At 33.4% G+C, this 142,071-nt stretch overlaps 1 protein-coding gene and 1 pseudogene across 2 annotated transcripts; one reads left to right on the top strand and one right to left on the bottom strand.

Moving 5' to 3' along the window:
* The first annotated feature begins 5,901 nt into the window (after nucleotides 1–5,901).
* Nucleotides 5,902–13,859, top strand: LOC143228135 (thyrostimulin beta-5 subunit-like). The gene is made up of 3 exons (XM_076459451.1): nucleotides 5,902–6,000; nucleotides 10,645–10,867; nucleotides 13,568–13,859. The coding sequence occupies exons 2-3, from the start codon at nucleotides 10,670–10,672 to the stop codon at nucleotides 13,787–13,789; spliced, it is 420 nt and encodes a 139-aa protein (XP_076315566.1). The 5' UTR covers nucleotides 5,902–6,000; nucleotides 10,645–10,669; the 3' UTR covers nucleotides 13,790–13,859.
* Nucleotides 13,860–43,238: 29,379 nt separating this feature from the next.
* Nucleotides 43,239–117,306, bottom strand: LOC143229782 (uncharacterized; annotated as a pseudogene). The gene is made up of 10 exons (XR_013016073.1): nucleotides 116,994–117,306; nucleotides 112,605–112,831; nucleotides 108,461–108,722; nucleotides 93,644–93,709; nucleotides 78,480–79,436; nucleotides 71,418–71,728; nucleotides 62,807–62,942; nucleotides 58,508–58,712; nucleotides 57,680–57,890; nucleotides 43,239–47,289 (listed from the first exon to the last, which is right to left on the bottom strand). The product of XR_013016073.1 is annotated as an uncharacterized LOC143229782 (transcript).
* Between the last annotated feature and the right edge of the window lie 24,765 nt (nucleotides 117,307–142,071).

Raw genomic sequence — 142,071 nt, 5'->3', positions numbered from 1 at the left:
ATGTGTAACCGACAAATATGCAGGAGCTTCATGAGGCTATCGAGTCAGCATGGACCAAAATCCCTAAGGAATGTTTACAGCACCTTGTTGAATTCATGCCACAAAGAATTCAGGGCGTTCTGAAGCCAAAAACGTGTCCTACCCGATATTAGATAGGTGTGCCTAATAAAGTGGACATTAAGTGTATTATTGCCTACTATCGATCTTATATTCGATTTTATTATTGAATATAAGATCGATAGTACGCAATTGCATTTGTTCTATTAAGAACGTATGGGAGTTTCTCAAACTGAGCTTTAATAATACCTTTCAAGGAAGTCCTGGGTAGAACCTTGGGAATGTCATTATGGGGAACGGTGCTCTATCTAATGTTTGCAAATGAGTAAAAATATTAATCAGTGATGTCGAGAAAACCAACTTGTAGAGAAATATATATGCAAAAACAGCTCGTTTGGGTTGAGAAAATATTTTACGTAGAAGAGCGAACAACGTTTCGACCTTCTTCGGTCATCGTCAGGTTCACTTTTGTAAACGTTGTTCGTTCCTCTAACTACACAATAGGCTATCTATACTGTGCCCACCTGGACCCTGGATCAAAGGTAGTAAACGACAAATTATGGAAAATAGATTTTGAACGTTGTCTTTTATAAAATAATGATATGTTGTCCAAACTAAGATATTTCGTTTGAATCAGTTTCGTTCCACAGAGGCTTAGGAGGAAGAACGCCGAAACTCGAGTTCCAATAGATCATTATGCAGCTTTACTATTAACGAAAACCAAAATAAACCCAATCGAATCAGGTTCTTTTTTTACATTTTATAAATTTTGAGGCTAGGAATTTATTTCTTTGAAATTAAGCATAAAATTACTCAATATAACCACTGGTATCGACGCCCTCATAAAACATGATCGGATTACGGCCGAAAACGTCGATAACAAAGAGGTTACCACACTGATGAAACAATGCAACATTTTTCATTATAAATTTGGTGCCTAGCATTGTAAGTCCGGAGACACATCGCTGTTTTACAGAGGGTTTGGTTTGTTTTGACTTTCGCGCAAAGCTACTCGAGAGTTACCTGCGCTAGCCGTCCCTAATTTAGCGGTGTAAGACTAGAGGAAAAGGAGCTAGTCATCACCACCCACCGCCAACTCTTGGTCTACTCTTTTACCAACGAATAGTGGGATTGACCGTATCATTATAACGCCCCCACCGCGCCTGAAAGGGCGAGCATGTTTGGTGTGACGGGGTATTGAAACCCGCGACCCTCGGATTAGGAGTCCAGTGCTTTAACCACCTGGCCATGGCGAGCCACAGAAAGAGACACTCGCTTTAATATATATAGATGCTGTATCAGTATTGGTTTATTTTTACTTTGTACATGTTTATAGTTTCTATGAATTTCAATCCACGTAAATGGAAAATTATAAAGAATGAGAACGCATTGTCATTCAGATCATTATGAAAGCGCACAATTCTCACATGGTTTTGGATTTTTTTTTAAATTTCGTCTATTTCTTTCTCATTATTATTTCCATATAAAATCCTTTTATCTGTGTCAGCAATAAGCTATACACGTAATACTGAGTTTTTATAATGTATATAATTTTAAAATATTTTCTCTTGTATTCACCACGCATACAAATGATAGGAAATATTTTGCGATAAATTGTATTCTGTTTCATTTACTAGCTCTATGAGCATTATATATTCGAAAATACCCTTTTCTCACTTGTTTCCTGTTCAGAAAAAACTGTTTCAAATGCATTTATTGACTCTAAGACATTTTAAGCGTAATACATTTCTGATAATTTTGTTATCTTTTTTTCTTGTACCCCAATGGGGCGGTGTGTCTTCGGAATTACAGTGCCAACCTGGAGCTCTTATTTAATAAAAGAAAAGTGGCGCCATCTAACAAATTCGACTAGAAACATAGTGCTCTAGCGAAAATATAATTCAAATTATATATCCTAACCGGACGATTAAAAAATATTATTCTTATGTTAATAGTGTCGTCGTTGAAATAATAAAACTGTATTTTTTAATACTATTTAAATATTATTTAAAGCGATAATATCATTCAGTTCAAATCATTAACAAGTTTTCTTTTTCATGAAATCAAAACGTTTTAATTTTTATCACGAATATTAGGCTTAATTATTCTATTGATTTGACACCTTTCGGTGCTTAGCTCTACAACAATAATTCTCCTAACTATCCATATTTTTTTTTATTGCGAACATGATCTAGTCCAGTTAATGAGTTATGGTACTGAGCGACAGATCGCCTGGACAGAGAATAGGTTTGGTTTGGGTTTGTTTTGAATTTCGCGGAAAGCTGCACGAGAGCTATCTGCATTAACCGTCCCTAATTTTGCAGTATAGGACTAGAGAGAAGGTAGGTAGTCATTACCACCCACCGCCAACTTTTGAGCTGCTGTCTTACTGAATACTAGGATTAACGGACGACATTATAACGCCCCTACAGCTGAAAGGGCGAGCATGTTTGGTGTGGTGAGGATTCGAACCTGCGACCCTCAGATTACGAGTCGAGTGCCTTAATCACCTGACCATGCAGGGCCAGAGAACAGAGTAATCGTAAAACTAGATATGAAATGTTACTTTCACATATCTCTAACTTAAAATCAATAACGAACTAATTATAAAAAATATTTGAAAAATAAATCCTGCAATTTAATGTAATGTTTTGACTCTATATGCTTTGCCAAATTCTTTTTAATCACTTAAAGCATCTAGTATACATCTGTTGTTTCCATTATTTATAACACAAATAAATTATGTATTTCTTTTTCAGTATTCTTCATAAATGTGCCTAATGTTTCAACATTTAATTCAATGAAACCAGCATTGTTTTCCCTGATGTTTGTTTAATTATCAAAAGAGTGTGTTTTCTTATAGTAAAGCCACATCGGGCTATCTGGTGAGTCCACCAAGGAGAATCGAATGGCTGATCTTAGCGTTGTAAATCCATGGGCATACCGCTGTACTAGCGGAGGGGGGGGCTATTAAGAGAGCCGGTAAAATATTTCTAATGCTGCTAAACTAATGTTTGAAATTTAATTTCAAATAGTAAATTAAAATCATTCGACTTAAAATCGTGTAAGAAATCACGTGCGCGAAAAAACTTACAAATAAATTTTACAACAAAAATTCTCATTCAAATGAGTAAGACATCAACGTAGAATTCTCGAAGAATGACTGGTTTAAAATAGTCATCTTTCAAGTTATCCATAATAATTAAATGGAGTTCTAAAATGAGCTGCGGTATTTTCTTTGGAGTTTAAAATTTTGAACTAACACGTTTGTTGAAGTTAGAGAATTGATTGGAAGATCACGTAGAACAAACGGCTGTGATTGGCTATCGAATACATTTAATTTGCAAATCTAATGAGCCATTTAATTAATGAAAATATAATACAATAAATTAATACATTAATAAACCGTGTGATATTTAAAGCTGAAAATTATGTAACCTGAAGGATGCAGTTTATTGACGCTATCATAGGCATCTGAGTGTAGAAAAAAAAGGTAACACGCATGTATTTGATGTCGTGTGACAATTGTATTGATGAAATCCATATCACAAAGAAAGTACAACATATAACTTCTGCTTCCATGAAATATCTCTATATATTGATTGGTTCACTGTTTATCTTATGACGTTTTGTTTAGAACAGACCTACTTCCTTATTTCCATTTGTTTTTCCGTGAAATTGTTAAAACATTTTTTATCATTATTATTGCAGTCATTGTAATCTCTTGGTCTACTTTTTGCCAACGAATAATGGCACTGACCATGACTTAATAAATTCCCCATAGAGTAAGCAATGCCAAGCGTATTTCGTGACGAGATTCACTCCTTCACCCAGGGCCTGGCATGGCCAGGTGGTTAAGGCACTCTACTCGTAATCTGAGGGTCGCGATTGGAGGTTCGAATCCCCGTCACACAAACATGTTCGCCCTTTCAGTTGTGGAGGCATTATAATGTGAAGGTCAATCCCACTATTTGTTGGTGAAAGAGTAGCCCAAGAGTTGGCGGTGGGTGGTGATGACACTGCTAAATTATTGACGGCTAGCGTAAATAGCCCTAGTGTAGTTTTGCGCGAAATTCAAAACAAACCAAACAAACCTTCAACCAGACCACGCCAAGCCTTCTGAGGTTAAACGCAGTGTATGATAAAGTCAGTACAGTTTTGTTTAAGATATTCATTTATTAGTGAGATGAACGTAAACTATGCTTAATGTGTCTGAACGTAAACCGGGAGATTTGTGGTTGTAAAAATACGTTCAGCAATATGGGGTCATAGAAGCGTTATAAGAGTAAAGATCAGATCTCATTATTCAGTCAGAAAAAAGTAGCTTTAGAGTTCGAGGTGGAAGCTTTTGCTTAGCTATTTTTCTTCTACTTTGTCACTTTAGAATTTTGGATGGCTATGCACAGATAGCCCTTTTGTAACTTCTGACAGATTTACAATTACATATTTATTTAATATCAATGTTTTTTTTAGTTAAATATACATTTAGAAATGCATGTAACTTATATTGTTACATTTGCATTGCAAAATTCCCGCCTATTCACAAAAGTTATAGAAAACTCTCGAGTGTAAGAATTAATAATGTATTATGCGTGTGTGTAAATACAAGTGATTGTCAGTATTGTTGTCCCAGCTGAAATTTATAGAAACTCTTCTCTCAAGCTTATAAAGCTAACCAACGTAACGCAAAGGGGCACTTTATATTGTTGGTTTGCTACAGTCAACATATTATAAACTTTGGAAGTTATAACTGTGATAAATGCTAATTTATCAGGAAACTATAGGTGTTTGACTAGGAACATTTATAGATTTAGAACATTATAAATCGTTTGACTTCAGCGATGTTAGTATTTTTATGAAGACATTATGTAACTTCTGCAGTGAAAAACTCACGTGTAATCAGCGAAGAGCTAGATAGCTCCCCGTTAAGTGACGTGTACCTGTATCAACTTAGAAGTAATTCGCTCATCATGAACCATCGATAAAATATTCAGTTCCAGGCCAGATAAAAACATAATATTGTTTGTAAGTTTGTAAACTTTTGTATATAAATCATTATTTGTAATAACTGTTATTATAAATTATATTATTGTTTGTACATTAAAATATATTTGTATCAAGAAAGTAAACTGTGTTTATCAATCTTGCTGGAAAACATCATATATTTGATACATCTCGACATTTAATTAACTTTTAAACCCAAATTATCACTTATCTCAGTTAATTGTAATACGTAACATAACAAATTTGAAGGTCGTCCATGATACATCAAAATACGCAACAAGTTATGTTTGAAATTCTAAGACAAACAAACAAATTGCCAATGATTTTCTTATTATTTCCCACATATTCAGGTATTGAGCACGACCTGTTAATTGGTATGCTTTACTCTGGATCTGAGATTTTGTAATTCGCGTCCAATTAGCGCCAATAAGAAATCGCTCTCCGAACTTTGGACTGTGAGTGCGTTATAAATGTAACAGTTAAATAACATTATACGGTACAGCAAGAATTAGCAGTGGGTGTTGTAAGATTACTACATCACATCTAGTCTATCACTTCAAAATTAAGGACGGCTAACGCATATGTCCCTGTAGTTTTTGTGTGAAATTCAACTTTGTCTTTAAGTAATTTTATGCTTTCATAATTAGAAGACGTACTTCCAAGTTTGTAGCTTTTACAATATCATTTGACAATGTTTATTGTTAACTTCATCATTGTAATATAAAAACGAAATCATGGACACAATTTGTTGTAAGGACATCTACCAATCAAAGAATCGCTATTAATTTACACTGAAACAGACTTTCTGTAGATATAAGTAACTCTAAGATTGCGCTGTCTGAACAAACCGTTTTTTGTGCGCAGCTTATAGATGTGGGATTTCCTTTAGCTCTGAGCTCACAAGTCTGCAGTTGAAAGAAGCTCCCAGACACTACAGTGGTAAGTTCAATTTTATTTATGGAATAGCAGCATACGTCTCTTTTATGAATCCCATATAACAGAATGTTATATGTTAGAAAAAAAAAATACACATTCGTAATGGCTCTTCTTCTATAGAAACTCACATTTATAGAATAGTTAAGGTAATGGATAAAAATGTCCAGTGTTACTTTACATTTGATTATAAAATATGATTGTTTTACTTCCAGAATAAATGTTGTATTAAAAGTAATAAAATACCCATTTATTTTTACATAAAAGAAAACAAATTCATCCTATTTTTTAATATATCGAAATGTTGTAGCTTAAATTAACTTAACTTCCAGCTTAACAATAAATTAAATATGTATTTGTTAACAGGTTGAAACTGGAATACAATTTTTCCGGAGTTTTCCGGTTATGTAATGGTTTTATTTCTTTATATAAGATAGATATTGTCTGTCTGATAAATTACCTTAAACACACATAGTGTTATTTAGTTAATTTCATAAAATTAGGTTCTATAACTATTCACTTATTTTACATATCTTTATTTCGATGCTAAATTCTCTTATCTGCGCATTGCAACGTGTGGAAGTGAAACATATTATTTGTTTTATACTACAGTTTAATAATGCTATCTTCTACATCATAGTTTATTTCAAAGAAGTTTTAAAGATATTTTTATTGTAATACGTAAGTTATTTTTATTAAATTTATATCTTAATAATACAGTTGGCCCGGCATGGCCAGGTGGTTAAAGCACTCGACTCCTAATCTGAGGGTAGCGGGTTCGAATCCCCGTCACACAAACATGTTCGCCCTTTCAGCCGTGGAGGCGTTATAATGTGACGGTCAATCCCACTATTCGTTGGTAAAAGAGTAGCCTAAGCGTTGGGTGATGATGACTAGCTGCCTTTTCTCTCGTCTTTTATGTGCTTATTGACGTTTTTGTAAGATAAGTAAAATTTAACTTATATTCTTAATACATAGCTTCTTGTTAGTATTTAATTACACATTACTTTTTTACCAACGAATAATGGGATTGACCGTCACATTATAACGCCCCCACGGCTGAAAAGGTGAGCATGTTTGGTGTAACGGGTATTCGAACCCGCGACCCTCTGATTACGAGTCGCACTCCTTAACCCACCTGGCCATGCCGGGCCAGCTATATAATAATTCGGTGTAAAACTTAAGCTGAATCCTCAACATTTGTAGACTGTTCTGTGAAAATAAGTTTTCTTTAGGCACTCCCGCTTCCCCCCACATCCAAATTCAGGCATTGGATCTTTAGATCCCAGCCAAGGCAATATTTTTGCCAAGCCCGGAATCGGGCCGTTTTCAATTGATATCTCATCGGGTTTTCGGACATTGGGCTCTGGCCTGGTTTACTTCTCTTGTGTCGCTTTTGTCTCGCTTCCCCTTTTCTCACCCATCATTTTTTATCATGCCCCACCGCACTTCATCCCCTTAAACAAATCAAAGTAAAATACAGGTAAATTCCCAAGCAAAATTAAATAATCTTTCATGTGAGGGGACGAAGAGGAACCACAACGTTCCTGACCACTCCAGTCGGAGAGGAAATTCTTCTGATTTCTCTCTCTCTAAACTAAACCCCTGCCAAGTTCGTTTGCGTTATTTTTTTCTGTAGACTGTAGAGCGAGAAAGCAAAAATAAAGTTTTCTCCTAGCGCCTAGCGCGTAAGGCGTGCGACTCGTAATCCGAGGGTCGCGGGTTCGCGCCCGCGTCGCGCTAAACATGCTCGCCCTCCCAGCCGTGGGGGTGTATAATGTGACGGTCAATCCCACTATTCGTTGGTAAAAGAATAGCCCAAAAGCTGGCGGTGGGTGGTGATGACCAGCTGCCTTCCCTCTAGTCTTACACTGCAAAATTAGGGACGGCTAGCACAGATAGCCCTCGAGTAGCTTTGTGCGAAATTTCCAAAACAAACAAACAAACTTTCTCAGTTAAAAACGCATCGCTTGTTCAAGTGTTCACTTGAATTTCGATTGTGAATGCATGCAACCTTGTGTATAATATCTTTCTTTTTTGGAAGTAAAAATAGCTGATGTCTGAGGAACACAGTTTCTGTCAAATGTCCCGTTATTGGTCATTTGGTACTCGTAGTATTCTGAAGAAAATTAAAATTAGTCTAGAAATACCACAACAGTTTAATATAGAATTCTTATACTTACTATATAATACGAAGTTTTCTGTACAAGTTTGACTGTGATTTTTTTCTATGTGTAGATCCTTGTTCTTATACTTGAATAAATCACTTGGTTTCTATACAATACACAAGCTGCTTAATTTAATAACTGTACAATATCTGATTACAATATTTCAGTTTACTTGTAAACAACATGATTCCTATATACATATGTGTGTGTATGTATGTATTAGTTTATCTGTATGATATCTGATTCATATATATATATGTATTAGTTTATCTGTATAATATATGATTACAATATTTATATATATATATATGTATTAGTTTATCTGTATAATATCAGATTACAGTATTTATATATATATGTATTAGTTTATCTGTATAATATATGATTCATATATATATATATGTATGTATGTATTAGTTTATCTGTATAATATATGATTCATATATATATATATGTATGTATGTATTAGTTTATCTGTATAATATCAGATTACAATATTTATATATATATATATGTATTAGTTTATCTGTATAATATCTGATTACAGTATTTATATATATATATATATGTATTAGTTTATCTGTATAATATCTGATTCATATATACATGTATACATTAATTTATCTGTGTAATATCTGATTCATATTTCTACAAACACCACAGTTAAACTGTATCTTTTCTAAATTTAACTCTGTGCTTATTATCTTAGAAGTATGTGTACGTTTAGAATGGATCATGATCTTGCTGTTAAAGTAAAACATCATATTAGAAGAAACATGTCTAGCTGTAACATATCTTCACAGATGATAGTGTTGGTGAGATACTGTAACACATCTTCACAGATGATAGTGTTGGTGAGATACTGTAACATATCTTCACAGATGATAGTGTTGGTGAGATACTGTAACATATTTTCACAGATGATAGTGTTGGTGAGATACTGTAACATATTTTCACAGATGATAGTGTTGGTGAGATACTGTAACATATCTTCACAGATGATGTGTTGGTAAGATACTGTAACATATCTTCACAGATGATAGTGTTGGTAAGATACTGTAACATATCTTCACAGATGATAGTGTTGGTGAGATACTGTAACATATCTTCACAGATGATAGTGTTGGTGAGATACTGTAACATATTTTCACAGATGATAGTGTTGGTGAGATACTGTAACATATTTTCACAGATGATAGTGTTGGTGAGATACTGTAACATATCTTCACAGATGATAGTGTTGGTAAGATACTGTAACATATCTTCACAGATGATGTGTTGGTAAGATACTGTAACATATCTTCACAGATGATGTGTTGGTAAGATACTGTAACATATCTTCACAGATGATAGTGTTGGTGAGATACTGTAACATATCTTCACAGATGATAGTGTTGGTAAGATACTGTAACATATCTTCACAGATGATGTGTTGGTAAGATACTGTAACATATCTTCACAGATGATAGTGTTGGTGAGATACTGTAACATATCTTCACAGATGATAGTGTTGGTGAGATACTGTAACATATTTTCACAGATGATAGTGTTGGTGAGATACTGTAACATATTTTCACAGATGATAGTGTTGGTGAGATACTGTAACATATCTTCACAGATGATAGTGTTGGTAAGATACTGTAACATATCTTCACAGATGATGTGTTGGTAAGATACTGTAACATATCTTCACAGATGATGTGTTGGTAAGATACTGTAACATATCTTCACAGATGATAGTGTTGGTGAGATACTGTAACATATTTTCACAGATGATAGTGTTGGTGAGATACTGTAACATATCTTCACAGATGATAGTGTTGGTAAGATACTGTAACATATCTTCACAGATGATGTGTTGGTAAGATACTGTAACATATCTTCACAGATGGCAGTATTGGTAAAGTATCTCCACTCTAACGTACCTTTACAGATAGCAGTGCTAGTATGGTATCTCCACTGTAACACATGCTCACATATGGTGTATTGGTAAGGTATTTCCACTGTAACATATCTTCACAGATGGTGTGTTGATAAGGTATCCCCACTGTAACATGTCTTCATTAATCTTGTGTTGAATTAGGTCCTCACGAGGCGATTTCTTCAGTTTCCTCCTTTCTCCTCATGTATAATCTAAAAGTGTAAAGGGACAGAATCTTTGTTTTCTTTTTCACTTGATGATAAAATAAGTGAACATTATTAAAACAAAAGCCGTAGACTTTCATGGTAGAATAACATGATGGTTCATCGTTAGTGGACATTTTGAAACAGATCCACTTTGAATGAATGTACAAGTAGAGCATTCACCTTGTCTGTTTAACAAATAAACAGTACATTGTCGACAGTTAAACGTTATCGATTCCAAAAGCTCTGTTCTTATAAACATGTTTCTTAATTAGCATTTTACATTTATTACTATTTTTTTATTTTTCTATCAATGAAATTCGAACTTATATTTATTAAACTATTTATTTTATTTCAGCATTTCGAGTTATAAGGGAGAAAAAATGATATTGGTATGTTTACCAACGCTGATTTTGTGGCTGCACTTATCGGTAGCGTCTGCAGTTAAAAGCGCCGAGTCAACTCTAGCTTGTCACAAACGAGAGTACACTTTCAAAGCCACGAGAACTGACAGTAATGGACACCAGTGTTGGGATTATTTGAATACAATGTCTTGTTGGGGGCGATGCGATTCCGGAGAGGCAAGTTTCAATAATTAATGTTGATTTTGTTTTTTTTGGTTTTTTAATTTCGCACAGAGCTACTCGAGGGCTATCTGTGCTAGCCGCCCCTAATTTAGCAGTGTAAGACTAGAGGGAAGGCAGCTAGTCATCACCACCCACCGCCAACTCTTGGGCTACTCTTTTACCAACGAATAGTGGGATTGACCGTCACATTATAGCGCCCCACGGCTGAAAGGGCGAGCATGTTTGGTTCAACTGGGATTCGAACCCGCGACCCTCGGATTACGAGTCGCACGCCTTACGCGCTTGGCCATGCCAGGCCATTAATGTTGATATTACGCGTAATTTAAAAAAGAGACCTGACCACTAGCGTTAAGTCTTATCGCTCAACTAAGAGTGTTTGAAATATAAATAAAGAAGTCTATTATTCTATTTGCTCACTTCTATAAATATATAAATAAGTATTTATTTTTATAAATATAAATAGCGTAAAACAGCATAAAAATGAGTGTTATTTAAATATAGTTTATTGAAACAGGTTAATTCTTTACATTTATGTTTTGCTTATCTAAACTTATATCCGTTAAACAATATTTACGCAAAAGCTATCACATGATTCAATCACAGTTAGTATACGCGTGTGTGTGTACGTTTTATTATAGCAAAACCATAACGAGCTATCTACTGTATCCACCGAGGGAATCGAACCCCTGATTTTAGAGTTGTAAATCCGATGACTTACTGCTGTCCCAGCAGGTGATTCACAATTAGTAGTGGTTCGGCTTGGCCAGGTGGTTAGGGCGCTTGACTCGCAATCTCAGAGTCGCGGGTTTGAATCAACGTCACAGTACCAAACATCCTTGCCCTTTCAGCCGTGGGGGCGTTATATGTTACAGTTAATTTCACTGTTTGTTGGTAAGAGAGTAGAGCCAAAGTTGGCGGTGGGTGGTGATTATTAGCTGCTTTCCCTCTAGTCTTACACTGCTAAATTAAGTACGGCTAGCGTAGATAGTCCTCGTGTAGCTTTGCGCGAAATTCAAAACAAACAAACAAACACAGTCAGTAAATTCAACGTTACTAGTCTCAATCTGTATAAGAACTTTGATAGAGGTTTTCCTTTTAGAGAAACTAGATATTGCTAATATAGAAATAAACAATTAATCAAAGAACTGGATAAGTTGTGCTTAGATGAAAAACAGTGCACTGTGTCAACTAAATTTAAAGAATGTGGTAATAACGACAATGCACTTAATTGTTAAACAACGTAGAATGTTGCAAATATTTTGCACAGTGTAACCTTATAAGCAGTGTAAAACTATCAATTTACGTTGAATGTACCGTAATAACTAATGAATAATTACACTCGCCGAAATTAAAAATCAAACTGTGACAGTTACATTCATAGAGTTAACTGAAAGTAAAGTTTCCAACAAAAATGTAATTTCTCGTAGGAATTGTTTGTTTAACAACTCGCACCAAACTAGAGTATTATCTTTACTACACAAACAATACCGTTTACTTATCTTCTCGTTTGTTAGTAAGCGATTTGGATTGATTGTTTACTTGTTTGTAATTAAGCACAAAATTACACAATGGGTATCGAGAAATAGTTTCTAGAATTGTAAGTTCGCATGCTTACCGCTATGTCACTGGAAGGAAGGGTCATTGAGTCTGAAGATGTGATATTCGTTGCAACAGGAAGCGTGAAAATTGTATTCAGACGATATCATAAAGTGGTTTTCCTTAAGTAAGTTTATTTAACGAGTTAATTTGTCAACAATATGAATACGACACAACGTACAGAGCTATTGTTTGCAAGCAAAGCTACACAATGAACTATATTCCCTCTGTACATTGCAAGCAAAGCTACACAATGAACTATATTACATCATGGGTAATCAAGCCACGGATCTCAGCATCTAATTTCTTAAGCTCTTGACCCAGTGAGGGTTTTGTTGGTTTTTTTTATTTTCGCGCTAAGCAACACCATGGCTATTAGTCCCGTACACTAAGATTTCAAGCAAGTTTATATCCTATGGTATTGTATCAGTTTGCAAAGAAAAATATATGTTTCAAACACTACAGTATATTCTAATCAAACGTCCAACGCTTTCCTTCATCATGTTAACGAAGAAGATTATCAATTATTAAAATCACAACCACATTATTCTATCAGTCAACAGAGAAACTTATCTATTATTAAAATCACAACCACATTATTCTATCAGTCAACAGAGAAACTTATCAATTATTAAAATCACAACCACATTATTCTATCAGTCAACAGAGAAACTTATCAATTATTAAAATCACAACCACATTATTCTATCAGTCAACAGAGAAACTTATCAATTATTAAAATCACAATCACATTATTCTATCAGTCAACAGAGAAACTTATCAATTATTAAAATTACAACCACATTGTTTTATCAACCAATAGAAAAATTACCAGTTATTAAAATCACAACCACGTTGTTTTATCAACCAATAAAGAAACTGTTATTAAAATCACAACCGCATTGTTTGTCCAGTCAGCTGAAAAACTAATAGATTATAAGAATCGCTATAATAACATTCAAAACAAATACCCTTCACATGACCTTATCCGTCAACTTTGAACTCATTTCTACATTAGAATAACTACGCTAACATCAAATACAACTATATCTCGCATTGCTCTATCAACTGATATTTTCTATCGTTTCAATCTCTTAGATTGCAGATTGGCGGTTTCCTTACAAGAAGGCTTATCATCCTGTCTGCATGCATAGCAAGAAACAACAACGAAAGGTGAAACTGAAACACTGCGACAAACTCGCTGAAACTCAGCTAGCAGAATACGTCTACTACGAAGCCTTAACTTGTGGCTGTCAGCTGTGTCGCTCTTCGTCGTCAAGCTGTGAGAGTCTGACGTACCAAGGAAACAAAGGCCCGTAGTTTTTGTACCGGGAATATTTAGGAAAATGTAATAGTGATTGTTAGTCCTGGAAATAAACATGAGAAATAATTCTGGTTAAATAAGAATGGCATGAAAAAATTAACGGATACTGGGTAGTGTTTCTACTCCAACTCTTTATGCTTGACATAAATTGTGCTTTTGGGTTAACACACGTGCAGTAGCTACAATTTCTCTGATAAGGGTACAGTGGCTTTAATGTGTGTGTGTATTTTCATATAGCAAAGCCACATCGGGCTATCTGCTGAGCCCACCGAGGGGAATCGAACCCCTGATTTTAGCATTGTAAATCCGGAGACATACCGCTGTACTAGCGGGGCCCCAGTGGCTCTAAAGCTACAGTCAAAGTGTAATAGACAAGTGTTTATTCTTACTGTCAAATCACACAGTGTTAATTGTACTTGTAATGTAAAATGTCTTTAAAACTAAATAGTAAACGAGATTGCTGAATGGTGTAGAACTAGAGGATATTGTTTTAAATAAATGGGATTTCAATGTTTTCTATGATAGTTGAAGGACTAACTCAGTAGAGAGTTTAGGCTGTCGCTGTAATAAAGGACAGTTTGAAACAAAAATCCATCGAAATGAAGCTAAGGATTTTTCCTTGTACTGTCAACAGCATAATATATATGGATTTTAAAGCTGATATTGGTTCACAAGCTTCCAAGTACACCACAAAATCAACAGCTATTTTTTTCTGAGAAAGATAGTGGAATCCAGCAAGAATGTTTAACCACACTTGTCAAGTTCTGCACTACATTTGTCAAGATACTTTTATGTATAAATATAGCTTCAAAGCAGCAGACCTAAAACTTTACATGGTTTTGGGGAGCTGCATAAAAAACATTCACATGGTTGTTTTCTGGAAAACAGCCATTGATAAGAAGCAGAAGCACTTTCAGTTCTAATGTGTTGAACTCAACAATTATTTCCTAGAAAAGAAAATTATAAACGGTCTTCTGTAATCTCAGGCTCGTAATTCAGCCACGTGCTGGAAGACCTTTCTTACACCATACTTATATACGTTATGCAACTATTCAGACGAGAGGTATCGCGCGTAATAAAGACAAAATTAGCGTGCAAACTGCTTTATGGGAAGGGTTAACTAGGTTCCAAACTTGTACAGATACGCTATCAAATATAACCTAACTTGCGAACTTCACGATGGTCGATAAGGTTTAACAGCAACCACGGTTACATTTATAAGCTGATAAAGTTGTGAGTTCTATTTCGAATTACGGACTGGCGTAATTTTTCTGACAAGTTAAAAACTAAAATAAGAGATACCTTTTGAGATACCTAGAACTTCATAAAGTTGAGATAAGTTTTAAGCCTCACTTTCTTCAAATGTTTTTAATGTTCTTATCTCTTCCTCACAGCAGCTTTGTAAATCATTTGAAAACTTTGAACATATTTAAAAGAAAATCCAATCGATAAGCAATTCTTATAAGCCTTAGTTTTGTTAACTGTTATTTGTCAAAACAAGTCTTAGTTTTGTTAACTTGTCAAAACAAGTTATTTGTTAACTGTTAACAAACAAGTCTTAGTTTTGTTAACTGTTACTTGTCAAAACAAGTCTTAGTTTTGTTAACTGTTACTTGTCAAAACAAGTCTTAGTTTTGTTAACTGTTACTTGTCGAAACAAGTCTTAGTTTTGTTAACTGTTACTTGTCGAAACAAGTCTTAGTTTTGTTAACTGTTACTTGTCAAACAAGTCTTAGTTTTGTTAACTGTTATTTGTCAAAACAAGTCTTAGTTTTGTTAACTGTTATTTGTCAAAACTGACTTTTTTTTACTGTAACAAAAGAACTAAAACACTGTTGCTGTTTTTGTACTTCCTATTTTTTGACAACGTATTTTCGGTCAAGAAATAAGTTCTCTTTGTGCTAAGAATGTTAGTCTACTTCATGGATTTCTCTTTATTTGATAATTTTCGTTCCTTTCTCGCTAAAATTTACATTTTATCTGGAATGAAAATTTTCGGTTTCGTTCTCATTCAATTCCAAAATAACTTGTACGTTGATTTATATGATCGTGATGGGTAACTTTGTAACCGAAATCACTAAAAACTTCAAAAAAATTTTATTCAAATCTAACTTAACAAACTAGTTCGTAAAGTATTCATTTTGAGTGATCAAGTTTGTATCCATTTCTTTTTGTAATAAGTAACATGTGGCGTAAGGTTCTTTTTCATAGACTTTGAATCATAAATGAAAGAATGATTACCTTGAAAGTATTCACTAAGTATGAAGCAACTAGTTTTTTTCCCCTCTCTCTCTCTTATTCTCTATCTCTCCAAACCAACGAGCAGACAAACTGCTATAACTTGCTTGCTGTGTTGGACGTAAGAGGTCGTTGTAAATGGTTACTATGGTAACGTTAGGGTTTTATTACTTACATAGGCTAATTCTTTCTCGAACACTAATCAAATTTCAGAACATATCGTCATAACTTCCAATTCTCACAAACTTCAGCAGATCGATTCTAACGATAACGTTCTATGTCGCACTGTAAGTGTACATTAATCGTCTGACAACTGCAATTCTTTAAGACATATACCTCTGGTGATAAATATAGTAACGTCGACGTTCTCCACATTTGAATAGACGCTAACTGCACTTCAAGTAAAGAAGTAAAACGGTCAATAAATTCCTTCGTCTTCCAGTTTTTTATTCACAATCTTTTCTGTTGATTTCGTGACGAAAATAGGTAACCTTTCAAAGAGTCTATAATAAAATTGCTCAGATATAAAGGTTCAACTAAATATAAATAAGTTAAATACGCAGTTTTTTTTAATATTTTATGAAATAAATTAAAATATGCTCAAGAATAAATTAGTTTAAGTATACGAAATATAATTCTTTTGTCACTAACAACAGATCCAGGACAATGACTCGTGTCAAAAATTATATACGTTTGTACGTCAACTGAAATCCTGAAAACCTGCTAGCTAAAAAAATGTGTTTTGATTCTGTACGTTTCCACCATTCACAACATCTGGGGCTAACTAGTTGTCACAAGCTAAGATTGGAAAGGTGTATGAGAACCTTACTCATAAGTAATTAGTTATTGGTTCTGTATGTTTCCACCATTCACAACATCTGGGGCTACCTAGTTGTCATAAGCTAAAATTGGAAAGGTGTATATGAACTTTACTCAGAAGTACCTAGGTGGTATACAGAAATTAGGAATATCTGTGTGATCTTTATTTAAAAGTATCCAGTTGATTTGACTAGAAAAGAATGTGTGAACGTATAACCATAAAAAAGAAACAAAATTATGTAAAAAAATTATTTCCGCCAGGAGGTATGCCAATAAGATGAACTATTCCGAAGAAGATACAAATTTCAATTTACATTGACTAGAAAATACACTTTTGAAGTCAATATTGACTAATAATAAAATTATTAGATCAAACGAACGAACCTAATCGTAATAATTTAATTTGACAGCCAAAAACAGGTGCTATGACCTAATCGTCTTAAGCAAATTCGCGTTGACCTTAAACCTGAGATTAACTTAGCGTACGTTATCAAAACTGTATTGTGTTAATAAAACTTCAAACACAAAACAACATAAGTAAAACAACAATAAAGAAGAAGGACATTAAGTCGTGTTAGAGGTTTTCTGTATCTATTTTAGTGACCTGTACCACCATCATTAGAAGGAAAATGTTACAATAAGAGACAACTTATATGTTTTTCCAGAATGACTTTTTGAGCTCGTGTACAGACGTGGATTGCTATTGATTTAGCTTTACACTCTTTATATCAGCTTAAAACTTGTTTAGTTATACATTAAACTAAGTTTAATTGAAATTAAAGAAGTTATCTAAATTTAATTAATACTTAGTTTTAAGTGTAACGAAACAGGCACGTTCGTATCCAATGTACGAGTATAAATTACATTTCTAATGTTTATATTATATACAACTTGTAATTCAGTTAAAATAAAAACGTGGGTTCAGACTTTGCATGCCCAGTGGTTATGGCACTCGACTCGTAATCCGAGGGTCGTGGGTTCGAATGCCCGTCGCACCAAACATTCTCGCCTTTTCAGTCGTAAGGGCGTTATACGTAACGGTCAATCCCACTATTCGTTGGTAACAGAATATTTGGCGATAAGTAGTGATGACTAGCTGGCTTCCCTCTAGTCTTACACTGCTAAATATAGGGACGGCTAGCACAGATAGCCCTCGTGTAACTTTGCGCAAAATTCAAACCAAACCAAATGAGACTTTGTGAACCAACGAAATAAGGCACAATAAAAATCGATAGTAAATAATGTTGTATCCATGGATTTTCCTGTATATCTTTAAACTGTACTGTTATTGTAGTAGCTGAATCTATCTAACCCTTATTTCCTTTAATATTATAAAAGTAGATCAAACCAGAAGCAGAGAAAACAGTTGACGTAAAATATGGTACAACGTTCTCAGTTTTCAGACTCTACCGTTCACAACAGAGTGAGTGAAGTGTGTCGAGATCGTCTTACGTTTCGTTTTAACGTTTCAGTTATGCATAAAGCAAATCCAAGGAACGGCTGACTGCTTTACACTACGCTTCTCTTCAATAGAAAATCTAATTTTCTTTAATCACCTTATTTAATGAAAAAGTATATTTTAATAAACTAAACCGGATTCAACTCCCTGTAAATGTAGGCTTACAGTACAAACGGCATGATATCTATCTTTATCAGAAGTTTGTCAGCGAAAGAAAAGAAAAACAAATGTTTCAAGATATTAAATTTTGAATACTGTAGTCCTTTCAATAAAAGGTTTTCTATTCAAATAATAAACATTTCAAAATACACTGCTCAAAAAAAATTAAAGGAACAAGTACATGTTTCAGTTTATTTTTGTCATAACTAAATTTATGTATGAAAACATATCTGTTCGTCTACAAATGTATTTTTTAAGCTTGCGAGTGAAGCTTGAAGCAACGTAAACGAAACTCACCTCACTCAAGAATAATACAAGTCAAGGTATCCTATATAAGGTTGTTACGTGAAACTATACATTCCTCATTAATTCTCGAAACAAATACCGACATGGATCTTTTACTGCTCCTTTTGTGTGCCTGCATCTTGTGTACTCAAATAGTCAGGGGCCAATTGACAAAGAACGAGATAGCCAGGGCGGTCAAGATGTTGGAGGATGGCCAGACCCAAAGGAGAATGGTGTGTCACCAAGCGTCATCATCGCTTTAGTGCAAAGGCTCCTGAATTTTTTAGATCCGCGGAGCTTCGATTTCAGAAAGAAAAAACATTCCGGAGCCTTGATAAAGTAAATACACTAAAAATTGAAACAATTGCTTACTAGCACCAGAAAAAGTTTACTTCAAGCTTTTGGAATATAAATTTATTAAAAATGTCGATATTTAAAGACAAAATGTTTACTTCTACTCGTTTAAAATTTTCTGCTTGCAAAATTTATATCAATAAAAGTACAGTATACTTATTTATTCATTTATTAATTGCTCGGATGGACTTGCTTTTGTTCATAAAATAGTTCAATATTTGGAGTTATGGCTGTTACTTGTAAGCACAAATCATATTCAATATTTAGCCTGTTTCTAAATTTGGTATTCGTAGCTGTGTACAGTAAAAATGTTGGCTCACATTTTTACCTATATCAAAGTATTCCATGGCCATTTGAATCCAAAACTGTGTAATTTCTTCCTGCTGACAATTTTGTTTTAGTGTGTTGTCAGTTGAAATTTCTAAAAGTTGTTTTTTTTTTCTTTCAAAAAGAGATGCGTCGCGCTAAACATGCTCGCCCTCCCAGCCGTGGGGGTGTATAATATGACGGTCAATCCCACTATTCGTTGGTAAAAGAGTAGCCCAAGAGTTGGCGGTGGGTGGTGATGACTAGCTGCCTTCCCTCTAGTCTTACACTGCTAAATTAGGGACGGCTAGCACAGATAGCCCTCGAGTAGCTTTGTGCGAAATTCCAAAACAAACAAACAAACAATTCTCTTTCAAAAACAAATCGTTAGTACTTGCAGAGTCAACAAAGGGATTTTGAACCCACAGTGTTTTTTTTCTAAATACGGAGAGAAGCATGTGCTGCAAGATAGAAAGTTTTGTATCTTCACTTAAGGAACTTTTATTCACAAGTAAAAAATCACCGAGATTTTCGAATCAATTAAGTTCTTCCATAAGTTTTAGCTCATGTTGCGTGTGTTTTTCTTATAGCAAAGCCACATCTGGCTATCTACCGAGCCCACAGGGGAATCAGACCCCTAATTTTAGCGTTGTAAATCCGTAGACTTACCGCCGTACTAGCAGGGGGCAACTCATGTTGAAGCGCATCCATTTTACTCTGAGCTTTGAAGTACGTTACCCTGGTACCCTGCATTGTAGCATTTACTTCATTCAGATAAGCAAATACGTTCGAAAGCTAAGCCACTTTCTATATCTAGCAATCGTCTCTTAATTTGTATGCAAGTTCAAAATGGCATTCAGATGAAAAAAAAACCTATCTCCTCACGCAGTTCGTAAAATCGAGCAAGCACTTTTCCCCGAGAAAGCCATCGGAATTCAGTGTGAAGCAGCAACTTTTTATGCAAACTTCCCATATCCTCACAGTGTAAACTGCAGATCCTCACATTGAGTGGTCTTGATTTTATAAAATTAACTATTTTTATGACATCACCCAATACCTCTTTTATGTTTTCTGGCATTCGTTTCTTTGCAAGTGCATGACGATGAAGACAGCAGTGGATACTCTCGATGTCCGGGTTTTTCCACTTTATGCGTGCCACAGCGCCTGAAAATTTTCCAATCATAGCTGCAGCCCTATTTTAATTGTCCAATTAAACTACAACGAGTCTAACGCAACCTAACAATTACCAATTATAATTTCATAAATATAATTATACTTCATATAAATATACTTTGAAATTGAAACAATTGACACTGCATCTAATTGCATCACAATGTTTCAAATTTAGACAAGTCAGCTATGACGTCATGTTTCATTTTGTTTCATTTCGTTCGAGATTTAGCCGCTAATCCAGATCTGGCTTTTAAAAGATAGTTGGCATCACTACCCAAGGCTGACTGATGTTTCATACGAAAATTACTAGGCTATCTTGCATCTCCAATGACGCATGCGATGTTGAGATGGTGCTATATCTACTAGCAACCAGTAGTGCCACTGTCGGAGTTAATTGAGATTGTACTAACACTTTCACCGCGAGAACTTCCCTTAATCTAAATAAGATTGTCTGACGTTAGGCAAAATAAAATGTTAAATGGTCCAATACGAGGTAAACGTGCTACATTAATGATATATTTTACTTTTTTACTTTTTAATACGTCGTATTTTGATTCAATTTTAGGAAAAAAATATTGAGATTCTAAAGTTTCCTCGCGGGTTCTGCGGAGCATAGTTTGAAAAGAAAAGAAACATGGATTAGTGTCTTTCTGTTTTTGGAATCTTTTTTCACTAGACCATATTTTGAGGCCTATCTTTGTTTGGCTAACTATAGTGTTGACTCGGCATGGCCAGGTGGTTAAGGCACTCGACTCGTAATCTGAACGTCACGGGTTCGAATCTCCGTCACCCTTTCAGCCATGCGGGCGTTATAACGTTACGATCAATCCCACTATTCGTTAGTAAAAAAATTACTCACGAGTGGGCGGTGGGTGGTGACGACTATTTACCTTCCCTCTAGTCTTACACTGCAAAATTAGGGACGGCAAGTGCAGATAACCCTCGAGTAGTTTTGAACGAAATTCAAAACAAAGTATCGTGTTATTTTTGCTTTGAAAATACTATAATGTTAATGATTTTAATTAACTGACAAATATTCCGTTGTCATTCAGCAAACTTTCATACATGCATTGTATACACATCATTGTGTTTGACTCATGGATTTAGTATAACCTAAGACTAAGGCAACAACAAATATAAGCATTCTTTCTTTTGAACTTTTTTAGTATTGGATTTGTTACTTGTGATCAACACTGAGTTTTAAGTGTTTTTAATATGATATTACAGACGAGGCGCTGCTTCATTATAGGCAATAGTGTAAAACATCTTCGTTTATTAATATTGTTTAATAAATTGTTAATCTTGAATTGATATAAGTATCCTTAAAACCAAGTTAAAAGTAAATTATGGAGTTAATTCAAAACTTACCAATCATTACTTCTTTTAATGTAACAAATAAAACATGGTAGCATCCAATATACAAAGATTGCATATTTATTTTTTATTTGTTTTATTTTCTCTTACAATAAGAACAATTTATTCAACCAAATTAATAGGTTTAAAGAAAAACAAGCTTGTAATTCAGTCATAATAAATTATTTAAGATTAGATTTTAATGAATAGGATATTTTTAAACCATTTATTATCTAAGCCTTTGTAAAACTTTTTGAAATGTATGTATTTAATTGTGTTTGAATAAAGATACAAAATAACGAATATTCATCGTAATTTAACTTTCATTTGAACAATGTTTGATGTTCAAACTATAATACATCTCAATTTGTAATATATGATAAGAAAATAAGTTCATTATTTTTTGTGTTCTTGAAACAATAAATCGATCGATAGCAAAAGCCAATGCTGAAACTAATCATTTAAAATTGATAAACTGAGAAGGATAAAACTGACCTGTATCGTTACGATAATAGTTATTAGACTTACACCAATATGTTTACCACTGGGCAAGTTTTGGACTTTGGATGATAAGAAGTAGTTGAATGTATTTTCTATTTTGAAGACAAAAACATCTAAAGATAATGCCGTATTTTTTTCGATATTTCATACTTTAAACAAAAAAAAATATATAAAATAACAACAATAAAATCACTTAAGTCATTCATTATCTGTCAGTATTTCCACATTTAGATTTTGTTATGCTGTTAAACGAAATATAAAATCGTAATTGGAAGATGAAACGATGCAAGTAGTGTTAAGTCCTCGTTTTACCATGTGATCACATTTAAGAAAACATATACAAAAAAAAAATCGTGATCCAGTCAGTTTCAAGTGTAAAAGATAAAACAGAGACAAAAACTGAACTTCAGGAGCTTCCAGGATGACCTCTTAATGTAGCTTTAAACTTAATTTTAGAAGGAGCTTCCACAGTGACATCTTCCACTGAGGCTTAAGAAGATATTTGACTCTCTTTAGATAGCCAAATGCCTCGTCATCTAACTAAAATAAAGGGGGGAAATGTCAAAGCCAGTTCCCTTGGCTGTGGTTTCGCTAGATAGTAGATAGGGACACTGGAAATCTCGTCAATCCATTCATATACGTCACTTAGATGACGAGACATTTGGCTACCTTAAGAGAGTCACAGAGACATCTTCCATTGAGGTTCAAGCAGAGGTTTGAGTGTGACATCTTTCTTAGCTTTAAGAAGAGAAAATATAGTTACATACTCTTATAGGTCACTAAATGATGTCATTATGAAATGCTTTCTTAAAGCTCACTACAAGATGATATTTTACTGTGATGAAGGGAACTGTTAACAGGACTCGTCTAGTAAAGTATACGAGCAGTTTATAGTGTGACATCACGTTGTGAGTTTTACGAGAAACTTCTAGTGTAATAACTTCTAATGAACTTTAAGAGGATATTCAACTGTGACATAGTTCATTTTCTTTTAATAGCGTGAAATCTTCCACTGGCTTTGAAGTAGAAATTCTCGCGTGACGTCATCAGTAAGCTTGAGGTATAAAATCCAGTGTGACATCTGTTTTTAATTTTTAAGTGGAAACCCTAGCATGACATCTTCTAATGATCTCTAAGTAGAAATTTTCGCTTGACATTATCTAGTAAATTTAAGAGAAGATTCCAACATAACGTCATCTAGAGAACTTTAAGAGGGGTTGCTTGCGTGACATTTTCATTTGATCTTTAAGAAAAAAGATATTTCATTGTGATGTGTGTTTTTTTTCTTTTACTATTTCTCTTCATTTAATCCGAAGAAAATAAGACAAAATAAGAAAGGCCTACTTTGGAATTTTTAGCTTTGTTTTATATCGTAAATTTAATCCTACAGTGACAGTACAAAAGAAAATAACTGATGTATCACTAGGAAGTAAGCTTGCGTTTTGTTCCATTAAAACACATCTTCATCGTTTATTATAGTGAAATAATAATAATTTACCTTAATAAAATATCATACCACAATAATATTAGAATTTCAACTGTTGCATATAAGAAAGTTTTCAGCCATCTGTTTAACGGGACTTTTTTATGTTTCTTAAATACGCATTTTCAGTTTATAGAATTTGTTGTTAGTGTAAAGTTTTTACAAAGATCGTTGTAGTTTTAACCAAGTATATAACTGCTATGGTGCGAATGCCTTTAGCTGGCGAAAAATAATTATAATAAATATATTTTATGAGAAATACAGTTTATTATATTAATTATTACTGCTAATTTTCTGTTCATTGTTTTCTGAAGAGCGTTTTCTATTATAAATAAATCGCTATTAATTTAGGTTCCAACTTGATATTTTTATAAAGTATTTATATTATTTTATTTAATCGAAATGATTTTTTATTAAACAAATTTTATCAATTGAAATGCCTGTTCATACTCTTTATCGTTGAGAGAAGGATACCCCGGAACTATGTGCTGCCATCTAAGGAATATAAATGAACTGTAGCCTCTTTTTGTTGGATATCAGAAGTTTCTGTTTTAAGATAAAGCAAATTTCAAATACATTTTAATTGATGATTATAGAAACTTTGTTTTAAATAAAATGAGCAAATAATGAACTTAAAGCTTGGATGAATTTAGCTATTTTTATTTTATTTTAATATTTTTTCAGTAATTTCTTGTTTTTTAAATTGTTTTGTTCCACTTTCAAGTGGCGGGGCCTGGAATGGCCAAGCGTGTTAAGACGTGCAACTCATAATCTGAGGGTCGCGGATTCGCATCCCCGTCGCGCCAAACATGCTCTCCCTTTAGCCATGGAGGCGTTATAATGTTCCGACCAATCCCCCTATTCGTTGGTAAAAGAGTAGCCCAAGAGTTGGCGGTGGGTGGTGATGAGTAGCTACCTTCCCTCTAGCCTTACACTGCTAAATTATGGACGGCTAGCACAGATAGCCATCGAGTAGCTTTGTGTGAAATTTAAAAAATAAACAATCTCAAGTGGTAAAAAAATTAAAGAATAGACTCCTATTTTTTGTTTGTTTGTATAATAGGAATGTAAAACCAAGATAACTGTAGAACAGATATGAAATTAAATGTTAATCAACCATTTCTAAAAGAAGAACAGGTCGATTTGGTAATATTTTCCGCTATTAAAAGCTATTAGCCTATAATTACGGTAAATATATTCTATGTTCAAATTTATATTTGAAAGTAAAAAAAAAAAATCAAGAGCCCTCTATGTTAACATTGCTCTAAAAAGGCATAGTGTTTCATTAATTGTTCTTTTGGAAATGCTATGATACCACGATCTGTCTGCGCTCTGTCTACAGCGAGTAATCGAATCTTGTAAGTCTGTAACTTATCGTTTAAACACAGGGGACAACAAGATGAATTTTGTGTTTCTTTATTGCATCGATTCCATTTTAAAATAAATCAGTATGTTTGTTGTTGTTTTCTAAACAGTGTACATTGGAAAAACAAAATAATATCAAATTTAAAATATTATTCATTCACGCTGGAATAAAATGTTTATTTCGTTGATCATTTCGTATAAACTTAAGATCTACTTTGACGTCATTACCAGTAATGCACTTACAACACTGTAGTGTATTGTTTCACATCGTTCGAAAAGAATCCCGGGATGGACAGGTGGTTAGAGGCGCCTCCGCCAAAATTTTAAGGTCACGATTTCGAACTTCCTCCGGCCAAACATGCTTGCCCTTTCAGCCGTGACGGTCATTCACACTATTCGTTGGTAAAAGAGTAGCCCAAGCGCTGGCGATGGGTGGGGATGATTAGCCTTCCCTCCAGTCTTTCGCTGCTAAATTATGGGCAGCTAACGCAGATTACCCTCGTGTAGCTTTGCCCGAAATTGAAGCCAAAGTGTTGAAATAACGAATATGAATATAAATATCATTGTCAAACAAAGTGATTATTATATATTCAAATGCTACTTTGTTTTTAGCGTACTGTACCAGTAATGTATAGCATACAGGTGTTTAAACAATGGGAAAGAACATCATTAAAACATTTTTAAAAATTAGATAAATATTTTGTAAGTAACATATCATTATACAGCAGGATGTTACTGCTGTATACCTACCTCAACGAAGAAATCGTCGACGATACGTTCAGCTACAAGAACGTCTTGCAACTTGGTTGTTGCTCGACGGGTGAGCCTCAAGACTGTGGTAGATTTTTTTTTTTGTGGTGTTAGCTGGAATATTCGCCCTTATTGTGAATATTCAAAACGCTGAATATACATGTAATGACACAATATTATGTAAGGTGTTTTCAATCTGTACATGATAAGTATTGTCAATAAATGACTGGATTAAATGTTTTTGTTCTATTACCTTACTTCATTATTTATTATTAAAAATACATTCTTAAAATGTGTTATCTTTTTTTGCACACTAGTGTATGTGTGGTGCCATCACACAATTTGTGTTGTCAATGTGTAGAAGTCATGTATTGTCAGTTAATAACTGATTTAAAATATTTTTGTTTCATTAATTTAATTATATATGGTATTTAAATAAAATGTAACTTTTTTCTTGTGACTTTATTTCCTTTCACCATTTTGCATATGTGGTGTTTTTAGCGCAGAAATGAACTTAATCTAGTTGAGCTTTGACCGTGAAGGTGTTTCAACCTGTCTAATAAAGAATAATCTAAAATTCTTGGTGGATACTTTTAGAGGTTTAGAGGTAAGTTTTCTGCATATTTCAAACTATATTAACCTTATTCAGATTTGCTTTTGTTACTTTGCTTATACTAGAGATTATAAATAAAATAGACTGCAAGACAGTGTGGGTGTTACACCATTTTAAGGTTACCGGAAATCTAGGGTTAACATACATTGTGGGTTGCATATGAACGTAAATTTAAAAATATAAGTCAACCGGAAATAATTTGCACAGGATAGACGTAAGCTGAATTTTAAATTTTTAATTCGAAACTTTTGGACAAAAATTAAGCTTTAAAGAAATATATTATTTCTATCTTTTAACTTTAACTACATAAATCGTAATTTAAACTTTTGTTATTAAAATATACACATTCAAAAACAAGTTTTTTGCGTTCCCCCTGTTTTTGAGAAATCCTTGAGAAAATCTCGAAATTCGTTGTCCATAAAATATGCGTTTCTCCTTGAAGTTAGGGTTAAAAGAACTGTTTATGAAGCTAATGTTAGTCTAACATATATTTTCGATTTATCTACATATAACATAATATTAAATAGCTACGAGCTAGTGTAAAGGGCGAAACAGTAGAATAAAACCAATTTATTTAAATGTTTTTAAGCCATCACAATTTTATGTTGGAATTTCGTTCCAACTATGTTGAAATCTGAAAATTGCTTAGTTATTTACCTCAAGACTCATATAAATGCCATTGCTTTCATTCTTTATAAAAGTTACTGGGCCAATGTATTTTGATACTTTTTTTTTATTCGTACATCTATTATTCATTATTATGTTCATTTACCGTAATGTAAACTGTTTAGAGGATTAAAGTACTGGACCAGGTCTTATGAGATACGTTAAGGGAATTCGCCACTGCCATATTTGCTGCCACAATTTTCCCAGGACATCACTGTAATAGCACAAGTAAAGCAATATCCAGCACATAAATACAAGATAAGGCTATTACATACTATACATCAGAATACTGTGAAAATATTAGGTAATGTGCATGCACACTTCAAATGTCCCAGTTTATAGTAGGTTGTTACTGACTCACAGATGTGTTTTGGTTTTATGTTAGTATTAATAAACTTTACACAGATGATTAATTAAGACAAGTAATACGTGATTTTGAAATGCACTTGCACTTATTTATCTATATATATAGTGACCAAATGTCTGCTTCTCTGTAATCCTTTGTATCTTCTGAAAGGGTAATCGTAGAAAAATATGTATCAAAATGCTTCTTTTCTAGAGTACATTACAGGAAAATTGATAAACTTTTGCAATTTCTAAAATTTCACATCAATATCAATATCGATTCGTTAGTCTTCATATTTGAAAGGATTAGATAATGTGTAATTTCACACCAATAAGCCCAGAATGGCCAGGTGGTTAAGGCACTCGATTCGTAATTTGGAGATCGCAAGCTCGAATTTCCATCACACCAAACATGCTTGTCCTTTCAGCCGTGGAGGCGTTATAATGTTCCGACCAATCCCACTATTCGTTGGTAAAATAGTAGCCCAAGAGTAGGTGGTGGTGGTGATGATTATCTGCCTTCCCTCTAGTCTTACATTGCTAAATTAGGGACGGCTAGCGCAGATATCCCTCGAGTAGCTTTACGCGAAACTCAAACCAAATCACACCAATAAAGGAACAAACAAAGGTATTGCTACAAGAACCTGGCAGGCATAGGTATTTTTCAGCCCGGCATGGCACGTGTTAAGGCGTATGACTCGTAATCTGAGGGTCGCGGGTTCGCATCCCCGTCGCGCCAAACATGCTCGCCCTTTCAGTCGTGGGGGCGTTATAATGTGACGGTCAATCCCACTATTCGTTTGTTTAAAATGTAATTAACACGTTTTAACAAAATGATCAATTTGTAATAAATAATAACGTCGCTAGAGTTAAATGCTCTATCAGCAAGGTGCGTTGAATAATCTGTTGTTGTTCTGAAAGACATCACTGATATATGTCATAAGTTATCATAGTAACGCTAAATAATTGAAACTGGAAAAAACTGGAATTCTTTCCAGACAATCCATTTAGTTTATCCTCTTATATTAAGTTAATAAGCATGCAATCACTCTCTCTGAGTAGCGTAAGAAACAGGTCATCGCCTGAAAGACCCACGATAGGAAATCGCTTACATGCCGTTGTTATAGAAAGCTTGATTTCACCCAGACGTTGTGTATAAACTATCGTCTGTAGAAATTTGTTGACGTCAGTAAAATCGTTGATTTCATCCAATCAGATAAAATACAGTTGAGCGAAAAATTGCTAATATTTAATTATATAATAAAGATCCTTGATACAAATACCGTTTGATTATATTACAAGCTGGTGTCACTAATGATTGATTTTGACTGGAATGCTTCGAACTCGGGAAGAAAAATATGTAGCAAGGGATAATACTCAGTTGTTGTTTCTCTGTTAAAAGTAAATGTAAATATAATTAATTTCAGTTTATCCTTAATTGTATTAAATATTATTGTAAGCTCCTTTTCGATATAGGTAACAGCTTTGTAAATGTATTCGTTTATTTTCTAACACAAAGCTATACAATAGACAGTTCCCACAGCTGGTATCGAAACCTAGTTTTATCGTTATAAACTCCCCTGGCTTACCATCGAACCGTCGTTGGATATTGTACACACGAATGTATTGTAGAAACAACTCTTTTAAGAAAATCAGATAGAGCTTTCAATTTCGGAACTGGCGAGTTGGTTTTGAATCTGCATGAGCTACCGTCAAATATTTCCTATATTTTAAGCTGTAAATGGGTTATAAGAGTGACAGTTGTCAACTGTTCAGCAGTTAACAATTAAGGATGGCGGCAGGTAGCCTTCCTTAGTATACCGATAAATACGACTTAAGCTAAATCTTATGGCAAAATAGCTTTTATGGCCCTGAACACTGTCACCATACAACAACAAAGAAGGGGTCCCGCATCAGAGGACAAGGAGGAAAAATCAGCTATTTGCAGCAGTTAACAATTTATATAATAACGATAGTACAGTATCGTTCATTGCATTGAATTTTGGTTTCTGTTCCAACCTATTCCTTCTCTCATAACTAGTCAAATAGTTTCTCGATAACAAATCTTTCCTCTAGGATCAATAACTGCACATATTCCAATAAATGTTTTGCTGAGTTTGTTCTTTTCTCTGTTACAGAAAAGTTTACAAAGAAAAAAAAACTATTTTAAGAATACTACTTTTTTGTGGGTTGTTCTAAATCGCTGTGTGGAATTAAAGGGACAGTTTGAGAATATTCCCAATTTTCTGTAAGAGGATAACTTTCCTTGTCAATATTCTTCGTGAGTTCATCTGCAGTAGGTTTGAGTGACATGTTGAAAGAACATAAAGAAACATATTTCATAGCTCAAAAATTAAAAATGTAACTTAGAATATAAGCATATGTTACATCACAATGTTGGTAAAATGCCCACAAAAGTGTTGTTAGTATTGATACATGAAACCTTTTGTTCTTTAGCGTTGTAATGCTTTAAATTACGGCTGTCCCACTGGTGTACATACAAAAAAAAAGCAAGTAAACCATCTTTAAACAATATCAAATTTACGCACAAAATATGTAAAGTCCAGTTTGTTATCCTTACCAGTTAAAATTCATGAATATTTTGAAAATATAATTTGAAAACTGATTCAAAGTAAAAAACAGAATAATAACCACAATCTCAAAAATTCAAATCCATAAACTGTGAATGAAAGGTCATAAGCTTTGTTGTTCAATTTCAACTTCTTTTGAAGAATCAGAAGTGCAGCGTAGTTTTGTTTTCAGCTTAATCAATTACTTTGGACATTTTTGGGGCTGGGGATACATCATATTCATCAAGGATCAGAGTATCATTTTAAACAATCTCCAAGTTTTGTGATAGCAACTCGGATGTAGACTCTCTCACACGTTGAGGCAGTGGAATTTATAAATGACAGATGACCATTGAGAGAACTGGATTCCAACTTTGAACTTCAGTATTCTTGAGTTCTCAGTAGAGATCTAAACACAGATTAAAGATTAGCTAGTGGTATTTATATTTTTCTTTGAGATTCGTGAGAGTTAACCTATTTATGGTATAGAGATTATTCTCATAGTTTTGGAACGTCATAATTCAGTGAGGTGAACAGAGGTAGGTGTTAAACGGCGCCATTGATATGTATAAAGTTACTCAAAAAAAAAGAAAAAGAAGTTAACTTTTAAAAGTCATTTTAGCTTGGACCAACAGAGTACCTAGCATTTCTCGGATGGATATGGCTTTAAATTTCCTGTTTTGAATAAATCAATTGTATTAATCGTAATTCTTTTTTCCAAAAACAAATCAAAATAAGTTCTTTACCTTACTAAATATTTTAATTAAAATCAATAAAAATAACACTGTGAAAAAAAATAAAAAAGCTAAATCTATTTTAATCAAAGCAAAACCGGGTACACTTCTGCTTTTTAAATGTGTTTTGCACTACATTTCAAGTTTCCCTATTTTTCCATGATTTCTGCTGTGTGGTCAAGTGTTGTTTGTGGTGTATTTGTGCCATGATTTCTGCTGTGTGGTCAAGTGTTGTTTGTGGTGTATTCCAACTTCATTATTTATCCACGTAATGAAGAATTAACATACGATATTCTCGTTACAGCACAATATAAATGAAAATTTGCAATATCAAATGTTTTTTTATGTAAAGTCATTGCAGGCCCGGCATAGCCAGGTGGGTTAAGGCGTTCGACTCGTAATCTGAGGGTCGCAGGTTCGAATCCCTGTCACACCGAAATGTTCGCCCTTTCAGCCGTGGGGGCGTTATAATGTCATGGTCAATTTCACTATTCGTTGGTAAAAGAGTAGCCCAAGAGTTGGCGGTGGGTGGTGATGACTAGCTGCCTTCCCTCTGGTCTTACACTGCTTAATTAGGTACGGCTAGCACAGATATCCCTAGTGTAGCTTTGCGCTAAATTCAAAACAAACAAACAAACAAACAAATCGTATAGCTGATTCTGAAACACTTTTGGCTAAAACCAATTATTCAAAAACAGTGTAAACAAGACAGTAGAGATGGCATTTACATCTTCCCCTGTATAATAGCAAAGGCAGTAATTAGCATGTAGCAATATATATATATATAACTTATTCAATCACAACTGAGTTGAATTTATACTACTTTTGTCTGTTAACAATTTATTACACTATATCCTTGTGCTATTATGTAGGGATGGTGTAAATATCATTCCTATTATCTTGTTTACATTGCTTTTTGTAAAGGACTGATATTAGCCATCCCTAAATTTACTTCCTTTTTCAACAACAACATGGTTACTTAGGTCAGGAACGGTCAGAAACTGTTTCTCTCCATCCGACTGCATAATCAAGCATTAAAGAGGTTTGACATTAAGTGTTTTAATTTGCCGTGATATGTTTACTGATGAAAGTTTTTACTGGACGTCAGGAGAAGCTGTGAGGAATCGGAGGAACTTGGTTGGATGGTTGTTTGACCACTGGAGAAAGACGGGACATCTTCTATCGTTAGTACCCGTGACTTATAGTATGTAGTATCCGTATTATCTGTCATCATGGACTGTCGTAGAGAGGAATGGGCCGAGTATGTCCACTTCTGTTTGGTATGAAAGTAACCTTAACCTTGTTAGAAACACTTAAAGATTTTAGGTTTTAACAATTGTTTTTAAACATACGTTAAGATGGACCTTTTCAGGGCTGATATCAGTGGATCCCAAGTTCAATAAAAATTTTGCTTTTGGGGGGGAATACCTCGAGAGAACCCACTTTCATGGCCATAACGTACCTGGATGAAGCTGTGAAAGAAAAATATGTATTAGTGTTCATGGATAAATGCTCTGGATACACAAATGCTTATATATATATCCAGTTTAGAAGAAATTTGACGTTTCAATAGTTGCCATGAAGTTCGGTGAGTTGGGATCAGTATTGGACTCGTCTGAGATCGATCACGCGCAAGAATGGCTTATTCCGAAAGGTTATAACCTTGCGTGGATCCGTAGGGGTTTCAGGAGGATGCAGTTTCATGGAGGATCTGGTCAGTCTTCGTCGGCCTGGATTAGTCTATTCTTAGCAATTCGTGTCTATGTTTCCTGACAGATTAAGAAAAGACTGTCTGTGGAAGTGGAGTCGTCACACTTGATGATTTATAGTCTGAGTCTCTTGTGAAGTTTCCATGAGTTCTGTTGTCTACGTGTTCTTGTTGTTTGTTTTGGAATTTCGCACAAAGCTACTCGAGGGCTATCTGTGCTAGCCGTCCCTAATTTAGCAGTGTAAGACTAGAGGGAAGGCAGCTAGTCATCACCACCCACCGCCAACTCTTGGGCTACTCTTTTACCAACGAATAGTGGGATTGACCGTCACATTATACACCCCCACGGCTGGGAGGGCGAGCATGTTTAGCGCGACGCGGGCGCGAACCCGCGACCCTCGGATTACGAGTCGCACGCCTTACGCGCTAGGCCATGCCAGGCCGTTCTTGTTGTTAGACGTGACTTTGTAGGCACTTGGTTGTTTCGTGTCGGTTTCTGGTTACCCACTGGTGTTTGGAAGAGAAATATTGCTGGTTATTTTAGAAGAAGTATTGGCTGTGTGACAATACAGGCGTTCGGCTCTGGAATGAAATTGGTAGTAAAAATAATCATTAGGGAGGCCATAATCTGCTGTTGTTTTAGATGTTTTTTTTTGTAATTTCGCGCAAAGCTATACGAGGGCTATCTGTGCTAGCTGTCCCTAATTTAGCAGTTTAAGACTAGAGGGAAGGCAGCTAGTCATCACCACCCACTGCCAATTGGTGGGCTATACTTTTACCAACGAATAGTGGGATTGACCATCACATTATAACGCCCTCACGGCTGAAAGGGGGAAAATGTTTGGTGTGACGGGGATTCGAAACCGCGACCCTCAGATTACGAGCCGAGCGACTCAACCACCTGGTCCGAAATATCTTAGCAGAAGATGTATTACAGACAGGTGAAAGTGCGCTAGCAAAACAGACACGGAGCTGCCGCTCGAGTCCCGAATTGCATCCTTTTTTTGGAAAAGTTGTTTCTTTGTGTGTGGTATACAACAAAGAGGTCACCATAAGTGAAGATTGATTAATGCTCAGTGACGGTAGTTTGTCGATGTTTGGCTTTTTGTTTAACGTTAATGTTTTTACTTTTATAATAGATATACCGTGTACTCTTATATCCCTATTTTTATCGAATGTTATTTTTATTTTTTATACTATTCAAAAGAAATAAACAAATAATTTGGGTAACCAGCAAATTAATTAACCTACTTTCAATCTTGATATGCATTAAAAAACATTAATTTTATCGATGGTAATAAAACATTTTTATTACTTAATTACCAGAAGACGACTGAGAGATCATTGTACTTCATACAAAAAACGAACAAAATGGCAACCACAGTGCATTTTTTTCTGTAGTTAACAGTACGATCATTTGGCAAGTAGAAAATACCAGATATATTTTTTTACGTAATAGTTAGACATAAAGCAGCCCAAAATTTTCACAAACAGTAATATTGGTGATAATAATGATGTGTGTTTTTATATAGCAAACCAATATTTTAGCGTCGTAAATCCTTAGACTTACTGCTGTACTAGTGGGAAATAATAATAAATAGCAATAATAATTTCAAAAAACAATATTATCATAAATTATACATTTATATATATATAATCAGATTGTAAGTTTCATCAATATTCGTGATTTTGAAATTAGATACTGACGGGTATCTATTAGGTGATCCCATAAGTAATGTCCGAAAATTTAATATAGAAAGTGCATCATCATTTCTGTCTTTGTAGAAGGCTTTAATGACTAAAATATGTAGTAGGACGTGCATAAAAATGTTCAAACAAATAAAAGAAACTAATCCAACTCCACTTTTTCAAATACTTAAATAAACCCTTATGAAGATGGATGTGTCTGAGGGGAACATCAGGCATATAATGCTTTACGAGTTTAAAAAAGGCAGTAGTGCAGCAGAAACTACACGAAACATTCAAGGTATTTATAGTCCTGAGTCTCTCAATGAAAGAAAATATTGAAGGTGGTTTCAGAAGTTTAGATCACGTGATTACAGCTTAAGTGATCGAGTTTAATGATAACTTGCTGCAGGCTGCACTTGATGAATATTGTGTTGTAACAGTTGAAGAACTAACACAGAAGCTTAATTCAACCCATTCAACAGTTCACCGCCATCTGCAACAGCTTGGAAAGGTTCAAAACTTGGAAAATGGGTCCCCCATAATTAGACAGAAGCCAACCTTAGAGCAAGAGTGGGCATTTGCACTTTTCTGCACTTTCTTTAAAGTAATACAGGTTAGTGGCTGGAGATGAAAAATGAATATTTTATAAAAAATGTTAATCGCCACAGACAATAGCTCAGTGCAAGTAAACTGGCTAAAGCACAGCCCACAATGGACTTCCACCCTAGGAAAGTTTTGTTAAGCATTTGGTCAGTTATTGTTGGTGTAATCCACTTTAAGTTGCTGTCACTCAATGAAATGATTATGTCAGACTTCTAATGTCAACAGTAAGAGTGCTTGAATGTTGCACTGGAAGAAAAAAAAGAGGCCTGCTTTGATCAGTCGTAAAGGTGTTGTGTCACACCAGGATAATGCACGGCCCTATACAGCAAGGATCACATCTGCAGATAGTGAAAAGCTAGACTGGGAAAAACTTCCACATCCTCCTTATTCTCCAGACCTTGCCCCATCAAATTACCATCCATTCCAAAGTTTGCAGAACTACCTTGATGGAAAAGAGCTTGAAACACGTGATGTCAGAATTACCCTATGTACATTCTTTTCCTCCAAACCCAAAGAATTTTATAGAAGTAGCATTAAGAAGCTTCTGAATTGTTGGCAGAAAGTAATTAATAATAATGGAATATACATTATTGATTAAATAACATTAAAAATATTTGAAATCCTTTCTCTTTTTCTGAACCTAAAATTGAATATTACTTAAAGGATGACCAAATAGTATTTCGAGAAATGTTCCTGGCAGATTGAACAAATAAACACAGACATCAATCAATGGAAAACGAGGATCATGAACAATATTTATTTTTACAGTGAGGAATTTTATCGAGATAATTTCTTGGAGCTTGAAGACAAAGCAGTCTCATAATTTACTATCACTCATTTCATAAGTCAAGTGAGATATGACTGCAGCTTATCAATGTTCAAATATTTGGACTGCCAGGTACTTAGTATCTGAAAGGCCATTCATGGCTGCCAGGCACTATGTTTAATAAACAAATCTCTGTCAAAATATTTCTAGCAAAAAAAATACACAAATTAAGATATCTATCATGTGACACAACAATCAATTTGAAAAACACTTAAAAGGAATAGAAATGTTTAAAATAGGAAGATAGGCACCATTTTAGAATAATTCATGAGGCTAACATTCCCCACCTTTTTTTTTCCTGAAAAGGAAGTAGAATAGATGATTAATGAGCCTGTTGATTAATCGATTAGTAAACACCACTAATCGCCCAGCTATAATTGTACAGGTTGCCTTAAAACATTTCAGAACTGTAACACTATCTTATAGTAAAACCAATGTTCTTCAAAGTAGAATTTAAATAAACTTAGCTTTGATTTAAATGTATGTAGTCAACTATAATTTTATGTCACAAAAAATTTACAAAGAAGCTTTTTTGGTATGTATCTAACAATAAGTATCATAAAAGTCTGCCATTATTTTTGATACAAGGTGGAACAAGATTTTATACACATAAGCAAAAGACAATGATATCAGGTTTCACTTGAGAGTCCTTTTCGGGTTATCAAATTTGTGACAAGTTAGTGTTTCAAAACCAAACTTTTGATGAAGACAAGCTCTTTAGTTAATTCTGGTATGTGAACACTGCTGATCAAATTCATTGATAATTCCCTTCAATCATTATGGTGTATCAACAATAGTAAAATGCATTAAATTTTGAACATGTGTTAACCTACAAATATTTATTCAAAAATTTCAAAAACTTTTGTGTCTTTCAAGAAATTTTGGTCTGTTGCTATGCACTGGCTAAATCAGTTTAATATTCTTGTAGATACCTATACTGTTTGTATTTCTAATTTTGTATATACACCCATAACAAAGTTCTAATCTAAAACCTGAGATACTTTAAGATTTTCTTTATTCTTTGGAATGTTGTGATAGAACATGGAGAACCAAGCATGAAGGATGTGGCCCTTATCATGTAGAAGAATTTTACAGTTCTATTTGAAACCATTAGACATGTCCCTTATAAAATCTTACAGTGTTACAACTGTAGTGTTCTTCATAATTTCCAAGTTCAAAACTAACAAAAGTATTTCTTTCTTACCAGTTGAAAAAGAAAAGCACATTTTGGCAAAACAATGGTGTAGATATACAATCTCGCATCATGCAACAACAAAGGCAAAATTTTGATCAGGATAAAAAATACAATTTCTGGAAATCTTCCTCACCAGTACAGCTAGTTCAATAACAGAAAATATAATTCTACAAACCTAAGTTTATTTAACTAATTTGCTTCATGAGAGATTGTGAGCATATTCTAAGGAAAGTCAAGAGAACTTCGGGACTTTTAAAAAAATTTCAATGCTTGTAACTGTCTCAGTTACATACATACATAGAGTGCAACAGATGGATAAAATCCAGTAACCTCTCTTTTATAGAGTAATGGCATTAAGCAGTTAAAGGTTGAGAAATTTTTAATATTAGAAAATAAGTATCCAAGACATTTTTGGAACAGTTGGTTGGTTGATTTAGTGTTTTACGGCACAAAGCAGCTAGGCTATCTGCCCCAAACATCCCATAAAAACATAAAAGTAAAGTAAATGTAGTAAAATTCATAAAAGGAAATGAAGGTAAAACAAAACAGAGTTTGAAAACATAAATAGCATAAAACCAATGTTGACATCTAGTCTACAACGTTAAGAGAAAAACTACAGTTTTTTGAGAAGTTGTAATGGTAATGATCATAACCCGCCAGGAAGACTAACACGCAAGTAGAAGAACCACCATCAGTCACCTGAAGTTGGCCTTTCTGGTCCTGGTTCTGAGTTATGTGTCATTATGGCCATTCTCAAAAAGTAAAGGAATAAAAGTTTTAAAAGACGTGTAGCAAAATTTTAATAATAACTTGCTAGGATGACAAACGGGTAGTTCAAACAGCAGCATTAGTCACCTGAAGTTGGCCTTTCTGGTCCTGGTGTCGAGTTAATTTAATGTTACGACCATTTCCTAATTTCAAATCGAACTAGAGAGACTGTGAGAATGGAACCATATTAAAAAATGTTTAATGTATAAATTAAAACACTTAATTGACAGTAAAAAGAATAATGGCCTTTAAAAACTAAAAACTTTATCAAGGTGGACAGTGTAACCATTACTGTCTAACGTTATGGACAAACCTTGGGACAGAATATGTTTAAAATGGTGCCGTTATTGAGAGTCGTAACGATGGCAAGAAAGTAAAATGTGGCTTATTGTGATCTGAATGTTACATAGACTACACACTGGTGCATCAGTTCCAGATAAAAGAAAATGATGAGTTAAAAAACTGTGACTAATGTGTAGTCTAGTTAGAACAACTGCCTCCCTCCGATCCTTACGGAAGCAAGAAGGCCAAAGTCCAATATAGGGTTTTATTTGGAAAAGCTTGTTTTTGCATTGTTCACTCCAAGTCGACTGCCAGCTGACACGGAGTTGAGCCTTGAATACAGGACCATAGTCCATGCATGGAATAGGCACAGCAGTGATAGTGCCAGAGCAGACAGACTTAATTGCGGTGTCAGCAAGCTCATTCCCTGTGAATACCAACGTGGCCTGGTATCCAGAAAAACTGGATAGAAGTAGATGTTAAAGAGAAATAGGCCAGTCGGTTTTGAATAGCAGCGAGAACAGGGTGTGAACCAATGTGAAGTGATTCCAGGGCCAGTAGAGAACTAAGCGAGTCAGTATAAATAGTGCAGTTTGAGTACTGCTTAACTCCTATGTGATCCAGGGTAAGAGAAATGGCACACAGTTCAGCAGTGAACACAAAAACTGTAGAGGGGATTCTGTGCACAACCACCAAACCATAACAAACCATGGCAGAGCCCACAGAGTCATCTGATTTTGAATCATCCGTATCAATAGGAATGGATTGTTCAAAAGATGTTCATTAAATAAAAGACGGTACTTCCCATCGGAAGAATCTGCTTTTCTCAGAAGACTTAAAGAAAGGTCACATTTGAGGACTGTAATAAGCCATGGTGGGGTGGGCTGACCAGTAGATACTGCAATATTATCCAACAACAGACCCAATTTATCCAACTACACCTGGATACGAATGCCAAAAGGAGCAATGGCAGATCATCTGTTCTGAAAAAGTATGGCTCACCGAACAAGGAAAACACACTCCCAGATGGGATGCTTTGATAAGGAACAAAGTTTTGAAGCATATAGTAAAGACAGTTGCAAATGGCAAAGGTGCAAAGAAGGTTCATGAGACTATGTATAAGCTCTGAACTGGGGAAGTGTGGAAAGCCCCAGTGCAGAGCCAAAGTCCTTGATGATGAATGTGGTCCAGCATCTTTAAGGCTGAGGGTCTGGCAGAGCCACAGACCAGTGATCCATAGTCGAATTTCGATCAAATAAGAGCACGATATATCTTCAGCATAGAACATCGATCTGCTCTCCAAGTGGTGGTAGAGAGGACACAAAGGATGATCAGTGCTCTTGAACATTTAACCCATAGCTGCTTAATGTGTGGCATAAAGGTCAGCTTACACTCAAAGATAAGCCCCAAGAACTTGGTTTCAGAGACCACAAGCAGCGCAACTTCACCAATATGGAGTTCAGGATCAGGGTGAATTCTCCATTGGCAGCAAAAGTGCATGCAACAGGTTTTAGAGATAGAGAAATCAAAGCCATTTGCAGTAGTCCTCTTCAGTAAATGATTGAGGGCAGTTTGTAGCTGCTTCTCAATATATCTGATGTTTGATGATTGACATGAGATGTGAAAGTTGTCGACACAGAGTCTGTTTGCAACAGTGAGAGTGAGTTGTTTAGTGATGGCATTAATCTTTATACTGAAAAGTGTGACACCCAAAACACAGCCCTGAGGGACTCCATGTTCCTGTAGAAAAGAACGAGAAAGTGTCGAACCCACATGAAATGGAATCTCCTGTCCATTAAAATTTTTTAAATAAAAATGGGCAAGTGGCCATGTAACACATATATATGTGGAGGTCTTGCAAAGTGCCATACTTCCATGTTGCATCATAAGCCTTTTCAATGTCAAAGAATATTGATACAAGATGTTATCCTTTAAGAAAGGCTTCTCTGATTGACATTTCTAGTCAAATCAGATGGTCCAAGATGGAACGCTGTTGTAATCCACACTGGGTGGGTGAGAGGATGTTTTTTGATTCGAGGAACCAAACAAGATAAGAATTAACCATCTTCTCTAAGGTCTTACAGAGACAGCTCATCAAAGCAATTGGACTGTAGTTTGAAAGAATCTTGGCATCTTTCCCAGGCTTAGAGAAAGGTAGGACAATAACCTGATGCCAGGCATCAGGAAAAACAGCTTCCACTTGGGCACACGAGTTTGGTGGCATCTACCATGGCCAGTCTCTCTCAAAATTATAGGAAAATGATCACTGCCTCCATGAAAAATGGGAGAACAATGAAGGAGAGCAAACTGAGATACCAATAGCAGTAAAGGACTGACTAAGTGCATGAAAATAAGTAGAAGAACCAGTATTGAAAAGAGAAAGGTTGTGATCAGAGCACATATGTTCTACAGAGCAACCCCTCCTATCAATAACAGACTTCCCCAGAGGGGATGATATCCATTAAAGTCCCTCAGGATTACAAAGAGAGATGGCAACTGTTCAATGAGAGCATCAAGGTGACAGGTAGAGAGAACAAATAGTGATGGTATGATCCAAGGAAACATGGATGGCTACAGCCTCCAAGAGTGTGTTGAGTGACAAAGACAGGGTGGGCACATGCTGATTAATGAACAGTGCCACCCTCCATGCACTCGTCCATCACACAGCCTGTCATTTCTGTACAAAGAAAACTGCCAAAAGGTGACTGTATTGGCAGGTTTCAGAAATGTTTCCTGTAAGGAAAGACATAAGGATGGTAGGAAGCAATCAGAGTTTTGATATCCAGATTAGAACGTAAACCTCGACAGTTCCATTGTATCAAGGTGGCCATTTTTAATGACGGGTAGGCGAAGTGGCTGGAGAACCCTTCTGTTTACGACCACGTCTTTTTTCCTTACTGTCCTTATTCGGAGGAGGTCTGTCGACCTCCATGGATCCTGCCCTGGGTCGATTGGGCAGGTCTTTGTTGTCGGAAGGAGATTCCAGTGACTGAGGATGTGAACGAATGATTGTTTTGCATCTTGGGGTGGGAGAAGAAGATGTATCTGAGGAAATGCCTATAGCTGGAACCAAAGGATGTAGATATTGGGGTTTGTTGAAATGTATCGAAGGGACAGAGATGGGTGTAGAAGTTGATTCATCAACTTTTTCAACCATGGAGATCAAAAAGCTTTTAATTTGTTTTGAGAATGATTCTCTTGAAGGCACAGATAAATCTGTCTGCACTCCCACTACAGTTGTGAAATGAAGAGCAGCAGCAAAGACAGCAATTTTCTAGCTTCAAGATAAGTAATGTTATGAATCATTTTCAAACACTGCACCTCTTTTTTCTTCCAACCATTTAGGGCACAAACAAAAGTAGGATGGGCAAGAGCCATTGCAGTTGACACAATGTGGGCCCATTTCACACTCATAGGCATCATGGTCTTTGCCACCACAATGAGCATGTCAGGGAATCACGATATGACGTCTTTGATTGACCGAACCTCTGACACTGGAAACATTGAAGAGGGTTTGGAATGTACGGCCGTACCCTGCAATTTAGATAACCTGCCTTGATGGTGGCAGATGCACGTGGTGATGTAAATGTCAAAATGAGGATATTTGTTGGCAGTGTAACTCCATCTTTGCAAGTGGAGATGCGCCTCACTGTAGAAATTTGAGTGGAGAAACCAGCGAGAATCTCCGACTCGGGGATGTTCTTCAAATCCATCTCAACAATAACTCCTCGTTATGAATTCAAAGTAGCATGAGGTGTAATCTCAATAGGTATATCCCCAATTGCCTTTGAATTCAAGAGGAGTTCACTGTGTTGGGATGTGGATGTTTCAACCAATATGTCTCCAGATCGAAATTCTTTACTGACTTTGGAGAGCCAGCAAGTCCCTCCAGTCCCTTCTGGATAAAAAAAGGGGGACATTTGCCCTAAAGCTTTCTCTTGAAAGAAAATGTAGGATAAGAAAATGAGGTACAACAGATGGGACAGATGTTGAAGATTGCTGCTCAGAAACTTCAAGACGTGGTCATTTACCTGTTGACTGTTTTTCACTATTTTATTTAAATTATTATTTGGAGGATCCATAGGAAAAAAGGAAATTTTAGTGCCCACTGACCCCACACACCATGGAGCCCTATGAGGGGATGCACTACAATGTCAAACAAGGACATTGCAGCAAGGCCAGGATTTTGTGAGCACTATATCAAAATACCAGCATGAGATACAATGTTCACAACACCTTTTGAGAACTTCCAACACTGGTACTTGGTTGATCTTAGCCCAAGTGGACCAGCCAATTGACCCAAGGGGGGCCACCCATCTACAGGAATTCAAGGCCAAAGTAGTGTGTTAGGGTTGGACCCCTCAGCTACCAGGACCCTCTCCTCCCTTTCACAGGTCGCCACGCATGGCAAACATGTGGGTGGATGTTTAGATCCCAGAGGAAGTAAATTGAAAGAACAGAACCTTCCCTGGGAGGTCCCCTCACCACGTACAAGAATCTACACTGAGGGGCTTTTGGAATGAACATTATTGGTGATGAATCAACCAAAATATCTTACATCTAACTTTATAGATAGAAAATAATATTTAAGTTATTAGAAATGTTTCCACACTAGTGATTTATGATGGCACAAGTGTCATAGAAAAATAGTCATATGTAGTTTTTAAGTCGTCATAGCTTTTAATGAAAGATTACTCACACACCTAAAACTTCCTGTTTTACTGGAAACAGGTGTAAATTATTACATTTCTATTTAGCAAAATTGGGACAATGTATGTATTAAGATAGTTTTTCACATACCTTTACTGTTTCTAGTCTGAAAGTTCGTTAGTTTTCTGATACTTTAACAGAATAAAGATAAATGAATACTGAAACTTCCATAGACTTTTACTTCCAAAGTGTATTAATACTAAACAAGAGATTAAATTCCAAGCTATTTGTAAATTACTGATACAAAAGATAGTGAAACTATAATTCAAATAAATTATTTTCTGATTAATGAGTAATCTTACAGAAAGCATTACATGCTGAACAGTTTTATTGGCATAAATGACCCTTACATATCAGCATATCTTTACATCTGATAATATTCATCAAGATTACATTTGTCTATTTCAAGACACTTTTCCCAAATAGAGAATTTCACAATAAACCTGACCAGTTCACTCAAAGAAACATAAAAAAATAATGACACAGAATGATACATAGGATAATACATTTATTTATTTTCATTTCTATAGTATACATTAAACAAAGTGTATTGTTTGTATTCAATATTTTTTTCAATTTACACAGATTATGTACTAATATTGATTCCTTGAAAATGCATTAATAATATTTCAATTAAATATATTCACAGGAGTCATGCTAAAACTTCACAACTACTTGATTTCTCTGCACACAAATTCAGTGAGAAACTTTACAAAAATAGTAAAAATATACAAAATCGTGAAAGTAATAAATGGAATGAAAATCCACAAAACCTCGAAAGCAGTTAAAGAAAACTGAAACTTGTAACATATCAAAAACTTTCAGAGCTTTTAAGAACTAAAACAAAGTAAATATATATCTTAAATGGGAATCTGCAATCTCAATTTAATGTAATAAAAGGTTGAAGATATTACCATGAAACACACGTGTTGTATTTGTTAAACTGTAAATTATACACATTAAATACTGATAATACAGAAATTCTGTTCATTTACAAATATACTACGAGTGCTTGTACAGATTTTATTACCCTTCGACCTCTAACAATAACTATTTCTCGCATAAACATCTACACACATCTTCTGTTAATAACATGTTTATATGTATTACAGGAAATTGTAAGCAATAATTACTTAAGTTGTTTAAAATGAAACATCTGTTACACTTATTCTTGAACTAACAGAAGGTAACAAAAAGCAAGTCAAAATAAATGCATAAAACAATTAAGACAAAAAATGTATACAATGTTTCTGGAAGACAGATTCTGTGGAACATTAAGCTTGTGCTGCAAGTTGAAATTACTGTAATCAAAGCTGTGACAAACAAAAATATTACGCTGTATAATAGTACTAGAGTGACAAGGTATGAATGCTTCACATTAATTACAAACTGTATGTAGCAACTGATCTCTAATAGTACAAGTGTGTTGTATATTAAAACAACTACTATCTAAGTTAGGTTTAAATTTTAGAATGATAGCATTAAGGTTTTATAAAAAAGGGTACAGTAATGGAAGCGCAAATTTAAAAGCACTTTTAGTTTTTTCCCACATGGTAGGTGAAAATATCTAAGGTATATTCATGTTAAGTTGTTGAAGGCACTGATTAGATATAATTGATTTAACTTTTCCCATTATCATGTATATAAAGCAAGCTGACTCAGAAGGTGAAGGCAATTAGAAATAGGAAGGTCATTAACCTTATACTTCAGTTTAAAACAAACATTCTCTTGTATTTTAACTACGTGATAATCTCAATGCAGTGGTTCCTGACACTAAAAATTAACTATCTATATGTAATTATGTATTACATAGGAATGAAATAACCTATCATACAGCACACTCAAAGATTTTAAGTAGAGTATTTCTCTTAAATATCTCAGGCTTTCAATCACACACAAAGCTTAAAGCTACATAATAAAATATATATTTCCACTTTGTCCCCTGTTAAAATTTAAAAAAAACAACCCATAATTTAGTATGTATCATAAGTGCCATATTACTTACTATCCAATTCATAACAAAACTGATATGAGCTGTAAAAGTATGTCGACCCCATCTTGCATGCAGAGTCCAAAAATAAGTAACTAATAACTTCTGATAACAAGTTTTTAGCTATACAAGGCAATCTCACATAACTATAACTACGTGGTGGTGGTTCATGTCAACAGTCAATGTCAGAGAACATTATCTGCTGCTTTTAAACAAAGTTACACATTGAGGGTACTGACATGTTCTTAAAACTTCAAACACCAGGCTTTTTGTGCAACAATCTGATAAATTTAAGTATCTAACTTTCAATACAGTAGTGGATTCATGACATTAGCCATTTATGACAGGTTCTAAAATACCTATTATTTTATATTGTGTTCAGATATATATATCTCACTACACAAAGAAAATGTATGTTTGTAAGGCAGTAGTTATGTATATTTATTAAAGCTTGTTATACTCTATGTAATCAAATCACTAACACTTATACTCTCCAATATATAAGTTATGTTAAGTAGCTGCATAATGAATAAAACGTTTTAACATTTGGTTAGTGTAGTCATGCATCAGAACTAAAATGGAACAAAATATAAACATCTCTACTCCCATACTAAGGGATATAGTGTACATTACTATCATTACAGTATTATTTTCATAACCAATATACCATAACATTTCAGTTCATAACTAAGTTATAATTGGGTTACTATAATAAAAACCATTTCCATTTGTTGAAGAATTTGTTTTCAATGTGTTTTCTACTACTTTGAATTATACTATACAATTTGAGCTGCAGTATACCTGCAAACAAACAGTAGGGAGAGAAATGTCCATAAGATGGCACTATTCAAAATGATGATGGTGATACCTACAAAACTTGGTTTCTGCACTTTATATAACATTTCTAAGGATGCTAATTCATCTCAGTACACTTAGGAACCTCTTATCAGCACCAGAAATGTTTCAAATTTGCTGGTTAAATAGGTAAATAATTTAAGAACCAGAATACCACATGTCTGTAATGTTTTATTTTATTAAAAATGCTCTAAACTTGCTTGACATAATCAACAAGATATGATTTTTAATAACTGGTCTTTTAATTACTTCAAGGAAATTATGGAACAATTCCAGGCTATATAAAAGAAATCATAATAGACTCAAAAACCAAGAAATAACTATAATGTTGAAACCTTTACTAAAAACAGAACATTAGATGTGTAAAAGCTGAAAACTGTCTATTGGTACTTATTTAGCTTGTTACAAATATTGCTAGAATATAAAAGTGGAGGAAGGATACTCAATGGCAAGGCAAAATTTGAACTATTTGATTAAGAAATGGACAAGTATGGTAGGATCTTTGAGAAAATTTGATTGTAGCAGTGGACCAAACAGGTTATTTCTTCACAAGATCTGCAAAATAAACCTCAAAATCATAAGGGTACATGAACAAGCAGTAGCCCATAAAGAGGTAGCTGAACAACAACAGCATAGTCAAGCAGAAATGGATAAAACAGTTGATGTTCATTTACCATACATAACTTTTTGGTAGATACAGATTCTCTCAAGCCTTGTTTCACTACAAATATTTATGCCTATTTTGCATGAAACTTGAAGAACTGTAAACACCCAAATAGAAAATACCAAACATTGTTTCTTATATTGAAAAGATCAAAGTTAAAACTTACAATGATCCTCAAAAAAATGAGGAAATAAAGGAATACATTCTCAACTTTGTCAGGGAGTGTCATGATCCCTTTATCAAATACAATAAAACATGTTGGTTTTAAAATATCATTACAACCTGTAGAAAATATCTTGTAAATTATAATACCACTAACTCAATGTAATAGAAAATTTCTTATGAAGAAAAAAGATGTATCTTATTGAAAAGTTAGAAAACAGGAGATTTCATAATCGTTCTTTAAGCATTTACGTGTGCACAATTAAGAATGCTGTTGGTTCTTTATTCACAAGGTTATTACAAAATTATAACAACCTCCTCAACAATTTCAACTTTTTCAAATGTGACAAACGTGTAGTTGTAAGGAAATACCAGAAGATAATTTTGGCAAGGAACTAGGTTTTCATACATAGTTCCATAAAACTCTAAGATATCTAGCTTCTCTGGCAACAGGATCATAATACTCCCGATGAAATTAAGAATATGTTCTCACATATCAGTATCTTTTATAAGAATCATCCAAAACTACAGTTTTTGATACATCTCTTGGAATAAAACAAGAGATGTATCATCCATTTCCACTTGACTCTACTTTATAAAGAAAGAACCCATTTGTTCCACTGCCCTTATCAACATCCTTAAAGACTCCTTCATACCTGTCTAATCCTTTTCATTTCTTAGTCAAATACTTTATATCTTTTCACTTCTCTTATGAATCACAGCAGTCTTTGTGGCAAACTGAACAAACAGAACTGTATAGTTTCTAATTTTTGTACATCCTTTGAGACTGGGTCTTGAGAATAGTTTCAACACTGCATTTATTTCTTATTATGATTTCTTTTAGGTAGACTGACATTGTTCTGTCATTTTCCTGAAAGAATTTAGATACAAAATATTAAAAAAATCACACACAAATGACACTGTGAAATAAGTTAACACATTCTTTAGTAAAACAAAACGTACATATACACACATACATACATTTGCAAATGCAAGTTGCTAGTTTGGATTAATTGATTCATCTATTTGACCAAAGACTACATCTGAGGCATTTCTGATGTTGACAAGAGTTTCTAAGTACACTGGGACTACTCAGAAATGTTATAATAAAGTGAAGAAATCAACTATACAGATATATATTTTAATTTGCACATTGATTCTTTTATGGCCATTTTGAATAATGCCACCTAGTGGAGGTTACCCACTTAAATTTCAAAGATACTCCAAACAAAATAATAGAATTGACTTTCAGTTCAGCAAAGCATAGAAAAAGATTCTTAGTATATTAATCCAAGTAGAATTTGTATAGAATTAAACAAAACTTTTCAATGTGAAATGACAATGATACAATTTTCAACAAGGCCAGGAAACTGTTTCTGGTTCAAGTTGTTTCAGATGCCTCAGTATTAACCTTTTTTTTTTTCTGCTATTCTAGGATAACAGTAGTACTAAAGAATGAAATTTTGATTGAATAACAAAAAGCATTATAATGCTCTGCTTTTACTGTACTCTTACTTTGCTGTTTTTCTGTTCTGCAAACATTTCAACTGAATTCATATTTCTCAACAGATGTGAAAATTATATCATATTTGTGTGTTATACCCTTAATTTCTGTTCAAGTAAGAAAGCAAGTGACCATTCTATGTCCACCTGTTTCATTATTTTATACCTTGGGCATTTGTAATACCATGTTTTAAATATTTTTTGTTCAATATTTAAGAAAACATACATACATACATATATAATACATAGGTTTTCTAGTTCAGTTGTAATTTTGAAGTTTAATTGTTCATAACAGACTGTTTGGTATTAGACTTTTCAAATTTACTTCATGTGTTTGTTACATATTTAAAGTGAGGTCCATACAGTTCCTGGGATGTTAAACATATGAGTGGTGGACCAATTTTAAAAAGATCATCACACAGTGCTTTTGCTAACACACTTGGACCAGAAGCAGAGAATTCATTTTTATTTTGTTAAAAAAATTGTGAATTCTCTACTGTAATATTCCAAATACATTGTTAGTATGTGCATTAATTGTTCCAATAAAATATAAACAACTGACATTTTCTTTATGACCCAATCAATACATTTGTATTTTTCTTGTTGACTACAAAGCTAAAAAACAAAATAAAAGGTGGTCACCTTCCTTTTTTTTCCAACTTTCCTTACAAAGTAAAAATTTCCACATCAACACAATGCACACATGTGATACTGTAATATTTGAACACTTCCTCAATTCTATCTAATAAAAACTTTTTTAAAACATACTTCAGACAATGGGAGTACAAAAACCTTCAAATAAGGATATTACAACTTAATGATAGACAGTAGCTTGTTCTATTTCTATTGGTAAAAGAATATTTGACCTAACCCATCATCAAATAAGATAGATTAGATAATCATCAGGTTAAATAACACAGCCTGATTAACCATGATTATGTCAAAATTATATTAAAATATATGAACAAATGACAGCTACATAACAAGGTTCATGTACATGCAAGTTCTGGGCTTAAAATAAAAGGGATCACAAGTGTTCCTGACTTTCAACACTGTTTTAACTTTACTAGCTTGTGGCCATCCTGCAAAACTAGATGTTCTGACACTTGTACTTATTCAGATTTAGCTTAATTTATGATAAAAGATGATAGGTAAAAGCAAAATATTTATTATCAAAGCATTAAAAATTTTGATGCAAGGCTAAATTAAAACATTTTACCAATTACAACATCGTATTTTAGTTGTGTATTATTTGAGACATTTTTTACATAACTTTCAAATCTATTCTTTCCATTAATTATTTTGTGATGAAAAATATAAATAAAAATTATCACAAAGTTTTTTCAAATTAATCCTGCTTATTTAAAATAGAAAGCTTTACATGTCTAGTAAACTGTCTCTTGTATTTTCTATTCATGGTTCACACTTCATTTTTAAATACCAGGGCTCACGCTGTCGCTCGCCATATTTGCCAATGGCTATTATTTTTGTTTTTTGGCAAAGAAAAATTGTAATTGGCGAATATACCGATGAAACACTGTTTGTTTACAAAATGCTAGACTGGTTCACTACATCAACGTTTTTTTTAATGCAAGTATGCGGTAACCAGATAAAAATCAATAACCCGTCTGCATTCATGCAAGGTTATGGTCAGGATCGATAAATGTGTGAAAAATTGTTCAATCAACAGCGACCTAACAGCTTCACACGAATAACTCATTTATATGTGGTTGATTAGCGGCCCTATAATTAAAGGACGACCACAAAGATTGTGATGGCTTTCACACGTGTAATTACATTATCTAATGGCGCATGGCTTGGCTGGTAAGTTTAATTAAAAGCGGTTACTGGATTAGTACCATAATAAACATGTACTTGTAAAAAACTAAATGTTAATTAGTGGAAAGATTCTCTATAAATTGAGCCAATATGCAGCGAATTCATCAGATCTCAGAATGGCTTCTTCGCAGGCCAAACGCCCCTTAGACAGTGAAAGTTGTCTAATGCTTCCATCAAAAAAATCCAAATCTGAAACTGACAGTTCATGATCATTCCAAGAAAAATGGTTGAATGAATTTAACTGGCTCAAATATGAAGCCTCTACAAAGCAAATGTTTTGCACATTGTGCATTAAAGTACAGAACTCAAACACTTTCACAACTGGTTGTGCAGTGATGAAAAAAGACAACCTAACCAAGCATCAGAAAAAAGGTATTTATTGACTGAGTAAATGTTGAGACTTATTTGGATAGTTAAACTTATAAAATTATTAAATATAATAAAAAAAATATGCTCATGTCAATTTATTTCCCTAATACTTTAGCAGTGTTATTACATTAAAAAGATGTTGTGATGCATGAGGTAATTCATTTTTTTATCATTTATTTCAGACCACAGAGATGCAATGGAGGCATCCAAGCTGTGTCTACAGCGATGACTAAGGCCACAGTCTCAACCACAAACAAAACTGAGACTGTCATCATAGCTGCAATGCACAATGTTTACTTTGCAGCAAAGCATGACCTACCAAGTTCCCTAATTCCAGATCTAAACAGACTATGTATGATGCAGGTATAAGTTATTATGTATACAATACAGTTTTTCTGTTCTTGTTGCAAGTGGATTTTATTTGTTGTTCTTAATGAAAAATTTGTTATAGTTATTGATTTACGTATTCATGTTCCACAATTTCTCATCTCACAAATTATTTATTATGTATATAATACAGTTTTTATGTTCTTCAATTGTTGAAGTATTATCAGCTAATGTTTTACAAGTGGAATTTCTCTGTTGTTCTTGATGAAATTTGTTTATGATTTATGTATTCATGTTCTAGAGTCACTTCTCCCACAAATTATTTATTTATGTATTTATTCTTTTTGTTTTAATTCCAGGGTGCAACACAGTTCCAGCATCTGGTAGTAGACCAACATACTACCTATGAATACAACACTAGTATTAGTGACTTCCAAGATTGTATGGCAGAAGTGTTGAGAGAAAATTTAAAATACAAACTAGCCAAGAATGGGAAAATTCAGCATCATGATTGATGAAAGTACAGACATTTCAGTAAACCAGAACCTTGTCAGCTACATCCGTGTATTAGAGATGGATCAGTTCGGTACAGTGACACCACAGACCTATTTCCTTGGAATCTGTGAACTTTACAAAGCTAATGCTGAGAACATTTTTACAAAAGTCATTAGTATGTTATCAGAGAAGGGTATTGAAGTGAAAAATTTATGTAGTGTCAGCTCTGATGGTGCTGTTGTGATGGTTGGGGTAGTTACTAGACTAAAGCAATTTGTACCAGGTGTCCTAGCCACAAACTGTATCGCACATAGACTAGCTTTGAGTTGTGCCATAGGAGCTGACAGCATACCATATCTTGTCAAGTACCAGGATATTATGAATTCCATCTTTGCGTTTTTTAAGTACTCGCCAAAAAATATGGTAACTTTGACTGCAGTGCAGAGCATTATTAATGTAGAAGAAAAGAGGTTTAAAGAGATCTTTCACAGCAGATGGTTACGTTTTGAAGGTGCAGTAGATGCACTGCTTTCCAACGACTCCAGCCTTGTGTCTGTATTTATGGAAGAGACCTCTGGTAAAGCTCTTAGCTTGTATAAACCCATCACTTCATTCAAATTTCTGTATGTGTCACATTACTTAGCTGATTGTTTGAAGCCATTAGCCATTTTGTCAAAAACATTTCAGAAGAAAAATCTTAATTTCTCTGAAGTTCACCCACTGCTTGCTTCAACTATTGAGTGTCTGGAGGAAATGAAACAAAACAAATCTGGTGAAATGCTGTCAAAATTTCTGAACGAGGTGCCAGCTGAACCTCAGTTAGATTCAGATGGACTGTACACTTTTCAGTTTGGTGGGCATACCATAAGAGACAGTGCAGTTCAAAGGTCTGAGGCAGAAAACGTGATACGTTCACAGAAAATATGATAAGAAGTCTGAATGACAGGTTTTCAGATAATGATGATGCAGTTATTTCAACTTCCCTAAAAAATTTCTTCAATCCACTGCTCAAAGACACAGACATTTCAGCAGACATTGACACAATCAATGATTACACTGGGGAACATTTTTTCAGTAACTTTGAGTTGCATTGGATATTTTAACTGATTCTGAAGGAGTTCTAGGCACTGATTTCAAATCTGAAATTAGTTTTTCTCTACAAGCTCTAGTTTGTATGCAATTTGAGGTTAATGAAATTGTACAAATGTGAACTTGCGTAAACCATGTATAAGCATTTTCACGTCCATATATATAGATAGCTTCTAATATTTTGATCATTCTTCTTTTGTTTCAGATCAAACATGGCTTCCAAAAATAGATATCATTGCAGAAACAAGCCTGATGCCTTCTGCTACATATGTGGATGCTACACACTCAATCGTCAGAGACGTAACATATCCTCGTTTGTCAAGCGTGCCTACAAGGCATATTTTGAAGTTCATCTTGGTGATCAAGACAAGCAATGGGCTCCTCATGTTGTGTGCCACAATTGTGAAGAAATGCTTTGAGACTGGACCAAAGGAAAATGCAATGGTCTGCCTTTTGGTGTTCCAATGATTTGGCTGAACTCACCAACCATGTAACTGACTGTTATTTCTGCATGGTAAACACAACGGGTGTTGGGAAGAAAAACCGACATAAGATTACATATCCCAACATTCCCTCAGCTATTCGCCTGCTCTGCACTCTGAAGAAGTTCCTGTTCCAGTTTTCAAAGGCTTGCCTTCATTGGACGATAAAGACATTGGACATGATATGTTTAACAAGACAGCTGTGACAGTGAATTGTCAGAAAAGTGTACACAATTGGAGAACTGTTCTTCAGACACTGAACCTTTCCCCGTCCCCAAGCCTCTTCCCCAGGCTGAACTGAATGATTTAGTGCGGGATTTAGGTCTTTCAAAGAAAGCAGCAGAGCTTTTGGCATCAAGATTACAAGGCAGAAATCTTGTTGATCACTCTGTTAAAGTATCATATTTCAGAAAGCGTGACCAGCTTTTAGTGACCTTCTTTTCAGAAGACAGACAGTTTGTTTACTGCCATGACATCCAAGGGCTTCTCAAAGAACTGGGTGTACCTTACTATAGTCCTGCTGAATGGAGACTCTTTTTAGACAGTTCAAAATGCAGTCTAAAGTGTGTTCTTTTACATAATGGGAATGTTTATCGAGCAGTACCTGTCGGTCACTCAGTGCATTTATGGGAAGACTATGATGATATGAGAATGGTCATGGACTTATTAAAATATCATGAGCACAATTGGATCATTTGTGTAGACTTAAAGATGGTCAACTTTCTTCTTGGACAACAGAAAGGTTTCACCAAGTTTCCATGTTTCCTCTGTATGTGGGACACCCGAGCACGAGACAAACATTGGGTCCAGAAGGACTGGCCTATTCGTGACACCCTTGAAGCAGGCATGCCAAATATCATACAAGACCCAATTGTAAACAGAGATAAGATCATCTTTCCTCCTCTTCACATCAAATTAGGTTTGATGAAGCAATTTGTCAAGGCACTGGAAACCGAAGGTGAATGTTTCCAACACATCATCACAGCTTTACCAGGGTTATCATTTGAGAAGATCAAAGCAGGCGTGTTTGATGGCCCACAGATTCAACCCTAATTCGTGATGATCAGTTTGTTGCTAAGATGACCGCTTTAGAAAAGGCAGCATGGTTATCCTTTGTGGCAGTCGTTCAGAACTTCCTTGGAAACAATAAGGCGGAGAACTACAGTGAACTTGTGAACAGAATGCTCCTCGCTGCGTGATCTTGGGTGCAACATGAGCATCAAGCTTCATTTTGAACAGCCACCTTGATAAGTTCCCTGACAACCTGGGGCTGTGAGTGACTAACAAGGAGAACGATTCCACCAAGACCAAAAGGTCATGGAAGAATGCTACCAAGGGCGCTGGGACAAAAGTATGATGGCTGACTACTGCTGGAGCATTAAACGAGATTGTCCAGATGAAGTGTACAAACGCAAAAGTTACAAACCCAAATTCCTACCTGAATAAAATACACAAACAAATTGATAAGCTATTCCTATAATTTCCTATAATAATGAAAAATTAAAAAATAAATAAAAATGTCAAATTGCATAAAATCTGTAGCTTGCAGACAAAAACCGATTTCAGATTTGAAATCAACACACTCAAATTGACTATAGAAAGGTCTTTTTTTAAATGCAACAAAATGAGTGTTCCCCAGTGTTATTTGTCAACCTTTGGCCATGAGGGAACAAAACAAGAATTGAAATCATTTTCAAAATTTGCTAGATCTACTTTTGAAAGTGGAAGCAAGTCTGTAACAGACATTAAAAGTTTCTACAGTAAAATACAGAGAGTCCTTCCCTGCAAGTGTAGAACTGGCAGAGAGACTGCTGGTAGCTCCAGTTTCAACAGCTGATTGTGAGAGAGGTTTTAGTAAGCAGAATTTGATAAAAACGTGTCTGAGGAATTCAGTGAGTACTAGAAACCTGGAAAATATCATGTGTCTGTCAATAGATGGTCCAAACACTGGAAATTTTTATTTTAAACGTGCCTTTAAGATTTGGAGTACAAAAAAAGAACAGACGTATTCTAATGTAATCATTGAAACAAAGGCACCAGTTGTAACTGTAAATGAGTCGTAAGGCACAACAAAATGACATGCTTCAAGGCATGTATATATTTTTTATTTTGTCATGAATTTGTGTTCAGATTTTCAGCATGAATGTCACTGAAACTTGTCAAGTTTAGTTTGGTGATGTTTGAGTGATGATATATATTTTATTAAGCAGGGCTGTCACTAGAGAGACTTGGGAGAAGTGGTCTCCCAAAACAGACCAAACTTCACCCTTCATAAGCTCTAGGAAAAGTCATCTGAAACAGATTATATAATAGAAGAAAAGAATGCTATTGACTGTAAACTTTTCCATAATTTTGTAAAATTAGAGCAAAACTTCTCCCTGGTTTGCAAGTCTAGAGAGACCCCTGTTTAGCAGCATGTAATAACAGTTACTTTTAATTTAGTGACTCGTCTTCCCATGTCATTATTGTAATGATTTGTGTGTGAAAAACATTGAATTTTGTAACTGTGAAACTGTTGTTTTATAATAAATTTGATAAATGATAAATTCATTGAAATAAAATGTATGATAAGAACTTAGTTGTCATTTATTCTTTAACTGTCTTATTGTATGTGACTGGCTGGAGGGTTGGATACAGATCAAACCTATCTGGCTAAAACACTGGCTAAAATTGGCTACCAAAAAAATCATTTGGCTAATAGCCTGGCTACAGAAAAATTTAGTCCAGAGTAAGCCCTGAATACTCTTCACTTATATAGTTCAACAGTTAGGAATAGATGAATATTTATACTTTAAAAATACATATAACTTTGATTTGGATTCTTGAATTTTTACTTTTTAATATCTTTAAAATAATTTTTTATTCCTAGAAATGAGAAAGAAAATTCCTGTAAACCATATGTCATCGATTTAGTGTGAAAAACCCTTATCAACATATACCCCTATGGTTCCTGGGTATAGAAATAGTGGATGTATGCCCTTATGGTAAAGCAAGCAGTTAAGGAAAAACATTTGTCTGTTAGTACTGCTATAAGTAAAGAACGTGTGTGTGTCTAAAAGGAAATCCATGCTGGACTATCAGCTGTGTCCACTGCAGCTTAAATAAAGGACTGATGAGACCACATTCATATGTTAAGGAAATTTAGTTGGCAAGCATATATTATGTATTAACTATAGTATAGTATAGTATGGCAAATAGCCTGTTAAGGAAGTATGTGCTTTAACAGCTGGTGAGCAAATCAAAATCAAGACAGAAAATACTTGTTTGATAAACCTATTTTGATTCACTTTTTTAAAAGTTCTGTATCAATGATAAATAACTAAAATACAATAAGCTACAGAAGCCTTACAAACTGCACTGTTTTATTTTAAATATTTTCCAAAGGCTGGAAGCATAAGATAGATTTGTAAGATAAGAACCTGTCCAATCACTTTACTCTCATTAACAACTTTGCATTAGTTGCTTAATTTGTAAAGATGCTTTTAATCAAATGCTTATTACAGACACCTCTTACAATAATGTAACATTTTTAACTACATATCGAATATCTAAAAATGTTAGAATGGGCAGTGATTAATGATATATTATACTCAATCAAGAATAAAAAGAATATCCAATACTTATATTTTAAAGACTACAGTAGTTTGAGTAAACTATTTTATTGGATAAATTTTTAAAACTATGTAAAGCTTTAATTATCTACTACCAGAGTATCTTATAAGCTAAAAAATGATAGAAATGTTGATTCAGCAGCATCCATAACAACACACACTTGACAACTTTTACATTTATTACATGATCTTGAAATAATATAAATAAAAGTACAATAAAAACATCTGCCACAAACATTCAACAGTCATCCTTCTTGTCTATTTAACATATGCTTCCCAGTACAAAATCATATAACTTCACCAGTAGATAGTATTTGGTGTACTTAAGAGATAATAAAGTTAAATTTCAGCCTCTAATTAAATTTAAAACAACAAAGATAAGCACTACAGAACCTGTCACTGCAGACACAACTTTTTTCCCCCAGTACACGAAACACTTCATGAGATCATTTCTAATCTAACTATAAATGATTGGTATTAATAAGTTACATTATCTTTCTGGCTAACAAACAAACAATAACTTATCAAAAGCCACAGTAGTAAGCACTTGCTGTTGTTTTCATACACATATTCACGACAAAAAAGGCATTTCTTTATGTACAAAGTTCTTTAAAACAATTATAAAAGATCATGCCTGACTTTTGGTCCAAAGTCTGTATATCACATTTCTTACATGAGTCAGGAACATAATGCTCATTTTGTTTTTTTTTTATTTAATACGAGCAGTCACCAAAGTTCAACACTAAAATAAGTTATTGAGACTGTGCTGCAAAAAAATATCTTGTATATTTATAGTACTAATCCCTTTTAAGAATATGGGACTAAACCATTAATTCAATGTAATAGGAATTTTTTCTTATGAAAAAAAAGACATTATTAAGCTCAAATATATTGTTCATGGTCATTTTCAGAAACTTAGAGAGAAAATTTACTGAAATGTTTAATTTGTCAATAAAAGTTAAGACTGCTTATTAAACATTAAGTGCAAACCCAACTATTTATTTAATTTTTGTTATATAAACATTTATTATAATGTGCTGCAAAATTATCGTTATTTCTGATAGAAGGATAATTAGTTGTTATAAAAATTCTAACTATTGATACATACAGAAACCTCATTTAAAATTATGTGACATTTTTCAAAAAAGAAATTTATAATTTATTAGTACTGATAACAAAATTGTATGAAAATACTATCAAATACTACTTTTGGCATATTCTAGGACTATGTTAATAAAACATTCCTTTAAAAACAATTTACAGAATTAAATGGTTCTCAACATAAATCTTTTGAATTTATAACAATTTACATATACGTGTCTCATAGCAACAATCACTTTACTTGTTTTTCTTTGTTACAATTAGGAATTGCATTAAAATCTCCCAAAAACATGATTTCAAATTTTGATAGAAATAATACAACATACTAACAATATCATGAATCAAAAATGGGATATCTTAAAATTCTCAGGTATTTTAACAATTGAAAGCTGACAAAACAACAATAAAAAAGTTCATTATGAGTTCCATTCAGTGTTACATGTACCTGTCAGTATATGTGGATCAATCTCTCTGTAGTACTTTACTTCAGGCCACTGGGTAGACTTGTTTTTTTTACGTACAAGGCGATTCCTCTTCCCTGGAGAACTCTGCACCTCACATATTTCATCCAGTGCCAATGTAATAATACCTTGTGCTGTAAGCATTTTTCCATGGCGAGTTTTAAATGACGTTTATATGTATTTCTTGTTTTGAATCTAACAAATAACACCAAACAACATAAGTAAAAAAAATGAGTAACACAAGATTTGTTATCAAATTAAAACTTCTGATTAAAAGCAACATGAACCAAGTGAAACAATAACCATCACCATATCACATCAACCCAAATAAAACTTGCTTCTAATACAATTTCTAAAATCTACACTTTTAATATACATAAGATGTGAAAATCTTATTAAAATTGACAAGAGAGAGAATTTTACTTTTAGACTGGATCAAAAATTTTTATCTATTTGTTTTTTCAGTAGTGAATTATTTAATAAAAAAAAGTATTCCTTAAAATATGAAATTTCATTAATATATTAATTTAAGTAGCTGTGATAACAAAATGATACAGGGTATTGTAGTGTACTTACTATGAAATGCCATGAAAATATGAAATTACATGTTAGCACTTTTTCATGGCATTTCATAGTAAGTACACTACAATACCCTGTATCATTTTGTTATCACAGCTACTTAAATTAATATATTAATGAAATTAACATATACACAGCTGTCCATTCAAATCCTAAGGCCAAGAGTAAAAACATAATTACAAATATTTAGAAGTTTGAATACAATATCTTAATATTTTTTCTGAAGATCTTACTTGTGGCCACAATCTCCACACTCATAAGGAGTTTCACCAGTATGCCTCCTAAGATGTTCCTTATAGTGACTGGGGTGGCGGAAGTTGCGTCCACATTCCAAACATACAAAACGGCTTTTATTGTTATGGATTAACATGTGATAATTCAGACTGTGCTGTCTGGTAAAAGTATCTCCACATACAGTACACCTGAAAGGTTTTATACCTAAAAAATAAAATGAAAAAATACTTATGAAAATAAATTCTTAACTAAGAAATATAAATAAATTAAAACAACAATGGAGTGTAAAAGTAATGTTATATGTATTTGCTATAATAGTAAATTAATGCATTATAAACTTAGTAACATTTCACTCTACAGAAAAGGTGGATGTATTTCAAAGTATACCCACTTTAACAAAAAGATCACAATAATGGCACAGTTAATGAAAAACTAACAGCTACCTAATCAATGTTTTACCTTCCATACCAAACTACACTAGTTTCATTATCTAGGCATTCAAAATTAATTAACAACATTAACAGTTAAATTACAACTTAGATTATAATTAAAAAAATTGTAGGTAAAATCGTACTTTAAAAAAATTTGGATGCGAGACCTTCATTTTCCAGGGATGAATTAGAAATATTTAAGGGGAATAAGTTAATAAGATTATTGCCAGTCATGAACACTTATGGTAGTCCATACTGAGAAAAAAATAAATGTGTGGATTTGTTTTACAAAGTACTATGAATGAGATTTTATCTTCAAGGTAATAAAGGATGGATGAAAGTAGATATGTGAGAAAGAGTTTATGAGGTGTTAAATGATTTAAAAGGAAATAACGAAAGAGAAAATTATTAAAATGGGTTTTTCAAACAACACCTTATACTTATAAACTGTAGTTTACTATCAAATTACCAAATATTAATATTTCTTAAAACATGACTATTTACAAAATATATGCTTTAACCCTTTCGCAATGGTTCAGAGTTCAAAGGTCACATCATCATTTTTGTTGACTTGTATTCAAAATTTTATTGAACTACTATTTTATGAATTTATGTCAACAAGTTTGGAATCAAATTGTAGATTATAATCCAAACTTTAATGCTATATACAAGTTAATTTCTTAATTTTAAAAGTAAATATTCAAAAGAGCACATTTAAATATAGATTTCAGTGAGTCATGTGTGATGTTGAATACAGCTGTTTAAACTTAGATGTTTCTGATGCCAAAATACTAAGTCTATAATTTTATACAAATTAGGAACTCAAATTATTAATATTGATAAGCTAGAATATAAAAGAACAACCTCATATCCTTTTATTTTGCTGAGATATGGCTTATACACTGAATCAAACATAGTGGCTCCATTCAATTCTTTCCATTTTTTGAAATGGTCCCTTATGTACTCTTACTTCAGTACATGACATGTGAATAACCAATCAACAGCTTAGAATATCCCCACAGTGGCTTTCTCAGCTATTTCAAACTTTGAAAAACTATTGTGTTCTTTCAATCCAAGATTTAAAAGGGGGTAAATGTCTATAAACTGCTCGAAGTTTCTTATTTTTTAAAATCTAAATAAATCTTAGTTGCTAAGATTAATAAATTATAGTAGAATTTATGATATCATTGTAGTTATTTACATTTTTGTGGTTATTCAACTGCACATATAAAAACCAAAAAAAAATTTGTTTGACATTCCCCACATGCAAAATTTTTAAAGGCTTAGCAACCTATGTCCAGCAACAATTAAGCATTAAGGTTGTAATGAGAATAAACAATTTTTTGAATTACTTCTTGCTTTATTGTTCTATATTTTAAGAAAATTAAGTTTAATAATTTATTTATAAATAGTAATAATCTATATACATATATAATGTATAATAACTGAAATGTGACTGTATATTACAAAATACCAGTCCACTAAAGCCATTGTGATTTAAGTGTCACAAAGACCACACACTGGTGAATCAGTCCCAGATAAAAGAAAATATTGAGTTAAAAGACTGTGACCAATGTGTAGCAGAGTCACGTCAACTTCCTCCTCCTAATCATTATGGAAACAAAACTGCCAACTGGCGAGAAGCTAAGCCTCAAATATGGAACTGTAGTCCACATATGGGATACATATAGCTGTAACAGCACCCAGGCAGTCAGGCATAGCTGCAGTGTCAGTGAGCTAATTCCCATGAATATCAAGAGGGTCAGATATCTGTAGAAATTGATTAGTGATCAAAAGAAAAATGAATATTGATGAGAACAGGGTGAGAACTAACATGAAGCAATTCCAGGGCCATCAGAGAGTTGAGACAGTCAATGTAAATGATACATTCAGTGTACTGCACAGTTTCTATATGATCCAGAGCAAGAAAACTGGCATACAACTTACAGTGAACACAGAAACTGTAGAGGATATCCTGTGAGCAATCACAGAGCCACAACAAACTATAGCATAGCCCACAGAATCACCTGATTTTGAATCATCCGTTTAAAGAGGAACAGAAGAATGGTTTGAAAGACATTTGACAAAGAGAACGTGGTACTTCTAATTGGGAGTATCTACCTTCTTCAGACGACTCAAAGAATGGTCACAGGTGGAATTGTAATAAGCCATGGTGTAATGGACTGACCCTTGGGGATAGTAACATCATCCAATGCCAGACACAATTCAGCCAGTTGCACCTGGATACAAATACCTAGAGAAGTTGAGACCATCTGTTCTAGAAAATAACAGCTCACCAAGGTTTAAAAAAAAAAGACAACCCCAGGTGGAATGCTATAGTAAAGACTGAAGCTTGGTAGAATACTGCAGAGTAAGTTGCAAATGGTGGAAATGAAGAAAAGGTTTGTAGAACTTGGTGTACAAACTCTGGACTTAAGAAGTCAAGAAAACCCTTGTGAATAGCCAAAGCCCTAGATAGTTAATGGAGGCCAACAGTTTCAAGGCAATGGTTCTAACAGAACCCGAGACACATAGACCAGTTTAGATCAAATGAGAGCACAACAGAGCTTAATCACTTGACATCAATCTGCTCCCCAAGAGGTGAAAGAAAGGACATGAAGGATGTTCAGTGTTCTTGGACACTTCACATAAAGTTGTTTGATGTGAAAAATTAAAGTAACCTTATGGTCAAAGATAAGCCCTAAAAACTTTGCCTCAGAAATCACTGAAATGGAGTTCAGGATTGGGGTGTATACCCCATTAGTAACAAAAATGCAAGCAAATGGTTTTGGAGTAAGAAAAGAATAATGGTGGTGGTAATGTAAACTGAAGGATTAATCCTGACACCAGGACCTGTAGTACTGATGGTTCCATGGTATAGGCTTTCCACACAATTAGAAATTCTTTGGGCTGAGCTCCATAGACACCAAAGGTATACAATATTCACAGCTGCCAAGAGGAGGGTTTCAACTAAGCAGAAGAAAAACATGGACAGAATATATTCTGAGCACCAACGTACTGAAGGATTGGAACACTTGAACAGGAGTGGAACTATAACCACCTGGAAGAGCTGAAGAAAGTCAAGAAGCCAACAACGATGGGGATGAAAATAGATAGGCAACATCAATCCTTTATTCCAAAGACTCGGGAACTCCTGCAAAAATAAAAAGTCAAGTAAAAGCTGTAGTGTGAAAAGGGGTAAATATGTTTTGGAACTCATTTTCCACATTACAGTATAATCACTGAGACTGTCCAAGCCCTTGTGAATAATGGAAACTACCTCAACAGTAACAGCTCTTCTCAGGATACATTATCATCAGAGAATTTAAAAATTAGTCCAACAGGCTATCAAAATACTCAAAAAAATAATAAAAAAATATAGTTTTTAAATCTAACTAAGATTCTTTTATTTGAAAAACAAGTGCCTTTGTTTTCTACCACCAAGACAATTTTCTCTATTCTGTTAACACTTTCCTTAGTTCTATTTGAATATAATCTACTTATGAACATTTTGTCTGATATTCGATAATTACACATCAACTAAAATGCCTTCAAACATAAAAGCTAAATTTTTGATATTTTTAATAAACTCCAAGAAGCTGTTGCACAGAAAGATAACTTCTAAAATCATGTTTAGCTTCATTTATTGAAGGATAACTTTCTATATGATTTTAAAAACACTATTCAAACACCTTAATAACAAAAAAGTCATTTTAATAAACTTAAACCTCTTTCATGACATTGATTCCTTTTCTTTTCATTAAATTTAGCATATTAAAAGACCTTATTTCTCAGATACTAATACTAAATGTATTTTACCAGTTTTACTTTTAATATACTTAATTTGATAGTGTCCTGTTTACTTACCTGCATGACTTCTATAATGATACATCAAGGTTGCTTGTGCAGTAAATGTTTTGTCTTTACAAATCTGGCACACAAGAGGACCTCTTTCTTCTTTTTTCTTGACTCGTAGAGCTCTAATACACTTCAAGGCTAATTTCTACAGTGATAAGGTTACAAATATTTAATTATTGCTTTTTACTAAATGGCAGTTAAAACAGTTTATAAAGTCTCAAGTCTTAAAAGCAGTACAGAAAGCTCAAATGTAAATTTTTCTTTCTGCATTTAAAATAAATTTTCATAAAATCTCGCTTTTCAGATATACAGAGTACTATAAATAATTATGTAAATCATGAAGAATTTGGGTATATAAGGCAAATATTGATGTCTAAAAACCAGCTGCATTATTATAATCATATGATAATAGTTTACACTGACTGATTGCCATCTGACAAAAAAGCCTATAAAATACAGATAGTAATATGAATTTCATACGAGGCTCCCAGGAATGAAATACACCAAGACAAGCATGTAAAAAATAAATATTATGATTAGCCAGGGATACTCCATTCATGTAATTGTGGCAAATGCCAATGTTTTGGTAGGAGTTGTATTCAAGACTTTGAAACTGGAAGATGAAACTAGTATTGTTAATAAAAGAAGGTTACGGTTCAAATTAGCAAGGTAGGTAAGTATTTCATGTTTATTGGCACAAAGCTACTAGGCTATCTGTGCCAAACAAGATGTAGTAAACCATAATGGTATATGGAAGTGAAGGTAAAAATACATAAAAAAATGTAAAATTAAGACCTGCCAGGAAGACTAAAGCATTAAGTTGAAACTTGCTGTCAGTCACCTGAAGTTGGCCTTTCCAGTCCTGGGTTCAGGTCAAAATAAAATTAAAATATGTAAAAGAAGTCAAGTTAAAACAGTATATAATCCAATAAAAACTTTAAGTTAAAAAAAGACCAATGGCTCTTAAAAATGTAAAAACATGAGTGAGGCAGTCAGTGTCACCTATGGCATTAGCTAATGTCAAGGGCAAACCAACCTTAAAAATGTTTAAAATGGCATTGTCATTCTTGGTTGTAATGACGGCATGATAATAAAATATGTACAATTGTGACCTGAGTGCTACACAGACCACCCATTGGTGCATCAGTACTACATAACAGGAAGTGGTGAGTTAAAAAACTGTGATCAATGTGTTGCCTAGCCAAAACAACATCCTCCTTTCGATCTTTACAGAAACAAGATGGCCAAAGAGTTAAATAAGGCTTGATTTGAAAAAAGCTATTATTTCATTGCTCACTTCAGGTCGACTGCCAACTGGTGTATAGTCGAGTTTTGATAACTGGACCATAGTCCATGTATGGAACAGGGACAGTGGTGATAGAGCCAGAGCAGATGGACTTTGCCGCTCTGTCAGCTAACTCATTCCCACGAATACCAACATGACCTGATATCCAAAAAAACTGGACAGAGATAGATGATAGAGATGGGCCAGTTTGTTTTGGATATTGATAACAATATGATGGTAACTAAAATGGAATGATGTCAGGGCCAATAGACAGCTGAGTGAATCGGTATAGATCATACAATTCACATATTGCACAGTTTTAGTATGATTCAGGGCAAGAGAAATGGCATACAATTTGGCAGTAAACACAGAAACTCTAGAGGGGATTCTGTGTGCTACAACTGAACTGTTACAAACCAAGGCAGAACATAGAGAGTCACCTGATTTTGAACCATCCATATGTATGGGAATGGATGAATTGTTTGAAAGATATTCAGCAAATAAAGAGCAATATTCCAATCTGGAGTACCAGCCTTCCTTAGATGACTCAAAGATAGATCACAGTTGGGGATAGTAATTAGCCATGGTGGAAGAGGCCGAACTGTTAATGCTGCTATGCTATTCAAAGATATATCCAATTTTTCTGATTGTGCCCGAATGCGAAGGCTAAAAGGAACAATGGCAGATTTTATATTATAGAAAACTGTAGCCCACTGTGGACAGAAAACCCAACCCCAAGTAGGATGCTGTGGTAAAGAGCAAAGTTTGGAAGCATATATAGACAGTTGCTAATAGCAAACATACAGAGGGGGTTCATAGGACTCCACATACAATCTTTGGACTGGAGAAGTATGAAAGGCCCCAGTGCAAAGCTGAAGCCCCTCATGGTGGATAGGATCCAGCATTTTCAGTGCTGATATTCTGGCAGAACCATAAACCATAGACCCATAGTCAAGTTTGGATCGGATAAGGACACGATAAATTTTAAGAATGGAGTATCGATCCGTTCCCAATGAGGTGGAAGAGAGGACACGGAGGATGTTCAGTGTTCTTATACATTTGACACGAAGTTGCTTGATATGTGAAATAAAGTTTAATTTATAGTCAAATATAAGACCTAAGAACAATGCCTCAGGGACAACAGGAAGTACAGCATCATCAATACGAATTTCTGGATCTGGATGAATACCCCATTGGCAGCAGAAATTTACATAGTTTTAGAGAATGACAGTTGAAAACCATTTGCTGTGGTCCACTTATGTATGATTGATTGCAGTTTGTATCTGCCACTCATTAAACCTCATGTTTGATGACTGACATGAGATGTGAAGGTCATCAATAAAAAGACCAGTTGCAACTGTAGGGGGTAGCTGTTCACTGAGGGCATTAATCTTTATGATGAAAAGTGTGACTTTGAACACAGCCCTGAGGAACTCCAAGTTCCTGTGGGAAAAAAACAGGAAAGTGTTGAGCCAACATGGACCTGGAATCGGCAGTTCATTAAAAAATGCTTAATAAAAAGTGGCAACTTGCCAGGCAATCCATATGAGTGAAAGTCTCGCAAGATGCCATATCTCCATGTTGTATCATAAGCTTTCTCTAAATAAAAAAAACAAACAAACAATATATTGCTTCAAAAAGGCTTCTTTAACTGATGTTTCAAGGCAAATTAAGTGGTCTATCATGGAGCACTGTCTTCAGAACCCACACTGAGTGGGTGAGAGAAGGTTGTTTGATTCAAGGAACCAAACAAGACGAGCATTAATCATCCTCTCTAAGGTCTTACTAAGACAACTCATGAAAGCAATGGGACGGGAATTCGAAGGAATCTTTGGATCCTTCCCAGGTTTAAAAATAGGGAGTACAAGCATGAGGAAAAACATTCTCCTGCCATATCTGGTTAAAGAGAGGCAGGAGAAAGATGGCATAGCATCTCATAATGTATATCATCAGGTCCAACTGATGTATTGCCAGAGAGATGAAGTGCAAGTTTGAGTTCCACCAGTGTAAGAGCAATTGTAGTCATTGGGATGATCAGTTGAAAAGGAAAGAGGCAGATGTTCAACTCATGTTTTAATAGCTAAGAAGGAATGGGATGAGTTTGAAGAGCTAGATACATGGGAGAAATATTCACCAAAAGTGCTGGCAATGCTCTGAATATCAGTAACTTCATGACCATTGAATATTAAGATAGAGAGGGGGACAGAAGTATATTGTCCACTCACCGGATCTTGTTCCATATGACTTTTGAACTGGTGGTTGAAGAAATGGAGGAGGTATATTAAATCTAAGATTCCTTCTGGCTTTGATGTCGAACTCACCGAGCCTGCACACGGGCTTGCTGAAATGCAATGTGGTTTGTAAGCATGGGATATCTATAAAATTTATCCCAAGCACATTTCTGAACTTCTCATGTTATAGAACAAGCAGAATTCCACCAAGGGCAGGGATGCTGTGGGAAAGATGTTGAGGTTTTGGGGATGCACTGAGCAGCTGCTTAGACAATACAGTTAGTTACTGCTGCTACACAATCATCTGTTGATGATTTACATAAGATGGCAGGATCAAGTTCTGAGAGAGCAGTAAAAAAGGGACAGTTGGTCTGGTGCAACTTCCACTGAGGCACACGGGTCAGGTGGCACTGACCATGACCAACCTCTCTTAATATGATAGGAAAATGATCACTACCCCGTGGACTGATGTCAACCTCTCAAGAAAAGCAAGTGAAATGCAAAGGAGAGCAGATAGAAAGATCTATAGCAGTAAATGACTGACTGGGTGCATGAAAATCAAGTGTAAGAGCCAGTATTGAAGAAAGACAGGTTGTGATTTAGGAGCATATGCTGAATAACATGACCCCTCATATCCATACTGGAACCATCCCAGAAGGAATTATGCCCATTAAGATCCCCCAAAATTAAAAAGGGGGTTGGCAGTTCCTCAATGAGGGCATCAAGGTCTGAGGGGTGATAATTTTTTCCAGGGGTAAGGTACAGAGAGCAAACAGTGATGGTACGACCCAAGGAGATATGAATGGCTACAGCCTCCAAGGGCATATTCAATGACAAGGACCAGGTGGGCCCATATTGATCAACCAGTAGTACTATTCCCCCATGTCCTTGTCCCACACATGACCTGTCATTTCAGTGTAAGGAGTATTGTCAAATTTTGACTGTATTAGTTGGTTTTAAAAATGTTTCCTGTAAAGAAAGACATTTGGGATGATAAAAGCCAATCAAATCCTTAATATCATTCACATTTGATTGAATATCTCAACAGTTCCATTAGATTAGCATGGCAATTTTTATTTATTTCAGAAGAGAATATGACAAGGAGACCTTCTGCTTGCGACTGTGCTTTTTCTCTTTACTGGATGTGGTTTGGTCAGTCTCTAGTGATCCTGCTCTGAATTGAGTAGGCAGGTCGAAGTTTGTAGACACACGTTCCAGTGATTGAAAACGTGAACAGATGGGCTGTTTAATTTTTGGGGTGTCAAGAGAGGAAGACCCCACAGAAACACCTGGGCTTGAACAAGATGAAGTTGGGCAATGACTGGAAGATGTGGTAAGGACAAAGATAGAAGTAGATATTAATTTGCTAACTTTGTTGATTTTGGAGGGTACTAGATTAACATGCACTGTTAAAGATTCTGTAGGAAGCATGGAAAGGTCTGTTTGGACTCCAACTGTAGTAGTGGAATGGATTACAGCAGCATAAGTCTGAGATGGAATTGGGAATAGTAATTTACGAGCCTTTGGATAAATAATATTATGAACTGTCTTAAGATGTTATACTTCTTTCCCTTCCACCCATTTAGGGCAACAAGTAAAATACATAGGATGTTGACCATTACAGTTAAAACAATGTGGTTCTAGTTGGCATTCAAAAGCGTCATGGTCTTAACAGCATAGAGAAAAATCTGACTACCCATTATGCTGGTAATCTTGTTTGTTTGTTTTTTTATTTGAGGGGTATCCATAATAAAAAAAAAATATATTTCAGTTCCCACTGACCCCACCTGCCATGAAACCCTATAAGGGGATGCACTACAGTGCCACATAAGGTTACTGCAGTGATGCCAGGGTTTTGTGAGCACTATACCTGAACACAAGTATCAGGCATAATGTCCACTACACCTGTTGAGGACGTCCTATGCTGGCACTCAGTTGACTCTGACCCAAATGGACTTGCCAATTGATCCTGGGGAGCCACCCTAAGACAGCCCATCTACAGGAATTTAAGGCCAAAGTGGTGTGATGGAGTCGGACCCCTCAACTTCCAGGATCCTCTCCTCCCCTTCACAGGTCACCAAGCACGCCAAACACACAGGTGAATGTTTAGGTCCCAGAGGAGGTAAATTGAAAGTACAGAACCTTCTCTGGGAGGTCCCACACCAAGTCTGGGAATCCACATTGAGGGATCAAATTACCAAGAAGCCTTACTTGCACCTTTCATATGTAGAGATAACATTTTACTCGTGCCATAAAATTAAACTATCACTCGTCTCACAACTAAAACAAGTTTACTCTACCTACAAGAAACAAAACTTACACTAGGCCCTCTATTTTTATTCTGTTACAATTAATTTTCTAAAAAGAGGCAACCAGGAGTGGAAAAGAACTCCAAATGTTCTAGTATTGCAGACTGCAAACATGCACCAAACCCTACATGAAACCAAGGGAAAAGATAATCTCCCTGTAAAGAGAAAGTCTAAAGTACATGAAGAAATAGCAGAAATTTGGAAACAAGACTGCAGATAGATCAGTGGAATGAATAATAATGTACTACAAACATTTAAGCCTAACCTCATTTTTCTATGAAATTGAGTATGCCTGTATCTATAGAAGATAGGAGTTCAACAGAAATAAATGACAACCAATCAACGATAAGCATCTTGAGCATGCTTATGAGATCAAACTTAAAATCGAATCACATCCACTTCCCAATTGCCTTCCTTACTCCTTTCCAGTGTACGTAAACACAGCCTTAAAATAACTACTGGCAGTGTATATATGCATGTTTATGCAATACATGTATACGAGTTGATTTAAAAAGTCAAATGTATTATTAATTTACAATTTTGTCATACTTACCTTATTTCCTTTTCTAACAGTTTACTTAAATCACCACTGTTTGCTGCTTTTTAACTATTTCTTTTTGAAGAGTATGGCCCTTCTTCATTTTCACACATTAAAGTCTGTTGGAAAAATCCATTAACTGGTGTCTATGTCATGCAAAGATGATTTCCACCATGTGAAATGAGATGTGCAATTTCCCTATTCTTCTAAGTACCGACTAATCTAATCACAAATGCACTTCATACAGTGCTCATCTTCAACAGCAAATGGTGTTAAATTGTCAAAAATTTGGCTGTAGGATTTACTTGCACACAACACAAGTTGCTATCACAGTTCACTTGCATTAGTATTCTACTTATATTTTTCAAGCATTATATGGTACATTTTGAGCCCTAAAGTGGTCAAAAACTAAATCTCCTAAAATAACTAACAACCTCATAGTATGTCCTTTACAAGACAGAAAATAACTGATTATAGATTTTGCCAATACTTTGATGTAAATAAAAGCAAGAACATTCTCAAGAAGAATAAGTGAGGATATATACTTTTTAGATATGTATCTATGTTCAAATTGCTTAGCAACAATCAATGACACTTTGATGGCAGAGAAGAGAATGTCAACATACAAGCTGTAGTGAATTATGGTGGAAGAAATCAGTACAATTTTAGCACTGCATCTCAGCCAATAGTGTTAGTAGTCCACAGGAAACTGATGACAATTTCACTGCTAGCAAGTACATGAAGATATGATAATTCATCATATGTATTTTAATCTTCCAGTGAACCAATGATCTCAACTGTACAGCAAATCTAGTAAAATGATAGTAAAGATACCAACAGAACACTTAACCATAGCTTGGCCTACATAAACTTGTTATGAATATTTTTATGGCTTGAAAAATTGAGAAAGTTAAAATCCAGCTACAGGAAGTGGTGGGATCATGAGAAGTAATACAAGACATTTGGAACAGTACATTAATAAAACTACATGACAGAATGAAAACAAGGTTTAATGTTGTGTACTTAAAAATGTTAGTGTGTAATAAAACTTAATGAATTTTCTTTTGTATTTACCATAATGATATTTTACACTATTAATAAACTGACCATGTGGTTAATTTCACACATTAACTGTGGCTCCTGTATACACATACACAGCTTTTGTGTTTCCATAATTACTTCCGTTACTGTAGTTATGAAGGTTTATAAGAAATTACAGGTATATTCATATAAAGGGTTTAACTATTTAGAATTTTGAAAAAAAAAGTTTCAAACTTAAAGTGGCAAAACAAGTTCACAAATATATATCCTGTACTAAAAAAAAGAAAAGTTATTTGACTAATTATATTAAAAACATAGGAGAAACAAACTGGTCTTTTTTAACAAAGTATTTAATTCAATTAAACTTTCATCAGTACTTTTCTTATAATGACAAGCCTGTTATACAGGATGGCCCGTAAGTCCCTACCCATCCATATGTTATTATGTTATATTCAATAATTCTAATGATGAGTTGAAGGCAGCTATTACCATGGCATTTGGAACAATAACCCCTGCTATGTTGATGAAAATGTCTCACAGAACATGGCGTCGCATAATATTATGCAGAGAGAATGAGGGACAGCACACAGATACACTGGATACATAAGATATATGGATGGGTAGGGACATATGGGCCACCCTGTATACTTATATTACTTGAAGAATTGAAATCAAAGCTCAGTTAGTATTAATAGTACCAAATAATGTTCATTATATGTATATCATCACATCAGGACATAAAAACTGTTCATCCCTCATAACATGTTGCAACTAAAATTAAATATTGATCTCTTAATGTGATTTAACTATTTTTCATAAATAAAGGACAAAAATATTGTGAAATTTATAGATTTATAGCTGTTGCTATGAAATGATCATTCAAGTAGAAATATTTTTAACTGAACTGAAAATTGGAGAAACTTTTTTTTAAATTTAAAAGCTGCATATACCACATACAGTTAAATGCCACTGACACATTCAAATATGGTAAGTTGTACTGAAAAAATGATTTTCTATTCCAATATCGCATATGAAGCAGTAAAAAACAAAACATAATAATTAGATTTTACTATAGAAGTTACTTTAGAAAAAAAAATGACTATTCACTTTATCTTAAGATAGATAATTTTTCAAAAATATGTACTACAAAAAGCCTCAATATTATGTAATTAACATCATATTGTTGCTTAACAAAGAAATAAGAATAAAGTACCACCTTTTCCCACTCTGGAGTAGCTTGCCCTGCATTTTTATGTTTTTTTGTTTTGTTTTGATATTTTTCCTTGGTCGAAGGATATGTATCAGTAATCTCAACTACATTTTCAGTTCTTGGCTCACTTTCACTTAGTGAAAAATTATTATTCTTTTCTTCTTTATTTTGTAGTGCAACTTCTGGTGGAAGAATTGTTTTCTCCATGGGAGAGAGTCTATTCATCTGACATTTATCACTTGAGGAACTATTAGATGTAGAACTTTCAAGTGAAATTATATCATAATTATTTGTACTGTCTTCTGCATCATAAATTCCTAGAAAAAAACAACAGATAACAACAGTCACTTGTCAAATAAAAACATTGATTTACAATTAAATACACATTTTTTTTTTACATCCAGAAGCAGTATTTCTTGCATGCAAGTAGAATTTTAAGGTAATTTCAAGTGTAAATATTACCAGGTAATATAAATCTACTGTATTTTATCTCATTTATTTGGCAAAATTTGTAGCTTTCGAAATGAAGTGAATGCAGAACACAGAAAAAGGAAAACCTGTTAAAGACAAATAACCTAAAATGTTGTCTAATATTAAACTAAAATCACAAAAATATAAAAGTAAAACCCTTTGATAAACTTTTGTAGACTAATACTAATTTATGAATTATACAACTGGTACAAAAACAGCAAATACACTTGCAGAGAGTATAAATTCATATTTCTGTGAAGTGACCAATAAAATATGCATACTAAATGTTTCATGCATCCATACACAACAATATAATCATGTATCAAGGATGTAAAAATCTTTGATAAACCACTCTCAGGCTAGCAGATATTAGAAATGTACTACTACTAACCGAAATTTTATCAGAAGCAATTTTTTTTCACTGTAACAACATATTTTTACATACTTACACACAACAAATACTTAAATTCATTGAAATTGCTTTGTACACAGTATTAAACATACATACACACAGTAAATATAAGCATATTTATATTAACTGAAATTACTTTGCTCACTGTATTACTCAACTAAAAATTCTACCTTTTACTATATCATACATGAGACAGGTGTGGAAAATCTCCGGCAGATTATTCAATCTACACGTAAAATGAAACCATAACAATCACATGGTTGTCCAACAATTGAAATACACTGTCGTATCCATAATATCTAGGAAAAAGCTGCATATTTCAAGTATATAGTTTGAATAATTATGCCAACACACAACTATTTCATCTTGTCCCAGCAACAGTTTACCTTAAAAACTTTTATATCCTAGCAGAAATAACTGCATACATCAGAAACATTATAAATATGATATTAAATAATGGACTCTCCAACTTGCATGTTGCAACTGAGTCACACAGGCTACCAATCTTACAAAATTTTCATTGAGAGTAGATATTTAACAAGTTGAAATAAAAATAACAGGTAACATTTTAATAATTTTAACACCTAAATATGAGCTTGAATTTTACAACATTTCATGCAAGTACAACTGGACTAAACTCAGGCTATTACACAAGGAATTCATAGTAGCCTAAACTTTAGCTTTGATTTTAATAGGTGGTGGCCTAATAGAATTTTTACAACAATGATCTATTTAACTTTGACACATGCTAAACTAACAATGGAACTTCCAGTTATTGTTTGGTATATTTGTATGAAGTTGTGTGTACACACAGCTACACTTGTTTACATAAAAATAATTTATCATGCATATATTATTTTATTTATTTAACTGTATTCCACTGAAAAATTCTGCAGAGGAAAATATTACATTACTTCTAAACCTCTTCATCACAAGTATTTTAAAATAAATTTTGTATAATAATTTTAGAATATGTAATGTATAACAATTGATTTTAAACCATTCTAGCTTATTTCTAAATGAACAAGCACATACAACATATAATATAAAAACTGCTGTATGTTATAGTAAAAATATTGCAACTCATAAATACTGTATGAAAAACTGAATTAAAAACAAAACATAGCATAATTTGAATTCTATGGTTTATTATTAATGTACAAAGATGGATAAAATATACAGAGGCTATCTATCCTATCAATCATTTCACTGTTTTTGCAAAGTTCTCATCTGCTATCAATGCATATATATAAATCCCGATGTAACATCCATTACGATTACATGTGAAGGTATATTTTTACAGGTACATGTGCCATTACTGACTCAAAGGAAGGCAACCAGCCAGCAACATTTGATGGCACATTTCATGTGCCAAAGGGCTAAACAGCTATGACAGAAACACCTATGGGTTGGGTATAGGTGTCACTGCTAACTCAAAGAAGAATAACCAGCCAGCAACATTTGATGCCACAAGGACTGAGCAATTATGAGCCAAACAGCAGGACTGGCTGTCACTCTTATCCTACACCCTCAGCTAAAAGTGCAACATGTTTTCAGCATTGCTAAGACACAAGCCTTTGACTTTTAAATTCATAATTTAATACAATAGCCATCATACCAAAAACAGACCATACCAAGAAAAAACAATACATCTAAGTTAGCTCCACAAAGACACTGTATTGCTTTCCTACTTCCAATGAGGATATGAGCATTTGCTTTGTAAAATCAGATTTAAACCTTTCCAACCTAGAGGTTTGGGCTGTTACAAAGGCAAAATGATAACATCAAGCTTTACAAAATTATGTGTGAGCCATCCTCCATTCAGATTACCTCCAAAATAAAATAATAACTAAAATATTGAGACTTTATGGCTTATTTTCATGTAAATTTTGTTAACATTTGTTTTGAATGAAATGACTACAAAAATAAAACCTGCAAGTCCTAATTTTTTATTTTAAATGGTGGAAATCATTACATTTCTTACAACATACTAGACATCTTGAGGCTAAGTGTGACTTGTAAGACAGCAATGGCTTTCTATTATGTATAAGCCACAGAAAAAATTTCCTTTATGTTAATTTATTTTCTAAAATAATTCTGTTCGGAGGAGGATTACTAGAATGGTGCCTGAGATGGAGATGTTGTCATATGAGGAGAAAGTAAGATCTTTGAAATTATTTTCTATTGAAAAAATAAAAGTTAAGAAGATCTGATTAAGGTATTCAAGACTGTAAAGGAAACTTACAGTTTTGATGCAACTTTTTTCATAAATGGTGAGAAAGTAACACTAGAGGACAAAAATACTTTTCTTGCAAGATAGTAGTCATCTTAAAAAAACATAACATTTTGTGACAACCTGGAATCTATTGATAACCCTTCCATCCTAGACACTATTCTAGTAACCCTTCTCTGAACCCTTTCCAACAATTCAATGTCCTTCCTATGGTAAGGAGTCCAATACTGAAAACAATATTCCAAATGTGGCCTAACCAGTGACCTATACAAGAAAATTATATCTCTTTACACTTGTATTTAATATTTCTGTGGATACAATATAAAATGCTATTTTTTCTACCACTAGCAACAGCACACTGCTTGGATGGCTTAAGACACTGATCGACTATTACACCAAGATCCCTCTCTTTTGTGACACTGTTAAGGTTATGCCCATCCAAATTATACTTTAACTCAAATTATGATAACCCACATACATTATTTTGCATTTATTATAATTAAAACCCATCTGTCACTTATTTGCACAACTCACTAAGTGATGCAAATCCTTTTTGTAAAGTAGCACCATCCTCTTCACAGCTAGCAATACCAAAGATCTTAATTTCATCTGCAAATTTAAGTAATTTATTGCTTCTTTCATTTATATCACTGATGTAAATCAAAAGGAGTAAAGGTCCAAAGATTGAGCCCTGGGGTACCCCACTTGTGACATTAATCCAATCTGACTGAATTCCCTTTGTAACAACTCTCTGCTTTCTTTCAAACAGCCACTCTTCTATCCAATATGCTAACTTATTCCTCCACACCTACAGAAATAATTTTATTTGAAGCCTTTTATGTAGCACCTTGTCAAAGCTTTCTGAAAATCCAGATACACCAAATCTACACCCTTATCCTCATCTACATAAGCAGAAACCTTTTCAAAGAATATTTGTAAAGCAAGATTTTCTCTTAGTGCAACCATCTTGACTACCCAAAAAATTCTAAGCTTTGTTAAATGGTATTTCAAAGCATCATCTATCAGATTTTCTAAAACTTTTCCCACAACTGATGCAAGACTAATGGGTCTATAATTACTGCAACAATTTTTTTATCACCTCCCTTGAAAAGAGGAGTTATATTTGCTAACTTACAATCCTCTGATACCTTCCCACTATTGAAGGATTGACACAAATCAGTAATACGTGGCTCACATATCCAATCTTTAACCTCCTTCAAACACCTTGGGAAAATACTATTCGGGTCTAGGAGACTTATTTTTAAACTTCTCATTTTTTTATAAACAGCTAAGAATTAATGCAGTCATCTTATTTGATTTCATTTCCATTTATCAACTGTTCAAGATGTGGAATATTGACAAAATCTTCATAAGTTAAAAATCAAAGCAAAAGCAAAATTTAATAACTGAGTTATCTCATAATCATCCCTCAAGGGTCCTACCCTCATTTTAACATTTTATTAAAACTTCATATATTTAAAGGAATACATACTGTCAATTTTTGTATTTTCAGCTAACTTTCTGTCATATATCTTTTTAATGTCCTAATTTCCTGTTTCACCAACTTTCTCGATCTTAGATAATCTTCTAAATATCCCATAATAACATAAATCTTAAATTTGCAGTGCTTTTCTTAAATTTTAGTTCTTAAACTCTTCACGAGTCAACCTGGGTTTTTTTACTTCCAGTTACCCTTTTTGTTTTAGAAAGAATATGTTTACCTCTAATATTTAAAGGTTTATCATATCTGATCAGTATCTTCAAATAACTCAGCTGCCCAAAATTGCAAGATCATTCTTGTCACATCCCTTTGTTATTTGATCTGAATTTGTAACTAAAATGTCGTTATTCCTTATCTTCAGCTAAGGTAATTTTATTTTTGTAACATGGTGGTTGGCCTCTGTAATGGGTTTCCTTTTTATGTTGTGGAAGCAGTAAATTTAAGTGAGATTAAAAGAAAGCTTGATAAGTACATGAATGATAAGGATTGCCTTCAAAGAGTTTTATTTATTTAACAGATTTAATATTTTCAGTTTAATTTAGAGGACTGATTAGCTAAGATGAACCAGTAGGTTCCTAAACATTTATTAACTTCAGGCCATCATCAAGATGATCAAAGTTAATATTATACTTTCCCTTGGACAAAGGTATTGAGATATTACTTCTTCTGAACACATATCAATAAATCAGCACAAAGAAAATATGGATATGCTTTACGTATAAAATACCATGATAAATACTATCTATTTACAAGTTTTAATACTTCAACCAATTTCTTACTGCACCATTCCTTTCAACAAAGTTTCTAGCTCATGATGTTATTAGATGTAATTACTATAGTACATGCATGAAAACTGGCTTTTAAGTTAGCAGTTACATGGATCATGTAATATGGTAAATAGCTACATTATGTACTAGTTTTTATTATAAAACATGAAAACATTTTATTATAAAAAAATCAAATTTACCTTTTAAAAAATGTCATGGTTACCATGCTAAGTGTTTAATGTGTTTAGATTTCAGATACAGTGCAAGACCAAAAGTTATATCAACAGGTTTTAAAGGGTTAAGAAAGCACCCTTACTAGATCATTTGAACTATAACCTGTAAAGATTTTCAAAGAAGGCATGTCATATTCTTTTATGTTTACATCAAGATTTCACATCATGTTATGAGAACAAGTGATTACAATGGCATATTTTGCATAAGCTACCTGCCTTAGAACAACAATACTGTCATTTCAATTTTAAATTTGAAAAATCATTTAACCATTCATTATAATGTTTCAGTATATTAAATAATAATATTGATAACAGGTAAAGATGTTTTACAAAAGTACAGTAGGAACAAAAATACATTTATGAATATTCTATTAGACAACCAGTAGCAAAGGAAAAGGTAGGACAGTTGCACCAGAGAACAGGCACCCATAATTGATATTCTGATATTATGAAATATGGAAAATGTTTTCACTGGTTAAAGTAGAGAGAGTGCAACAATACATTTTGTTCCAGGACCTTCTGAGCTTCATGTCACTGCAGACAACTGTAATTACAGCCTTACTAAAATAAAATGACTTATTAATACCAAATAGCTTTAGAACATGTACAATTTAGTTTGATTTTAAAACAGCAGTGACCAAATAATAAGTATTATCACCCATACTATTCATTGGTCAGTTATATTTCATGTTTCTAATCATGACAAATAAGGTCATGCCTAAAAGGCCAGACTTCAATCTGCTCAACATTAACACTACTGAATTTTCAAAGGTAGTTTAGTTATGGTCTGACAAAACATCAGTATTACTGGATGTACTTATCTTATTTTGGTTGTTTTTTTTAAGGAGATTTACTTTTTTAACAATATATTCAGATAGCATTGGACCTATTTTTTGATGTAGACATTTTCACATGTGTAATCAGAATTTTGTCTCGGTATAGGTTATGTTCATTGTCACAATGCTATGACTGTGACAGACCACCTCAAACGAGAAACTACAGAAGTCATTAATTGACCAAAAAGAAATCCTGACCTTATTCACACAGAACAGCTTTGAGACTGCCTTAAATACACTTTACATTAACACTTAAACCAAATACAAAATATTAGACAACTCATTCAGTCACATACACTTCAAACTATTTACATTGCAAAGACTGTGACTAGGAATACAGAGTGCTTGCAAAATGCTCTTTTCTCTGATGTTCATTAGGTTAATAAATAATTTAATAATAAAATATTCTCCCCTTCACAGCTTATCTACAGTTATACACACACTCATGCACACTGACACTCTTTACAATATACTATACCTGAATTCACAATTAACTTCTCTCCATATACAAGTATATTTGTAAACTACTGTTCACCAGTGCAAAATAATGTTTCATATTCACACACACACAAAATAACAATAACAAAAAACAGATTCAACATGCTAAATATTTACCCTGGGTAGAGACAGCTTTGGAAAACTGTGAAGAGTGTATTTCTAGAACTTCTGAAACATTGGGCAACAATGGCACATAAACAAAAGGAAATGAAGGAGTGGCAATGATCAAATGTGTTGCATGAAAGTTTAAACTGTCCATGTCTTCTTTTTGTGTAGCTTCATCTTCTTCGGAAGACATAAATTCAAAATCAAATGCCACCATTCCTCTTTTCTTTCCCATTATTGAAGTATAACTATGATCATGATGAGGTTGTTCTTTGGTGTCCATAACAAATTTAATAATACAGTTAGAGTTTGAACTTTCTAACTTATCTAAAGCACACACTGAATCACAATTATTAATATTTTCTTTTAATGATTTATTATAAGTATTTCTCTCTAATGATGATGTATTTTCCAAATGAGAATCAAAGTGGAGAACCACAGATGATGTTCTAACAGAACAGTCTTTCTGTTCAACAGATGAGGAATGACAATTTTTTAAATCTGGTATTGGTGGTAGAAAAACTTTGTCTGAACTATCACTGTCTGAATCATCAGAAGAGTTCTGATTAGAGCTTTCTTCCTCACTAGACTGTTCAGATGACGACGATGTTTGAAGACTCACTTTCTCGATACTGGCATTCATATTGTGGACCCTATGGTCTTTCTTTCTTGCTTGCCAAGCTCCATCAAATTCTTTCACTCCATTATGAGAAAACTTGTTTCTACCATTCTCAACACTAATTCTGGATTTTATACATGAAAAATTAATGTTTTTAAGCTTGGTAAAATTATTACTGACAGGTATTGTTTGTTGACCTGTATCTTTATCTTCATTGTTTTTCTTATTTACATTCTTTACTTGACATGACCGACTGTTCAATGTATTCCTGTTACCTTGACCCTTATCTTTGATAAAAAAATTTGTACGCCTGGAGCATACTTGTTTGTTTTTCTTCTTTTTGTCTAAATCTGAAAAAAAGAAAGAAAAAGGAAGCAGAAAAAGTCAGTACAATAACTTAGTAATACTGTTATTTAATAACAGTCTATTTGTATTGCCAGTTTGTTTTTTTAAATTGCTTGTCTTTATTTGTCTACTTATGCAAACATGGAAAATAATGTCATTGTCTTCTGATTATAATGAATATAACTGCAATTTCACAAACTATATTGATTTTAAGAGTGATGAAATACAAAAGAAATTTCTTTATTATTCTATTATGGGCTAATAATGAAATTCAAGAACTATGTAAGAAACATCACATTGCTCTAGTTACATAAAATTAGACAAATTGTTTACAGTGAAATTGTATTTTTTTTTGTATTTTTTACCATGAAGCAGTGAATTGTCATTTTCTAATAATAATAATATACCCTTTTATTTATGGTTAGTGTTACAAAAAGTACTGAAGTTGATTATGTTGTATTTAATTCGAATCAGATTACCTTTTCATTATAACATGAATAACAGGACTGTATATTCACAGGATACAATCAAAATTTGGTTTGAAAAATTTATAATGTTGTAGCCACTAGACTTTTTGCCTAAAAATATTGGTGTAATACTTTTAGCCTAGATAATAATGAAACATAATTACAACATTTATCAATAAGAACAACAAATCCTGAAAGCTTTAATATCCCAGAATGTTAACAATGTCAACAACTTCAACATATCATATTTAACCACCTGTTTATGGCACTGACCAACTGGATCAGCTCTGTTTCTGTGAAGATTTACACACTAATATTCACAATAAATCTCAATCTACTACATTTATCCTTAAGAAATTTGGCAAACTTATAGTAAATTTTACAAGCCTGTTATATATAAAAAAGCAATTTTTTTGTTTTTGTTTTTTTATAAATTACAGCAACTAAAGACAGGTTTATGAATTTACAAAATCTTTACTGAGTACATTTGAATGCAAAGTGACCTTCTTAATGACAATACATCTTTTCATCTGTTTTCACATTTCATTTATATAACCTCTAGAATATCCTAAATGAATATCAAAAGCTTTTTGATACAATTTTATATTTTCTCTATCCCTAACACTAACTGTAGTAAAACACTGATGTAAATTGACATTGAAAGGTGTCTCATGTAGGTTTGACATCTTTTTCTTTAGATCTCAGTAAAGTAAGAGAATTAAAGTTTCTAAGTTAACATTCAAGCTTGCCAGTATGTGTGTAAGTGTTTATAACTAGGTAGACACTCAGAAAATTATACAAGAGTGGAAAGAAACCCTGAAACAGACAAATGGGAATGCAGATACATCACATGATAGAGAAATGGATACTGAGATCTTTTTTTACATTTCCATTTGAAATTAAAGAGACTAAAACTTATACAACATTAAAATTTAAATTACAAACTATGCTTTGGTGCCAAGTTTATATACTTACATTGGTAACAGTTATTTAAACAAATTGTTTTATGTATCTATGAAAGGTCATGACATGCTCCCTTTGACCGTGTAATGCACAAAGAATGAAATATTCATTGATTAAGTTAACAGATGTTCATTTAAGCCATAAGTCCAACTTTTCAAAAACCAAAGGCAAAAACCATCATCACTTATAGAAGTTAACCAACTGCAGGATATACAAAATAATGTTTGGATGCTTAGGGAATATAGTACTAAAATTTATTAAAATTATAGTCTTACATTTAAAAAAAAGGTTGAAAGACATCTGAAAATTCAATAATTGTTGATTTTTGTTAGTTACAATTAATTTCAAATTTTTAACAAAAAAACAGACAGTGATGAAAGTCAATCTTGCCTATTTAAGAATATACTGCATCAATTCATTAAACTTAAAACATCATGTCTTCGAACCACATTTATGAAAAACAAAGCAATTCCAATTATTTCACATTTTTATTAGTTATATCAAATAATTCACATAATTTTTTCTTCATCTGAAAATGTATTTCAGTAGATACTCACATCCACAACAGAAATGCTATTTTCCTTGCACGTCTGTCTATGAGATTTGCATGCCACTATCCTAAAGGCAAGTCCAACCTAAATTCATGTAATTAAAAAGAACTGTGCTTGTGCATGATGACATCATCAAGCATCAAAAGCCCTCCACCAATAGGAGGACAACACAATCTCCATGTGCAAAAACTCTCACAATGCATTTGCAAGAGTAATAATATCATTTTTTGACAGGATAAGAAAAATGTGCACCAGAAGTGGGGATGATGGATGAGAAATGAGAAGATGTGAATAACTATATATGAAATACATTTTCAGGTAAGGAAAGTGTTAACTTCTGAGACAATAACTTCTGCCCACAGAAATACTAGAGTCCCATGATGAAATGATGGAAGGGCCAGTGCAAAATTTTACCTCAATAAACTTCCTTCAAAAAATGTTCAAAGGAAAGCTCATGGGGTATGACACCTGATGGCAATATGTGTAAAGCAACCGATGTGAAATCAATCGTACAGCATGTGCTCATTAGGGATAACTTATATAATACTGACAGTTTCACCAACTCTGATCCACTTCTCACTATATTGTGCTAAGCTCAAACAATGAGGATTCTTCATGGTTCAACCCCTCCAGCTGTCTCCCATGCATCACTCAAAGAAGGGATGGGGATTTGTATAGAGAAAACCTATACAAGCATGCAGATTTCCAGCTACAAAGGCCTTTTAACCCCCTTGCCCACAGTATTCCTTTACTGCACATGACACAAAGTTTTGTTTTAAATTAAAATATTAAACAGCTTTTTGTTTGCATTGTACCAATTAGTACAGCATAAAATCTAAGCTTATAATCCATATATTAATATCATATTTGTTTTATGTTCTTAATTCTATAAAGCAATAATAAAACAAAATCCTGAACTTTCTGTATTGTGTCAGACATAATACATCTTCTCTAGACATCTTTTCATCTTTATCCACCATCTCTCCAAAACATACAAAATCATTTAAATAAACCAGTATTTAACTAAGACAGTTTTATTTCTCTAACAGGGTGGTTCACCTTTGAATGCATTACCTCCAGATGTCATGGAGGTAGCAAGCTTAAATGAGTTTAAGAAAAGGCTCAATAAAGATGAGAATTACAGGGGTGGGCTTTAATAGTTTTTAAATTAATTTAATTTAGAGAGTGGAACAGTTGAGATGGATCAATAGGTCCCATATTGTCCCAAAATGTGATGACATCATCATGAGCACAAGTGCAGAGGGGGAGTTATGGTGCATGGAGGTCATATTACCCTCCTGTTGGTGAAAGATTGTTGTTACAATGATGACTTTATCGTGCAACCAGTACAGTTCATGTTAAACACAAATTTAGATTGAGAGTTATCTCAAGGCTAGAGGCATGCAAATCTCATAGGCAGATGTGTGAGAAAGATAATATTTCTACATATAAAGACAAGTTATTGCTTTAAAAAGAGTTTTTCTTTATCATAATTAGCATGATCTAAATACAATTGTTGGAAGAAGTAAAGGTGCATTTAGCAATTTGAAAATTGGATCAAAGTCCTGTAGAAACTCAATGAAAAATACTGTTTTCATTTAATACTTACAAATAAATAATATGCATCACATGCAAACCACTTTAGTACATCATAATCTAAATATTTAAAGCTGGAAAACGTAACTAATTACCTACGAGCAGCAATTATATCCATTAGTGTCATGTAAGCTAATCAGTTAACCAAAATTATAATTAAATTAACTAAAATTAGTATTTTTACTTATTACTGTTTTTCATTATTTTAACAATTTATTAATCAAAATTACAATTAAATCACTGTTATGAAAATGATCAAAACTGGGGCTTCTAACTGTCTGTTCTTGATTCTTTCAAAAGTATAAGAAATTAAAATATTGGAACTATGGTTATTTGCTATTAATCTTACAAGTTATTTTTTTACTTCAAACTTGTTCAGCTTTGATGGTCTTGGGTGTGATTTCCATTGCTACCATTTTTGCTCACCCTGTTTTTGCTATAGCAAAACTATTAAGGCCAATGAAGGAAATTAAATGGTTAGCAGCAACATGCCCCCAACCCCCTCCATTTATGCTTGTATCTACCATGGATTGAAAGAGACTGTATTCATTAATTGATCAAGTCATTAATGAATGGAAAAATTGACTAGTCAATTATAAAATATAACTAAACACCCAGTTCTGTCAAATGTTAGTTTTTGTTTTTACTGAAAAATATATCACACTTGCATACAAAAGTATTCATTTTACTTAGTGCTCAAAACTGACTGTTAAACAAATATTTAACAAGTAATACTATTTGAAAATTACTTCTAAAAGTACATTATGTAGATTCTATATCTAATCTGTAAAAAACTAATTTTATTTCTTTCATATATACAAATTCAATTTTACATTATTAGTATTAATATGGACTTCAAATGGATATTTACCTCTGAAATACTAAAAGCCTTTCCTTGTTGGATTTGCTCTCATATTGTCAACAATCATGTGGCTTAAGTTATGAAATTTTTGACACATTGTACAACATGCAACAACTCAGCCAATATTCTCCAGTCTCCCACTTTCTTAGTCTTACTGCACACATTTTGGGAGAATAATCACATTTTGCTTGCCTGCCATAATCCAGATTTCTTACTGACAGTCAAGATTGAAAAAAACATGTAACTTCTAATTGTGAGAAGTTAGGTAGAAATGTATTTCAAAAGTAGATATCTGTTAAAGTTAATTCTAATAACAAAAATTTAAAAATTCAAATCAGGTAACCATTTTGTTGAAATACTAAAAGCCAAAATATATGTACTCAGATGGAGAAGAAAAACCAGAGATAATCAAATGTCCACTGATTCACCAACTGGGATCTTAGGCAAGAAGGTAACAACCAAGACCATAATAAATGAAAGATGTAATGAAGTAAAATTTGAGTAGAATCCAGAACAAAAGTAAAAGATAATGAAGTGGGATCATGGGAGAATTAAGACCAGCTTCATAAGCGACTAAAACGAGCACACTTGGAAAGAAAGGCACTCTTCTCAGCAAGTTATCTTATCATCCCAGTCACACATTAAATAATACATACAAAATAAAGGCAAACTGGCAGTATGTGCTCATAGGTGGTAGCATAGCAGGTATTCAGGTTCAATGTGTAATATTTTGTCATGTAACTTTAGTGGAAGATTATTATAGAAATAGACCAATAATAACTGATGACTGGACACTCCTTGAACTAAGTTTCTCTACATCATCATCTGAAAAGGACAGTCAAGTCACAAAAGTAGGCCAGTCAGTGATTGCTAAAAAAAATAGCAATTTGCACAGAAAGCAGTTCACCATTCTAGTTAGAACCATGAGACATGATATAAAAAAAATGGTGATCTCATCTCTGATGTTTCAAATGTTACAAAAATGTGCATATTATTCATTAGCCTCAAGATGAAATTTTATGTTTAATTTCAGAGAGCATCACACCTACTCATGGAGCATCAGCTGTAGGTGATGATGTAACATGACATTTGCAGATGGACAAATCTATTCAAACATGGACCCTCATATTATTAAAAAAAAAAGCTGATTTTGTTTTTTAACTGAGTGAATCCTTAAACACAGGTATCGTTGTAACTGTAAAAAGGAGCACCGAGTTATCTAATAACCATGCACAATCCAAGTATCGACCCCTAGCAATAGCTAAGCAAGCAATAATGAAAAAAAGACCTCAACTAAGAACTACATCTGCATTACAGAATCACAATTGGAGTTAAATGGAATTCTAAAGCTGAAGAGACAGTAAGGTGATGTAAAATAATTTTAAGGACATATTCAGATTTGTCCACATGCTGGGCTACAGAGTATCTTCTAAAAGATACTGTGACATGTATATCAAAGATATCTCTATATAACTAGTTTGAAAATATGTAATTCAAAAGTTTTGGATCAGTCAGGGAAGGTATCACAATAAATAAGAAATACTGGTTACTTTCACTCCCAACTATATCTTAAATAAGAAGACTCATTGTGGGTATAATGAGTACCCACATATAAATAAAATAAAATATGTGAAGCACCAAAAACATCAGTACATTATGTTTAATACAAGAAATAAAAAAATAATGGTTCAAAAGGGAAAGAAGGGGAACTGAAAGTCATTAAAATAAAAGCTCAGAAGAAGACTTTCAACAAATGGAAACAAAAGATATCAGTTTCTGTAGCATCTAAAAGTGACAGATAAAGCAACTGTGTAACCAGTGATGTCGAGAGAAAACCCACTTGTAGAGAAATATATATGCAAAAACGGCTCGTTTAGGTTGAGAAAATATTTTACATAGAAGAGAGAACAACATTTCAACCTTCTTCGGTCATCGTAAGGTTCACAAAGAAAGAGGTAACTGACCAGAAGCTGACCACATGTTTGAAAGGGGGTTGTGTAACTGAGTGTCGGAATATAGAGGGCGGTGTTAGATGTTTGAATATATAATTTTATTTATTTTATTATATTAATATAGGTATAAAGGCATTCCTTTATATTGGTTTATTTTGGGTTTAAGTTGTTGTATAAGTAAGGCTTCTTTAATTTTGTGTTTGTTTCTTTATTTAGTATTTGAGTGTTTTCTATGGTTATGTTGTGTTCATTTGACTTGCAGTGTTCGAAAACGTGTGAAGGTGACTTTTTATGTTCTTTGAATCTGGTTTCCATTTTTCTACTTGTTTCTCCAATATAGAAGTCGTGGCAGTTATCACATTGTATTTTATAAATAATGTTGGTGTGGTGTTTGTCAGTGTAGTTTTTACATAGTATAGACCTCAGTTTTGTGCCGGGTTTTTGAATAAATTTGTTATTAACTGGAATATCATATTTTGTTACTAGTTTTTTGCCAAATGTTGGTTATTTGTCTACTGATGTCAGGAATATATGGTATACAGCAGTATATGGTTTCGTGATTTTTTGATTCGTGAGATATATTTACTTTTGTTGGTTGATTTTGCTTTCTGTCTAGGTGTGTGCGTATAATGTTTTCTACGGTTTGTGGAGGAAACTTATTGATATTGATGAAGTATTGTTTTATTTTGTCTAATTCATCGTTAATTTTATCTGGTGAGCATAGTTTTATGGCTGTGTTTATTTGGTTTCTTAGTATGTTGAGTTTTTGTTTTGTTTCATGTGCTGAGTCCCAAGGAATGTATAGTCCAGTATGGGTGATTTTTCGGTGGATTTCTGTTTTGAATTGTCTGTCGGTTCTTGTAATTTTGAGGTTAAGAAATGATATTTGATTGCTTTCTTCCTGTTCACATATGAAGTTAATGTTGGGATGTATAGAGTTAATGTGATTGAAAAAATTAAGTATGTGTTCTGTAGATTTGAATCCTGCAACCGTGTCATCTACATATCTGTACCAGTATAGTGGTGGATGTAATGCTGTGTTAATTGCTTGTGTTTTAACTTGTGTCATAAAAATATTGGCTAACCTCATAATTAACAGATCCGACCAACAATTAAACACAGATGAGATACATTTACTTAACAAAGGACTCAACTTTGCAATAGCACCTAGGTGCATTCCAACCATAGAAATCAAAACATGTTTAGAAGATCTAGCCAGGAGACTTGTGATACTTTCTACAGAAAACAAAAACAAGGAAACAACCAACAGAAAGAAGACAACTTAGATAATTTTATTGACATCCAACAGCCAAACTTCCCAGGTAAAATTACAAATTTATATTTTCCAGAAACACCTAAAAACAACATCTTAAACGATTGTTTCAAAGAATTTTCTCACAAAACCATCAACATAATTTCACAAAACAGAAAACTAAAAAACAACCTTACAAAAAGAGACATTAATTCCATTAAAAACCTAAAACAAGACAAAAACATACAAATTCTAAAAGCAGATAAAGGTAACGCCATAGTCATAATGAACACAAATGAATACACCCACAAAATGAAGAACATCCTATCAGACACGAACAAATTTAAACCAATACACACAAATCCAACAAAGACACACGAGACGCAACCTAACAAATTACTACTACAAATGAAAAAAGCCAACACAATTTCACAAACACTTTATTCCTACCAACGTAAAACCGACTCACGCACACCACAAATATACGGCATCCCCAAACTTCATAAACCAGATTGTCCATTACGACCAATAACGTCCACATATGAATCGTTTAATTACAATCTTGGTAAATACATAGCATGGGCATTCTCCAAATATGTAACATCAGCCAGCTCATTCATCAAAGACTCTTTTAATTTCAAGTCTAATCTAAATCAACTTAATCATAAAGCCTTAATGGCCAGTTTCGATGTTATATCCCTCTTTACAGAAGTTCCAACCACTGAAGCCTGCAAGATAGCCTTAAAACTCTATATCCGAGACCCTAACCCAACTGTAGACATTCCCAGTAACCAATGAGCAACCCTCATAGAATTCACCACGATAAAGACAAACTTCATGTTCAACAACCAAAACTATATACAAACAAATGGCCTAAGCATGGGCAACCCAGTATCACCAGTTCTAGCCAATATTTTTATGACACAAGTTGAAACACAAGCAATTAACACAGCATTACATCCACCACTATACTGGTACAGATATGTAGATGACACGGTTGCAGGATTCAAATCTACAGAACACATACTTAATTTTTTCAATCACATTAACTCTATACATCCCAACATTAACTTCATATGTGAACAGGAAGAAAGCAATCAAATATCATTTCTTAACCTCAAAATTACAAGAACCGACAGACAATTCAAAACAGAAATCCACCGAAAAATCACCCATACTGGACTATACATTCCTTGGGACTCAGCACATGAAACAAAACAAAAACTCAACATACTAAGAAACCAAATAAACACAGCCATAAAACTATGCTCACCAGATAAAATTAACGATGAATTAGACAAAATAAAACAATACTTCATCAATATCAATAAGTTTCCTCCACAAACCGTAGAAAACATTATACGCACACACCTAGACAGAAAGCAAAATCATCCAACAAAAGTAAATATATCTCACAAATCAAAAAATCACGAAACCATATACTGCTGCATACCATATATTCCTGACATCAGCAGACAAATAACCAACATTTGGCAAAAACTAGTAACAAAATATGACATTCCAGTTAATACCAAATTTGTTCAAAAACCAGGCACAAAACTGAGGTCTATACTATGTAAAAACTACACTGACAAACACCACACCAACATTATTTATAAAATACAATGTGATAACTGACTTCTATATTGGAGAAACAAGTAGAAAATGGAAACCAGATTCAAAGAACATAAAAGTCACCTTCACACGTTTTCGAACACTGCAAGTCAAATGAACACAACATAACCATAGAAAACACTCAAATACTAAATAAAGAAACAAACACAAAATTAAAGAAGCCTTACTTATACAACAACTTAAACCCAAAATAAACCAATATAAAGGAATGCCTTTATACCTATATTAATATAATAAAATAAATAAAATTATATATTGAAACATCTAACACCGCCCTCTATATTCCGACACTCAGTTACACAACCCCCTTTCAAACATGTGGTCAGCTTCCGATCAGTTACCTCTTTCTTTGTGAACCTGACAATGACTGAAGAAGGTTGAAACGTTGTTCGCTCTTCTATGTAAAATATTTTCTCAACCCAAACGAGCCGTTTTTGCATATATATAACTGTGTAACCAGCTTTAGAAGAAGCTGATAAGCCATTAACAAGAAACAATGCATTATGAAAAAAAAAAAACAATTATTGTGGAGTTAGAGAAAACAAGATATATATATAATTGTAACAGATTTACCATTACGTTTACTTCAATTTGGTGCATGTGATGCATACTGTTGAATTAATCACAAAACTACAGGATTTGACCACGAATGTTTACAGATTTCAAACCCTGCAAATTAGTTGACGTTAGTTAATTAACTTTGGACATTAATATTTGTTTCTACAAAGACATTAAATATCATCATCGGTAAAAAGTCAGCAGCATGATGCTAACCAAGCTAGCTAGCTTAAGCAAGGTGTGACAATATCAACTCGAATTAATTCACTCATCATGGACCTAGATCATCTATAAAACATTCAATTCTAGACCAAATATAAGATTCAGTATTCTCTGTAAGTTTGTAAAATTGATGTACATAAATCATTATTTGTAATAACAATTATTATAAATTGTATTGTTATTTGTATATTAAAATATATTTATATTGAGAAAGAAAATTGTGTATCAATCTTTGTTGGTAAATATCATAAATTTAATACATATTAATATTTCATTCACTTCTAAATTCAAATTTCTGGTTGTTTAACATAGTAATATGTATGTAACATAATAAATTGGAGACTCATCCAAAATAAACCATAATACATAACAATAATGTATCAACTCTTGAAGGTTGCTCAAAGACACTGATAGTCAGTCAGGAAAGAATGCTGGCAAGAATGTGCTACTATTCAACCCTCCCAGAAAAAGTATTCAGTGTAATGGACAAGGACCAAATAAGACCCAGCTGTGAAATGTAAATGTTCAATGTCAATAAGAAAAATGGACGTTTGAGGTTACCAATGATGTTTACAAGGTGGTAATGGGAGTGATTTTCCATGAAAAAGTCAATATAATGGATAAAATCTTTGTGATCTAGTCAAAGTAGTGAAATGAGAATTCATAATTTGGAGTAACTGATCTTGGCAAGAAAGTAAGTCTGACAAATATTAAATCACAGAGATAATGTGAAAGTTGTGAATATAGAAAATGTAGTGAATGTAGAAAACTTTAGCAAATCAAGGGTTGTAAAAAATATACTGCCTTGATTGACAACATGTAAACCCCAATGTACAATTGTGTGTGAAGTGATGCAGAATGTTGATGCATAAGAAACAGAAACTTGAGAGAAGCATACTGGATAGCTCAGATTCTTACATACTGGTATAAACTACTGTCTAAGGAACTAAAGTACCAGATTTATGTTGATTTTCCCATCACGGTGCACCAACCAGTGAGAAAAACATCTATTATTCTAGAAGATGAGAAAAAAAAAGGAGGAGATCCTACTGTCATCAACTCTTAAATCCATTCAAAACTAGAAAAACTCAACAGTGATGTAAGAGTTATGCTGTGGAAACTGGTTCAGGTGAAACTCCTGCATATACAAAATGATGCAAGATTGTTTGTTGAATTTCACACAAATCTATATGATGGTAATCTGCACTAGCCATATCTACATATAATTTTGAACTAACAGACAAAATAGGGGACATCTGTAACAGCCAGCCTTAATTTTGAAGTAATGGTCTTCAAAGAAGGCATGTAGCCAATATCATCTAGTAGCAATTCTTGGGCCACTATAGTCAGACTGAATAGTTGGATTTAACTGTGAGTCGTATAATATACATATGGTCTCCCCAAGAACGAAAGCCCACTCATCATGACAAGCAACCCACTTGAAGTAAAAGTAAAAATGTATCTCAGCATGGCTTAAGGACATGTGCCCAGCAATGGTTACTTGCAAACTCTCTCTCTTTATTAACCTGAAGAAAACCTAAGAAGGTCCAAATGTTGTTCTCTGCTTTATTTTGGTAAAAGTGTTAATACCCATACCAGCCATCCTAAGATACAAAGGAAGCCAACTGTTTTGGAGGTAACAAGATGCACACAATGAAATTGCAGCTCTACATTCCAGCACAGTATCCAATGGACCATGTCTAATACATTCAAGAACACCCTTCCAGTCAAGCAGAAGAGATAGCTTATGGAGAAGGAGCACTTTACAATACAGGATATTAGGCTAAAGTATTGAAGGCTCATAAAAGTCAGATAGTAAAAGACATTAATCTTGCAAGTGCCACAGTAAAGAAAGATTAGAAAACATTTTAAATAACTCAGGAGAATGATAAGAACACAAGATGATGCCTCTAAAAAAAATACTTGCATGACAAACAAAAAAATAAGAAAGCTATTAATAATTTGTTGACTTATAAAGGCAACAGAAATGATTTGATTATCAAGAATGTTAGATATATAAGTATTCTAAAACTTAATTATCAAACATAATTATATTACATTTAGGTGCAACAGATGTTGGTTCAACATTTAGAATGATACAATAATAAAAATTAGACAAATAGAAGTTTCTTTGGAATTAGAACTAGCTGACAAAATTTATTCTTCAAATACTGAAGGCAAAAGGCTTATGGAAAAATCAATAATGTTTATAATCATGATAAAAAGGGAGCTGCTCCTCAATTTAAACACCACACACTAATGTGAAAATCCATCACAGCAAACAATTTAGAAAAAAAACTGATCAGTAAAACTGACAATTTAGACATGGAATCTCCTTGCATGTTAGAGGAAGACTACATGAGTAAAACTGCAAAAGAAGCTGTAGAATTTTTAAAACTGGTATATTCATTCATAACAGAAATAATGTTTATTTCAGAACTGAGAGAGTTCAAAGTTAAAATGTCATTGACAGAGCTTGTGTATGTTCTACTTGAAAATGTGCAACGAAGTCAAAGTAGATAATGTGGGTAAAATGATGTCAAAGATACTCTGAAACCCAAAGCAATATGATTACTGACAGCAGAAGAGCAAACACAACAAGAAGAGACTTTTGGTATTTCATAAGAAAATCACCTGATTTGAATGATAATAATTTTCAATAACTGTAGCAATAAATTTTAGCTTTCCTCCTCAACAATCCTCTTCAATTCTGAGATGGCTCTTCACAAGACTTCTATATATAAAACATATTATCCACCTCTTAATCACTTCTAATGATGCTATTCTTTAGTTCATGTACCTTCTCCAATTCCTTGTTAGAATACAGCCCATGTGTTCTAAGTTATGAAGTTCCAATGTCAAGCATATTAATTAAACTAGAAAATTTTGATTCTCAAGAGTCATCACACAAACAACTTAATATTATCAAGATGTCTGTTTGTTTAGATTTGCAGAAATTTTTGAGTAATGAGTCTAAACAATTATGTTGAAACTTTTATTCAGATTTATTCTTTAAAATATCAATGTCTATTTCATTATACTTTTAGCAACTGCTGACAGATGATCTACATTACATCAAGGATATTCAGAACCTAAAGTCACAGGACTGTTGATGGTATGAGAGAAAATGTAACATGAAAATGTTTTTAATATTTCAGAGATAAGGCAACTGTTTGTTGGATGAAGTTTTCATTTTTTGCCCATCTCAGACATGATGAGTTGATCAGCAACCAGGTTAAACCTGTTGAATCACACAGTGGTATTATGTGTGGTCTGTCTAAACTACATAAAGCAGATGTACTAATCAGATCCACTGTACCTAATATAGTGATACATAGTTACAATTCAGCTGTCAATTTTAAGCAAATTGTCACTTCCGTTTACTAAGAATAACTTTACTGTTAAAAGAATCCTTTGATTTCTCTAATGTTGTAGAATCCTATAAATTTGATTCATTTGTTAGCATCACATTTTGATATTGTCATTTTACACTAATATTCTGCTTGACAAAGTAATCAAATTAAGTAGTGATTTAGTATCTTCTGATACCAATAAAATCAATGACCTTAACTAAAAATCAGTTTGCAAAACCACTTGAAGTTAAGACTAAAGACTTATCATGAGACCAATTGTTTACAGCCATGTTTGTCTGAATTTAACCTCTAATTTAAAAGAGGCAAGTTATATTGGGTCAATGACTTGAACCTTAGCTACCAGAATTTAGGTACAGAAGCATAAAAGCCCTTTCAATAACTCTGGGATTTAAAACTGATTAGTACAGACTGTAGTGAGAAACCAAACAGTGAACATTTCAGAATAATAGCATCAGCCAAAGATGAATAGATATTTACAAAAAAGAAAGTATTCCTAATTTGTATCCTACAACCTAAGCTGAACAATCAAGTAGCTACATTGCTGCATCTCAAACTATGATCAACTCATCATGCCTAAGATGGGTAAAAAAGCAAAAACTTCATCCAAGAAGTATGTCAAATGACCCACAAGCTTGAGGTCAAGGAGTACCCAATCAAATTTAGCTTGTCCTTTTGGTTGTTAATAAGATATCTTCCACTTTTACATAAGGAATCATTACTCAATGTACTGACTATCATTTGTTTTAGTTGTTCATTCACAAAAATAAAAACCAAGCTTACCTTGAAGCCTTCTCTTTCTTGCATACAATGGTTCAGCTGTAAATCTAGTTTGGTGAGATTTACCTGCTGATTAAAAAAAGTTACAACTGCTCAAATATATTAATGTGTAATTAAAATATCACAAACTACTTTTATAAGCTTAAGTTATTTGTTTACTATTTGTGCTTAAGCCAACACTTAATTGAACATCAAACTTTTAATAACAATCACTAACACACTAGGGATCGTCAATGTCCATAATTTTGCCAATACTTACTATTAGGCATCTCACGTGTACAGGCGTTTCTGTATAATTGAGAACACTTGTGTGTGTGTGTGTGTGTGTGTGAGAGAAACACAAAATTCAAGAACACTGAACACACAACTTATAACATCAAGACATCCACACACAGTAGAAAACCTGTTCTCTTTCATTTTACATTTGGGTTTTACAAATTGCAAGTGTTTTTAAATATTACAAATAACTGTTTTCAAGACAGATATTGAACAAATATTTTCCAGGTTAGCAGTGTATTGATACTTATTTTGTCTGATTTTATATTGCATTATTTTTGTGTGACTCAAAATTATTAAATTTACTGATAGAGCTTTGTATCAGTTTTATATTACACATAGAAATAGAGTAAATGTGCTAATATAACAGGAGAATGAAGGAGAATGTGTCATGATTTATTTTGTGTACAAAAAGAAACCTGTGCAAACACTCTCTTCAACTTAAACTTATGAAAAGAACTTTTGTTCAAAACAAACTAATACTGCAATAGTATTATAAAAATGTTACAAACACCTGGTGAGAGTATTTCCTGCTACTGACTGCATACATTCACTCAAAAGTGTATATTTCTCAAGCTTTAAACAAAGAAGTAAATATACACTGTAAACAAAAACTGTCTAAAATCAAGCTATATGCAACACCAAGTGAACCATATTTATAACAGTCTCAGGCTGCATGCAAATAATGCAATATAAAATCAAACCAAAGGAACTTTATAAACAAATAGGCTTAAAATTTGTGATAAAAATCACATATAACTTCATATATGATTTTTCTACAATCTTTTAAAATTGTCCATTTGGATTCAAAACCAGAGGTGTTATAAAAATAGTGATTCAAATCTTGCTTTTGTCTACCATGAAATATTAAATGGAGAAATTAAAACAAATATTAGAAACTAATATCTGTAGTTATTATCACAAATCTTAAGTCTACTACTCTTTAATGTTTTACCAGATTTTAGTATTTAAATCATAACCTTTAAAATCTGTAGTTGTGTCATTTGCATATCCAGTATACTAAAGACAGTAATTCCTGAACAAATATTAATTCATAAAACAATTAAATTTTTATGTATAGTAGCCATATTATTCATAGTGTAACAGAAATGGATATTACAATTTCCTACATTTACTAAAATTCCTAACCTATTTTTAGTGTAGGAAAATATCTAATAAACATAATAATTTCAGCTAGAGCTATGCTTGAATACACTGAAAAATATCTAACTCTCAGCAGCTAGGATATGTTGAAGTATCATAAAAGAAATACTGTATCCAAGAGAAAAAGTCTGCATATTTCAGGAAAATAACTTTTTTCCAATTTTAAGGATACAAGATTTTTATTTATTTTCAACTCTTTAGTTGTTTAATGTTTGTTTGCTGTTAAAACAAAAGGGTACCTGCACTATGCCCACCAAAGATATCAAAACCTGGTTTTTACCACTATAAGCCTATAATATAGGGTTGCTACTAAGCCAATATGGGGAGCACTTCATTGAAACCAAGTCTTAATAAATTCTACATCAGTGTTGTTTGATAATTATTACATGTGGCATTACATGGATAACTAATAAGTAATTGAATGTTAACATATTAATCTTGCCTGAAATTGAGAAAATAAATGTTAACATTTACCTAAACTGAAAATATATTTTCAATAATAATTACTTTCACCATAAAGCTATTCTTCGAAATTCGCTTAGCCTAACTAAGCATTGGTCTCGTATTTTTCAATCTTTCATATCTCACTTGGCAATACCTAATTTTCAAACTTCTCCACCCTTATCAATGCACTCTCTACCTTATACTGTATATTAGCGCCTCACTTAAATAATGTAATTACTTTTTCAAGACTTATACTAGGTCTTAGTGGGGAGGCAGGATGGGAGAGTGTCAGTGGAGGTAAGTATTACTGGAAATACCATTTTAATTTAGGAAAATGTTAACTTCCAAAACATACAATCCACTGACACTATAGCTAGAATCCTATACTAAGAAGGTAAAGGGGTTAGTGTAGGCATGATTCACACAGAAAGTGTCTGCACAGAACAGATATGTACCAAGATAAAACTGGTACACAAGTGACGGAACCACATTACATCCAGATGAGGGCATCTCTTTACTCATCACTACAGGGTCAGACACAACCATAAAGCTGAGGTTCTACAACTCAGTGTTGGAATTAAGGGATCTTGATCTCTAGGTTGATGGCTAGGTCTATTGTACTGCAATGCTATATGTGGATATACTTTTGATTGGATTCCCATCTGTAACCAAAGAGTGATGCATTCCAAACCACTGAAATCATGACTAGAGAACAGGCAACACCAAAGTGGACAAACTTTCACCTGAAGACATCCAAAAGTACACATCCCAAATTCAGAATGATGGGATTGTGTACTCCATACTCAACCAAAGCAACAGAACCCATCCAGTCTGGAATTATTAGCCTTCATCCTCACTTCCAACAAAGTGGACAATGAGTATTCCACTTGCCTCTGAAATTACAGACCAGGTGAGGAAGACAGTGTTCAACCAAGGACCCAGGACAGGCCCACTTTGCATTCAGAATTATGAGGATATAGTGCATTTTCTTACATTGATCAAATTTCAATGTGTTATCTTTAAATCTTCCTAAATAGATTTCTAATGTTTTTTTTTTTTTTCAGTAAAATACTACATTTTATTTGTCATGCACTCTACCCTAACTCTATACAAGATTAGTCAATTTGACTGATCTTGTAACCACAAAAAAAACTAAAGTTAATATTTTCCTACACTGAAAATACATTTCCAGCAGATGCTTACCTCTTCTTATAGTTAGAGCTATTCTTGATTTAACTGTCCTCTAGTGTACAGATTTTCAATCACCACTTGCCTTGAACTTCCACCTAATTCCATGTGATTCAGTTGCATTAATCATGCAAATTACCATACAACAATCCACCACCAACAGAAGTGGAACACACCCTCCTATCGAGGCTGACTCCCTCTATGCAGTTGAATACAATCTTAAATTTAATATCAGAGACGAAAAACACCACCAGAAATGAGGAGGATGGGTAACAAATATTTAATGATCTACTGGAAATACATTATCATGAAGGAAAACAACTTCCAATATGATTACCTACCTTCACTCACAGTTACAGCTAGAATCCCACACTAAGCAGATGCAGGGATTGGAATAAAGTTACCTTAAAAACACCTTTCAAAAGCATCTGAACAACACCCATCGTGTGACCTATGGGAGACTGCATAACATCTGAACCAGATATACTCTTCATCCAAGTGGAACCAACTGACATTATGTCATGATCACAGAGAGGAACAAATGATTTATCTCATATCAAAAAGAAAAACACATGCGAGTGGAGTGGCAATGGCAAAATGGACTATAATTTGGAGGTCAACTCTAGCAGTACCAGGAGAAGGGGTCCTCAACAATTTACCTCAGGTGTAGGAACAAGAAGAGAAGAGAAGAGAAATATCTTTTACAAGAACCTAATCCAACATGTGTTGAAATCCTACACAACTTGGAATAAAAAAGAAAGATTGATTGATTTAGTGTTTTATGGCACAAAGCAGCTAGGCTATCTGCACCAAATGTCCAGAAAAAAGGTAAAAATAAATGAAATGTAGTAAATATATAAAAGGAAATGAAGGTAAAACAAAACATCATTGAAAAACAGAAAAAGCATAAAACCAATGTTGACACCTAGTCTACAATGTTAAGAGAGAAAGCAGAGTAAGAGAAGTTGTAAAGGACTTTTTCTAAAAAAATGGTAATGATCATAACCCGCCAGGAAGACAAACAGGAAAGTACAAGAACCACCGTCAGTCACCTGAAGTTGGCCTTTCCAGTCCTGGTTCCGGGTTATGCATCATAACAGCCATTAACAAAAGGTAAAATAATAAAAGTTGTAAAAGACATACAGCAAAATCGTAATAATAATTAGCCAAATGTCCAGTAAAAAGGTAAAAGTAAAGTCAATGTAGTAAAATTCTTAAAAGGAAACAAAGGTAAAAACAAAACAGGAATTTAAAACAGAAAATGGCAGAAAACCAATGTTGACATCCAGTCTACAAAGTTGTAAAGGACTTCCTGGTGCAGAATGGTAATGATCATAACCCGCCAGGAAGACTAACAGGTAAGTACAAGAACAACCGTCAATCACCTGAAGTTGGTCTTTCCAGTTTTTCCAGGTTATATGTCATTATGGCCAGTACCAAAAGGTAAAGTAATAAAAGTATGAAAAGACATGTAACAAAACTGTAATAACAACTCGCCAAGACGACTAACAGGTAGTTCAAACGGATAGTTCAAACAACAGCATTAGTCACCTGAAGTTGTCTTTTCAAGTCCTGGTGTCGAGTTATTTAATGTTCTGGCCATTTTTTCCAATTTAACTACAGAAATTGACATTCTGAAAAGGGAACCACAATTAAAAAGGTGTAATGAATAAATGTCCAACACTTAAATAAGATTAAAAAGATTAATGGCCATTAAAAAGCTAAAAACTTTATCAAGGTGGACAGTGTCACCATCACCAATAACACTGTCCAATGTTACAGACAAACCCTGGGACAGAACATGTTTAAAATAGTGCCATCGTTGAGAGTCGTAATGAAGGCAAGAAAGTAAAATGTGGCTTACAGTGATGAGTGTTACACAAACTACACACTGGTGCAATAGTTCCAGATAAAAGAAAACAATGAGTTAAAAAACTGTGACTAATGTGTAGTCTAGTTAGAACAACTTCCAAACATTACGGAATCTAAACGGCAAAACCCAATATAGGGTTTTATTTGAAAAAGCTTGTTGTCGCATTGCTCACTCCAAGTGAACTGCCAGCTGGCATGGGGCCAAGCCTTGAATACAGGACCATAGTTCACGTACAGAATAGGCAGTGGTGATAGTGCCAGAGCAGACAGATTTAGCTGCTGTGTCTGCAAGCTCATTCACACGAATACCAACGTGGCCTGGTATCCAGAAAAACTGGATAGAAGTAGTTGTTAATGAGAAATGGGCCAGTCGGTTTGAATATCAACGAGAACAGGGTGTGAGCCAACGTGAAGCGATTCCAGGGCCAGTAGAGAACTAAGAGAGTCAGTATAAATAGTGCAGTCGGAGTACTGCTTAGCTTCAATATGATCCAGTGCAAGAAATATGGTGTACAGTTCAGCAGTGAACACAGAAGCTGTAGAGAGGATTCTGCATGCAACCACTGAACCACAACAAACCATGGTAAAGCCCACAGAATTACCTGTTTTGGAACCATCCGTATAAATTGGAATGGAATGATTGTTCAAAAGATGTTTAGTAAATAAAAGACGATACTTCCAATTGGGAGTATCTGCCTTTTTCAGATGACTTAAAGAAAGGTTGCATTTGGGGGCTGTAATAAGCCATGGTGAGATGAGCTGACCTGTTGATTCTGCAATGTTATCCAAGGACAGACCCAATCCATCCAACTACACCTGGATACGAATGCCAAAAGGAGCAATGGCAGATCATCTGTTCTGAAAATGTATGACCCACCAAACAAGAAAAACACACTCCCAGATGGGATGCTTTGATAAGGAATGAAGTTTTGAAGCATATAGTAAAGACAGTTGCAAATGGCAAAGGTGTAAAGAAGGTTCATGAGACTATGTATAAGCTCTGAACTGAGTGTGGAAGTGTGGAGTGAAAGTCCTTGATGATGAATAGGGTCCAGCATCTTTAAGGCCGAGGGTCTGTCAGAGCCATAGACCATTGATCTGTAGTCGAGATTTGATCGAATAAGAGCACGATATATCTTTAACATAGAACATCGATCCGCTCCCCAACTGGCGGTAGAGAGGACAAGGAGGATGTTCAGTGCTCTTGTGCATTTGAACCTGTAGCTGCTTTAAGTGTGGTATAAAAGTCAGCTTACGGTCAAAGATAAGCCTCAAGAACTTGGTCTCAGGGACCACTGGCAGCGAAACTTCACCGATACGGAGTTCAGGATCAGGGTGAATACTCCGTTGGTGGCAAAAGTGCATGCAAACAGTTTTAGAGATAGAGAAATTAAAGCCATGTGCAGTGGTCCTCTTCAGTAAATGATTCAGGGCAGTTTGTAGCTGCTTCTCAATATATCTTATGGTCGATGATTGGCATGAGATGTGAAAGTTGTCGACATAGAGCCTGTTTGCAACAGTGAGAGTGAGTTGTTCAGTGATGGCATTAATCTTTATACTGAAAAGTGTGACACTCAAAACACAGCCCTGAGGGACTCCATGTTCCTGTAGAAAAGAACGAGAAAGTGTCGAACCCACATGAACTTGGAATCTCCTGTCCATTAAAATTTTTTAAATAAAAATGGGCAAGTGGCCATGTAACACATATATATGTGGAGGTCTTGCAAAGTGCCATACCTCCATGTTGCATCATAAGCCTTCTCAATGTCAAAGAATATTGATACAAGATGTTGTCCTTCAAGGAAGGCTTCTCTGATTGACATTTCTAGTCGAATCAGGTGGTTCAAGGTGGAATGCTGTTGTAACCCACACTGGGTGGGCGAGAGGAGGTTGTTTGATTCGAGGAACCAAACAAGATAAGAACTAACCATCCTCTCTAAGGTCTTACAAAGACAGCTCATCAAAGCAATTGGACTGCAGTTTGAAAGAATCTTGGGATCTTTCCCAGGCTTAGAGAAAGTTAGGACAATAACCTGATGCCAGGCATCAGGAAAATCATTCTCCAGCCAGATCCAGTTAAAAACAATTTGAATATCAAGAGAAGCAGGAGATAGCTGGCACGGCATGTCATAGCGTACATCATCTGGTCCAACTGATGAACTGCCAGACCCATGAAGGGCCAGTTTCAATTCCACCAGTGTAAAGGGATGATTATAGTCAGAGAGACAATTAGCTCGAAAGGAAAGAGGTGATTGCTCTGCCTGAGTCTTGATGGCTAAGAAGGTGGAGGAAAAAGCAAAAGTGCTAGATACCTGGCAAAAAGTTTTCACCTTGAGTATTGGCGATGCTCCAGATATATGCTACTTCCTGGCCATCAGAGAGTAAGATGGAGAGGGGGACAGAATTGCATTGCCCACTGACCTTTCGAATCTTGTCCCACATAACTTTGGAACTGGTGGTAGAAAATATACCAGTTGTAAACTTAATCCAAGATTCCTTCTGGCTTTGACATCTTATCCACTGAGCATGTACACGGACCCGCTGGAAAGCAATGCGGTTTGAAAGTGTGGGATATCTACGGAAAGTATCCCAGGCTTGTTTTTGAGCCTTCAATGCCATAAGGATACAGTGGAAAATATGTCGAGGTTTTAGGAATGCACTGAGCAGCTGCTTGTATAATACAGTCAGTTACTGCTGCAACACAGTCGTCTATTGATGGCTGACAGACGACGGCAGGATGAAGTTCTGCGAGAGCAGAGAAAGTGGGCCAGTCTGCCTGATCTAGCTTCTACTGGGGCACACAAGTTGGGTAGCATCTACAATGGCCAGTCTCTCTCAAAATTATAGGAAAATGATCACTGCCTCATGGATTATTGTCAACCCTCCAAGAAAAATGGGAGAATAATGAAGGAGAGCAAACTGAGATATCAATAACGATAAAGGACTGACTAGGTACGTGAAAATAAGCAGAAAAACCAGTATTAAAAAGGGGAAGATTGTGATCAGAGAGCATACGCTTTACAGAGCGACCCCTCCTATCAATAACAGCACTTCCCCAGAGGGGATGATATCCATTAAAGTCCCCCCAGGATTAGAAAGGGAGATGGCAAATGTTCAACGAGAACATCAAGGTCTGATTGATCATATGTATCTCCAGGGGACAGGTAGAGAGAACAAACAGTGATGGTATGACCCAAGTAAACATGGATGGCTACAGCCTCCAAGGGTGTGTTGAGTGACAAAGACAGGGTGGGCACATGCTGATCAACCAATAGTGCCACCCCTCCATGTACTCGTCCATCACGCAGCCTGTCATTTCTGTACAGAGAAAGCTGCTGAATGGTGACTGTATCAGCAGGTTTTTGAAATGTTTCTTGTAAGGAAAGACATATAGGATGGTAGGAAGCAATCAGTGTTTTGATATCATCCAGATTAGAATGTAAACCTCGACAGTTCCATTGTATCAAGGTGGCCATTTTTAATGACGGGTAGGGGAAGTGGCTGGAGAACCCTTCTGTTTACAACCACGTCTTTTTTCCTTACTGTCCTTATTCGGAGGAGGTCTATCGACTTCCATGGATCCTGCCCTGGGTCGATTGGGCAGGTCTTTGTTGTTGGAAGGGGGGTTCCAGTGACTAAGGATGCAGACGACTGATTGTTTTGCATCTTGGGGTGGGAGAAAAGATGTATCAGAAGAAAATGCCTGTATTTGAAACCAAAGGATGTGGATCTTGAGGTTTGTTGGAATGTATGGGAGGAACAAAGATGGGTGTAAAAGTCGATTCAACCTTTTTGACCACGGAGGTCAAAATGCTTTTCATATGTTTTGAAAAGATTCTCTTCGAGGTACAGAGAGGTCTGTCTGCACTCCTATTGTGAAATGAAGTGCAGCAGCATACATCCGAGATGAAGTGGTAGATAGCAATTTTTGAGCTTCAGGATAAGTAATGTTATGAATTGTTTTCAGACGCTGCACCTCTTTTTTCCTCCAACCCTTTTTGGCAAGAACAAAACTAGGAAGTGTGAGAACCGTTGCAGTTGACATAATGTGGATCCGTGTCACACTCATAGGCATCGTGGTCCTTACCACCACAATGAGAACGTCAGGGAACCACGACATGACGTCTTTGAGTGGCCCGAATTTCTAACATTGGAAACATCGGAGGAGGTTTGGAATGTACGGCTGTAACCTGCAAATTAGATAACCTGTCTTGATGGTGACAGGTACATGTGGTGATGTAAATGTCAGAAAGAGGATATTTGTCGGCAGTGTAACTCCATCTTTGCGAGTGGAGATGTGCCTCACTGCAGAAACTCCTTGAGTGGAGAGACCAGCGAGAATCACTGACTCTGTGACGTTCTTCAAATTTCTCTCAACAATAACTCCTCGTGATGAATTCAAGGTAGCATGAGGGGCAACCTCAATAGGTACATCCCCAATTGCCTTTGAATTCAAGAGGAGTTCACTGTGTTGGGATGTGAGTGTTTCAACCAATATGTCTCCAGATCGAAGCTTCTTTACTGACTTTGGAGAGCCAGCAAGTCCCTCCAGTCCCTTCTGGATAATTTGCCAGACATTTGCCCTAAAGCTTTCTCTTGAAAGAGAAGGTAGGATAAGAAAATGAGGTACAACAGATGGGACAGGTGTTGAAGATTGCTGCTCAGAAACTTCAAGACGTGGTCGTTTACCTGTTGACTGTTTTTCACTATTTTATTTAAATTATTATTTGGAGGATCCATAGAAAAAAAGGAAATGTTAGTGCCCACTGACCCCACACACCATGGAGCCCTATGAGGGGACGCACTACAATGTCATTCAAGGACATTGCAGCAACGCCAGAGTTTCGTGAGCACTACACCCAAACACCAGCATCAGACACAATGTCCACAACGCCTGTTAAGAACTTCCAACACTGATACTTGGTTGACTCTAGCCCAAGTGGACCAGCCGATTGACCCAACGGGGGCCACTGAAAGGTTGCCCATCTACAGTAATTCAAGGCCAAAGTGGTGTGTCAGGGTTGGAATCCTCAACCACCAGGATCCTCTCCTCCCCTTCTTGGGTCACCACGCACAGCAAACATGTGGGTGGATGTTTAGATCCCAGAGGAGGTAAAGTGAAAGAACAGAACCTTCCCTGGGAAGACCCCTCACCAAGTACAGGAATCCACACCAAGGGGAATAAAGAAAGAAAAACCAGTAATAAGCATCTGGACAATGCAATGTGGAGGGTCAATTCTAATCCAAAACTAATTGGCATTGAGGTTGTAACATCCATTCCACAGCACAAAAAAGTTTCCAGTTCGCTCACAAGTGAGAAATTATGCCAGCTGACCAGCTCCAACTAAAAAACCTGTCACTACAAAAATAACACGAGCAACACTCATGAGTGTGGGGTCTGGTATAAAAATATTTAATATGGAACATACCATGAGGAAGAATTTGCAAGTAGTCTTATGAAACACTCCATCTCAACAGTAAGCATGATAGACCTCACAGACTTCATGATGGAAATATCAAGTCTAAAAATGGTGACTGAAGTCTAAGTGCTTCAAACATGCCTACACAGGAGAGGAATGCATCATCCTGATCAAAGTCCTCAGGTAAAAGCAGAATTGCTTGTAGACTGGGAGATCCAATGGACTGTATGACAAAAGCTATCTCCACAGATAACACCACACCTGCAGCCATTTTTATGAACTGTTGAATACTTGTATCAATGTTAGCCATTGCAGTAACAATAGCAAACTGTGAATTAAAAAACATATTGACTGATTAATAGTAATTGAGTGAAAAATAATTTTCACAATCAGATAAAGAAATCAAACTCAATAGTGGCTTATAAACAAACTCTTAAATATAAAAATCAGTATCTGAATATTTTAAAAACATGCTAAAGAGAAAAACAAAATGTATGAAATAAAGCATTAGATCTTAACACTGTTGTGCCATATTGAGAAGTAAAGAGGGAGTCAGCTGGGAAAAGAGGGTGTGTCATGTTCTTACTGGAGCAAGGTTGTCACAGGCTAATTTGTATACTTAAACACATCTGAACCACATGGTATGTTTGTAGAGTTAGGTAGGAATTTAAGGCTTGTGGTGAGTATAGATTTGTTCACTAGCTGGCATTCTAATCACGAATAGTTGTAACTGTGAGTAAAATGTAAGTAAATGTGTCATAATTACCCTTTTATTCTTTCTAGAATGAATTCAAATTGTAACACAAAACTACATTTGTTCATCCTAGACAGCTTTAAATTTGTAATATTCTACATCTGTTTACACTTAGATTTTATTGCTATTTGAACTGTACCTAACTAATATTCCCACGATACAAGTTATAAATTACCTGGCAAATGTGTAGCTCACATTACACTATTTAATTACATAATGTACAAGCTACTTGCGAGTTTCATCCAGGAGAAACCTAATATAACCTTATCTAGCCTATAAAAGTTGCTAATATTTACATTTTAGTAAGTTATTTTTATAATAACAAATAAAGAATAACAAGATATGAAGTAATTGCCCGAGTTTTTTCTTTTCCTGTCTTTTGAAACTTAATGAAACCTAATGAAACTTAACTTTTTTTTTATACTAATGGTACTACTGCACAAAATGTTTTAATTAAATAATGCAACAAATAACACAGACTAATAACATGCAAAAAGCAAACAATGTCCTCATAACATAACACTTTCTCTGGCTTTCTAGCTATGCAACAAGAGACATTACAAATTCAGCTAAATTTATCAATGTGTTTCTCACGTGTATAAAGTTTGATCTGGAAGAGAAACAGACAGTTCTCTCTACAAAAAACAATGTAATTAATATGCCATTTGATAGATTAATTCTTTGGTTTTGATTGGTTATAAAATAATGATATTATATTTCAGAGAAAACTACTGGCAATTTTTCAACAAAAGGATGCGACAGGTTGGGTGTGGTGAGAGGGGTCTGATTTTCTAGTTTATGGTTCTGTGACCAAACAAGTTTAAAGGGTATAAAAATTATGCTTTGCCCGAGGAATGAAAATATTAACAATGAGTAACTCATGTGAAATTTCATACTTCACAAAGGAATAGTAAATAAACAAAAGAGTGGATACCTAGAGAGCAAACATAACAATTCATATTCCTGGAGAAATTGAGAATGTTTTCAAAATACTGCCTTATAATATTAAGATCTTAAAACCTATATAATATTAAAAGTTGGATTATTACCTATGCTTGATGTTAAGTTTATTTGTATAACATTAAAATAAAGTATTTTAATTAAATGTTAGATGTAACTCACTAAACCCTTGTGATATGCACAGAAAAGGATACCTATAACAAGTGTTAAACAATATTTTGATAGTTAACACCTTCCTTATCTGAAAATGTATTTCTGATGGATACTCACCCATTCACACACTTCAGTTATCTTCCTCACAGGTTTGCTAGAGACTTGTATGCCTTCCACCTCATTTCATATGAATTTGTGAATTTATGCAAATTGCAGTACTGCATGCTAACTTTATCATGTGACAACCCCCCCCCATCAACAGAAAAGCAATACAACTCCATGTGTAATAACTCCCCCTATGCACTTGTACTTATGAAACTTCCTTCTTCAATAAGGCAATAAAAAAATAAAAGTTACACCAGATGTGGGGAGACAGGCAAGTATCTATTGAGAAATGCACTTTTAATTAAGGAAAATGTTAACTTCCAAGATGATATATTACCTTCTCATACAACTTAGCTAGATAAGAATTCTTTAGGAAACACCTAAAGGAAGCCTATGAGGTATGACACCTGATGCTAGGGGATCCACTGAACACATCTATGGGAGACAGCATCTTATCTTATCCAGGCTGTACTATTTGCATTTAAAAGAAAAAGGGAAGAAGCAAGAAAGCCACATGTAGAATGTAAGGATGACAATCCGAGTACATGCATACAAACAATCGAGTATTCAATACATATCATATGATTTGGGCACATTCAGACCTTACCTTGTGTGTTCATCTCAACTTTACTGTCAGATTCTACTGGACAAACTCTAGATGTAAGAGGGGTTACATCAGTTATGTAATGTGGACTTGAGTACTCTTCTCAACTCTATCATAAGACTATGTAACAGACACTAGTTGTTAAGAAATATGAATTCATGTGCACACTTCAATTCTACTGTCAGACTATAAGAATGTCTACAACAGTTGGAGAAAGGCTGATTTGTGATACAACGTTTCATATATTATGCACTCATATCAACTCTACCGTTGGACTCTAAAAGGGCTTACTCCATCTGCTGGAAGAGGGCATTATAGATATGAAGTATAGATCAATATAGTATTCACCTTGACTCTACTAAATAGACCTTGGGTGCAGGAGGATGACACAGATGTATATGAATATAATGACAAATAGTTTCAATACTATTAAATTACAATACTTATTAATACAGAATTAAAATCAACAATATAAAACAATAATTAACTTGTTATAAAATAAGCATAAAGAAGATTTTAGTAAAGAATCCATTATCAATCCTAGTTGTCACCTTAAAATCATAACAGGGAAGCCTGTGGTAATAGCTCCCAAATGCATTTGGAATATCCTCCTCTATCAGATAAAATACAAATGCTGATATTAAACTAGCCAGCAAGTATGGAAAATTAATTAAGGATATCAAGTTGAATCCTTACACCCACAATCTTAACTTCTACTGCCTTTCACTGTTTGCAGTCAACTGTAGGAAGACAGTTATCCTTAAAGGTTCTTATAATTTATAAAGCAGAAATTAAACCACCCTAATATTTCTACTATATACGACTTTAACATCTACCAAAAGAAATAAAATTATAAACCATGTTAATATCTGTTTATTAAATATACGTATATACACAAAGTGAGTGGTTGTCTCAACTGAACAGATTGTAGATGCTACATGCAAGAGGGTGGTGCCACAAAGGTTTAATTGGGCAACAGAAAGGAAACATTATAAATCCTAATAAACAGCAAGAAGAAAAGATGAGGCAAGCTCCAAAAATCCTCAATCACATAATAAGAGAACAAGATATAACAAACACAGCTGAAAAATAAAGAATTAATCATGCCTGATAACAGCATCCAGAAAGAATCTGAAAGATTAAGATCGTTTCACGATTGGTAAAATACCACCTGAAGGAAATTAGGTAAAGGACATAGTCCAAGAAATCATTCCTGACTGAGGGAAAAAAAATTATGCTGATGGGGCAGTAGTAGAGATGCATTAAGCACGTGGCAACCTACAATACACTGAACAATGTCAGTTAACAAATCTCCAAAAGCCACATCACAAATAAGGCCTAAGTGTAAACATCATCCATTCAGGAATAAGTCTAAATATTACTTCAGCATTCAAAAAACTTAAATAAAGCTTCTGACACAAAAGCCAAAGAAAGTCAAAGTTTCATAATGTTGGAAACCTCAATAAATTTAACTCAACTGCATGAGCGTAAGTGAACAGTGAAAGTTAGTGCACATGGAGTAGTGTCACTCTCCTATTGGTGGAGGGCTTTTGTTGCATGATGACATCATTATGCAGTAGCACAATTCACATGAAATTAGGTGGGAATTTCCTCAAGGCTAATGACATGAAACTCTCTCTCACAGATGCATGAGAAAGGTAACCAAACCATATGGGAAGTGAGGCATAACCTCAGAATTAGAATTTACAGAAAATTTATGATCACAGAAAATATAAAGCATCAGAAAAATGAAGCACAAAACAACTTGACAATTAAAATGTTTACTTTTAGAAAATAGTCCCAAAGAAGAAGAAGACACTTGTAACATTCAGGTTATTTGGTTTATAGTTTTGTGTCACAGTAAGTAAATAATTTCTTACCATTATCTTCAGCAAGAACCTCTGCAATGTGGGCAAGTAAATGTGATTTCATTTGTAATTTAGCTCTGCTTTCATTTCCAAAACTATGGTAAGCTTGAGAACATTTGACAGGTATGAAAAAACATTTGTAAGAATAATTTCTACGTATTTCATCACAAGTGTGTTCTGCAAACATTTCAAGCAGCATTTTGTCTGATAACACTCTGATCTGATCTAAAGTGAGAACATCAGCTTGCTGGAGTGGTCTTCTTGAGTTTGATAACTAGCATAAAAGAAAAAGAAATTAAATGTATTAGCCCACGTTAAAAACAAAAGTATAACAATTATTTTTCAGGCTTACAACTGATGTTCAATAAAATTGTTAAAATTAAATAACAGCCAAGCATGTGAAACATTAGTGCACAATGAAGAACTTATATTTGTTACATACACTCAATGCTGAAAATATTAGAAGCTCCTACCACGTCATGTCTATACAAAGTACATATTTACATGTCGGAAAAATAAAAGCATCAGAGATTTATAAGTACAGACATTAAATTATATGAGCATCAAATATCACTATAATGGAAAAGACAAATGCAATGTATGTCATTTGCAAGGACTAGCAGAAACAGCACCCCCTAGAGGTTGTTTGTGTGAGTAACTTCTAATTGTAATACTCATACTTCATTGAAAAAGTGAACATTTTCTAAAAAGGATTTTTCTGGGAAGTACTACTGGGAAAAAGTGTTCCCACATTTTTATACATTAACATTTGTACCCTTTGTTGAAAAAAAAAATTTTTTTGTTTTAAATCTCAATTTTTTCAGTACTATATTTACAAATTACATCAACAAAGATATAATCAAACTCTCACCCACAGTTTCACTAAAAGTCACGTCTGCTGTGAGAAGAGTACTTTTCTTTAAAATTGTGTTTTGTGATAAAGAAATGGTTGTTGCACATACCATCATTATTTTTCTAATTGCCTAAATATTGAACACTCATAGTGTGAATTTTTTTATGGATTTTTTTTTCAGTGTCATTCAATACATGATGTCACATTGTATTTATTTTTTAGGCATATACATAGAAACACACACACACACACAAGTGTATCCTCACTGCATCCATCATAGTAAAAAAAAGACTGGGTTGACTGGGAAAATCAAAAACCAATGTGTCCTAAGTATGCAAATAAACTTCAGTCAATAAACTTCATGTCATAAGGGATGCTATGGTCAGAGAAGAGAGCTATCAAATGGGGACAGCAAGCAAATACCTAGTATTGTTTGGACTAGCAGACCTTCAACTGTGAATAACTGATGGTCCATGAATATTTACTTCCACAAAAAAAAAAAAAAAAGTTAGTGGGTAGTAATATGAAATGAACTTTTGTAATTGTGCCCCTCATGTAAACCATTATTCTCAGTCAGCTATGAAAAGAAACATATCCAGTATGACCTAAATTATTGGATTTGGACTGTTGTGCAATAAAAGTTGGTAATGCAGTCAGATAAAAAAGCTTCATGTTGCCATGCAATAAGTGATGGTGGGATTAGTGTGTTGATAACCCAAGAAATCATGAACTTATCCTGCATAACCCATATTGTAGAAAGTTCTTGACAAAATATTATACTGCTGGGTTCATTTATATCGGTCTTCTAATTCCTCTGAATGGCCACAAGGATATTTGACCACCCTAACTGACCAAGTGCATCAAAGTGGTCTTTTTTGCATGTTAGAAGTTCTAAAGTTGTTATCTTAATATTGCTCCACTGTGCTGGTACTGTACACACTATGTGACTTGTTGTGTATTATAAATAATTTATTTAACATATTATATTACATGTAAAATTGTATAATTACATAGTTATATGATTTTGGTAATGGTTCGTAACTTTCACATGCCACAATTTCCTTTCTGTTGTTAGGAAAGCACGTTCTGTGATCCTGCAAAAACTAAAAGAACGAATTCTTTTCGTTTTTCTTTCTTTGTTAGGATAGCATTAAATTTCTCAGTAAGAGACATGCCTGCTTCAGCACTGTTTTTTACCATATTCAAATGTTGAACTGTTTGTAGTGCTTCCTTGTAGCCCTCACTGAGCTCTCATGATTTGAAATCATAATGCAGATGGCATTTCAATGCATTTAAAGTATTCTGAGGAATCTTCAACTGACATGTCCCAAAACTTCCCAATATTTAGCTGGATGCACTTTGGTGGTACATCCATGTCATCCTTCTGATTTAGTGCTTTTACCATTGCTTGTTTTGTCTCTGTGGATACAGCTGAATCAAAAAATGTCAAACCAAAGAGTTCCCACAAATTTCTGATAAGCAGATTTTGAAAGAGCATAACTCATATTCTTATACATACCTAGACAATGTAGGAAATCAAGATCATTGAAAGGAGTACAGATGGGAAGAGGAGCATTGAACCTTGCTGTAAGACAGACACAAATGACAATAATTTAAGTGTCATAGAATCATTCTTCCTACAGCCATTGAGTTTAAACTGTTCCATAAACATTCAGATCTTGAAATCCCATAATTGTTTTGGTCATCCATTACATGTGATACAGTGCTATAAATCACAATTCATGAAGAGATACTACCAAGGAAGGTTATGACTTCTTCAAGAAGTTCTTAACACTCATCTCTAAGTTGAATGACCTGAACTTTTGTAGAAATTCTAGAACCTATTGTCCATGTCATATAGAATATTTTAGAAATAAAAAGTCACATCAAATATTAATTATATATAGAAAATTCTTAAACATTCTGAATAATGCAGAATACTCTGAAATATTCCACAATAATCCAGAACCTTACAAAATTAGAATATTATGAAGCATTCTATAATATTGAAAATATGCAAGCTACAAAGTAAAATTTCTACCTTGATCTCAATTTAGTTAAAATCTATGTAATTTTTTTGAAATAAGCTACCAGAAGATAGACCATTGCCATCCACTCTACCTGGATTGGGGACAATAATGATTAAAGAATGGTCAAAGACCTAGCACATTATTAGGTTTTAGTTTCTAATATTTTTGCTGGTAAGTGTACTTTCAATGCTTAAATCTATGCTTTAAGTCCATAACCTGAAAAAAAAAAAAATTCAAGTCAGTCAGTATCATTAGGAAATAAGAAACATCTTACAGAATGAGCAATAAATAATCAAGTGGAAAATTTAAATAACTGAAAAACTGTGTGCAATTTCAAATACAGCAAATGTTCACAAAAATTGTAAGTTTTCTTTAAAGAGAATCAAGATACCTCAGAAACATTCACATCGTCCAAAACTTTATATAATAATCAAATAAAAATCATTTTGTCTAATAATCCAAAGCAAAAATGTAAGCTAGCATGTTGCATGCATATTTCTCAGACAATTTACTAAATATATAGGCCATCATGTGGATTATACAACATATTTATAGATTTTTAATATTGTTGCTAATGGGAAAATCAAAGAAGTTCATCTGATTCTTCTCAGAACTTTCCTAGTCTTTAAATTACAGGTATTTACTTCTTTCCTCAAACCCTCTTTAGTAATCAAAAAACACATAATGGATCATATGTACCATAAATATACTTTAAATACTCTGCACTCAGTTTTATTCTAAATCATTTAAAGAATACTTGAGTAGATTTTTTGTTTTAATGAAACTTGTATTAATTGTAATCATAGAAAATCTTTTCATAAGAAATTGCCTTTAACATGCATTTTTGAAGTACAAAAATCTATTTACATAGCTCAGAACTAAAAATAAATAATCTGTAATGAGCAGAGCTAATTAAATACAATATTCAAACTACATTATGCATTGTTTCATTGGTTGTGTGCCCTTGTGATTGAGATTATATTAAAGTGAATGAATTTCAACTAGCCTTTAGTTTAATATGGTAATGATAATAAAGTTGTTGATGTGAAGTAAACCTCATACAGATTGGTCTGTGGCTCTGTTTAACAGGGTTGGATGCTCTCATAAAAAGCCACTTTTCCCTGTCATATATTCCAGTTTGAGTTGTTACAATATTAATACTTTTAAAGTACCAAATCTGACAAAATATAAACCTGGAAGTATTTTTCTATTTGTGCATAGATTTTGCAACTTCACCACTTTCTATCAGTTTCCCTTGTACTAATCAACATACCTTATTTTGTGTTGGTTTTCTTTTAGTCTTATTCTTGAGAGGTTCTTCTGTCAGTGATGGATCATTTTTTAATGTTGCTGATGCAACTTCTGCAAGTAAGTCTAACAAAGGAACTGAACCAAAGTGTTTGCTACATGACACTGCTGCCTCTTCTGCATCAGTTTCTTCTCGATTAATTAATGTCAGCTGAGTTTCAGACTTTGCACATCCTGAGCAACTTGAGGTTTCTAAAATAATCAATTACATCTCAGTAAATAAAACTCTTACTTAACAAATACCAATAAATACCTAACATATCTTACTGCCAATATTTTGAAACATTCATTAATCCCATTCAAGCTAAAGAAATAGTTATCTTCAACAGTTTCACTCAAGACAAAGAATTAATGAAACCTTTTTAATGGTGTTTTAAATTTTAAAATTACATGAAAAAATGTGTACATAAAATTTATTTCTAAGTTACAACATAAACCTTCTACAATTCACAATTTTGATAACTTTGGTTTCATACAGTGAAAAACAATTTATAACAGAAAATTAATATAAAAGTTTCAGTTGCTTAAATTTTTTCTTTAAAGATTGCTTCAAAAACTTCATGAAAAACAAAGCTTTCATAAAACTTAATCATATGTTTATTAACTAAGTGCTAGTACAATAAGCATACAACATACAATGACCAAGATTTTATTGTCTTTGTAATATTTATATCAACTTACTTTATATTCTTCAATTTTATGTTTATAATAATGGCTAACCACCAAAACTATCACTTTTATCACTTGATGAAAACTACTGTGCATTACATTATGTAACAAAATTTTTACTCTTTCTTGTTTCTGGGCAGAAAGTGTTAGGCACAAGTAATTGGGAAATGAAGTAAATGGAAAAAGCCCTATTTTTTCCTTCATACTTTGCTTTTGTAACCTGGAAGCATATAATGAAAACATGATGGGAGACTATATTTGGGAGCTGATACGTGAAAGTGATTTACATTACAGTCGCAAATCTCGAAAAACTTCACTTCTAAACATTTTTGTAAAACTTTAGTATAAAAACATGTAAATCTTGATTCATATGTTGTTTCATTCAGACCTTATGTAAATGAAAATGTGCAAATTTGCCCGTCTTTACATAGAAAATAGATTAATTTCCAAATTTCATTATCCAGGTCACAAAAGCAAAGTTTGAAGGAAATAAAAGGAATTTTCTGTACTTTTACAACATAAACAATTAAGAAATAACACATTCTATCTTGGAACAAAATTTGTGTTACATTGTGTTATGATACCAGAAGTGCATCAGAAGTGTGAAAAATGTCCTTTATTAATTATTACTTTGTATATATAATCAGTTATATCCACAAAGAGGTGGCTGGGTAGCCTCAAGCCTCTGCCTTTCTGTTCTTGTGCCCCATGAGTGACCTTTTTTCTGTCATACATGTTCCCAATTATAAAAAAGACACCTGATTATCGATGTGTACCAGAAGCAGTTCACAGTCTCCCCAAAAACCTCAAAACCCCACAAATTCTTGTCCTGAAATGCTTGGAAAGTACCCTTTTCTTTAATGTGCTTCTATACAATACTGCATTTACTGATTATGGTTCATTTTAGTATAATGTTGCATAGTTATTACAGAGTAAGCAAAGTTTCTAGTTACAACTGAATAACTAGATGAACAATAACAGATCAGAGACTATGAAACTGAAGTGTTAATACTGATGAATAAATTTCAAATGATAAAGTATTTTATTAGTTGCACAAAATTGTTAAGAAAACTTTGTATCCACTTTATCAAGTCTCAAACTTTATTTAACCTTACTGAATTTTAACAAGAAATGATAAAATAATCCCTATCAGCTGCACAAAAACCTCAAATTATCATAAACAGTTTCAAGTATTGTCAAAGATATTAAAATATTCATAAACAAATTTACAGATACACTAATTCTTAATATTAAATATAATTTGTAATGTTACTATCACATTGAGCATATGAAAGACCATATTTTAGCTAAAAACTTAAGTATTATAGTAACACTAAATACACACACATATCACATATCAGAATATGATTTTATAATGAAAATACTATTTGCAAAATGAAACTTGAGATACAATAACTGCATATTTTTCCATTGTTTAAAATACAAGTAATGTCCAAGACAGTTATATTTTGTAGAGATATACTTTGCCACTACACCACTTTGAAACGTTTGCTACAAACAATGTCTGTTCACATAGTTTCTAATCCAAATTAATAACTTGAATAAATTTATCTTTTACATTTTTTTCTAATTATGCAAAGACAGGACTTTGAAACCAATCATTCATGTGTTAGATACATTTCTATTATATAATTACACAAATTACATATCATTAAGTATGTTTTAAATAAATATGGGTCAATTATGCACATTAATGTAATATAAACATAAATTCAATAAAAAACATTTTTAAAATTTCAATTATTTATCTTTTATAAGCAATAAAATTAAATATCTGATATTTCACTCATGAGGATGTACCACAAGAATATTTCACTCATGAAGGTGTACCGCAAGAATATGAAATAGCTTTCAGTCTATTTTGACATTTCTGGTACACCATTTCTAAAATAGTGTGTAACTAAATTCTTCTGAGATAGCCTATATTTGCTGGAAAAACATCACTGTGTGTTACCAAAACTCTTTAAATGAGTTGCAAAAACTAAAGCCTTATTAAAATGTCATACTATTAAACACTTAAAATAATAAAAATTGAAATTTTAAAAGCTGGAATTTTCTTTCTTCATTAACAATAAGGTTAAAATAAGATATAGAGTACACAAACAAGTTTCTTTATCATGTTCCCAACTATTAGAAAGAAAACTTTTTTTTATTATTATACAAGCCAAACCTCATGGACACAGTTACCAATGTTAGGAAACAGAAAGCTCCCAACATAACTCGTAATGTAAATTTTATGTTGTTTTTGCTGAAAGTTACTATACGGTGATGATGATGGACAACTTATTACAACATTTAAACATGAATGACTTGGTCAAACCAAGGCATTACAATTCAATTTATAATTCATAAATCTTTATAATAATATCAAACACTCCAGATTATCAAAAAAACAACATTCAAAAAGAGTAATTTATACAATAAATGTTTATATAAAATGAGTGCTAGAAAAAACAAATAAGAAAACAACACATCCAAAGTCCAAATTAAATATACTGTCAAATATATTCCAAATTAAATACATTGTCAAATATATATATTTAATTTAACATCAATAAAGTTAAAAGGTACTTCTCGATCAAGAAATATTTTGTACCTGAATAAATATTCCTCAGTTTAATGGAGTTATTCTTATCCTGATCTCACAATAAGTGAAACCAAAAGCAATTAATAATAAGAAATGCATATCAATACATCATCTATTCTGCATTTTAAGTTTCAATGTCAGAACGTATAGGCTCAAACTGACTTTTTAATATACTTTTTCTTTATTACACTTCTACTGATAATCTACAGGGTGGCCCATAAGTCCCTACTCATCCATATGTGTTATATTCAATAATACTAATGATGAATTGAAGGCAGCTGTTACTGCAGCATTTGGAACAATAACCCATGCTATGTTGAGGAAAGTGTCTCACAGAACATGGCATCGCATAATATTATGCAGCAAGAATGAGGGATAGCACACAGATACACTGGATACATAAGATATATATGGATAGGTAGGGATTGACACTACAGGCCACCCTGTACATTAGATTTTTTTTATTATTATTAATACAGTTCCAACAAGTACCACTGTGTGAAAATAAAGAGTGACACTCAACAGACAAGGGAATATATTTTTTTTACTTGTGATTTGGTATTAAATTGCAACTTAAGATCTAACGACAATTAAATTATCATATTTTTGTCTAAAGTTTAGTTACTATGAACTTAAAAGAAAATTGTTGTTCATAAAGTTAATGAGTCTTAAGCCTACTCCTGATTTTAGATAATTACTGAAGAATTGAACCTCAAAGTAACAAACATGTTGTTTCAATATCAAGTGTTCCAAACAGCTATTATGACAAACAAGTTTCTTTCTGCAGTTTAAAAAGAAATACGCCTACAAGTTATAAATTTATGTTTAGGCCTAATTTATGTAGGTGCTACTAGTAATAATCAGTGTAAATAATGGCTCGCTCTCTATACTATTCAATCTATTATATAATCGTGAACGGGGCAATAAGCAGTAAGGCTAAGCATAATCCATAGTCACTATGTTGGCTGTAAATTACTGCAAACTAGAAATTTAGAATTATACAACAGGCCCTTATTTGTTACATATTTACAAACAAATATATCTAGAAAGAGCTCAATGAGAAAGATCCTTCACAACCTGTCTCAACGTCATTCAGTCTGGCTTTTCTTGCTGACGCCATCGTCTTACTCGTTGTCTGCTACAATTTGTACACGCTAGACAAGGTCCTTTATTCGTGCCTGTAATTTCTAATTATGAATTGTTTTTCTCCAACACAGTTCCATTTACAAATTAAACAAAAGCAAAAATTTAGAAAAATAAAAGGCCTTGATTCGCAGACTTTCGTAATAATTTTAAAAGCTATGGCTAAGAACAGAAAGCATTAATAATTAGTTACTTCCCAATCGATCGTCCGCACGTTTCAGTGATTATTTCATACACAATCTCGACTAACTTATTCAAAAAACTTTTGCGTTGAAAAAATTATATATATAAAATTATATTAATAAAGCTATCATTATATGTAGTTGCTGAATCCTTTAAAAAGTATTCCCTTCATATTTAATTCTTAAATAATAATAAAAAATTGTTTAAAACTCCTCATAGGGGGCAACAATGACATACGAAAAAAAAAATCCTTTTGTTTGTTGTTGTTAATTAGTAGTTGAAATGTGTTAATTTTTCTTCTCTCATTAGAAATCGTCCTGTTGTCAACGTTTATTTGCACACGTTTGCCTGTTCAGATTTAATAAACTTAGAAAACTCAGACTAATTATAATTCTAAAAACCAGAACTTTGAAGTTCGAGTTAAAATTTTAACATTTTTTATAGCTTCATAGAATAAACAATAGTTTAGCGTAAGAAATATTCACGTCATGAAATGTCAAGTTATTAGTACACTTTGAAGTTCTACGTCCACCGAGGGAAATCGAACCGCTGATTTTAGTGTTGTAAATCCATAGACTTACCGTTGTCCCAGCAGATAACCCAATATGGCTTTGCTATAAGAAAATACAAACTAATTGCAAATACAAAACTGGCAGCTATTACATGTTAATTTTGGGGGCGTAACATCTAAATCAGGGTATAAATTAACAAAAAAGAAATAAATCTATAAACTGCTGAAATATATTCATACAGTAACTAACAGAGAAAGATAAATCTGCACGCGCACCCACTCGTATATGTATATATAATTCTAAGTATTAATCAATCTGACTAAGTGATTATTGGAATTATCATCAAATAGATCTTTCAATAACTTCAGTGTGGAAAGTGGCTTAATATGTGGCCCGGCATGGCCAAGCGCGTAAGGCGCGCGACTCGTAATCTGAGGGTCGCGGGTTCGCACCCGCGTCGCGCTAAACATGCTCGCCCTCCCAGGCGTGGGGGCGTTATAAGTCACGGTCAATCCCACTATGCGTTGGTAAAAGAGTAGCCCAAGAGTTGGCGGTGGGTGGTGATGCCTAGCTGCCTTCCCTCTAGTCTTACACTGCTAAATTAGGGACGGCTAGCACAGATAGCCCTCGAGTAGCTTTGTGCGAAATTCCAAACAAACAAACAAACAAAAAGGCTTAATATGAAGAATATCTGTATTTACACACCAATATACTTTCTTTGCACCAGGACCCGGCATGGCCAAGTGGTTAGAGTTGGGAGTTTAAATTTCCATTCCACAAACATTCTCACCCTTTCAGCTGAGGATCTTTATAGTATGACTCTTTTACTAACGAATAGCCCTAGTGGGTGGTAATAACACATTGCAACATTACCGAAGGTTAGGGCAGATATCTCTCGTGTAACTTTGCGCAAAATTCAAACAAACCAACCTTTACATCTAACCCTGAGGGCTCGAATGTAGGAAATTTAGTTTTGTTGTAGAAATGTAAATTTTAGATTCACAGTTTTTAGAATTTGTTTTACGAATAATGTGTGTTAAATATTGTATGATCTCAGGACAAAACATTTTAGTTAATATATGCAACTAAGTGGTTGACCTCAGCAAATATCGTTTTGAAATTTATACGTGGCAAAGTCGACACAGTATCTGATCCTATATATAATATTAAATGTCTTCGATCGGAACAGTTTAGCAGTTGTTATGGAATAACCAGTTCTTCAGTTAGTGTGTAACTAATTTCATTAGTAGAATTAAAATTTGTTGTAGACTTATCTTGTTCTTTCATTTGGGGGCGACATTTTGTTTTTTTCTTCTGAAGTCTTATTATATTAAATTATCATAGAGTGATAGGATGACTTACGACTTGTTTTTAGTACAGGTAACACTAAGTAATAAAAATGTAACTTTATTTGTATGTATTCAAAAAAAAATTAATGTTAAGAGTACATCATTCAAATATATATAAATTGAGAATATTGTCAAATAAGTTTTCAATTAAATTTGCAAATGATTTTATTATATTATCACCATTCCCTCCAATCAATAGGTGGTATTCAGATTAAAGAATTAGAGCATTTTCGAGAATTTGATGAACCACAGTGTTTGTGTGATTATAAAGAAAATGGGATGCAATGGAGTTAACGATTAAAATAAAACTATGTTAAACGACTTCGATTTTTACAGCTGAATTAGTTTACTAAAGAGAAAATGAATTAGTTGAAACTGTAGCTGTAAATTAAGACAAGACAGCGCTTGAAACAAATCATAATGATTGGTGGTAACAATATTTTAAAACTGGTCTTTCTTAAGACCTGACATAACTTTCTGAAGAAATTATCTTCAGACCCCAGTTAATCTATAGTTGGTCAATTGACAATTAAGGAACCCGTAACAGAACAAGTGCGTTGAAACCTAGTACTCGGACATAACTGGCCATCTCACAAGTGCCATGTACAATAGGCCAGGAAATCCTGACTAGCATCATAAAACTGATGTGTTCTAGGTCAAAACTGCACGGGAGTAAAGTTCTTTAAAAATGCATTTCAAAATTCTAGAAAAGCTCCATCAGCCTTATAGTTTAACTGAGGTTTCACTTTATTGAAAAACAGAGCTCCTTTAATTCCCAATCCAACTTATTGTGCTTTCTGTTAACAGAAAAATGCTCATACTTTATTGCTAGATCATAATGAGTTGAAACATGGCGTAAATCCAATTTACAGTCCACTTCAAACAAGGCTTTAACCTTTTTTCATAAATGGCTGATTCTGTTAAACTTTTAAATGTCTCCTCTCTGTCAGGTTTCACAAACTATTTGACAAAATTTTGTTCCCATTCCAACTTTAATAATAGAATAAAAGCCTGCTTTTAAATTTAAAAATCGTAAAGCGACTTATCGCAATTACGGTTACTAAACTGAGACACAATAACACATTAAAAAGAATGGCGTAAAACATGCTTCCCTTTTTGTTCTGGTAAACTAATGTGCTGTTTTATTCTTTTCTTTTGCTATTGCCATTGTTGAAATCTATATTATTATCTAAATAATTAGTCTAGTTTATGTAATTATGTACGAAGTTTTTGATGCTAGAATGGGTTTACATTTATTTACCTTGTTGTTTGACCACCATTTAATTATATTAAAAGCGCAGACCCTCTTATTTCCATTGGGAGCTTAGTTAAAAATATGATACATAATAATATTTATTTATTAGAATAAAAATAGGTAAATTAATAAACAAGTAAATCATATGTTTATATACAAAAACGTTGTTTTATTTCACAACAAAACAACCGCGATCCCTGATCAAAGACTTGGGTAAACTGTTATACAATTGATTATTGTATGTTATAAACACAAAACTTTTCGTGATGCAATAACACAAATAACGTGTTGTTTTTAATACTGGAATACGTTGTAATACTGTGAAGTCATTTTTATGATACTTTCTGGTTCGAACTACTCAGGACGAGTATTCAATAGAAGCAAATCATTTTTCATTTGTAGTAATTTTTGAAATATTGTTTTTGTGTAAAGTTTGACTTTTAATTTGTGTAATGAAATGCTTTGATTTATTAATATTATAATGTCTGCATATTGTATAAAATTTAATACAAGTATTGTACATCAACCACTACACTTATGGTCTATTTTACTAGCCCAAAATGATTGTTACTTTTAAACTGAACCAGATATGATGTGTTAATCTTTCGTAGAATGTATAAAATGCATTTAATATCTTCTTTTCTAATATAGAATTCTCCAGAATTTTCATTTTACAAATATATGTATTTTTGTTATAGAACATCAGTCAAGGAAGTAGCTAAGTTTCTTTCATACTACTTACTTATTGTTCTGAGCAGTTATCACAATGTATCACATACGCCTTTTTCGGCTAAACGTTTCTGTGAAATTTTAAATATTAGGCAAAAGTAATCACCATTATTTTCCACTGGCATGACAGATAGCCTACCTGAGGGCACGATAACCTATATTTTTCAGTAAGAATGACTAAGAATTACATGTGTATCCCACTCGTTGTGAGAAGACTATCATTATATTTTTGTATACATATAGTGCTAGATTTTTTAGTCTCACACAATTCTCAGGAGACACCGATTCTTAACATCGACTTCCAGAGATGTACTTAGAGCTCTTTCCAGTAAAAACAGTCTTTCCTAAATACACTCTTTTAATTAGTTTTGACTCGAATAAGGATTGTTTCATTTTGTCACATATTGCTTCCAGTCTATTTTATTCTTTTAAACCCGGTAAAAGTGAGATAGTTCAAATGTATTTCATAATCCTACAGAACCCATATGATCACTTTTAAACAAAGTACACCTGAGACTACCATATTATTCATACAAGTTTATTTTCAGAGTACACATATTTTTCAGATGTATTTCATTATAAACACTTAATACTAGAATGTTTTTTCTATTCAAGTTTTACCAAACTTAGCCTCTATTCATGAGATTCGTACTATATGTTAATCTATGTTTTGTTTTATTTTGAATTTCGCGCAAAGCTACGCGAGGGTTATCTACGCTAGCCGTTCCTAATTTAGCAGTGCAAGACTAGAGGGAAGGCAGCTAGTCATCACCACCCACTGCCAATTCTTCGGCTACTCTTTTACCAACGAATAGTAGAATTGATCGTAACATTATAACGCCCCATGACTGAAAGGGCAAGCATGTTTGGTGTGACGGCAATTCGAACCCGCAACCCTTAGATTACGAGTCTAGTGCCCTTTCGAATCCCCGACACACCAAACATGCTCGCCCTTTCAGCCGTTGGTAGAAGAGTAGCCCAAGAGTTGGCGATGGGTAGTGATGACTAGCTGCCTTCCCTCTAGCGTTACATTGTTAAATTGGGATGGCTAGCGCAGATAGTCCTGGTGGAACTTTGCGCGAAATTGAAAAATAAACTAACAATTACTATAAATTTCAAAATTTTACTTTTTTCACACATCATATTTTACTATAGATGTTCATATTTTATAAGATGTTATTCTTGGTGATTCTTTTGTATTAACTTTATTTTATATAAGATTGAACTGGCTCGCTCCCCGTCACCTGACTTTATAAAAATGTTTCTTGAAATCTTTCGACACGATATATTAACTTACCATGTATATATTTCGTCTTCTAACTTCTCTGAAACATGTTCTGTTTTAATTTAGTTTTTTACTTTCATTTTATGATATATAATGTGAATCTAATATTATATCTGTTGTTATTAATGCAGTAGTTTGCTTGTTTCGAAAGCTTCATCCCTATCTGAATGTCTTTACAACAAAAAGGTTTTATTTGAATACTAACGAAAATTCTGCCTTGTTCCATGTGAAACTTTTCTCATAATTTAAAACCAATGCAACATACTTCCTATTCCCACAGGTATGTGATAGTTTTAAGTTAAAATGCCTGTTTTCTAATACATTATTCTTTAGAGTATTCTACGTGTTTACTAACTTGCTTTAATATTTTGCTTCCTGTTGAAAAAAACAAACAACAAAAACAGCGGCTTTTGAATAAATGACCTTCGAATAACGACAAATAATATAAACAGAACTGTCATGGCCTAGTGATTAGGGCGTTAGACTCGAAGCTTGGAATTACATCACCGAAGATTTTCATTCTCTCAAACATGGGGACGTTATAATGTGATGATCAATACCATTATTTGTTGATAAAGGAATGGTGTTGACTTGTCTTTCCTCTAGCCTATCAATTCTAAATTAGTGGTGACTAGCACAGACCGACTTCACTTCTTTTTGAATGGTAATTAACACACTAAAAAACAGACAACTTTTAGATATCTATACCTATAAACGTCAATATCCTTATATATTTACTTCCATAATGTGGTGCCATCTATCAGCTGTCAAACTCATCTCGTTTCTATTTTTACCTATTACAAAATAAAAAATCACTGAGGTAATTCAGCCAAAGTTTACATAAGTTAGGAATATTAATTGGGTTTTCAAGATATGATATATCAATCTGCAATAAAAAGAAACACGTGGTGATACTTAAAAGAAAATCTATTGGTTTTTTAAAATACATAACGCAGGTAAATTAATATTTGCAATTTACACGTCAAAATACATGCGAGCTTATAGCCCTCTTATTAGAGCCTTCAACCATGAGCGCTCCGGTAAGAAGGCCAAAAACTCACTAATAAAAAATATTTTAATGTAGAGAAAAATCCATGCATAATTCTACAAATCATTAGCTTTTGAAATAAGCACCCTGATCCATGTGAATTTCTTCAAGTACTTTAACCCAGGTTATCTAATGGTCTACAAATGCATCAATCTTGAACTGTGTCAAAATATCAATCAGTATTATCAATCAATCTTTCTGACAAACTCTAATGATAATGATCAGACTCTCTCTGAGGGCTGTATGATCCTGTCCATTAGCATTCATTGTACCACACCACTGGCTACATTCCTGATGTAGTAGTTGTTTAGTCAGACAAGAATCACCTATGTTTTGTGATGTTGAATTACTGTTTTGACTTACTCAGTCCTGGGTGCTACAAATATATTTGCATATTCAGTCAAAACCTCAATTGGCTACTGTCATTACCATAGTTTGTTTACACAGGCATCAAATAGTGATCTTAGATGTGTTGGTAACTATGTCACCATCAGCAATGACACAACCAATGCAATTTTAACATTTCTACTAACTTAAATTATATTTACTCACCATGCTGACAGTTTTAAGAAGAAACTGAATAACCAATCACCATAGTGTCAACACAACATTGAAACTTCAAATAGCATTCTAATATGATTAGTAACTATATGTTTCATTTCAGATGTGGTGTAACGGATACAACCCCGTACTAATGTTGATTTCAGCTAGCTCCACTTCTCTTCTCTTTCTGGATAACTTATTACCCATAATTTCAATACTGTACCAGGATTACATTCCTCCTTGGACATATAACTATGAAAGCTAATGTTATTTGCTTCCTAGAGAAGAAACAGTTTACTTTATACAGATTTAATAAGCATGTCACACTCCACTGATGTACTCATCTTTATCCTTTGTAAACTCTGGAGCATCACATATGTGCATGATATAATCTGACTTCCTTGTCCACATTCACTCATGTATTATGTTGTTTATGATTTTGTTATATGCAACATTAAATATTGGTTGCACAGGCAAAACTGACAGAAAAGCCGAAAGTACACCCATCTAAAGGATGGCACTATTAGAACCAACATCAATGACAACTGTATTCATTCCATTAACAGTGCCTCCTAAAATCTGTCTCAGATTCACTTTTACTTTCACACATACCTTACCTCCATTTGCCAGAATAAAGTTTGTCTTAAATGGCTCTAGAAGTATTCCACTCAATGTCTGATACAAAATATAACATAACATTTTTAGACAACATGGGACTTTTGTATCCACCTCGGTTGTTCCATGCTCTAAATAAAACTGTTATTAAATAAATTTTAAAAAATCTTACACCAAAGTCTTGTTATTCGTATATATTTATCAAATATTCAAAAGCCAACCACCCTGTTAGAAATATAAGATTGTCCTCTTACACTTGTATTCAATATGTAGATACAACCTACAAACACATTTGCCCTACCAATAGCAACAGCACATTGCTTGGATAGCTTTAGAGACTGGTCAATTATTACACTGATATCCCTTTATTTTATAACACTGTTAAAGTTATTGCAATTAAAATTTTACTGATAATTTAAATTATGTTAAACCACATGCATTATCTTATATTTATTATAATTAAAACCCATATGCCATTTATTTGCCCTCTCACTAAATCCTTTTGTAAATAAACAGCATCATCTTCACAGTTAGCAACACCCAAGACCTTAACATCTTCTGTAAATTTAAGTAATGTATTGCTTCTTCTTTCATTTATATCACTGATATAAATCAAAAGGAGTAAATGTAAAAAGATCGAGCCCTGGGGTACCCCACTTGTGACATTAATCCAATCTGACTGAATTCCCTTTGTAACAACTCTCTGCTTTCTTTCATCCAGCCACTCTTCTATCCAATTTTCTAACTCAACCCCCACACCTACAGGGATAATTGTTACAGAAGCCTTTTATGTAGCACCTTGTCAAATGATTTCTAAAATCTAAATGCACCAAATCTACACCCTTACCCTCATCTACATAACCAAAAACCTTTTCAAAGAATATTTGCAAAGTAAGGTTTTCTCTTAGTGAAATTATGTTGACTCTCCAATAAAATTCTAAACTTTGTCAAATAGCATTGCAAAGCATCATCTATCAGATTTTCCAATAATTTTCCCACAGTTGATGTAAGACTAATGGATCTATAATTACTGCAACAATTTTTATCACCCCCCTTGAAAAAGAAGAGTTACATTAGCTAGCTTCTAATCCTCTGGTACCTTCCCACTATTGAAGGATTGACAAAAGTCAGTAATATGTGGCTCTAATATCCAATCTTTAACCTCCTTCAAAACCTTGGGAAAATACTATTTGGTCAAGGAGACTTATTTTAAACTTCTCATTTTTTCATAAACAGCTAAGAATTAATGCAGTCATCTTATTTGATTTCATTTCCATTTATCAACTGTTCAAGATGTGGAATATTGATTAAATCTAGAAAAACCACAGAAAAAGCAAAATTTAATAATCCAGCAACCTCATAATCACCAAACAAGTCTTCCTTCATCATTCCTTAAGAGTCCTACCTCAAACATTTTGCTTACTCTTAACATATTTAAATAAATATTTACCATATCCAGCTAAACTTTTCTGATACATTCTTTTTTATTTCCTAATTTTCTCTTTCACTAACTTTCTTCGTCTTCTATAATTTTCTGAACCTCCTGTCATGCCAGTCAACTTAAATTTCTTAAATCCATTACACTTTTCTTAGTTTTGCTCTCTTATACTTTTTATGAGCCAACCTGGTCTTTTACTTGCATCTACTATTTTATTCATGTAAGAAATGGGTTTACCTTGAATGCTTTAAAATTTTTCTACATCTGATCACTGTCTCCAAATAACTAAGCTTCCTAATTCACAGCAGATAATTCTTGCCTTATCCCTTCAAAGTTTGCTTTTCTAAAATTTATAACCAAAATATCATTATTCATTATCTATTTTTGCCACAGAACATTGAACTTAACAGAGCAATGATTACTTGCACCCAGGTGATCCCCAATTTCCACCTTCTCCATCATTTCTATATTTGAAGTTAATAATAAATCGGTAATTAGCACTGTTTCTATTTAGGTTTATTGACTAATTGATGAAGAAAGCCATTTAAAACAGTTTCCAAAAATCTTTCTCCATCATGGTTTGACTTTACCATTTCCCAGTCCATATGGCTGAAATTAAAACCACCCATAATTATCACTTCATTGACAGACAAAATCTCAATCTGAGAGTAAAGTTTCTTACAAATTTCATCACTTTGGAGGTATGTAACAAATTCCCAATAAAAATCATTTTCCCTCTTTATCCATTAACAGAAACCCAAATTGATTCAGTATTCTTGCTATTATCTCTGATTTCCTCAACTTCAATGGAATGTCACTCACATTTTACATATTAAGCCACTCCTCTCTTTAATATGCTATTCATATTAAATAACCTACAACCCTATGTTTAAAATCAATTTCTGTCATCAAAATCATTTTCCTGAAGTCATGTTTCAGTAATTCCCATTACTTCAAAACCCTCCATTCCTAACAGTGCTCTAAAGTAATTTATTTTATTTTTTATACTTCTAGTATTTCAATAGCAGCACTTAAACCTATTCTTATAACTACTTCCATACTCATTTTCTGTTATAAACTTTTCTCTATGTGTTATTCCTTTTTACATTTAGTTTATCATGGCCCTAACCACTGTCTAGTCCTAGTTTAGAACTTCCCTTACAGCTGAGTTAATAGCTCCAGCAAACTAATCAATGCCTATCTTATTTAAGCACAAACCATCCATTCCAAAAGGCTTTATCAATCCACTGAACTGATCCTCAAGTCCAAACAGCCAAGCTGCTTACCTAGTAACCTAAACCTAACTTTTAGTCTTAGTGACCTGCTTATAACTTCATCCCCATGGGTAACATCTCTGACAAAATTAAGTTTTGGTCTTTTTCTTTAAATTTCAAACTATACTACCCACATGCCTTATCAAGAAATCACCTATAACTATAATAGCCTTCTCTGACCCTTTTGTTTTTCTTCCCTCTAACAGTTCCTCGTCTGCAAAAGCCAAGGGCTGAAATGTGTTGATCAGTAGAATCAGATCATAACAATTAAATTAACAATTTTTAGCCCTAATAGTACTCTTTCTAACTTCCTGAAAGTCATTGTTAGCTGATGTATTTCTTGCATTAAAAGCTTAAGCTCTCCTTTAAATCCTGTTGTCATTTCCCACAGTCTACACTTCTCTTTTTCTGTTGCCTCTATTTTAATAACCTCCAACATCTTCTCAAACTCTACATACAAATTGAATATCTTCATTATTAGGTTCCTTAAAAGTACATACCAGTCCCGAGTTCACTAATAAAACCCACTCATTACACCTTACACAATTGTATTTATACTTATAGCCTGAAATAAATACTTTAATACTAATGGCCTATCGTTAACAGTTATTATTAAGTCTGATTTGTATTATAACCTACCTATAACTATAGGCTGAATTTAAACTAATTGATATAAGTTAAGGTAAACAAATTAATCATTGAAACAGGAAGAGACAATCAACTAATTTTACAATATATTTATTTAATAAAACCAATGTATGTAACTTGTTTTACAATTTACCAGTAAGTTGAACTATTGTGAAGCCTAAAGAATAGTTACACGCACTAAGCCTATTTTAACGTTGTAAAAAAATTACACTACTAAACTCTTAAGTTAAAACTTTAACCGTTTTACTTTTATTTACCAATCTTTTTATATCTAGTTTTTTTTTTGTGTTATTTAACTAAATACTACAAATTTTAACACTAAAGTTAAATAACATTCAGAAGTCTAAAAGAGTTTAACTTTTCAACGTATTCTCTCTTCTGTTGCGCCTTCTAATTTTGTGAAAGGTATCAGGGTTCTAGTACCTCCTGTAAAAATCAGGAAGTCTATTTCCATGGCCTACTGATAGCTCAGTTGAAACCAATAACCTTTTCCACTATGATGCTTAGAAAGGTATGAGAAGTTCACTCAGAAGTGATCCAAAACAAATACTTTGCTCATCCCTTCCAAGATGGCATTTGTATAGAGACATCATCAATATAAACTGACATATAAAGCATGTGATGATCTTAGTATCCTTGCCTTTTCATTAGGTATCAGTATGGTTGCATTGAAGCTCTGAAGTGTTCATGTGGCTTTTTAATCCTTTGGTTAACTCAGGGCTATAATGTTGAAGGCACCTGTGTAGGATAGTCATTGCAAGTGTTCAATGTTACTTACTTGTTAGAAAATCTGCATTTTTATGTACTAGATCTGTCACTGCCTTGTAGTGTCTTATAATCTTACTGAGTAGCTATGTATTAAACTTGCCTAAAAGTATATCTTTGCAATCTGTCAAAATCATTACGTAGCACAGATTATCTGCATAAGTAGTAAATTTCTATGTTGGATACTCCCTTTCCTGAGCATCGAGTTATATTTGATAAATTGCTTGATGTTTACTAGACTGGGCTTGTACAGAATCTTTGCAATATCTTTCTCATAGTTTCAAAGTTGAGGCTTTGTTTAATGGAGTTTATGGCCAGACCACATAGATTTAAGATAAGCTTTGTGTAGCCTGTTCTAGAGTTCAGCGATTACAAATAGTTACTTGCATGAAATGCTTTAGGAATTCGTTCAACTATTTCTTTGGTTCGCCTTTGAATGCTTTGAATAAAATTTATTTTGTATCACTCATGGGAACCAATCACCATAGCCAGAACTTTTCCACGTGAATTATCGACCATTACCTGACTGAGATGTCTTTTATGTCATGGGTTCATTATGGTAAACATGCTCGGACTATATAACATTATATTAGTAGTTGATCCCTGACACAGGGAGGAAGACCGAAGTTACTATCAGCAGCTTATTCATTGGTTCTTTGCAAAACCAAGCTCATTTGCTATTAATAGCCACTCCAGAAGCATACCTCCCAGCTCAGAGAGGCTCACCACTTCTTCACGATTCGACATTTAATGTACACCATCACACTTAAAAGCAAGATTGCTGTTGTCGATAAACATCATACACTAATGACACCTCCAGTCTATTTTCACCATTCTCAGATGATTCTGACAAAATTGATATTTGAATACTCTGGCTGACAAAGTCCAATACAGACTGCGTCTCATTCTCAATCACACTCAGTACTACGGTATCAGGATGACCATGTCTTTTGTTATTTGCATGCACTGAGGTCAATCTTCATGGAATAGCATGAACAACAAAAACCATTCTGGTTAAGCCAGACCTCAATGACTCTCTTTTATTGAGTCATTGGTTATAACAAGATTAAAGTGGAGGATCTTTGAACATTGTGAAAAATTTGTATTCAGGAGGTAATTTCTGTTTGTCACAACATTTCTTACAAACAAACATTTTTCTTTAGAGACTGACTAATTTTTAGATAATAAATTGTTTTAGTTATGAAAATATTATCTTCGTTAGAAGGAAGCATTTTAAAAGTTATATAAGAGTAAGAATACAGAGAAATATACATGCCAGAATGAAACAGAAAGCTTCACAATGAGGTATCTTGTGGTCACAGCACCAGAACCTTTCCTTCTTATACGGTCCGGCATGGCCAGGTGGTTAAGTCACTGGACTCGTAATCTGAGGGTCGCGGGTTCGAATCCCCGTCACACAAAAACATGCTCACTATTTCAGCCGTGGTGGCGTTAAATGTTACGGTCAATCCAACTATTCATTGATAAAAAAGTAGCCGAAGAGTTGGCGGTGGGTGGTGGTAACTAGCTACATTCCCTCTAGACTTACTCTGCAAAGTTAGAAACGGCTAGCGCAGATAACCCTCGTGTAGCTTTGCTTGAAATTCAAAATCAAACCAAACTTATATACAAAGATTTTACAAACAGACAATAATCAGTCTTTTTTTATATGATGTGGAACTGAATATTTTATCGACAGTTCAGGTCCACTATGATTAATTCTAAGTGTTCTAAACGTTTTTATTTTGAAGCTATCTTGCACATCAAAATAGTATTAGGATGAAAACTCTTAGAACTGGTGCATAAATTTATTTTAAACAATAGCTCAAATAAATTACATCCCAAAGTATTCTCGCAAACTGGAAAGATCTATTAGATATAATCGCTCACAGATGGCAGCACTTTGCCACATTACAACTGTTGGAAGAAAGCGAAAACAGTTGTATGGTTGCTATGGTAACGGCGCATGTGTCAGGCTATTTGTCATAGATTACTTGATTATAATAATAATAATAATAATAAATTTATTAAGCAATAAATTAGACACAAAAAATCAAATATCAATATAAAACCATCAACAAAGAGTTAACTCGTCCTGTGATGGTTAAACACATAATAATGTAAAATCAAAACTTACAAAATCAATATAAAGTTCCCAGAATATTATCATCAGTATTTAAGATCCATTGTTTTAAGTATTTCTTTTGATTAACACGATTAATAGAAGATCTTATACTATAAGGAATAAAATTATGAATACGAGGTGCCAAATAAAGATATTGATGAAGTGTAACTGTTTTACGTGGTGTGGGTACATTAATTGGAAAAAAAGATTGAAGTCGTGTAAAATATGAAGTGACTTTAAAAGGCCTATTAAAAGAAACATGCAATGTAGATAAAGCTAAAAATATAAATAAAGTTTATCATATGAAAGAGGGGAGTTAAATTTACTGAAATCGGTATCAAGCCTATGAGTAAAAATAAGAGAGAAAACAGTTTTTTGCAACTTGTGAATAGGAATTAAAAAAGTCTTATATGTGCCACCCCAAATTGAAATACAATATTGTAAGAAAGATTGAAAGAGAGCATAATATACACTTAACAAAATATGATAAGGAGCACAATGACTAAGTTCAAAATTAGCATAGAACTATATTTTAATTTATTAACTAAAGAATTAATATGAAATTGCCAATTTAATTTTCGATCTAAAATAATTCCTAAATATTTAACAGAGGAAACTTGAGTCAATTTGGGACACTTACAATTAGGGTAAGTATAACAATCACTAGAATGATAAAAAATAGAAGGAAAAGCTGGAATGACACCATAAAGGTTAAACTGAAGAAGAAAAGATTTAGATATATTTAAGGATAAGTCATTACAGAAAAGCCAATTTTAATTTTATTAAGATCACTAGAAATAATGGCTTCATTAATTAGATTTGGCTTACTATAAACAACAGCAATATCATCGGCATAGGCTTGGATATCTCCAAAAACTGTTGGTAAAGAATATCATTTATATAAATGAGAAATAATAAAGGGCCCAGAACAGAACCTTGTGGTACTCCAACATTAATTGTAAGCCAATCACTATAATTATTATGGATACAAACTGATTGCTTTCTATTGTGAAAGTAAAAAAACCAATCAAAAACAATGCCTCTAAAACCATAATAAGATAATTTATTTAACAATATTTTATGATTAACAGAATCAAAAGCTTTGGCTAAGTCAAGAAAAACAGCAATTGGATGAAGATCAGAATCCAAAGCTTCTGTAATACTTCCCACAAGTTTAGCAACAGCAACCTCCGTTCCAAGCCCAGGCCGAAAGCCAAATTGAGAAGGAGACAAAACTGAATGTCTATCAAGAAATGATAAAATTCTAATCTTCATAGATTTTTCAAATAGTTTAGAGAAATGTATTAATAAGGAAATAGGTCTATAATTCGTAAAATCAGAAATATTACCAGATTTATAAATAGGAATGACCAATGATAACTTTAAAGCATTAGGAAACTTCCCTTGAGTAAAAGATAAATTAATTAAAAAAAGTCAAAATTGGTGCAAAAGATTAGCATTAGCTTTCAAAATCTTAACCGAAACACCATCTACACCATTAGAAGCTGAATTTGATAAGGAGAAAATATTATTCATAGTTTCAGATACAGTAACAGGATATAGGTAACAAGAAGAAGAAGGAGCAGGAGGCATGCCCTGAGAACAAAATTTAGGATTGGAGCAAGTAGATTTAGCAACATTAACAAAAAAATAATTCAAATCAGATAAATCAGTAGTACCAAAATTACAAAATTTCTTATTTTTTTTTTAACATCAATAATAGAGTTAACAATATTCCAATTCTGTTTAATAGTTTTAGCATTCTTAAACAGGTTATGATAATAAGTCCATTTAGTCTTACGGGTCAAGCTAACAACATAATTCCTTAAACACTTAAATCTAATCTTTAAATAAATATCATCAGGAAATTGATGTACTTTCTTTTTTAACTTATCTCTTTTAATCATTAACAAAACCAATTCACTGGTAATCCATGGCTTAATTTTTCTAAACTTTCGTGACACAGAAACAGTAGTAGTACAACTTTGAATACAATCAGTTAACACTTCAGCAAAATTATCATAAGCAACATTAACATCAGAACAATTCATAACACAGGACCAATCTGAAAAATTCAAACAAGAACTCAATTCATTAAACTTAATCTTTTGAACATTTGAGACATGTTCTAGATCCGATAAAATGTCTATACATAAAACAATTGGAAAATGATAGGTCAAAAACTCTCAACAATATAAGAATAACAATTTTTAACAGTATTTCCACTAATTAAAAAAATGATCAATACAAGAATTAGTAACATTGGTTATCCGTGTAGGAGAAGAAATAATAATACGAAGATTGTTCTCGGACAAAAACTTAAAATATGCATTCTTATAACAAACATCATCAAATGCCAAAACATCTATATTAAAATCACCAACAAGTATATTAATATCATATTTGTATAAATTCAATTCTAATGAAAGCTCATCAATAAATTTCAATACAGGCAATCTAGGAGATCGATAAACAACAAAGAGATTAAATTTCTTATTTTGAATCATACAAAATAAAATTAAAGCATCAGACTTAATGTACTGCACTTCTTTTATCATAGTCAGTATCTCAAATTTAACAAAACTGCCACTCCACTAGCCTTATTTAGACCAGAAGATGAAGAATAAAAGGAGTAACCTGGAATCGAAAAGGAAACAAATCCATCCTCAACAAACCAAGTTTCAGAAAAAGCTATTATATGAAATTTAACAACGCTTGATTGTAAAAAAACAAGAAATTGGTCAAAATTTTGAGTAAGACTTCGAATATTAACATGTATTAAATTTAAATGACCAACAGAAAAAACATTTGGTAAATCAGAAAGAGAAGACAAAGTTGGTGTAACACCAACAATATCATCAAAATCATCAGCCATTGCAGTATTTATAAATTATTAAGATCAATCAAGCAACGTAAAACAATGGGCTGAGTAGTTTCTGATTTCCTAATAAGAATATTACCATTCGATACCCAAAGAAATTTATAGCCAAGATCTTTCTGTTTTCGTTTTGCTTGCATGAAAATATCACGATAATATGGTGTGGTTTTTTTTAAAGTAAATGCTTACACATATGAAAATATGTGTGTGCAATCATAAGTATGTACAAGGTGTGGAACATATATGAAATTCGTGGTGAGCAGAGCATAAATAACCTTTTGTGTAGCTTTATGCTTAAGAAGAAGAAATTTATTTAAACAAAATGCAACGAAATTTTAAGGCAAGCGTATTTGATGGCACCTTAACCAGAGTGCTCTCTACGTGTTTAAAGTGAACTGATATCTACGATTACTTTGAATCATCTTGTTCCCAATTGATAAACATGACATTATATATATATACATACCAATAACCTAAAGCCAATGTTATTTAAAAAACAAAACGGATTTTATGTTCTTCGTTTATCACCTGACTTGTCATTGTCAAAGTTCACTGTTTATTACTATCAAGTAAGTTCTGTTACAGGAGTCTTCTCAAGGGAATGTTCACACGGCACCTTAGATTAGGAGCTGGTAACCCTTTAAAGAAGAAGAGACTTATTTTTGTTCTTTGTCTAAGACCAAAACATTTAGAAAACTGCAATAGGCCCTGAGAGTCTAACATAAAAATTTACCCCCCACTGGGACAGCGGTACGACGTTGGATATACAACATTAAAATCAGGGGTCCGATTGCCCTCTGTGGATTTGCTATGTCTAGCTAATCCCTCTAAGCCATCTTAGATGTTAGACAGAATGTTAACAGCGCGACTCTATTTATAAAAAAAATGCAAATATTGATGTTACATTTCTAACACCCATCGAACTCAATAGATTCTCGACTTCACCTCACACTAACAGTAAAGCCCGAGAGCCACCTACCCTAAATCTTGTTTCAAAAGAATAATCTGCTAATTTTAAATTAATAATAATGAACTATAAAAGGTCGAACTGGTCCTTATCGAATCAGTGGTAAGTTTGTGTTGCATGAATTGGTGTCTCGATCCTCGCGGTAGACAATATACAAGTAGTTCATTATATAGTTTTGCATTAAAACAAACATAATTAACATTGCAAAATCTCTTGTCAGTTATCGAGAAAATAAGTAATATAAATGTTGAGATAAGAACTAAAAACTGATAAAATTATGTCTCTCGATGGAAGAGAGGTCAGACTTACAACGCTAATGTACAATGTTCGATTCCCTGCGGTGGACACAGCAGAGAGCATAATGTGGCTTTGTTTTAAAACAAACAAAATACAAACATTTACTAACTTGAAATATGTTTTATATTATTTTAATGTGCGATTATTTTGTAATGTCAAAGTATTTTATAATGAATTTTACAATGAAAATCAAGTTATTAAAGTTAAAATAAAACCTTTTCACAGATGCAAACCCTTCTTCTGATTGATTAATCGTTTGGAATTAGGCATAAAGCTACACAATAAACTATCCGTGCTGTGCTCGCCAAGGGTATCGAAATCTGATTTTTAGCGTTATTAGCTTTCAGACTACAACTAAGCCAGTAGAGGCAAAAGAGGTTAGGAGGGGGTTATTTAATGTTAATTCTGAATAAGACTTTTGTGATAGAACATTGTATTTAAACCGTATTAAATATCTCTTTATATATATATATGTGTGTGAATAAATTTTAATAAATAAAAACTGTGTGATTCTAGAAGTAGATAATTGAACCTACACTTATAAAAATTTTATATAAAATATAAAAATATATGAATAAATGAACATATTATTCGTTTGCTTCCTTTTTAGCGCAAAGCTAGAAAATGGGCTATCCGAGGGCTGTCCAGCGCACGGAACCGAGCCGAATATTTTGTGATAAGTCCACAAATGTAGTAGCACATGTTAGCAAAAAGACAGGCATATTGTTCATAAAAATTCTTATATCATTAGTTTTGGTTTGTTTTGAATTTCGCACAGAGCTACTCGAGAGCTATCTCCGTTAGCCGTCCCTAATTAGCAGTGTAAGATTAGAGGGAGGGCAACTAGTCATCACCACCCACTACCAACTCTTGGACTATTCTTTTACCAACGAATAGTGGAATTGACAGCACATTATAACACCCTCACAGCTGAAAGGGCGAACATGTTTGGTATGACGGGAATTCGATCCCACGACCATAGGTTTACGGGTCGAGTGCCTTAACCACCTGGCCATGGCGGGCCGTTATATCAAATTTATATTAATATAAATTATTGCCGTTTTGTATATAACAAAACATCTGTTTTATGCTCAACATACTTCTTATGTATTTATATACTATTTAGTTATTTGTAATTTTTAGGGAAAAAATAAAGGAAAGCACGAAACAAAATATCCCTGCATACTGACGTCAGCATCCATGTATTTAAAACTATACATATAACATAGAGCATTTCTATGCCTAATAATTTATTCATCTGATATTAAAATAAAGTTTTGAAATACTTATGAATGAGTTATGTTTCTCATTAAGTAAAAAACGTGTAATTAAGTTAAGTCAAGAACAGATATATTGCATTTTAATTTAGTACTAACAATTACGGGTTAACACAGACAGCAAACTGAAGAGAAAACCATCACAGAGAGAAATGATAGGGTAATTAAAATTACAAGCCACAGATGGCGCTACTAATGTTACCTTATTCCTACATAACGTTCGATCTCTGTTATTAAAATTGATAATGACTAAAATCTCTTTCCTTTATGTTTCAATAATCTCATAATATTCATTGCCGTCACCAAAGAAACAAGCTTCTAATTTGAAAATTCAGGAGTATGCTATTTTAAAATAATTCAATGATTTAGCGGAAAAGAAATGAATAAAATATGATTTTATGCTTTTCTGAGTTGTATCATATATTATTAAGCTTTTTTTGTAAATGAAATTATATGTAGTTAATTCAGTTTCTTTGAAATAGTCTCATGCCTTATTATAGTTCATTGAACGGTTACCAGATGGCATAATTCAAATAGTAACACTATATTACATGGCTATTATAATTTTAAAGTTTTTCTTCTACAAGGAATAGTCACTATTTTTTCTCGTGTTGCAGAAGTCGTTAATAGCCTAGAACCACAATGACCTTTTCTTTATTCAGGAGGTTACAGAATAAATGTTTTATTTAGGTCACATTAGTTTGGTTTTTTTCAGGTTTGGACTGTGTAGAACTAAGCACAAAGATACACAATGGGCTCTGCTCACCACGAGTTTTGAAAGCCGGTTTCTGGCGGTCCGAATCCGCCGACATACCGCTGTGCCACTGGGGAACTTCCAGGTCAGCCTAATCGTAAGTTGCTCGTGGGTCTCAGCAAAACTATAGCTTTTTCTAGGTTAACAGCTACTGATTCTTGTCTGAAAATCTTAGTAAGTGTATTTAATTTATTGGAAATAAGTTAACTTTTTTCTAAGGTCATAGTAATTATTTATTTTTGAGATTTCGGTAACTTTTACATCTTGAAGCAAAGCAACGTTGCTTTTCTGTGATTAAATTTTATTTTTGAGGTGATATTAACTGTTACTTTGTTAGAGTAACTGGTGCTTTTATTCAGGTCTTGGTACCAGTCATATTGTTCTTGTTACAGTAACTGGTGCTTTTATTTAGGTCTTGGTACCTGTCAATTTGTTCTTGTTACAGTAACTGGTGCTTTTATTTAGGTCTTGGTACCTGTCAGTTTGTTCTTGTTACAGTAACTGGTGCTTTTATTTAGGTCTTGGTACCTGTCACTTTGTTCTTGTTACAGTAACTGGTGCTTTTATTTAGATCTTGGTACCTGTCACTTTGTTCTTGTTACAGTAACTGGTGCTTTTATTTAGGTCTTGGTACCTGTCACTTTGTTCTTGTTACAGTAACTGGTGCTTTTATTTAGATCTTGGTACCTGTCAATTTGTTCTTGTTACAGTAACTGGTGCTTTTATTTAGGTCTTGGTACCTGTCACTTTGTTCTTGTTACAGTAACTGGTGCTTTTATTTAGGTCTTGGTACCTGTCACTTTGTTCTTGTTACAGTAACTGGTGCTTTTATTTAGGTCTTGGTACCTGTCAATTTGTTCTTGTTACAGTAACTGGTGCTTTTATTCAGGTCTTGGTACCTGTCAATTTGTTCTTGTTAGAGTAACTGGAGCTTTTATTCAAGTCTTTTACTAGTCACTTTAACCATCACTCTTGTAAAATCCCAGTAAGAGTAAATGTTTCTTGAGGTTACATTAATTATCTTTTTGTTCTTGACGACATAGCATGTATCACTTTTTAAAGCTACAGTAGCAGTTACCTTTTCCTCGACGTTGACACTTTTTCCTGAGGTGATAGTGAATGTCAGTCGTCGTAGTCTAGTGATGAATGTTTTGTATAATCGAAAGGTTACGAGTTCGAGGTTTGTCAGCTCTACCATAATTGCCTCAGTCTATATAGCTGTAGAGGGTATCAGCGGGTGGCCGAGGGTTAACCTGCGGTGGACTATCATCCCAGCCAGAAGGAATGTGTTACCATTCCGTCCGTTTGTGTCACAGGAAACAGGAATTAAGCATCAGTGTTATATGTCTTTCAAGGCGCGAAAAGGATTAGCTTACTTTATAGAGCGTTACGTTTGTCTGATGATCTCAGAAACTGTCTGTTTCACACAGGAAACGTCAGTTGTTTTCTGGAGGGCTCAGCAACTGACGTTCAGTTTCTTTCTTTTCTTGCACCTATTTAGAACAGGAATGTGGAAGAATTTGATCTGTCTAGAAGGATGAAGTCTAGAATCTCTCAATATCGTGTATTTTATAACATAAAAAATTATCAGCCCATTAAATCGTAAAAGCTTTGAATCTACACTAGTTCATTGGTTCGTTTCCTTCAACGCGCATACGAAAATACAAAACTCAAATGATTTTCATTTCAGTATTGACATCAAGTAAACTTGAGCAGATACTTTCAAGTTGTTTACTTTCACTAGTTTATTTTTTTTTTCTATTGAGAACCTAAGTGACATATTTTAAAACGCTTACTTCGTCAAAAAGTTATAATTGCTTGACTTTTGAAATAGCTTTCAATGTCTTTCCGCTAAGTGCCCTAATATTCTGCAAAGATCACAGAAGATGTTTTGAAATGCTTTTAAGATAATCCCTTAATGCATTTAGCAAGCGTTACTGTGATCTTAGAGTAGTCACAAACAGATTTGTAGAGTTCTGTATTATACAACAGGCCTCAGTTTTCGAGAGACAAAGGTAAATATTTTAGACAACTCTAGTGCAAAATTTGTATTAGTTAGAGAACCTAGCGCAGCACTGGGTTTGAATACATGCAAATGATACGTTACTGACTAGTACTAATTTATTGCACAACAGAATCAACAAGCACAAAACTTTATGCACGAGTTATATTAACGTGCAACGTGCAATAAGATACATCTTTCAAAACAATCGTTTGCTAAAACAGACATTTTCAAGATCAATAATAAATATGGTACGCTCTCAGTTATAGTGAACGAAAAAAAGATAACCCAACTGCAGAAGAGAGCATCACGCGTATCAGGTTTCTGAGGATTACGAAAAGGATATTATCTTTTGCCTGCAGCAGGCTTCTTTCTCCGCATGACTCGCTTATACTGCCGGAGAAAACGCTGAAACAAGGACTGGAATATTGAGTCCCTCATGACATTTTCTACCCTAACTGTGACAGTCTCAGTAATATCATGATCATGTTATTCAATAATTAAACAAAAGGTAACCTTCCCTCGAAGCATTATAACGTTCTGAATAATGGCTAATTCTAGCTTTGGGCAAATATCAGAACCATCGAATCACTCGAGTTCCAACATATTATCGGAAACAGGATAGTTTAATAGACATTCGATATTTGCACTGTTTATATAAAGCAAGTTCTTTAAACACGACTATGTCTGTATAAACACATAATTAACGAACAATATATTTTATTTTAATGCGTGTGTACCCTTAATGTCTATATAAACACATTATTAATAAACAATATATATTTTATTTTAATGTGTATGTATCCTTAATGTCTATATAAACACATTATTAATAAACAATATATATTTTATTTTAATGTGTATGTATCCTTAAAGTCTATATAAACACATTATTAATAAACAATATATATTTTATTTTAATGTGTATGTATCCTTAATGTCTATATAAACACATTATTAATAAACAATATATATTTTATTTTAATGTGTATGTATCCTTAATGTCTATATAAACACATTATTAATAAACAATATATATTTTATTTTAATGTGTATGTATCCTTAATGTCTATATAAACACATTATTAATAAACAATATATATTTTATTTTAATGTGTATGTATCCTTAATGTCTATATAAACACATTATTAATAAACAATATATATATTATTTTAATGTGTATGTATCCTTAATGTCTATATAAACACATTATTAATAAACAATATATTTTATTTTAATGTGTATGTATCCTTAATGTCTATATAAACACATTATTAATAAACAATATATATTTTATTTTAATGTGTATGTATCCTTAATGTCTATATAAACACATTATTAATAAACAATATATATTTTATTTTAATGTGTATGTATCCTTAATGTCTATATAAACACATTATTAATAAACAATATATATTTTATTTTAATGTGTATGTATCCTTAATGTCTATATAAACACATTATTAATAAACAATATATTTTATTTTAATGAGTGTGTACCCTTAATGTCTATATAAACACATTATTAATAAACAATATATATTTTATTTTAATGTGTATGTATCCTTAATGTCTATATAAACACATTATTAATAAACAATATATTTTATTTTAATGAGTGTGTACCCTTAATGTCTATATAAACACATTATTAATAAACAATATATATTTTATTTTAATGTGTATGTATCCTTAATGTCTATATAAACACATTATTAATAAACAATATATTTTATTTTATGAGTGTGTATCCCTGATGTATTTTAAAGAAATATTAATTTGACTAAATAATTTAATTCTTTAAAATCGTACCATATTGAAAAGAGAGTCACGAATCTTTAACAGTAAGGTCACTCACAGATACAAAATTTGAATGTTTACACTGGTGAGAATTATTGGAGTTTTGGTGCTAATGTCCAAAAACAGTTCAACATTGTAATTTAGTGCTACTGTTCAAGAACAGTTTAACACTGCATTGTGATGTTAATGAAGTAATTACACTATGTAACAAAGTTTTTACTTTTTCTTGTTCCTGGGCAGAAAGTGTTATTTCCCAGTTGCTTATACCTAAAGTAAATGGAAAAGACCTATTCTTATCTTCAAACTTTGCTTTTGTGACCTGGGAGCGTACAATGAAAACATGATAGGAGACTATGTTTGGGGGTGATACGTGAAAGTGATTTACATTACAGTCGTAAATCTCGAAAAACTACTCACTTCTAAACATTTTTGTTAATTTTTGTAAAACTTTAGTATAAATACATGTAAATCTTGATTCATATGTTGTTTCATTCAGACCTTATGTAAATGAAAATGTGCAAATTTGCCCGTTTTTACATATAAAATAGGTTAATTTCTAAATTTCATTATCCAGGTTACAAAAGCAAAGTTTGAAGGGAATAAAATAAATTTTCTGTACTTTTACAACACAAACAATTAAAAAATAACACATTCTATCTTGGAACAAAATTTGTGTTACATATTGTTATCTGAAGCATTGTACTTTATTAGCTAGTGCCTATTAAATACAGAAAGTTGATTTTAAAAGATAAGTTGCTGAAGCGGAAGTTATTAGAATTTTACTGACGGTTAACGTAAACGAACTCTTCAATGAAGTGAACTCAGTTGTTTCACTTTGATGATTTGTGAATTAAGAAACACACGCACAGGTATATGTTTAACACATTTTATATTATATTATATTATATTATATTATATTATATTATATTATATTATATTATATTATATTATATTATATTATATTATATTATATTATATTATATTATATTATATTATATTATATTATATTATATTATATTATATTATTAGTATAGTGTAGTGTAGTATAGTATAGTATCGTGCTTACTCTGTGCTAAGTACAGTATGCTCTACGAAATAATATAATAAAAATGCTTATACTATTCATTTCTTCTTATCCTATTGATATACCGTTATTATACACTAACTGCTTGTGAGACGTAAAAGCTCCATCTATAAAATTAATGAAATTAAATATTTTCTCAAACGAACTTTCATTCGTTTAAAAAAATCAGGTGATTGCTCA

Source organism: Tachypleus tridentatus, chromosome 10 (assembly GCF_004210375.1).
Source record: "Tachypleus tridentatus isolate NWPU-2018 chromosome 10, ASM421037v1, whole genome shotgun sequence".
NCBI classification, from domain to species: Eukaryota; Metazoa; Arthropoda; class Merostomata; order Xiphosura; family Limulidae; genus Tachypleus; species Tachypleus tridentatus.
This window is presented reverse-complemented; position numbering and strand designations above follow the sequence as displayed.

What these genes read in the sequence shown, in the direction of transcription:
- LOC143228135 (XM_076459451.1), top strand. Translation starts at nt 10,670, where the DNA reads ATGATATTGGTATGTTTACCAACGCTGATTTTGTGGCTGCACTTATCG. An exon ending in GGCGATGCGATTCCGGAGAG is followed by an intron (nt 10,868 to 13,567) that starts GCAAGTTTCAAT and finishes TCAATCTCTTAG; the next exon opens with ATTGCAGATTGGCGGTTTCC.